Here is a 128,249-nt window from a genome sequence, read left to right as displayed (position 1 = left end):
TGTTACATAGTAATGGATTAATGAATAGTTCATAGGGATATTTTCCCTGATTATTTCACCCCCTTGGTTCCAACCCCTGGAAACAGTATAATGGGAGTAATCATAGGGATATTTTCCCTGATTATTTCACCCCTTGGTTCCAACCCCTGAAACAGTATAATGGGAGTAAACAGTAAATTGTTACATAGTAATGGATTAATGAATAGTTCATAGGGATATTTTCCCTGATTATTTCACCCCTTGGTTCCAACCCCTGAAACAGTATAATGGGAGTAAACAGTAAATTGTTACATAGTAATGGATTAATGAATAGTTCATAGGGATATTTTCCCTGATATATTTCACCCCTTGGTTCCAACCCCTGAAACACTATAATGGGAGTAATCATAGGGATATTTTCCCTGATTATTTCACCCTTGGTTCCAACCCCTGAAACAGTATAATGGAGTAAACAGTAAATTGTTACATAGTAATGGATTAATGAATAGTTCATAGGATATTTTTCCCTGATTATTTCACCCTTGGTTCCAACCCCTGAAACAGTATAATGGGAGTAATCATAGGGATATTTTTCCCTGATTATTTCACCCCTTGGTTCCAACCCCTGAAACAGTATAATGGGAGTAATCATAGGGATATTTTCCCTGATTATTTCACCCCTTGGTTCCAAACCCCTGAAACAGTATCTAACTGGGAGTAAACAGTAAATTGTTACATAGTAATGGATTAATGAATAGTTCATAGGGATATTTTCCCTGATTATTTCACCACCTTGGTTCCAACCCCTGAAACAGTATAATGGGATAATCATAGGGATATTTTCCCTGATTATTTCACCCCTTGGTTCCAACCCCTGAAACAGTATAATGGGAGTAAACAGTAAATTGTTACATAGTAATGGATTAATGAATAGTTCATAGGGATATTTTCCCTGATTATTTCCCACCCTTGGTTCCAACCCCTGAAACAGTATAATGGGAGTAAACAGTAAATTGTTACATAGTAATGATTAATGAATAGTTCATAGGGATATTTTCCCTGATTATTTCACCCCTTGGTTCCAACCCCTGAAACACTATAATGGGAGTAATCATAGGGATATTTTCCCTGATTATTTCACCCCTTGGTTCCAACCCCTGAAACAGTATAATGGAGTAAACAGTAAATTGTTACATAGTAATGGATTAATGAATAGTTCATAGGGATATTTTCCCTGATTATTTCACCCCTTGGTTCCAACCCCTGAAACAGTATAATGGGAGTAATCATAGGGATATTTTCCCTGATTATTTCACCCCTTGGTTCCAACCCCTGAAACAGTATAATGGGAGTAATCATAGGGATATTTTCCCTGATTATTTCACCCCTTGGTTCCAACCCCTGAAACAGTATAATGGGAGTAAACAGTAAATTGTTACATAGTAATGGATTAATGAATAGTTCATAGGATATTTTCCCTGATTATTTCACCCCTTGGTTCCAACCCTGAAACAGTATAATGGGAGTAATCATGGGATATTTTCCCTGATTATTTCACCCCTTGGTTCCAACCCCTGAAACAGTATAATGGGAGTAAACAGTAAATTGTTACATAGTAATGGATTAATGAATAGTTCATAGGGATATTTTCCCTGATTATTTCACCCCTTGGTTCCAACACCCTGAAACAGTATAATGGGAGTAAACAGTAAATTGTTACATAGTAATGGATTAATGAATAGTTCATAGGGATATTTTCCCTGATTATTTCACCCCTTGGTTCCCAACCCCTGAAACACTATAATGGGAGTAATCATAGGGATATTTTCCCTGATTATTTCACCCCTTGGTTCCAACCCTGAAACAGTATAATGGGAGTAAACAGTAAATTGTTACATTGTAATGGATTAATGAATAGTTCATAGGGATATTTTCCCTGATTATTTCACCCCTTGGTTCCAACCCCTGAAACAGTATAATGGGAGTAATCATAGGGATATTTTCCCTGATTATTTCACCCCTTGGTTCCAACCCCTGAAACAGTATAATGGGAGTAATCATAGGGATATTTTCCCTGATTATTTCACCCCTTGGTTCCAACCCCTGAAACAGTATAATGGGAGTAAACAGTAAATTGTTACATAGTAATGGATTAATGAATAGTTCATAGGGATATTTTCCCTGATTATTTCACCCCTTGGTTCCAACCCCTGAAACAGTATAATGGAGTAATCATAGGGATATTTTCCCTGATTATTTCACCCCTTGTTCCAACCCCTGAAACAGTATAATGGGAGTAATCATAGGGATATTTTCCCTGATTATTTCACCCCTTGGTTCCAACCCCTGAAACAGTATAATGGGAGTAATCATAGGGATATTTTCCCTGATTATTTCACCCCTTGGTTCCAACCCCTGAAACAGTATAATGGGAGTAAACAGTAAATTGTTACATAGTAATGGATTAATGAATAGTTCATAGGGATATTTTCCCTGATTATTTCACCCCTTGGTTCCAACCCCTGAAACAGTATAATGGGAGTAATCATAGGGATATTTTCCCTGATTATTTCACCCCTTGGTTCCAACCCCTGAAACAGTATAATGGGAGTAAACAGTAAATTGTTACATAGTAATGGATTAATGAATAGTTCATAGGGATATTTTCCCTGATTATTTCACCCCTTGGTTCCAACCCCTGAAACAGTATAATGGGAGTAAACAGTAAATTGTTACATAGTAATGGATTAATGAATAGTTCATAGGATATTTTCCCTGATTATTTCACCCCTTGGTTCCAACCCCTGAAACACTATAATGGGAGTAATCATAGGGATATTTTCCCTGATTATTTCACCCCTTGGTTCCAACCCCTGAAACAGTATATGGGAGTAAACAGTAAATTGTTACATAGTAATGGATTAATGAATAGTTCATAGGGATATTTTCCCTGATTATTTCACCCCTTGGTTCCAACCCCTGAAACAGTATAATGGGAGTAATCATAGGGATATTTTCCCTGATTATTTCACCCCTTGGTTCCAACCCTGAAACAGTATAATGGGAGTAATCATAGGGATATTTTCCCTGATTATTTCACCCCTTGGTTCCAACCCCTGAAACAGTATAATGGGAGTAAACAGTAAATTGTTACATAGTAATGGATTAATGAATAGTTCATAGGGATATTTTCCCTGATTATTTCACCCCTTGGTTCCAACCCCTGAAACAGTATAATGGGAGTAATCATAGGGATATTTTCCCTGATTATTTCACCCCTTGGTTCCAACCCCTGAAACAGTATAATGGGAGTAAACAGTAAATTGTTACATAGTAATGGATTAATGAATAGTTCATAGGGATATTTTCCCTGATTATTTCACCCCTTGGTTCCAACCCCTGAAACAGTATAATGGGAGTAAACAGTAAATTGTTACATAGTAATGGATTAATGAATAGTTCATAGGGATATTTTCCCTGATTATTTCACCCCTTGGTTCCAACCCCTGAAACACTATAATGGGAGTAATCATAGGGATATTTTCCCTGATTATTTCACCCCTTGGTTCCAACCCTGAAACAGTATAATGGGAGTAAACAGTAAATTGTTACATAGTAATGGATTAATGAATAGTTCATAGGGATATTTTCCCTGATTATTTCACCCCTTGGTTCCAACCCCTGAAACAGTATAATGGGAGTAATCATAGGGATATTTTCCCTGATTATTTCACCCCTTGGTTCCAACCCCTGAAACAGTATAATGGGAGTAATCATAGGGATATTTTCCCTGATTATTTCACCCCTTGGTTCCAACCCCTGAAACAGTATAATGGGAGTAAACAGTAAATTGTTACATAGTAATGGATTAATGAATAGTTCATAGGGATATTTTCCCTGATTATTTCACCCCTTGGTTCCAACCCCTGAAACAGTATAATGGGAGTAATCATAGGGATATTTTCCCTGATTATTTCACCCCTTGGTTCCAACCCCTGAACAGTATAATCAGTATAATGGGAGTAAACAGTAAATTGTTACATAGTAATGGATTAATGAATAGTTCATAGGGATATTTTCCCTGATTATTTCACCCCTTGGTTCCAACCCCTGAAACAGTATAATGGGAGTAAACAGTAAATTGTTACATAGTAATGGATTAATGAATAGTTCATAGGGATATTTTCCCTGATTATTTCACCCCTTGGTTCCAACCCCTGAAACACTATAATGGGAGTAATCATAGGGATATTTTCCCTGATTATTTCACCCCTTGTTCCAACCCCTGAAACAGTATAATGGGAGTAAACAGTAAATTGTTACATAGTAATGGATTAATGAATAGTTCATAGGATATTTTCCCTGATTATTTCACCCCTTGGTTCCAACCCCTGAAACAGTATAATGGGAGTAATCATAGGGATATTTTCCCTGATTATTTCACCCCTTGGTTCCAACCCTGAAACAGTATAATGGGAGTAATCATAGGGATATTTTCCCTGATTATTTCACCCCTTGGTTCCAACCCCTGAAACAGTATAATGGGAGTAAAAGTAAATTGTACATAGTAATGGATTAATGAATAGTTCATAGGGATATTTTCCCTGATTATTTCACCCCTTGGTTCCAACCCCTGAAACAGTATAATGGAGTAATCATAGGGATATTTTCCCTGATTATTTCACCCCTTGGTTCCAACCCCTGAAACAGTATAATGGGAGTAATCATAGGGATATTTTCCCTGATTATTTCACCCCTTGGTTCCAACCCCTGAAACAGTATAATGGGAGTAATCATAGGGATATTTTCCCTGATTATTTCACCCTTGGTTCCAACCCCTGAAACAGTATAATGGGAGTAAACAGTAAATTGTTACATAGTAATGGATTAATGAATAGTTCATAGGGATATTTTCCCTGATTATTTCACCCCTTGGTTCCAACCCCTGAAACAGTATAATGGGAGTAACAGTAAATTGTTACATAGTAATGGATTAATGAATCGTTCATAGGGATATTTTCCCTGATTATTTCACCCCTTGGTTCCAACCCCTGAAACAGTATAATGGGAGTAATCATAGGGATATTTTCCCTGATTATTTCACCCCTTGGTTCCAACCCCTGAAACAGTATAATGGGAGTAAACAGTAAATTGTTACATAGTAATGATTAATGAATAGTTCATAGGGATATTTTCCCTGATTATTTCACCCCTTGGTTCCAACCCCTGAAACAGTATAATGGGAGTAATCATAGGGATATTTTCCCTGATTATTTCACCCCTTGGTTCCAACCCCTGAAACAGTATAATGGGAGTAATCATAGGGATATTTTCCCTGATTATTTCACCCCTTGGTTCCAACCCCTGAAACAGTATAATGGGAGTAAACAGTAATTGTTACATAGTAATGGATTAATGAATAGTTCATAGGGATATTTTCCCTGATTATTTCACCCCTTGGTTCCAACCCCTGAAACAGTATAATGGGAGTAATCATAGGGATATTTTCCCTGATTATTTCACCCCTTGGTTCCAACCCCTGAAACAGTATAATGGAGTAAACAGTAAATTGTTACATAGTAATGGATTAATGAATAGTTCATAGGGATATTTTCCCTGATTATTTCACCCCTTGGTTCCAACCCCTGAAACAGTATAATGGGAGTAATCATAGGGATATTTTCCCTGATTATTTCACCCCTTGGTTCCAACCCCTGAAACAGTATAATGGAGTAAACAGTAAATTGTTACATAGTAATGGATTAATGAATAGTTCATAGGGATATTTTTCCCTGATTATTTCACCCCTTGGTTCCAACCCCTGAAACAGTATAATTGGAGTTAACAGTAAATTGTTACATAGTAATGGATTAATGAATCGTTCATAGGGATATTTTCCCTGATTATTTCACCCCTTGGTTCCAACCCCTGAAACAGTATAATGGGAGTAAACAGTAAATTGTTACATAGTAATGGATTAATGAATAGTTCATAGGGATATTTTCCCTGATTATTTCACCCCTGGTTCCAACCCCTGAAACAGTATAATGGGAGTAATCATAGGGATATTTTCCCTGATTATTTCACCCCTTGGTTCCAACCCCTGAAACAGTATAATGGGAGTAAACAGTAAATTGTTACATAGTAATGGATTAATGAATAGTTCATAGGGATATTTTCCCTGATTATTTCACCCCTTGGTTCCAACCCCTGAAACAGTATAATTGGAGTTAACAGTAAATTGTTACATAGTAATGGATTAATGAATCGTTTCATAGGGATATTTTCCCTGATTATTTCACCCTTGGTTCCAACCCTGAAACAGTATAATGGGAGTAATCATAGGGATATTTTCCCTGATTATTTCACCCCTTGGTTCCAACCCCTGAAACAGTATAATGGGAGTAAACAGTAAATTGTTACATAGTAATGGATTAATGAATAGTTCATAGGGATATTTTCCCTGATTATTTCACCCCTTGGTTCCAACCCCTGAAACAGTATAATGGGAGTAATCATAGGGATATTTTCCCTGATTATTTCACTCCTTGGTTCCAACCCCTGAAACAGTATAATGGGAGTAAACAGTAAATTGTTACATAGTAATGGATTAATGAATAGTTCATAGGGATATTTTCCCTGATTATTTCACCCCTTGGTTCCAACCCCTGAAACAGTATAATGGGAGTAATCATAGGGATATTTTCCCTGATTATTTCACCCCTTGGTTCCAACCCCTGAAACAGTATAATGGGAGTAAACAGTAAATTGTTACATAGTAATGGATTAATGAATAGTTCATAGGGATATTTTCCCTGATTATTTCACCCCTTGGTTCCAACCCCTGAAACAGTATAATTGGAGTTAACAGTAAATTGTTACATAGTAATGGATTAATGAATCGTTCATAGGGATATTTTCCCTGATTATTTCACCCCTTGGTTCCAACCCCTGAAACAGTATAATGGGAGTAAACAGTAAATTGTTACATAGTAATGGATTAATGAATAGTTCATAGGGATATTTTCCCTGATTATTTCACCCCTTGGTTCCAACCCCTGAAACAGTATAATGGGAGTAATCATAGAGATATTTTCCCTGATTATTTCACCCCTTGGTTCCAACCCCTGAAACAGTATAATGGGAGTAAACAGTAAATTGTTACATAGTAATGGATTAATGAATAGTTCATAGGATATTTTCCCTGATTATTTCAACCCTTGGTTCCAACCCCTGAATAATGGGAGTAATCATAGGGATATTTTCCCTGATTATTTCACCCCTTGGTTCCAACCCCTGAAACAGTATAATGGGAGTAAACAGTAAATTGTTATATAGTAATGGATTAATGAATAGTTCATAGGGATATTTTCCCTGATTATTTCACCCCTTGGTTCCAACCCCTGAAACAGTATAATGGGAGTAATCATAGGGATATTTTCCCTGATTATTTCACCCCTTGGTTCCAACCCCTGTAACAGTATAATGGGAGTAAACAGTAAATTGTTACATAGTAATGGATTAATGAATAGTTCATAGGGATATTTTCCCCTGATTATTTCACCCCTTGGTTCCAACCCCTGAAACAGTATAATTGGAGTTAACAGTAAATTGTTACATAGTAATGGATTAATGAATCGTTCATAGGGATATTTTCCCTGATTATTTCACCCCTTGGTTCCAACCCCTGAAACAGTATAATGGGAGTAAACAGTAAATTGTTACATAGCAATGGATTAAAGAATAGTTCATAGGGATATTTTCCCTGATTATTTCACCCCTTGGTTCCAACCCCTGGAACAGTATAATGGGAGTAATCATAGGGATATTTTCCCTGATTATTTCACCCCCTTGGTTCCAACCCCTGAAACAGTATAATGGGAGTAAACAGTAAATTGTTACATAGTAATGGATTAATGAATAGTTCATAGGGATATTTTCCCTGATTATTTCACCCCTTGGTTCCAACCCCTGAAACAGTATAATTGGAGTTAACAGTAAATTGTTACATAGTAATGGATTAATGAATCGTTCATAGGGATATTTTCCCTGATTATTTCACCCCTTGGTTCCAACCCCTGAAACAGTATAATGGGAGTAATCATAGGGATATTTTCCCTGATTATTTCACCCCTTGGTTCCAACCCTGAAACAGTATAATGGGAGTAAACAGTAAATTGTTACATAGTAATGGATTAATGAATAGTTCATAGGGATATTTTCCCTGATTATTTCACCCCTTGGTTCCAACCCCTGAAACAGTATAATGGGAGTAATCATAGGGATATTTTCCCTGATTATTTCACCACTTGGTTCCAACCCCTGAAACAGTATAATGGGAGTAAACAGTAAATTGTTACATAGTAATGGATTAATGAATAGTTCATAGGGATATTTTCCCTGATTATTTCACCCCTTGGTTCCAACCCCTGAAACAGTATAATGGGAGTAATCATAGGGATATTTTCCCTGATTATTTCACCCGTTGGTTCCAACCCCTGAAACAGTATAATGGGAGTAAACAGTAAATTGTTACATAGTAATGGATTAATGAATAGTTCATAGGGATATTTTCCCTGATTATTTCACCCCTTGCTTCCAACCCCTGAAACAGTATAATGGGAGTAATCATAGGGATATTTTCCCTGATTATTTCACCCCTTGGTTCCAACCCCTGAAACAGTATAATGGGAGTAAACAGTAAATTGTTACATAGTAATGGATTAATGAATAGTTCATAGGGATATTTTCCCTGATTATTTCACCCCTTGGTTCCAACCCCTGAAACAGTATAATGGGAGTAATCATAGGGATATTTTCCCTGATTATTTCACCCCTTGGTTCCAACCCCTGAAACAGTATAATGGGAGTAAACAGTAAATTGTTACATAGTAATGGATTAATGAATAGTTCATAGGGATATTTTCCCTGATTATTTCACCCCTTGGTTCCAACCCCTGAAACAGTATAATGGGAGTAAACAGTAAATTGTTACATAGTAATGGATTAATGAATAGTTCATAGGGATATTTTCCCTGATTATTTCACCCCTTGGTTCCAACCCCTGAAACAGTATAATGGGAGTAATCATAGGGATATTTTCCCTGATTATTTCACCCCTTGGTTCCAACCCCTGAAACAGTATAATGGGAGTAATCTTTGGGATATTTTCCCTGATTATTTCACCCCTTGGTTCCAACCCCTGAAACAGTATAATGGGAGTAATCATAGGGATATTTTCCCTGATTATTTCACCCCTTGGTTCCAACCCCTGAAACAGTATAATGGGAGTAAACAGTAAATTGTTACATAGTAATGGATTAATGAATAGTTCATAGGGATATTTTCCCTGATTATTTCACCCCTTGGTTCCAACCCCTGAAACAGTATAATGGGAGTAAACAGTAAATTGTTACATAGTAATGGATTAATGAATAGTTCATAGGGATATTTTCCCTGATTATTTCACCCCTTGGTTCCAACCCCTGAAACAGTATAATGGGAGTAATCATAGGGATATTTTCCCTGATTATTTCACCCCTTGGTTCCAACCCCTGAAACAGTATAATGGGAGTAAACAGTAAATTGTTACATAGTAATGGATTAATGAATAGTTCATAGGGATATTTTCCCTGATTATTTCACCCCTTGGTTCCAACCCCTGAAACAGTATAATGGGAGTAATCATAGGGATATTTTCCCTGATTATTTCACCCCTTGGTTCCAACCCCTGAAACAGTATAATGGGAGTAAACAGTAAATTGTTACATAGTAATGGATTAATGAATAGTTCATAGGGATATTTTCCCTGATTATTTCACCCCTTGGTTCCAACCCTGAAACAGTATAATGGGAGTAATCATAGGGATATTTTCCCTGATTATTTCACCCCTTGGTTCCAACCCCTGAAACAGTATAATGGGAGTAAACAGTAAATTGTTACATAGTAATGGATTAATGAATAGTTCATAGGGATATTTTCCCTGATTATTTCACCCCTTGGTTCCAACCCCTGAAACAGTATAATTGGAGTTAACAGTAAATTGTTACATAGTAATGGATTAATGAATCGTTCATAGGGATATATTCCCTGATTATTTCACCCCTTGGTTCCAACCCCTGAAACAGTATAATGGGAGTAAACAGTAAATTGTTACATAGTAATGGATTAATGAATAGTTCATAGGGATATTTTCCCTGATTATTTCACCCCTTGGTTCCAACCCCTGAAACAGTATAATGGGAGTAATCATAGGGATATTTTCCCTGATTATTTCACCCCTTGGTTCCAACCCCTGAAACAGTATAATGGGAGTAAACAGTAAATTGTTACATAGTAATGGATTAATGAATAGTTCATAGGGATATTTTCCCTGATTATTTCACCCCTTGGTTCCAACCCCTGAAACAGTATAATTGGAGTTAACAGTAAATTGTTACATAGTAATGGATTAATGAATCGTTCATAGGGATATTTTCCCTGATTATTTCACCCCTTGGTTCCAACCCCTGAAACAGTATAATGGGAGTAATCATAGGGATATTTTCCCTGATTATTTCACCCCTTGGTTCCAACCCCTGAAACAGTATAATGGGAGTAAACAGTAAATTGTTACATAGTAATGGATTAATGAATAGTTCATAGGGATATTTTCCCTGATTATTTCACCCCTTGGTTCCAACCCCTGAAACAGTATAATGGGAGTAATCATAGGGATATTTTCCCTGATTATTTCACTCCTTGGTTCCAACCCCTGAAACAGTATAATGGGAGTAAACAGTAAATTGTTACATAGTAATGGATTAATGAATAGTTCATAGGGATATTTTCCCTGATTATTTCACCCCTTGGTTCCAACCCCTGAAACAGTATAATGGGAGTAATCATAGGGATATTTTCCCTGATTATTTCACCCCTTGGTTCCAACCCCTGAAACAGTATAATGGGAGTAAACAGTAAATTGTTACATAGTAATGGATTAATGAATAGTTCATAGGGATATTTTCCCTGATTATTTCACCCCTTGGTTCCAACCCCTGAAACAGTATAATTGGAGTTAACAGTAAATTGTTACATAGTAATGGATTAATGAATCGTTCATAGGGATATTTTCCCTGATTATTTCACCCCTTGGTTCCAACCCCTGAAACAGTATAATGGGAGTAAACAGTAAATTGTTACATAGTAATGGATTAATGAATAGTTCATAGGGATATTTTCCCTGATTATTTCACCCCTTGGTTCCAACCCCTGAAACAGTATAATGGGAGTAATCATAGGGATATTTTCCCTGATTATTTCACCCCTTGGTTCCAACCCCTGAAACAGTATAATGGGAGTAAACAGTAAATTGTTACATAGTAATGGATTAATGAATAGTTCATAGGGATATTTTCCCTGATTATTTCAACCCTTGGTTCCAACCCCTGAAACAGTATAATGGGAGTAATCATAGGGATATTTTCCCTGATTATTTCACCCCTTGGTTCCAACCCCTGAAACAGTATAATGGGAGTAAACAGTAAATTGTTATATAGTAATGGATTAATGAATAGTTCATAGGGATATTTTCCCTGATTATTTCACCCCTTGGTTCCAACCCCTGAAACAGTATAATGGGAGTAATCATAGGGATATTTTCCCTGATTATTTCACCCCTTGGTTCCAACCCCTGTAACAGTATAATGGGAGTAAACAGTAAATTGTTACATAGTAATGGATTAATGAATAGTTCATAGGGATATTTTCCCTGATTATTTCACCCCTTGGTTCCAACCCCTGAAACAGTATAATTGGAGTTAACAGTAAATTGTTACATAGTAATGGATTAATGAATCGTTCATAGGGATATTTTCCCTGATTATTTCACCCCTTGGTTCCAACCCCTGAAACAGTATAATGGGAGTAAACAGTAAATTGTTACATAGCAATGGATTAAAGAATAGTTCATAGGGATATTTTCCCTGATTATTTCACCCCTTGGTTCCAACCCCTGGAACAGTATAATGGGAGTAATCATAGGGATATTTTCCCTGATTATTTCACCCCTTGGTTCCAACCCCTGAAACAGTATAATGGGAGTAAACAGTAAATTGTTACATAGTAATGGATTAATGAATAGTTCATAGGGATATTTTCCCTGATTATTTCACCCCTTGGTTCCAACCCCTGAAACAGTATAATTGGAGTTAACAGTAAATTGTTACATAGTAATGGATTAATGAATCGTTCATAGGGATATTTTCCCTGATTATTTCACCCCTTGGTTCCAACCCCTGAAACAGTATAATGGGAGTAATCATAGGGATATTTTCCCTGATTATTTCACCCCTTGGTTCCAACCCCTGAAACAGTATAATGGGAGTAAACAGTAAATTGTTACATAGTAATGGATTAATGAATAGTTCATAGGGATATTTTCCCTGATTATTTCACCCCTTGGTTCCAACCCCTGAAACAGTATAATGGGAGTAATCATAGGGATATTTTCCCTGATTATTTCACCACTTGGTTCCAACCCCTGAAACAGTATAATGGGAGTAAACAGTAAATTGTTACATAGTAATGGATTAATGAATAGTTCATAGGGATATTTTCCCTGATTATTTCACCCCTTGGTTCCAACCCCTGAAACAGTATAATGGGAGTAATCATAGGGATATTTTCCCTGATTATTTCACCCGTTGGTTCCAACCCCTGAAACAGTATAATGGGAGTAAACAGTAAATTGTTACATAGTAATGGATTAATGAATAGTTCATAGGGATATTTTCCCTGATTATTTCACCCCTTGGTTCCAACCCCTGAAACAGTATAATGGGAGTAATCATAGGGATATTTTCCCTGATTATTTCACCCCTTGGTTCCAACCCCTGAAACAGTATAATGGGAGTAAACAGTAAATTGTTACATAGTAATGGATTAATGAATAGTTCATAGGGATATTTTCCCTGATTATTTCACCCCTTGGTTCCAACCCCTGAAACAGTATAATGGGAGTAATCATAGGGATATTTTCCCTGATTATTTCACCCCTTGGTTCCAACCCCTGAAACAGTATAATGGGAGTAAACAGTAAATTGTTACATAGTAATGGATTAATGAATAGTTCATAGGGATATTTTCCCTGATTATTTCACCCCTTGGTTCCAACCCCTGAAACAGTATAATGGGAGTAAACAGTAAATTGTTACATAGTAATGGATTAATGAATAGTTCATAGGGATATTTTCCCTGATTATTTCACCCCTTGGTTCCAACCCCTGAAACAGTATAATGGGAGTAATCATAGGGATATTTTCCCTGATTATTTCACCCCTTGGTTCCAACCCCTGAAACAGTATAATGGGAGTAATCTTTGGGATATTTTCCCTGATTATTTCACCCCTTGGTTCCAACCCCTGAAACAGTATAATGGGAGTAATCATAGGGATATTTTCCCTGATTATTTCACCCCTTGGTTCCAACCCCTGAAACAGTATAATGGGAGTAAACAGTAAATTGTTACATAGTAATGGATTAATGAATAGTTCATAGGGATATTTTCCCTGATTATTTCACCCCTTGGTTCCAACCCCTGAAACAGTATAATGGGAGTAAACAGTAAATTGTTACATAGTAATGGATTAATGAATAGTTCATAGGGATATTTTCCCTGATTATTTCACCCCTTGGTTCCAACCCCTGAAACAGTATAATGGGAGTAATCATAGGGATATTTTCCCTGATTATTTCACCCCTTGGTTCCAACCCCTGAAACAGTATAATGGGAGTAATCATAGGGATATTTTCCCTGATTATTTCACTCCTTGGTTCCAACCCCTGAAACAGTATAATGGGAGTAAACAGTAAATTGTTACATAGTAATGGATTAATGAATAGTTCATAGGGATATTTTCCCTGATTATTTCACCCCTTGGTTCCAATCTGGGCAAACCCCCTAATCTTGCTGGACATACTCAGCCCCTTCCCTGGATGCCGTGAGGTGTCGCCGGCCTCCCGTGGTGAATCCTCTCTGCACCCTGTCCAAGTGTTGGCTCGTTGCATCGCGGAGCATTTGAAGGAAAGGAACGCAGCGGCAGGATCGGCGCCGATGGCTGGGCAACGCGCCTTGGACGCGGTGCCGGCGCTGCCTGGGCTGGTGCAGGAGAAGCTCGTTGCACAGGAAGGAAAAGTCTGGAGAGGCTCTTTCCTGTTCTGAAGGTTGAAAGTGCGTTTCCTGTTCGCAGCCCGAAGATGTGCAACTCATGGCGACTCTCCCTTGACAGGACGCCCCAATGGACGGCGCCGGGGTCGCAGAAATGAGAGGACTTTGATGGCAAGTGCAGTAAGTCAAGTTGCAAGTTGCCAAACAGTGGTCGGGGCTTCCTCCTGTTCCTTGGCCCAGACCAAGAGCAACCTGCTCAGAGCGGATCGCGGCAACGTCGACCAAGAGACCCGCTCAGCCCTTCTTTCCAACCATCCCCCCCACCCCCCCTCACCACCCCCACCCCCACCCCCTTCACCCCCCCCCACCACCCCCCCACCCCCCACCCCCCACCACCTCCCCCTCCCCCCCACCCCCCCTCCCCCCCCTCCCACCCCCCTCCCCCCCCACCCCCCCTCCCCCCCACCTCCCTCCCCCCCTCCCCCCTCCCCCCCTTCCCCCCCCCACCCCCCTCCCCCCCCACCCCCCTCCCCCCCCACCCCCCTCCCCCCCCCTCCCCCCCACCACCTCCCCCCCACCACCCCCCCTCACCACCCCCACCCCCACCCCCTTCACCCCCCCACCACCCCCCCTCACCCCCACCCCCCTCCCCCCACCCCCCCTCCCCCCACCCACCCACCACCCCCCACCCCCCCACCACTCCCCCCACCCCCCTTCCCCATCCCCCTCCCCCACCCACCACCTCCCCTCCACCACCCCCCCTCACCACCTCCCCCCCACCCCCTTCACCCCCCCCACCACCCCCCACCCCCCCACCACTCCCCCCACCCCCCCACCACTCCCCCCACCCCCCCTCCCCCCACCCACCACCTCCCCTCCACCACCCCCCCTCACCACCCCCACCCCCACCCCCTTCACCTCACCCCCACCCCCTTCACCTCACCCCCACCCCCCCCACCTCCCCCCACCCCCCCACCCCCCTCCCTCACCCCCACCCCCCCCCCCCACCTCCTTTGCGCATAAACTCTCGTGTTCACAGGAATTTAATGAATTCCGGTTGCCCGTTGGGTGAATTCCAGATAGAAAAAAGGATATTCTGCATTCAGTTTCCCTCCTGTGGTTTAGGAATTTGGTCTCTTTTCAAAATCACCTTTGAAGTGCATATTTGCAGGGAAGGAAGCTGGAAATTAAACGGATCATTCATGCTAATGCCACTCAAGTGGATGAATGTTAACATGAACGGGGTGCTGTTGAGTTATGTGAGGGGTGGGTGGGGGGGGAGTGAATGGGTGGAATGCAGCTCTCGTCCAAGCTCTCAGGGTCAGTGGTGTTGGTGTGATCAGAATCAATAAAAGTCCACCTTAAAGTGATTAAAGCTTTCCAGATGAAAGCTTGCAGAATTGCCATCGATGAGGCAGAGAGGTGCCTGTGCTTTTGTGGAGTCCCTCAAGCAAACCAGAAGGTTAAATGTAATTGTTGATATCGTATCCAAATAGCCTCCATTGTCGTACTGTACTGTTCTCTTTGAGCTGGATGAAATGAGGTGTCTATTTCACATGCTTACATTCCATTTGAGGTTTTAGTTGCAATATGGTACAACAGAGGAACAGGCCCCTGAGCCCATGTTTCCGTGCTGAACTCTGTCTAAAACTCTCACACCTCCATGTCTATCCGGAAATATCTTCCATAGGGTGGCACGGTGGGTGTCGCGGTTAGCACCACACCTTTACAGCACCGGTGGTCAGGACTGGGGTTCGAATCCTGCACTGTCTGTGAGGAGTTTGCCTAGCGTTATCCCCCTGTCTGCATGGGTTTTCCCCAGGAGTTTCGGCGTCCCCTCCCACTGTTTGAAACTTCCTGGGGATGGAGATCAATTAGTGGTACGGACAAGTGGGCCAAAATGGCCTGTGACCATGCTGTTAATTTACCATGTCTAAATTAAGTAAATAAATACTTCTCTTGTATCTGCTTCCACCACAACCCTGTTAACCTTGGTCAAGATTTATATCATTCTCTGTGTCAATATTTGTCCCTTAAACTTCCTCCCCCCACCTTTAACACAGACCCTATAGTGTCTGACTCTTTTAACCATATAACGGAAACAGGCCATGTCGGCCCTTCAAGTCCATACCGGTTCACTTGAACAACTCCACTAGCTCCTCCGCAAACTCCTGAGGAAGTAGAGGCTTTCTTCGTGATGCCATTGGTGTGTTGGTTCCAGGAAAGATCTTTCGAGATGAAAAAGGGTTTATGACAAAATCAACTTTCCTCTTTCTACTTATCCCATTGAACAGCAACATTTGAGAAGTAAAAGTCAGTTCTATATTCATGGTGATAAATCTGATGAGCTTTTGGCTAGTTTTTGCCCAAGCGGAAAAGATTCTGACTGCCTACAATATCGTGATTTTATACACCTCAATTAGTCTCCTATACTCGAGGAAAAACCACCCAAGTTTTAAGATGAAAGCTTGTAGAATTGCCATCGATGAGGCAGAGAAGTGCCTGTACTTTGTGGAATACCTCAAGCAATTACTTTTAAGATCCCCACCATTAACTGAATACATTCCCCTGTGTCAGACTGCAACACCTCACGCTTGTCTGGACTCAACTCCATCTACTATTTCTTTGCTTCCATCTGTATCTGATCCCTATCACGTTATATTCTTTGATAGCTGTCTACAGTGACCACACACACACACACACACACACACACACACACACACACACACACACACACACACACGTTGCTTCAGACTTACTCTTACAATGCTTAATACACGTGCATTAAGAATAAAGACCGCAGAGAGCCCACCTCACTGACAAAAGACAAAGGAGGAAAATCCCAACACCCAACCCCAACCCACCAATTTTCCCCTGCAACCATGCATGCCTGCCTGTCCCGCATCAGACTTGTCAGTCACCAACGAGCCTGCAGCTGACGTGGACATACCCCTCCATAAATCTTCGTCCGCGAAGCCAAGCCAAAGAAAGAAAAGAAGAAAGAAGAATAAAGTTTAAAAAGATAAAAATACTATAATGAACTTCCACTGAACAAACTTCACTTGAATGACTAGATAAACTTTAAAGCATTTTACTTCATTTTCAGTCACATTCTTTGAAAACATTTAACTGTCACTACATCTACCGGTACCTCACACTCCACGGAACTGCCAAAAAGATATACAATAACTTCCAGGTTTACAGATAAAGCCTCTGAGTGGGGCAATATTTATTAAGCATAGATAAGGAGACACTTTAAGAGAGTCATCCCAACAGCGAGTGGCATCAATCAGCTCTTCATCCTGGGCAATGCCATTTTTTTCAAACAGCTGTTATGAGCAAAGCACGACCAAGGCACTCTGATGGCTGAATATTTGCTTCAAAGATTTATGTGTTACTTTGTCCAATGTTTACATGTTATTTTATTCTTATTTATTTTAATCTTTTTAAATTTAGTATCTTCATTTTTTTTGTTTGCTTGAGGCTGTCGGCTACTTGAATTTCGTACGCTGGGGGTTTTACTATATGGACCAGCCAATTTTGTATCCAACCTATCAACTTCTTTATCAGCCGACCATGAGTAACCTTGTCAAATGCTTTATTATATCCATATAACCATTTACAGTACAGAAACAGGCTAGTTCGGCTCTACTAGTCCATGCTGAACATCTCCCACCTAGTCCCGCTGACCCGCATTCAACCCATAACCCTCCACACCCCTCCCATCCATATACCTATCCAACTTTTCCTTGAATATTAACATTGATCTCGCTTCTGTAATGGATAAATATTGGGAGAATTTGGTAAGATTTAGAGTAGGTTACATACATACACACATTTTAAAACAGATCTTATTTGAAAGACTGAAGAATTCATATTCAGTAACATTGCAGGATCTTTTGAGAGTTTTATGCACGTATTCTCAAGTAGGTGCTAATTGAAATGAATAGCCATTGTTTTGCAAGTGACAAACTGGCTGCAAGTACCTACAGTGTGCTCACAGAAAGGTCACTCCTGGGTTTTGTTGATCTAAGACAACAGCCTGATCAAGAGACGAGAACTCCTGAAGAAGGTGGGGGTTTTTGTAAGTGAGAGAGTCACTTGGCTTCCTGGCTGTCTCAGTTGGAGAGGGAGAGAGAGGTGAGACCAATCTCAATATGCTCTCTGAGCTTGTGTGCAAGCCAGGAAGAGCTTGTTGGAAACAGAAAGTTCCAAACAATGGATGGCTGGAAGTGCTATCTGTCTGATATTTCTCTTGGAATAAGTGGAACAGAAAGGAACTCTGTGGTAGCCTGAAAGAAAGAGGTTATCATCTGGAGAACCCTGATGGGGCAAGTTTCATCAGTGAGACCTTGAGGTGACTAATGGTGGTACCTCAGTTGTGGAAATCCTGGAACAACAAATCTCTCTCTGCAAACTCTACAATAACCTTCCCGAGCGGTAAATATCCACCTTTCAAGCATCAAAGCCTGGTGAACTTCATACGTGTTAAATTCTGTGCACAGTATAAGAATTGCCAGCATCCAGAGAATTTGGAAGAAGGAGAAGTAAAAGTGAACTATGAACCAAAGAACTTTTCTTAAATTTACACACACATCATGCACGTGCGCTTAGAATTAGAAGGGCGTTAATTTGGGTTAGTTAAGTATAGAGATAAGTTAAAGTTTGATTCTATTTTCATGTTTAAAGTTGATTAAAAATAACTTTTGTTTTAAAAACTACTTGTCTTGGTGAATATCTATTGCTGCTGGGTTTTGGGGTCCTTTGGGCTCGTAACATTTCTACCACCTCAGCCGGAAGTTCATTCCACACCCCCACCACCTTCTGCGTGAACAAATTCCCCCTCTTGTTTCCCCTAAACTTTTGGCCTTTTGCTCTTAATCCATGCCCTCTTGTTTGTATCTCCCCCACTCTCAATGGAAAAAGCCTATCCACATTGACTCTCTTTCCGCCTTATCATTTTGAATACCTCTATCAAAACGCCCCTCAATTTTCTACGCTCCAGGGAATAAAGTCTCAGCCTGCTCAATCTTTCCCTGTAACTCAAACCCTGAAACCTTGGCAACATTCTTGTAAATCTCTGCACTCTCTCTATTCTGTTTTTATCCTTCCTGTAATTAGGTGACCAAAACTGCACACAGTATTCCAAATTTGGCCTCACCAATGCCTCATACAGTTTCAATATAACATCCCAACTCCTGTGTTCTATTCTCTGATTTATGAAAGTCAACATAATAAATGTCTTCTTCTCCACCCTATCCACATGTGATTCAACTTTCAGGTAATTATGTACTGTTGCGGGCCCAGAGGACCCCAAAACCCAACAGCAATAGAAATTCACCAAGACATTTCTCTCTCGCCTTTAAGCTCCTTTTAAAATTATTTTTTTTCACAAGCCAACAAGTCAAAAAAATAACAACTTGCTTCAATGACAAACAGGTTTGTCTTTTAAAATGATGAACATATAGTCTCCCTCCCACCTGTCTTGAAAGGTCCTGTTTTCTGACTTTGGTTTGGCCATTTTTCGTAAGGGGTTTATTACATGTGAGTTAGGTGACAGGTCGCAGATACTAATGAAAGTAAAGAGGAGGTGGGGGCGATTAGCGGGCTGATGGGCCGGCGCCAATACATTTGCAAAGCATTCTGGGATTTGTAGTATTAGCTGTTCATGCGCTATACTGGCGCGGCGGCCAGTGGGCCAGCTCTAATACATATTTGATATGATCTTGCGAGCCAAATATAATTATATCACGGGCCAAATTTGGCCCGCGGGCCTGAGTTTGACATGTGTGCCATTGGCATTCTTTGAAGTTTTTGCAAAATCACTGGTGCCTCAATGTCTCACTTTCAGCAAAGCTTTTGCATTTTAAATGAGATCTGTTTTGTGAAGTGTTTGTGTTTTAAGTGACCTGCACTAAACCCCCACAAGCTATCTTCTTTAAAAACATATTTATATATAATATAAAATATAATATACCCATCACAGTACCATGACTCCTAAATACCTTTGTTCCACTGCACTCCTCAATTGTCTACCATTTAACGTGCATGACCTATTTTGATTAGTCCTTCCAAAATGTAGCACCTCACATTTACAGGTACACGATCCTTTATCCAGACATCTAAAATCTGGAAAGCTCCAAAATCCGGCAAGTAGGGAACGGCGGTCGGGGGAGGTGGCCGAGGGACGGCGGTCGGGGGAGGCAGCTGAGGGACCGTGGTCGGGGGAGGCGGCCGGGCAGCCGAGGGACTGCGGTTGGGAGAGACAGCCGAGGGACCGAGGTCAGGGGAAATGTCTGGGCGGCCGAGGGACCGGCGGTTGGGGGAGACTGCAGGGTGACTGGAAAGGGGTGGGGGTGGATATGGCAGCGCAATTCGGGTCGGCTTTCCGAAATCCAGAAAAATCCGAAATTCGGAACACACTGTCCCCCCCAAGGGTTCTGGATAAAGGATTGTGAACCTGTATCAATATTAAACTTCATCTGCCATCTTTCAGCCCACTATTCTAACTGTTCTACATCACCCTGTAAGATTTGATAATCTTCCTTGCTGTCCACTACACCGCCAACCTTTGTATGATCTGCAAACTTACTAATCCAGTTTGCCACCCTATCATCTAGATCATTAATATATATGACAAACAGCAGTGGACCCAGTACCGATCCTTAAAGCAGTCCACTCGTTACCGGCCTCCAATTCGACAAACAAATTTCCACCACTACTCTCTGGCATCTCCCATCCAACCATTGTTGAATCCATTTCACTACTTCATCATTTATACCTAATGCTTCCAACTTCTTTACTAACCTCTTATGGGGAACCTTGTCAAAAGCCTTACTAAAGTCCAAAAAGACAACATCCACTGCCTTCCTCATCAACCCTTTTAGTAACCTCCTTGAAAAACTCCAAAAGATTTGTTAAACATGATCTACCACGTACAAAACCATGCTGATTACTCCGAATCAATCCCTGTCTTTCCAAATAATTGTACCAACATCAGACTTAAAGGCCTATAATTACTTGGTTTACTTTTGGATCCTTTTTTGAACAGCGGAACAACATGAACCATCCTCCAGTCCTCCGACACTTCCCCCGTGGCCAGTGACATTTTATATATTTCTGTCAACCTCCCCACTATCAGGGTCCTAGGGAATATTTTGTCAGGAACTGGAGATTTATCTACCTTGATCTTTTTTAATATAGCCAGCACTGCCTCTTCATTAATCCTTGTATTATCCATGACCTCCCTACCATATTCCTTCACTTTATCTGGCTCAATGTTCTTTTCCTTCGTGAATACTGAAGAAAAAAAATTGTTTAAAATTTCTCCCATCTCCTCTGACTTCTCACAGAGTCTACTCCCCTCATCTTCAAGGGGTCCAATTTTATCTCTCACTATTCTTTTACTTTTAATGTAGCTGTAGAAACCCTTGGGATTTATTTTTACTCTGCCTGCCAAAGCAGTTTCATATTTCCTTTTAGCCTTTCTAATTTCTTAAGATTTTTTTTACACTCCTTGTATTCTTCAAGCAATTCACCTATTCCCTGTTGTTTATACCTGTTGTACACATCCCTCTTCCTCCAAACCAAATTCTCAATATCTTTTGAAATCCAAGGTTTCCTACAGTTTCTAACCTCACAGGGACATACCAACTCTGTGCTCTCAGAATTTATCCTTTGAATATCCTCCATTTATCTGTTACATTCTACCCTGAAAATATCCCAATCTACACCCTCCAAATCTCTTCTCATCCCCTCAAAATTTGCTTTGACCTATCTCTATTCTTTTCCATTATGGGCCTAAAACTAATAGTATTGCGATCACTAGACCCAAAGTGTTCCCCAACACAAACCTCTGTCATCTCACCTTCCTCATTCCCTAATAGGAGATCCAATATTGCCTCCTCTCAAGTCAGTTCTACGTATTGATTAAGAAAACTTACCTGAGCACACTTAACAAACTCAACCCCATCCAGCCTTTTTGCTCTATGGGCGTCCCAGTTAATGTTCGGAAAGTTGAAATCTCCCATAACTACCACCTTATGTTTATTACACATTTGTGCAATCTTACAAATTTGCTCCTCTAATGACCTCAGCACATTTGGTGTTCTGTAATACACTCCCATTAATATTTTCATGTCTCTGCTATTCCTCAATTTACCCAAATAGCCTCGCTGGGTGATCCCACCAAACCATCCTGTCACAGCACTGCTGTAATGTTCTCTCTAAGCAATGCAACTCCTCCACATTTTATCCCCCCAGTTCTATCACGCCTAAAACAACGGAATCCTGGAACATTCAACTACCAAACATGCCCTTCCTGCAACCAATTTTCACCGATGGCTACAATATCGTATTTCCATGTGTCTATCCATGCCTTAAGCTCATCCTCCTTATTTACAGTGCTCCTTGCATTAAAATCTATGCACTTGAGAGAATGTCCTCCACATATAACTCCTTTTATTACCATCTACCTTTACCTCCTTCCCTCCTTCATTTATTTTTATGTTCTGTTCCCTCCATTCCTTCCAATCTAGATGATCTTCCTCCCTACTCTCTGTACTCTCATTCTGATTTTCACCCTCCTACCAAACTAGTTTAAACCCTCCCCAACAGCTCTAGCAAACCTGCCTGCCAGGATACTGGTCCCACTCCAGTTCAAGGGCAGCCCATCTCTTTTGCACAGGTCAGACTTTCCCCAGAAGAGAAATCTAAACCCCTGCACCAGCTCCTGAGCCATGCATTCATCCTCCGCACCTTCCCATTTCTACCCTCACTAGCACGTGGCACAGGCAGCGATCCTGAGATTGCCATCCTTGACATCCTGCTTTTTAACTTCTTCCCTAACTCTATGTAATCCTTCTTCACGACCTCATCCCCACTCCTAACTATATCATTGGTCTCCAACTGGATCATGACTTCTGGCTTCTTGCCCTCCCCTCCAGAATACAGTGGACTCGATCAGAGACATCCATAACCCTGGCACCTGGGAGGCATCATAGCAACCGGTAGTCCCGATCTTGTCAGCATACCTCCTCTCTGCTTCCATAACCAGCGAGTCCCCAACTACAAGAGCCCTTCTCTTTTCCTCACTTCCCTTCTGAGCTAAGGGTCCAGCCCCTGTGCCAGAGACCCGAACTCCATGACTAATGTCCATTTATACAACATCTATTGCCCTACTGTCTTCAGTGACTTAGTCACCTCAAAAAAACTCAGTCAAGTTGGTAAGACATGACCTAACCCTGATAAAGCCATGTTGACTATCTCTAATCTGACCGTGACTTTTCAAATACATAATCCCTATCCCTAATTATCCTTTTAAATAGTTACCCTGTTCCTAATGTGAGGTTTACTGTCCTCTAATTTCCTAGATTATCCTTTTATCCATTCTTTAACAAAGGTACAACATTAACCACTTTCCAGGGCTCTGGAATTAATTCACCTATCTTGTATGATGCAAGAAGACCCCTTCCAGTTTCTTTAACCACCTGTTTAGAGTCAAAATGATCTCAAACGGTTTTGAAGTAATCAAAGGGTTTATCTTTATTCTCTTTATGTATGGTCTCTAAATGTTGTTTCAACTCGCTTGGCCTTGTACTTTCATTTTAAAATGTATTCAAGCAAATTAAACACATGGACAGAGAAGGGTTTGTGGAGATGTAATGAAACGATACGATAAGTATTCCACCAAATACTGTTGATACATTTTTGTTGAGGAAGTCATAGGTAAAATTATTTCTGAAAGTAACAAAATTATATATTACAAAGCAAAATCTTTTCTTACAAGGGTTATCTCAAAAGTTGGCTTAATTTTGTGGAAAATAATGAACAATACATACCTTCTTCAATAAAACCTAGCATTGGAGGCGTACATTCAGTATCTGTCACGAAAACTCAAAGCATGTGGGTGCAAGAAATATGGAGCAAAGCATTTTGGACTGCACACTTATTTCCTGGAATTGAAGGTTACAGAACAAAAGAAGAAAACTATATGGAAGGTAATTCATAGCCAAAGCTAGTTCCATGTCAGTCACACTGTCACGTCGTAGCAAAGAAAGCTCCAAAAACATTGTTAATTTTCCACATTTAACTAGGTCATTCTTGGTTGTCACCAAATGCCTCCAACCTTGAAAAAAATCTTGCAATGCTTGGCAATTATACAGCAAAGCCTAGCATCAAAGTCTTTAAATTCCCTCAAAAATTTCCTGTCCAGCTTTCATGCCTTCCTATACACCTTGGCCCCCACACCCCACTCATTAAGTATTTCAGTCTGTAGCCCCCTCCCCTACCTTAAGTATGCTGTGGCCTCCAGGGGCATAGTATACCCCTATTGAGAATGGCTATTGTATGGTGCATAGGTGCAGATGGTGGATGGTATGTGTATCTCTGAGAATTGGATGAGAATGTAGGTGGTATGATTAAATTTTTAATTAGAAAATAGGTGGCTTATAGATAGCAAATTTCAAAGTATTCAGTGGGACATGAATTATCAGGAAAATTGGCTTTGGAATTTAATCTAGGCAAGTGTATGATAATGTACTTTGTCAGGCCAAATTCTGGTAGGTCAAATGGAGTAAATGGTAGGGACCTTGGGAGCATCAAAGTTCTTTCCTTCCCCCAAAAAATGTTTAACCAGTTCAGCTTTCATGCCCTCCTATAAACCTTGGCCCCCACACCCCCTTATTAAGTATTTCAGTCTGTGCCTCCCTCCTCCACCTTAAATATGCTCTGGCCTCCATGGCCACGTTGAGAATGGTTAATGGTACATAGGTGCAGATGGTGGATGATATGTATATCTCTGAGAATTGGATGTGTGTCTAGAGCTTTCTGAAAGAGGTGAAAAACACAGAAATTCTAGAGGAACTCAGCCAGTCTTGCAGCATCCATTGGAGGTAAAATCATATTACCAACATTTTGGGTCTGAGCCCTTACTCAAGGTAGGTTTCTCATTCCTTGAGGAAGGACTCAGGCCTGAAACGTCAGTAATGCACGGGTGCAGTGCTAATTTTTTAGGTGCCGGAGCTCACCAAAAATGGCGGTGGGGGGGTGGCGGAGTGGTGGTCTGGTAGCACTGCACCTCTGGTAATATATCTTTACCTCTTATGGACAGTGCAATACTGGCTGAGTTCCTCTCGTATTTCTGTGTTTTGACTGCAATCACAGTGTCTGCAGACATTAGTGTTTCACCATGATAATGGTGACACAGGTGAATGAGATAGTAACAAAAGCACTTGGTATGCTTGCCTTTGTTGGCCCAAAACATTATAAGGTTTCAACATCATGTTGCAGTCGTAAAAAACATTGATAAGAGTATTGTGTGGAATTCTGGCTGTCACACTATATGAAGGATTTTGTAACAATGGTAAGACTAGAAAAGAGATTCATCACGATGTCGGCTCGAATGAAGAGCAGTCGTTATAATAAAAACACAGAAATGCTGAAGGAACTCAGCCAGTCTTGCAGCATCCAGAGGAGATAAAGCTATATTGCCAATGTTTCGGGCCTGAGCCCTACTTCAAGGTATAATCAAAAAACAGGAATCTCAGAATAGAGGCAGTGTTTGCCGGGGGAGGAGACCAGGCCAACAAAAGATGTTAACTGGATATAACAAAGGGATTTCAAATTTCAGATTTATTGTTACATGTCATCACATACAACCCTGAGATTCTTTTTCCTGTGGGTGAGGCAGAATTACCACTTATTGGTTGAGCAAAAAAAAATACACAATGTACACATGTAAACAAATAAAGAACTGTAAACAGATAATTAATGTAAACAGACTTTGAAAAACAGAGGGAATAAAATAAAACCAATAAAGAGCACAATTAAGAGCCCTTAAATTTGTTGAGTTTGATGGTGGAGGGGTAGCAGCTGTTCCTGAACCTGGTGGTGCAAGTCTTGTGGCACTTGTACCTCTTTCCTGATAGCAGCAGTGAGAACAGAGCATGTGCTGGGTGGTGTGGATCCTTGATGATTACTGCTGCTCTCCAACGGCAGCGTCACCTGTAGATGTTCTTGATGGTAGAGAGGGTTTTGGCTGTGATGTCCTGAGTTGTGTCTACTATCTTTTACAGGGTTTTACGCTCAAGGCATTGATGTCCCCATACTGGACTGTGATGCAACCGGTCAGCACACTTGCCACCACACATCTGTAGTAGTTTGCCAGGGTTTCTGGTATCATACCAAACCTCCACAAACTTCCAACGACGTAGAGACACTGACGTGTTTTCTTCATTATGCCATTAGTGTGTTGCGCCCAGAAAAGATCCTCCAAGATAGTGACTCCAAAGAACTTAAATTTGCTCACTCTGTCCACTTCTGATCCCCTAACGATCACTGGATTGTATACCTCTGGTTTTCCCTTACTGAAGTCAACAATCAGTTCCTTTGTTTTGGTGACATTGAGTGCAAGTTTGTTGGTGCACTGTTCAGTCAAGTTTTCAATCTTCTTCTTGTATGCTAATTCATCACCTTTCTTTATACAGCCCACTTCCGTGGTATCATCGACAAGTTTGTAGATGATGTTAAACCAAGTCACGCAGTCATAGGTGTAAAGGGAGTAGAGCAGGAGACAAGGGAGTGACTGAGTTCACACAGGAACAACCAAAACTCCAAATATCCGTTTCGCATTGAGTTTGGACACAATACCTGAAATGCGGTAGTTAAGGAGGCTGGACATCGTAATCATTAGCCGAATTGTTTATGGATTGCCTGCAGTTTAGTTTAGACTGCAGGCAATCCATGAAAATAACCAGGGGTTGAGGAGGGTAAAATATCAGAACGGGAATGTCCTTATTCCCATTCCAATCTTTTTAAACAGACTGCGTTCCGGAAAATTGGGAATGATTTTCTGCAACCCTGTTCTGGGTGCAGATGTTACGGAAATGGAGAAATTGAGAGAATGGAATAGAATTCTTACAGCTGTTAAGAGCCCAGAGGACTTAAAAACCCAGCAGCAAAAGAAATTCACCAAGACAATAGTTGCTTAAACAAAGGTTGCTTTTAATTTTCTTTAAAGTATAATAACAAGATCAAACTTTAACTTATTACTATTAACTTAACCTGACTTATAACATATAACATATAACAATTACAGCACGGAAACAGGCCATTAGGCCCTTCTAGTCCGCACCGAACCAAACACCCCTTTCTAGTCCCACCTCCCTGCACAATGCCCATAACCCTCCATCTTCTTCTCATCCATATACCTGTCCAACCTTTTCTTAAATAATACAATTGACTCCGCCGCCACTATTTCTCCCGGAAGCTCATTCCACACGGCTACCACTCTCTGAGTAAAGAAGTTCCCCCTCATGTTACCTCTAAACCTCTGCCCCTTAATTCTTAACTCATGTCCTCTTGTTTTAATCTTTCCTCCTCTTAACGGAAATAGTCTATCCACAACCACTCTGTCTATCCCTTTCATAATCTTAAATACTTCTATCAAATCCCCTCTCAACCTTCTACGCTCCAAAGAATAAAGACCCAATCTGTCCAATCTCTCCCCATACTCCAGATGCTTAAACCCAGGCAACATTCTGGTAAACCTTCTCTGCACTCTCTCCACTCTGTTTATCTTTTCTTTGGCTTGGCTTCGCGGACGAAAATTAGGCGACCAGAACTGCACACAGAACTCCAAATTAGGCCGCACCAACGTCTTATACAATCTCAACATCACTTCCCAACTCCTATATTCCATGCAATGATTGATAAAGGCCAGCATACTAAAAGCCTTCTTCACCACCCTATTCACGTGAGTTTCTACCTTTAGGGATCGATGTACCGTTACTCCTAAATCTTTCTGCTCTTCTGTATTCCTCAATGCTCTCCCATTTACCACGTATGTCCTATTCTGATTCTTCTTACCAAAATGAAGCACCTCACACTTATCAGCATTAAATTCCATCTGCCATTTTTCAGCCCACTTTTCTAAGCAGTCCAAATCCCTCTGCAATCCTTGAAAACCTTCTTCATTATCCACTATTCCACCTATCTTAGTATCGTCTGCATATTTACTAATCCAATTCACCACCCCATCATCTAGATCATTAATATATATATAACGAACAACAATGGGCCCAATACAGATCCTTGAGGCACACCACTGGTCACCGGCCTCCAACTTGACAGACAATTATCCATTACCACCCTTTGGCCTCTCCCTTTCAGCCAATGTTCAATCCATTTGACTATCTTAAAATTTATACCTAAAGACTGCACCTTCCTAACTAACCTTCCATGTGGTACCTTATCGAAGGCCTTACTGAAGTCCATATAGACAACATCCACTGTGCTACCCTCATCCACATTCCTAGTCACCTCTTCAAAAAATTCAATCAGATTGGTCAAACATGACCTTCCTCCCACAAATCCATGTTGAGTGCTCCCGATCAGACCCTGTCTATCCAGATGTTTATAAGTACTATCTCTAAGAATTTTCTCCATTAATTTACCTACCACAGACGTCAAACTTACAGGCCGATAGTTGCCAGGCTTCCTCCTTGAACCCTTTTTAAATAACGGAACCACATGCGCAATGCGCCAATCCTCCGGCACTATCCCCATATCTAATTCCCCCCCTTCTAATTCTAAGTGCACGTGTATGTAATATGTATATGTTCAGGAAAGTTCTTTGTTTCACCATCCAGTCATTCACTTCTCACTCCTCCAAGTTCACCGATCAGGCAAAATTCTTATACTCTGCTCAGAATTTAACATTTATGAAACTTCACCAAAATTTAAATGGCTACCGCTCAGGAAGGTTCTTGTTGGTTTCAGAGAGAAATTTGTTGCTCGTTGGACACAAACCAACTGATTTCCTCCAATCAGTCACTTCATTGTCTTGCCGAAGAAACTTGCCACAAATGATAACCTCTTCTTCCAGGACACCCCAGAGTTCCTCTTGTTTCCCTTATTTCAGGAGAAACACTCTAGCCAGCCAGTTCCTCTTGTAAGGAGCACAAGGGTTTTGAACAGGTTGAACTCAGAACTCACAACCCATCCTCAAAATGGGGCTTTCAACAAGCCTGCCAGCTTGCTATTTTGCAGCCTCAACAACTACTGTAGAACTCTCTCTCTCTCTCGATAAGAGAAGAATCCTGTTTGTTCTTTCCTCTCTCTACTTGTAAAAACCAAAACCTCTCCAAGGCTCCAAACCCAATCTTTGAAAGATCTTTCAAAGCTTAGCTTGAGCCTTGACTTTTCCATTTGCAAAGCCAACTTGAGCCTGAACGTCTAGCTTCAGCAAAGTTCTTGTATTTTAAATGAGATGTCTTTTGTGAAGTGTTACTCTGTTTGTGAAGTGACCTACACATAAACTCCCCCCTCCAACAATCCATCTCTTTTAAAGATATATTTATCCATAACCATGCTAATACCACTCGTAACACAACCAAAATCAGTTCTCACCTCTCCTCTCATCATATCCAATTCACACCTTTTGTTGGTCTGAACTCTTCCTGCAGCGAGCACAGAGAGTTCCTGATTTTTGATTATTCCTTAAAGAAGGGCTCAGGCCCGAAATGTCAGCAATATATTTTTATCAGCAAGACCGGCTGAGTTCATCCAGCATTTCATTACAATTACAGCATCTGCAAACTTTCCTGTTTCACTCAGCTGTGTTATAAATAGAGATTGGATAGACTGTGTTTATTCTTACTGGAATGTAAGAGGCTGAGTTGTGTTGTTGCAGAGATTCATAAGATCATAGAGCACATAAAATCGTTCTTCTAAATATGATAAATATATAACTGAAGAAGATACACTGTACCATATGTTTTGGTTTTGTTCTTCTCTTTCCGAATTTTAGGAAGGGGTATTTTGTACCTTGTCTTTAGTTTTTAATATTAATTTGTCTCCAAATCCTTTTATTGCTCTTTTTGGAATAAGTAGGCCATCTGGTTTAATTCTGACTGCTCCACAATCCCATGTAGTTGCCCTCACCTCCCATATCGCAAGAAAGGCCATTTAAATGAGATGGAAAGATGCTGTGCCTCCCACTCATAATCAATGGTTGTCCCCGATGATGGCATGTCTGACTTTAAAAAAAAAAATGATATTCCACTTCTGAAATGAATCTTAACTTTGTTTCTTCATGGGGCTCTTAATTATTTTGCAAATTTGTTAGATTAACTAGTTTTTGGTTTTTTAACTAGTTTTTAGATATTTAGTATGTGTTTTTTTTAATCTTTCTTTTTGGTGTAACCTAGGTTTCAGTACTATTTAAGATTTGTTAATACTTTGTTTTATTGTTATGTAACTACAGAACATTTATTTGATAAACCAATAAAAATATTGAAAAAGAAGAATGTAGCAGCTGAGATTTCTAAGCCGGATATCATTTGCTATTTTCTTGTTTGTTAGAATGTTTCTCATTTCTATAAATGCTGTTCTTGCTCTTGCTATTTTCTATTTTGCATTTGCAGTCAGTTATTACCCATAATTCAAGGTACACAAAGTTGTGAACTTCAGGATTTCATTTCCCAATACAATCCTATAATTTGGAATATCATGTTTCTTTGATATTACCATTATTTCAGTTTTCTTTTTGTTTAAAGTTAGGCCAAGTCATTTGCTCTCTGTGTTGAAGGTGATACTAATTTCTGTAAATTTACTTCATTGTTTGCTATCAGTACTGTATCATCTGCATATTGGAAGTTATTGGTATTGTATCCTCCTACATTCCAGGCTCTCATAATACATTCTTCCTATATTGATATATGGCTGCGAGTCATTGACCATCGCAAAAGCAAAAAAGAATCAATGCATCAGAAATGTGATTTCTCAGAAGAATGCTATACATATCATATATGGACAGGACAACAAATGAAGAGGTTCTACAAAGAATGAAAATGAAACACATAACTTAAAAGAATCAGAAAACAACAATCAAAATTCTTTGGACATATCATGCAGATATAAATTAGAACCTTTAGTTACAACTGGAAAGCTGGAAGGAAAAAGAAGCAGAGCAGACAGAGAATGAAAATGATAGATGGATTAACATTATGGTTAGAGACAGGAGCCAAAAACAACAATTTGGATGTCCAGAGACCATAATGGATGGAGAGACATGATTGCCCACGTCGAACAGCAAGGCATCTGAATAATGAGAGCACATAGGTTAGGACATCAGGATCTTTTTCCTTGGATAGGGGAATCTCGAAGGCACAGGTTTAAGGTGAAAAGGCAGACATTTAAAGGAGATCTGAATTTTTCAGGTGATGGTGAAGATCTGGAATGAGGAGGTGATGGACATTTGGACAGGTTCTTGGATAAGAAAATTGTGAAGGGATACAGCTTAATATGGTCAAATGGAATTTGCATTGATAAGCCTCACTGTTAACGTGGACAAGTTGGTCTAAAGGGTCTATTTCAAGATCCAGGATTTCTTTTATTGTCATGTAAGAGAAAGAGAAGCAAAGGAGAGTCCCTTCAAAGTCACTAAGTTTCCATGGATTTCCCTCCAGCACTCCCGCAGCCTCTGCAAACTCTCCTTTGCTTCACTTTCTCTTGCTGTAAGGGACGCCAGGCAATACTAATGGCGACTTTGTCTACCTTGCAGCAAACTAAAGGAACATTTTCTGTTCTATCCTTTGGCTTCCCGAGCTTCAGATGCAAACCTCTGTTATGATCAGGAAGCCTTCAGCACCCAAGGACCTTTGTGAGCCCTTCTTGCCCTCAACGCCCTCTCAAATCTTGCTTCTGATACCTGGATCTGATGATCCACTCTCCTGCAGCCTTTGTGAGTCCTTCAGCTGCTTCACCCCTCACTGGTCTATTGCCAAGGTTACTATCCTATGGGGTCATCTCCTATGCTCCTCCTTCTCATCAGGGGGTGCTTCTCCCAGTCTCAGATGCCCTGCTCTAGTCCACTGCTCCACGAAAGTCTGGACCCCCCCCTCCACCACCAGAAGCTGCTGGCAGCACAGTTGTCACCATCTTGGGTAAAGACCCCGCGGTTGCAGGATTTTAAATAAAAACACCATTGGAGCCTTTAACAGGCGTTTAAAGCCTGTACAGAGTCATCAGAATTAGGACTGGGCAGTTGAACCCTCCAGAGAAGCTGTTTGTCTCTGCACCCTGGGCTCCCGGCTCCGCACCAGTGGCGACACTGCCATTTTAAGTTCAACCATCAGATTAGTCTCTCCTAACGGCATCTCCACTCTCGTAGCATGACAGTGAATGCTTGAAATAGTATCGACTTTTTTGTCAATGGATTGCAGATAAGGGTGCATGATACACTTTTCAGTCTTAGTATTTGAGCACCTCTAAATCATTTGGACAGAGAAATGCTTTTAAAAAGGTATTACGCATTTTCCAAGAATGGTGTTTCCTCAAATTGAAGTCAGCAAAATGGAAAGATGTGCACTAGGGATGTTGGGTGAGACTGCAGGAAGAACTAACACACAGGTTCAGTTTGCATTGGATTTTTTAATTAAAGTTAGGTTGCATTGTATTGGATTAATTGTGTTAAATGAATTGTCTTAGAATATCTCAAATTAAGATGAATGATCTTTTGTGATTGAAGAGCGCTGTAGAGAAACCAGAATCTTTGATTAAAATTATTTTTAATAAAATGACTCAAACATCTGTGGATGATATAAAATATACTAATCTGACTGAAATTTCCCTGTTCAGAGTTTATAAATTAGCAGAGAAATTTTATTTCTATTGGCTGACACAGCTGGCTTTCATTTTCTAATAACTTATGCAGTTTGCAAAAGTTTTCAACTTTCAAAACTAATTCTGGCCCTTTGAGTATTTGGAAAATTGTGGTAATAGGTGCTTCATGTCATTTTCAAGTAAGTGCATTCAAATGTATAAATTACATTTGACAAGATTGCTTGCATTGAAGAAGAATTGTTGATTTATAACAAGAACTGGAGAATAAATGAGCATACTTTAATAATTGGTGTTGATTATCCAATAGGTCAATTATAAGGGTGTAACATGGAGCAGCAACTATTCTCAACTTCTCTTTTGAATGGCATCAACAATCCTACACCTCCTGTGGATTCAGCAATATTGTACAGTCATTGGTCTGTATTTTCCGATGATGGAATTCCTCCAGCTGTTTTGAATGAGGGTTCAAAACACAGGTAAGCCAGCGTCTTTAAAAAAAATCATGAAATTAATGTCTTCAGGGATTGCTGTGCAATGGAAGGAATTAATAAAGCTGAAAAGCAAAATGTATTAGAGTATTATAGTTTTATGAATTTTAGTTGGAATTGCTGGTGAGAGGCATGGTAGAGTTTGTGCAGTATGCTGTTTGCACAGCAGGAAAACAGTTTCTGCTCACTATAAAAGACAAAGTCTGAGGAGAAATGATCTTTAATAATATTTGTTAGTGTAGCGGTTAGTACAACGCTATTACAATGTCAGTGACCCGGGTTCAAATCCGGTGCTATCTGTAAGTTATTTCTACATTTTCCCCATGTATGCATGCATTTCCTCCGGGTGTTCCAGTTTCATCTCATCTTCAAGACATAGCCGGGTTGTAGGTTTATTGGGAAATTTGGGTGGTACAGGCTTGTGGGCTATCTGTCTAAATGAAGAAAACAAAAATGAAAGTAGTCCCAGGGTCAGCTCGAGATTAGTTAAGGAATGCTGCTATAGGTGTAGTTTCTGTCAGAACTGCCAGAATGGTATGGTGCGCAGGCACTGAATTTGGCAAAACAAGGGCAGCTGGATAAAGTGGGCATTCCTTCAGGCTTAGTGGCATAAAGTCTCCCACCAGGCTGCAGGTGGTCTGACATTTAATGGCTTATGGGAATTGTCAGAGATGAAATGGAAAGCAGGCCTCCCACCATGCCACACACACGGACAGTTTTGGTTGAGGGCCACTGTCGAGGAAGTGTAAATGGAGATCAGGCCTACTGATTATGGGTGAGACAGAGGCAGGTATATTGGTGTTGGTGGTACTTCCTCTTTGTCTCTTGTGACGTTCTCCCATTTTTCAGTTCATTTTATTTGTGTGGGACTGTCCCTTTAAGAGAACAGATTTAACAAACTGCTTGCAAGAGTGTGAAATGAATAGCAGGCTTTGAACATCATATACCTTTTACTGGATACATTTGCAGAATTCATACAGAAACCTCGGAGAAGCCAGGAGCAGAGACCATGTGACCAGCTTATTGAAAAGACAGTTCATAGTTTGCTCAGGAAACCATTTTAAGGAAGCAGTACAAGAGTTTACAAGCTCTTCGACCTCTTTTGTGGGATTGAGAAACCTACTTGGCCTTATTGCGTAGTTATAGACAAATTGTCAGAGTTCCTCCTGTTAGTATAGAGAGATGAGAGACCACTTCGACTGACCTATGAAAAGGGTATTTCTCTGGAGCACCGCAATAAGGGTTTCATGTCACCTCTGATCTCTTTCACCACTTCAGGAACTGCTAACTTCATCTTAAAGCCTGCGTGTCTCACCATTCTAAGGCCTGTGTGTCTCAACCATCTTAAAACCTGCATGTCACATCAATTTCAAATCCACGTGTCATCACTGAATTTCTGGAACTGAACTTTGAACTGCCTTCCGAGAATTGAGCCTTGAGCTGTAGTGGCTTGGGTATTCCACACACACCAACATATTCGCGCATAGTTAGATTTTAAGTTAGATCATTGTATATAAATTTGTTAAATTTAGATAAGTTAGAACCATAGAATGTTACAGCATAGAAAAACAGCCATTCGACTCTTCTGGGCTGTGCCGACTAATAAAACTAGCTAGTCCCACTAACCTGCTCTCATTCTATACCCTCCAGACCTCTCCTATCCAGTATTTATCCAATTTATTTTTAAAATTCAAGATTGAATCTGCATTTACTACATCAGATGGCAGCTCATTCCACACTCCTACCACGCTCTGAGTGAAAAACTTTCCCCTAATGTTCCCTTTATACCTCTCCTCTTTCAGCCTAAAGCTATGACCTCTCATATTTATTTCTCCAATCTAAATGGAAACATTGTACTCACATCTTTTTTTTCTTTTTCTTTGGCTTGGCTTCGCGGACGAAGATTTATGGAGGGGGTAAAAAGTCCACGTCAGCTGCAGGCTCGTTTGTGGCTGACAAGTCCGATGCGGGACAGGCAGACACGGTTGCAGCGGCTGCAGGGGAAAATTGGTTGGTTGGGGTTGGGTGTTGGGTTTTTCCTCCTTTGCCTTTTGTCAGTGAGGTGGGCTCTGCGGTCTTCTTCAAAGGAGGTTGCTGCCCGCCAAACTGTGAGGCGCCAAGATGCACGGTTTGAGGCGTTATCAGCCCACTGGCGGTGGTCAATGTGGCAGGCACCAAGAGATTTCTTTAGGCAGTCCTTGTACCTTTTCTTTGGTGCACCTCTGTCACGGTGGCCAGTGGAGAGCTCGCCATATAACACGATCTTGGGAAGGCGATGGTCCTCCATTCTGGAGACGTGACCCATCCAGCGTAGCTGGATCTTCAGCAGCGTGGACTCGATGCTGTCGACCTCTGCCATCTCGAGTACTTCGATGTTAGGGATGAAAGCGCTCCAATGGATGTTGAGGATGGAGCGGAGACAACGCTGGTGGAAGCGTTCTAGGAGCCGTAGGTGGTGCCGGTAGAGGACCCATGATTCGGAGCCGAACAGGAGTGTGGGTATGACAACGGCTCTGTATACGCTTATCTTTGTGAGGTTTTTCAGTTGGTTGTTTTTCCAGACTCTTTTGTGTAGTCTTCCAAAGGCGCTATTTGCCTTGGCGAGTCTGTTGTCTACCTCATTGTCGATCCTTGCATCTGATGAAATGGTGCAGCCGAGATAGGTAAACTGGTTGACCGTTTTGAGTTTTGTGTGCCCGATGGAGATGTGGGGGGGCTGGTAGTCATGGTGGGGAGCTGGCTGATGGAGGACCTCAGTTTTCTTCAGGCTGACTTCCAGGCCAAACATTTTGGCAGTTTCCGCAAAGCAGGACGTCAAGCGCTGAAGAGCTGGCTCTGAATGGGCAACTAAAGCGGCATCGTCTACTCTATAACCCTCAAAATCTTATAAACCTCTTATCAAGTCTCCCTTCATTCTTCTTTGTTCCAAGGAGTATATTCCTAACCAGTCTTTCCTGGTAACTCAACTCCTGAAGACCTGGCAACACCTTAGTAAATCTTCTGTGCACTCTTTCAATCTTTTTTTCCTGCTGCTGGGTGACCAGAACTGCACACGATATTCTAAGTGTGGTCTCACCAATGAATTGAATAACTTCAACAAAACATTCCAACTTCTATACTCAATACTTTGATTTATAAAGGTTAAGGTGCCAAAAGCTTAACCTTCAACAAGATATGCAATGCCACCTTCAGGGAACAATATATATGTATTCCCAGATCTCTTTGCTCCTTCACATTCCTCAGTGTCCTACCATTTACTGTGTGTGTCTTATCCTGATTTGCTCTTCCAGAGTGCAACATCTCACACTTATTCCATCAACCATTTACTAGCCCAATTTCCTAGCTTGTCCAGATCCCTTTGCAAGCTTTGAAAATCTTCCTCACAGTTCAAGACGCCTCCTATTTTTGTGTCATCAGCAAGATCCAATGCATCACATTATCATCTAGGTCATTATTATAGATAACAAACAATAATGGTCCCAACACGGATCCATGAGGCACACCACTCGACGCAGACCTCCAGTCGGAAAAGCAACCATCCATTACCACTCTCTGCTTTCTTCCACCAAGCCAATTTCAAATCTAGTTTGCAACCTCTCTATATAGAACTTGTGTCCTAACCTTCTGAACCAACCTCTATTGTGGAACCTTGTCAAAGCCCTTACTAAAGTTCATATAGACAACATTCAGAGACTTTCCCAAATCAACCTTCCTGGTAGCTTCCTCAAAAGATTCAACAAGATTTGTTAAACATCTCCTACTACGCCTGAATCCATGCTGACTGTCCTTAATCAGCTGACGATAGTCCTCTAATAACTATATATTCTATCTCAGAAATCCTTCAAATAATTTACTCTTGGAACCCTTCTTAAAAGTGGGCACTTTCAGCTGGCCAATTGACCTGCTTGTAAAGCCGCATATTTTGGCAAAATGCGGCTGTGGGGAGGCCACGTTAATGTGCAGGAGATGCCTGCAAGGCGAGTTGGGTAACCCTCGAGAGGAATAATCCCCACGGCACATTGGTCTCATCAGCCAACTGAATGCAGCCGCCTAAAAGCGAATAAACTATAGTAATCAGATATAGTAAATATATTCAACCCAGTGATTCCAGCCCCAATGATTGTTCTAGGTCTTCAATAACAAGAAGACTTTGTGTAAGTTCTTCTTTCTTTCCATTCTTTCCATGCTTCCCATTCTTCCCATTCCCATTTGTCCTTCTTTTAGGGGACAACGATGAAGTCCAACCATTCCCTCGTAAATCTGGCAACGAATTAGCAAAAATTAATGCGTCATGATCATTTCCAAAAAATTGGCATTGAAAATTTCCATAAAAAAACTTTCAACACCGCAGGATAATGAAAAGCAAATTTATAATCCTTCCGCCACAATACTTCTTTAGCCAAATTAAATTCCCGACGTCATTTAATAATTTCTTGACTCAAGTCCGCATAAAAGAATACTCTATTATTTTGAATCATCATCGGAGTTTGACTTCGTTGCGGCTTCTGCACCGTCAGTCGTAATATCATTTCTCTATCTTGGTATTTCAATCAACAAATTAAAACCGCCCGTGGTAACTGTCCTGGAAATGGCTTCTTCATTAGTGCTGTATGCACTCAATCCAACTCCAGACCTTCCAGAAAAAAACTCCTTTCCCAACACCTCAGGGATCCATTTCTTAAAAAAATTTTATCGGGCCAGAACCTCCTGGAAGACCCACTATTTTTAAGTTATTCCTCCGACTTTGATTTTCCAATGAATCGATCTTCAATAATTCCTTTTTCTGAATCCCCCAGTCCACAAAAGACTCTTCCACTTTTTCCATTTTTTTCCCCATTACATTCCACTTGATTTTTACATTCAAAAATAGCTGCTTCAATTTTTTTGAAATTATCTTGTACAGTGTTTACTGATTTTATACATCTATTAGCATCACTTTTAACTACAGTCATATCTTGCTTCATATTTATAATTTCTTCACACATAGTACTCATTTTAGTTTTCACATCCAAAACTCCTTAAGTCATCTGCTTCGACATATTCTCCATTTGATAAGCGATCCCTTCCAAAACAGTAAACACAGAGTCCAGTCCAGATTCCATCACCTCCCTTTGAGGCATACCTTCTCCAGTCTCAGCCCCTATTTCTTCCTGTGTACATTCCAGTAAAGTTGAATCCTCTTCTTCTTCAACCACAACTGGTCCTTTTCCGGTGCGGCTGCGGGTCTGGACACCCAATGACGGCGCACTGACCTCGTCAGGCTGCCGTCGCTCAGGTTCTCCCACAGCCCACACCTTTTCCAGTAATTCATGCGCCCTTGGAGCACCGCGTATGCCTGGCAGAACCATCGATCGCGTAGGTGTGTCCTCCGATGCTACACTGCGCGCCCCCAGACCACTAGTTAACATCGTGGGCTCGAGAGCTCCTCTCTCGGCCGGGCGCATGAGTCGGCGCCAGCCGAGCTTGTTGTTGAGCCGGTGCCATCTTGCGGATGCAGGATCGGTGCCGGTGTAATACTTAGCTGTGCAGGAGTCCTCTGAGGCCTGGGGACTCCCATTGACAACTCCGTGGTTTCAACTTGATAGGTAGGCCTCAATTCTTCAACACTTTTATAAGCTAATTTCTTCTGTAATTGAGCTTCAGATTTTTCAAATTAGTAGCCATTGCAATCCTCCACTGTCCCAAAAACTGTAAATACTACTTTTAACCACTTTTATAAATGTTAAAATTGGGTATTTAAAAATCTAGCTGGGGGAAGGTGGAATTGCACGTCTGTCTTCTACGCCATCGTGCCACGCCCTCCCTTTATATAATTGTTGATTAATAATTAAAAATATTATTAAAAAAACAGCACCGTCTGGGCTAATTTTTGATCGCTGCTGTCTGGTACGTAACACTCTGAAGGGACTTTTTCTTTTGAAGGGACTCTTTATTTTTCTTTGTTTGCAACTTGGCATCAAAGTGTGTCGACTCTGGTTGCCTTTGAAAGGTGCACAAAAGAAAGCTATCCATTGGTATCTCTATACAGGTACACAATCCTTTATCCTGAGCCAGCTGCCCCAGAATTGTGCTCTGTATCCACCCCCTTCCAGTTGTGCTGGCATCTCTCTACCCCCTCGCCCACCCAAGTTGCTCTGTCGTCTCTCCTTCCCTGGTCGCCTGAGTCCCGCTGCCGTCTCTCCCCCTGCCCACCCGAATCGCACTGCCATCTCCCCAGCACCAGGGAAAAAATGTCAGTTTTTGGAGCTTTCTGGATTTTAAATGTCTGGATAAAGGATTGTGTACCTGTACCACGTTTTAATTTAATTTATCAATAGAGCATGATTACAGGCCCTTCTTGCCAATGAATCATCCAGTTACACCCATGTGACTAATTACCCTCCTCATCCCGTACATCTTTGGAAGGTGGGAGGTAACCCACATGGCTGCAAACAAGGCTGCTAAGTAAGATCCGAGTGTTTGGTAATACAGGAAAGATCCTGTTATGGAGAAGAGATTGACTGACAAAAGGCAAAAAATGGGAATAAAGGGAGTATTTTCGGGCTGGCTGCTGTTATATTCCACAGAGTTTGGTGTTGGTCCAATACTTATCATGTTGTATGTAAATGATTTAGATGACAGAATTGATGGCTTTATGGCCAAGTTTGCAGATGATACGAAGGTAAGTGATTGGGTGAGTAGTGTGAAAGTAGGGAGTCTACAGAGAGACTTGGACAGGTTGGGAGAAAGAAGTGGCAGATGGAACAAATTCAGAAAGCTGAGGTCCAAAGAAATCTTTAAGGTTAACTTGCAGATTGAATCAGTAGGAAGGAAGCTAAATACATGTTTGCATTAATTTCAAGTGGACTAGAATATAAAAACATGATGTAATGATGAGGCTTTTTAAGGTGTTGGTTAGACATCATTTGAAGTATTGTGAATAGTATTAAGCCCTATATCTAAGGAAAGATGTATTGGTGTCAGATAGATTCCAGAAGAGGAATGATCCTGGGAATGAGAATGTTGATCTATGAGGAATGTATGATGATTCTCCAGAGTTGAGAAATATGAGGGAGGAATCTTATTGAAACATACCCAAATAGGGCTAGATAGAGTGGACATGGAGAGGATGTTTCTAGTCGTGGGAAAGTCTCGGGCCAAAAGGCACAGCCTCAGAACAAAAAGAGGTTCCTTTAGAAGAGAGGAGAATTTTTTTTCAGCCAGAGGGTGGTGAATCTGTGGAATTTATTGCTACAGACAGCTATGGAGGCCTAGCCATTGACCATAAGACACAGGAACCGAAATAGGCTATTCAGCCTGCCTCGTCAACGAGTCATTGGGTACATTTAAAATGGAGATTGATAAGTCCTTGATTAGTAAATGTGTTAAAGGATATGCAGAAAAGACAGGGAAGTGGGGTTGAAAAGGAGGATTCATCTACCATGATTTATCTCATGGTGTAAAAATCATCAATCTAATTATTAGTACTCCCATGTCCCTCTGCAGAACAGCATGTTGAAATCTTTCACCATTTAAATAAAAATTTGATCTAATATTTTTTCTTCTAAAAATGATAACTTCATTTACCAACATTGTTCTCCACCTACCAGACCGTTGCTCACTCACTTTACCTATCTATATCTCTCAGCATCCTATGCACAATTTGCATTTACAGTGTTTAGAGTCATCAGGAAACTTTTACACACTTGGTTCCTCTCTTCCAAAATGTAACTGTATGTCATGAACTGCTGGGGACCCAGCACCAACCACTGCAGCACCTTGCACATCAATGGAAAATACCTATTTATCCCAACTCTCTGCTTTCTACTGGTTAACCAATTCTTTATAGAACCATAGAACATTACAGCACAGAAACAGGTCTCTTCAGCCCTTCTAGTCTGTGCCGAACCATTTTTTTTGCCTATTCCCACTGACCTACAGCCAGTCCATTAGCCCTTCATACCTCTCCTATCCATGCACCTGTCCAAATTCTTCTTAAATGTTAAAATTGAGTCCACATTCACCACTTCAGCTAGAAGCCTTGTTCCACATCCCCATTGCAAATTACCCCTAACTCCATATATTCTTATTTTAACAAATAATTCTTTTATGTTACCCCTTGTCAAACGCCTTCTGGAAATCCAAGGATACAACAACTACAGTACTTGTTCCCTTCTAACCACTGTAGTGGCATTGGGAAGGCCAAAAAGAGCCATGAAACTTGGCGAGCAAGTTTAAAGATAGGTGTTTTACACAAACATTAAAAATAAGAGAAATACTTGGAAAAGAATAAAGCATATTAAGGACAAAGGAGGGAATTTATGCTTGGAGTAGGTAGAAATGGGTGAAGTACTAAATGAGTATTTTGCATAGTAATTCATCAAGGAGAAGGGCATGGACAATGGCAATGAGATTACTAGTGCACGAATGGCAAAAAGTTGGTTGTAGTGCAACAGATAATTAAGAATTGTTACGAGCCCAGAGGACCCCAAAACCCAACAGCAAGAGATATTCACCAAGACAAATGGTCACTTAAACAAAAGTTGCTTTTAATTATCTTTAAACATGAAAACAGAATCACACTTTAACTTATCTCTATTCACTTACTTAACCTAACTTAACCCCCTTCTAATTCTAAGTGCACGTGTATGTAAAGTGTGTTTAAGTTCAGAAAAGTTCTTTGATTCACAGACCAATCTCACTTCTCATTCCTTCAAGTTTGCTGGTTCCAGGCAATTCTTATACCTTGCACAGAATTTAACATTTATGAAGTTTACCAGGCTTTGGTTCTTCAAAGGTAAATGGTTACCGCTCAGGAAGGTTCTCATTGGTTTTCAGAGAGAGATTTGTTGTTCACCGGACACCCACAAATGATTCCTTCTAATCAGCCACTTTAGTGTCTTGCCGAAGAAAATTGCCCCATCAGGGTTTTCCAGATGATAATCTCTTTCTTTCAGGTCATCACAGATTTCCTTTATGTTTCCCTTATTTCAAGTGAAACATTAGGCAGCCAGCTTGTCCTGTTCTAGTCTCAGCTATTGCTGCTGACTGTAAAACTGCAGAACTGATCTCTCTCTCTCTCTCTCTCTCTCTCTCTCTCCCCCGTTTCTCTGTCAGAGAAAAGCCTGTTTAACTCCCTCTCTGCTTGCAAAAAACCACATGACCCTTTTAGAACAGCAAGCAGCACTTCTAGACAGCCTGCGGCTCCGAACCTACTCCTTCAAGTACTTTCATCTGTTGCTTTTCAAAATAACAATTTATTAGTGAAGTTTCTTGGGCTTTCTATGGAGCCGGTCTGTCTAGCTTGAGCAGAGCTCCAGTATTTTAAATGAGATTTGTTTTGAAGAGTTTGTATGAGACCTACACTAAAAAAACCTGCCCCAATTGATCTCACAAAAACATATTTATAATCTGTCACAGAAGGCAAATTGGATGTTGGCCTTTGTTGAAGGATTGTATTTGAGAGCACGGAGGTTCTGCTGCAACTGTATAAGGTAGTGGTGAAGATGCAGCAGGAGTTCTGGTCTCCTAGTGAGAAAATACATTCTTTTCTTCTTCTTCTTTGGCTTGGCTTCGCGGACGAAGATTTATGGAGGGGGTAAAAAGTCCACGTCAGCTGCAGGCTCGTTTGTGGCTGACAAGTCCGATGCGGGACAGGCAGACACGGTTGCAGTGGTTGCATGGGGAAAATTGGTTGGTTGGGGTTGGGTGTTGGGTTTTTCCTCCTTGGCCTTTTGTCAGTGAGGTGGGCTCTGCGGTCTTCTTCAAAGGAGGTTGCTGCCCGCCAAACTGTGAGGTGCCAAGATGCACGGTTGGAGGCGATATCAGCCCACTGGCGGTGGTCAATGTGGCAGGCACCAAGAGATTTCTTTAGGCAGTCCTTGTACCTTTTCTTTGGTGCACCTCTGTCACGGTGGCCAGTGGAGAGCTCGCCATATAACACGATCTTGGGAAGGCGATGGTCCTCCATTCTGGAGACGTGACCCACCCAGATATTAAGATAGGTGGAATAGTGGATAATGAAGAAGGTTTTCAAGGATTGCAGAGGGATTTGGGCTGCTTAGAAAAGTGGGCTGAAAAATGGCAGATGGAATTTAATGCTGATAAGTGTGAGGTGCTTCATTTTGGTAAGAAGAATCAGAATAGGACATACGTGGTAAATGGGAGAGCATTGAGGAATACAGAAGAGCAGAAAGATTTAGGAGTAACGGTACATCGTTCCCTGAAGGTAGAAACTCACGTGAATAGGGTGGTGAAGAAGGCTTTTAGTATGCTGGCCTTTATCAATCATTGCATGGAATATAGGAGTTGGGAGGTGATGTTGAGATTGTATAAGACGTTGGTGCGGCCTAATTTGGAGTTCTGTGTGCAGTTCTGGTCGCCTAATTATAGGAAGGATATAAACAGAGTGGAGAGAGTGCAGAGAAGGTTTACCAGAATGTGACCTGGGTTTAAGCATCTAGAGTATAGGGAGAGATTGGACAGATTAGGTCTTTATTCTTTGGAGCGTAGAAGGTTGAGAGGGGATTTGATAGAAGTATTTAAGATTATGAAAGGGATAGACAGAGTGGATGTGGATAGACTATTTCCGTTAAGAGGAGGAAAGATTAAAACAAGAGGACATGAGTTAAGAATTAAGGGGCAGAGGTTTAGAGGTAACATGAGGGGAACTTCTTTACTCAGAGAGTGGTAGCCGTGTGGAATGATCTTCCGGGAGAAATAGTGGCGGCGGAGTCAATTGTATTATTTAAGAAAAGGTTGGACAGGTATATGGATGAGAAGAAGATGGAGGGTTATGCGCATTGTCCAGGGAGGTGGGACTAGAAAGGGGTGTTTGGTTCGGTGCAGACTAGAAGGGCCTAATGGCCTGTTTCCGTGCTGTAATTGTTATATTATGTTATGTTATGATGCTGTCGACCTCTGCCATCTCGAGTACTTCGACGTTAGGGATGAAAGCGCTCCAATGGATGTTGAGGATGGAGCGGAGAAAACGCTGGTGGAAGCGTTCTAGGAGCCGTAGGTGATGCCGGTAGAGGACCCATGATTCGGAGCCGAACTGGAGTGTGGGTATGACAACGGAAATGTGCTAAAACGCGGTGTATAATTTTAATATGCCTTGTATTTCGACACATAAATTGAGCCGCAAAACCCAAAAAATTTCTTTAAAAATGGGGGTCAACTTATATACTGGATATAATTTTGAAACCTTAAATTCAGCTCAAAATTCAATTCGCACTGATTCGGTGGATAAGTCGACCCTTGAAAAACCGATTCGGTGTATGTCAACCCTTAAAAAAACCAAAAGAAAAACCTGACTGCGACAGATTTTTATTGAAAAAATCAATTAGCGCACTTCAAAATCGCTATCATTGTCTGAAAACAACACATTTCTCTTCTTTCTTTGGCTTGGCTTCGCAGACGAAGATTTATAGAGGGGTAAATGTCCAAGTCAGCTGCAGGCTCGTTTGTGGCTGACAAGTCCGATGCGGGACAGGCAGACACGGTTGCAGCGGTTGCAGGGGAAAATTGGTTGGTTGGGGTTGGGTGTTGGGTTTTTCCTCCTTTGCCTTTTGTCAGTGAGGTGGGCTCTGCGGTCTTCTTCAAAGGAGGTTGCTGCCCGCTGAACTGTGAGATGCCAAGATGCACGGTTTGAGGCGATATCAGCCCACTGGCGGTGGTCAATGTGGCAGGCACCAAGAGATTTCTTTAGGCAGTCCTTATACCTCTTCTTTGGTGCATCTCTGTTATGGCGACCAGTGGAGAGCTCGCCATATAACACCATCTTGGGAAGGCGATGGTCCTCCATTCTGGAGACGTGACCTACCCAGCGCAGTTGGATCTTCAGCAGCGTGGATTCGATGCTGTTGGCCTCTGCCATCTCGAGTACTTCGATGTTGGTGATGAAATCGCTCCAATGAATGTTGAGGATGGAGTGGAGACAACGCTGGTGGAAGCGTTCTAGGAGCCGTATGTGATGCCGGTAGAGGACCCATGATTCGGAGCCGAACAGGAGTGTGGGTATGACAACGGCTCTGTATATGCTAATCTTTGTGAGGTTTTTCAGTTGGTTGTTTTTCCAGACTCTTTTGTGTAGTCTTCCAAAGGCACTATTTGCCTTGGCGAGTCTGTTGTCTATCTCGTTGTCGATCCTTGCATCCGATGAAATGGTGCAGCCGAGATAGGTAAACTGGTTGACCGTTTTGAGTTCTGTGTGCCCGATGGAGATGTGGGGGGGGCTGGTCGTCATGGTGGGGAGCTGGCTGATGGAGGACCTCAGTTTTCTTCAGGCTGACTTCCAGGCCAAACATTTTGGCAGTTTCCGCAAAACAGGACGTCAAGCGCTGAAGAGCTGGCTCTGAATGGGCAACTAAAGTGGCATCGTCTGCAAAGAGTAGTTCACGGACAAGTTTCTCTTGTGTCTTGGTGTGAGCTTGCAGGCGCCTCAGATTGAAGAGACTGCCATCCGTGCGGTACCGGATGTAAACAGCGTCTTCATTGTTGGGGTCTTTCATGGCTTGGTTCAGCATCGTGCTGAAGAAGATTGAAAAGAGGGTTGGTGCGAGAACGCAGCCTTGCTTCACGCCATTGTTAATGGAGAAGGGTTCAGAGAGCTCATTGCTGTATCTGACCCGACCTTGTTGATTTTCGTGCAGTTGGATAACCATGTTGAGGAACCCTTCAAAATCACTCATCGTCTGAAGCAAAGATGGCAGGAAGCACATCCATACTCTCACTGTTTAAACCGTGATCGTATGAGTCCCAGTCTTGTATCTAATGAGTGTCCCACAATAAATGATCTTCTGTGCCATCAATTGCACAAGAGGTACTGCACTTTTTAAATGATTTCTTCACAGTCTCTACTTTAACTTTTGTCCCATGCTTTCAGTAGAAAGTTACACAGCATAGTAAAAAATGCAGCATGCATTACTCTGCCTTTTGTAAACGACTTTTCTGCAGTTGATATCCATGTATTCCATTCCTTGCACACATGGTCTTTGAATGACTTGTTCAAGCAGACATCGAGAGGTTGCATTATAGATGTCAAACCACCTGGGATAACTGCCATGTAAGTATTATGTTGTGCTAATCTACTTTTAAGTGGCTACTAAATATATCCCAGACCAGCAAAGTCTGTCCTTTGTGTAAATCGCCTGGCTGCCTGTTTCACATGTTGTCTATCCATAGTTTTACACCATTTTCATCCATCTATCCTTTTTCATCAAAATGTACAAAATACCTGCGGGTAATTTCATTTTCGGTTTAATTCTGCATTTCAAGATTATCATGGGTCTTTGTCCCGTCGGCCCTGCACGGTAACACCCCGGTAAACCTAGATCGTTCGTGGTCTGTACTTCTGGTTTGCACAGTTTTAACACCTTTCCATTCCACTGTTCTATTGCCTATCATGTTGAAATCTGCCCATGTTTCTGATCTTTGCCAATGTAAACTGGTGTTTCTGCTGGTTCCGTATAATAAACTGGTAAAAATGCAACTTTATGATCAAGATCATTTGGTAATTTCTGTGCAATTTTTGTTTTTTTGGCGTAATACCAGACTTTTTCTGTTCATGAAATAATTGCACCAGCCTATTATAGCCTCAAAATCATTACTGAGGTCTGGGTGTAACTTGGCTCACTGCAGTGCAAGTATTTTTATTTTATTTTGGGTGACTATGTAGCAATCTTGCCTCTGTTCACATACCCACCATTCTGCAAAGTGATTTTCCAACTCTGGCTAACAAGTGATTCCTTTTCTCAAAGATCATTTCCTTTGTGGTTTGCTTTTTAAAGTCTCTCTTTCTTCCTCCAAACTCTTACCAACTTCTCATGCACATCAAATTTTCTTCCAGCAGTGCAATTGTTGGTTTTCTTGGCCATTTCTATCACTTTCAACTTAAAGCTCGCTTCATGTTTTCATCGCGTGCTGCTTTGTGTTGATGGATTTTCCATAATAGCAATTACCCCCAGCCAACGTCCAGCAGATCAGTCCACGTGTCTGAAAAAAGTGGGGGGGGGGGGGGGTCGACTTGCATTCTGAAATATACAGCAGTAACAACCAACAATTGTTACATTTTATGAGTATTGTGTTACCCACAGTGACGCAATAATTTAATGTGTCAGCAACTTTGCTCGGCTGTGTCATTCAACATCATTATTGCTTAACTTGTAGATTCTGAGCAGGAAGGCATTGACTGCGTAATATTTTAATTGTGTTGTGTAAAAGTGCACCCTTACAAACAATGAGCAGAAAAAGGATATGCGGTGAAGGTGATGCACGTAATAAATGTAAATGGCTAACATTGGAAAAGAAACTCGAAATTATTAAGTAACATGAAGGTGGCACATCACTTGCTGCTAAATGAAGGTGATAATGAAATGCCAACGGAATAATTCACCTTCGAGGAATTATAAACGTTTATTGGAAAAATCAATGATGCCTGCGTTTACCTTATGTATGTAGAATCAAATATCGAGAGAAGCATCAGAGTTCGGCAAGAATTGCAAAATGCTATTTGATGTTATAAAGATAAGCATGATGAAAAAAAGACTAAATTGCAAACTAGATTAGACAAATATTTTCTTAAATAAACAATGTTCACTTATTGCCAATAAAGATCTTTTTCATTTTTAAGTTTTATCTATTGCTTTTAAATGTTTTATGCATGTTTGCATAAGAGTTCTAGGTGAAAGAATTAAAAAAATTATAGGAACATTATACATTAATGTATATTATAATTACTGTGCGGTTTTCCATACGACTTAAGTTTTATGGAACATATTAAAGTAACTTTAATATTAGTAACTTATACAAGGTACTTGCTTTGGAAGTGGTGCAGGGGAGGTGCAGCAAGTTGATCCTGTCGTAGTTTTTCGTGGTCCAAAAATGAGTCGGACAACTTCCAAGAAGTTTTAACCTTTATTTGCAAGTAAAGCCTGAGGCAATCGGAGAACAAGTTGCTGATTACCTGTCAGACACAGCATGCATCCTCTTTCTATTTTCAAATCTTGAACTTGTCTATCTTGTCCCTTATCTTAGCTGCATACAAATCCTTAACCTGCCACCATTATTTCTTATTCATTTATCTAATCCCTGTGCCATAGGTGCTCTGTGATTAGTAAGGGATAAGGGATTACTTAAAGTGGGATGTGAGTGGAAAGAAAAAGTTTGAAAACTATTGTTTTAATCATCCCTAATTGACTTGTTATGTGCACAGTTTCATAACTCCAAAGAAAATGGGCAAATGACAATTTTTCTCAAGCAAAATATTTCAGTAACAATTGGGTCTAGAGCAGTGGTTCTCAACTTTTTCTTTCCTACTGTTAGGTCTGCTTTGTTCATGAATGAGTGAGACAAACACCAGGCTGAGTCGAAATCAGGGTTCTTTGTTCTTTATTACCGGATTGTAACACTTGCGACTAACGATGTTAGCCGGAGAATGCATTCTGCCGTTATCAGCAAAATGGTGATTTTTTATACCCTTGGATATGTGCTTAGAACATCATCATATCATTACTTGTCCAATGACTAAAACTGTTGCTATCCTTTCCCTGCTAGCTTCCTGCCTCTCAATCCATCAATGTCTCTCTTATCTTGTAAGTACAAGGATGCATTCTGTTACTCCTTAGTACTGGGTGACTCCTTCTCCGGTCCCATTTCATGATGTTTTACCTAACAGGAGTACAAGGACACCTCCCCTTCTTGTTACTGCCCTGTACAGGGTAACTCCCTACACATTCCCATCTCATGATGTTTTACCTTACAATCCCTCCTTTGTCCTCTTTAGAGGACAATCTCGCCCTGACTATGCTACCACCGCGTTACATTAGTTCGCCTATTATTGCCAAGCTCTATACGGGTTCTGTTCACAGGGTAGTTCGGCTGGTGGGCGAGGGCTCCCCCAACCCTCCTTTGCGTACACCCCCCATCCGTCACCCCGATCCCATTGCCCGTTTACAAGTTTCATCCCATTTGCCCCCAAGCAAAAAACTAGCTAACCCCCCGTACATTAGTAAATTCCCAAGTTAACATATGGTCTACAATCTAATTCATAATACTTGTTCTACAATCTGATTAATAATGTTTGTGTTACAATCAATGTTATAATATTTAGGTTACAAGCAAGGTTAAAATTATATGTGTAACAATCTAATTCTCAATCCCTCCTTCCCATCACATTCCCCTTCAGACTCCAGATCGATCTCAGCAACTTTCTCCGTCTCCTGTAATGTGAGATAGTCTTGCTCCACAGCCTGCACAGCTTGATATTTCGGAGGCAGTTCATCACGGTCAGCAAGGGCTCTCTCTATGGTCCTCGTGACCAGCGTTCGAATGCATGGAATACAACAACAGCCACAAGTGATAAAAATTGATACAGAAATGAACAAACCCAGCAAAAGTTGTCCTAACAATGTGCTCCATCTCCCAAACACTCCCTGTAACCAGGATAAAACAGGATTGGAGACTCCAGACTGGGCTTTTAATTCTTTCGCCAATGCCCTAAGTTTCGTTAACCCCTTAGTGAGTGATCCATCTGGCCCTGTGTTATTAGAGATAGAAGTGCAGCATAGATCTCCAAACATAGCACACACTCCACCTTTCTCTGCCAGGACCATATCAATCGCTATCCTATTCTGAAGTGTCATAAGGGAAGTTTCTGACAGTTGTTGATGTATTGCCTCAACAACGTCCCTGGTCAAATTTGCAAGGCGCTGGACATTATAGTGAATAAGGTTGATCCTATTAACATTCTTATTTACAGTGATGGGAAAAATTGCACTAAAAACAGGAAAACTTTCAAACCCAGCTGCAATCTCATCGGCTAATTTAAATTCGTCCGGAATATTCCGGGCTTGGCCAATGGCATCAATCCATACCCCATCAGCGTTCCTTCCTCCCGGCCCCAAGAGTCCAACACTCCTCCTTTTTCTCCACAGCCAACTCTCTGTGTGGCGCAATTCTAGGGAATCCTCGTCTCCCTCCTGCCTTTTGACAATCAGCACTGGCGCATTAAGGGTTACTAGAGCACACCGACCATCCCAGTTAGCGGGGAGCCAGTTGTACAGCACTCTTCCTCCACAAAACTCATCTGTGTAGTCATTCAATCTGCTACAAGTCTCCTTAGTTTCAGATTCATTTTTTTTGTTATGGGACCTCAAAATCATCCCCTGTATATGTTCATGATAACCAGTAACCTGTTTGGCTGCCCTGTCAGGCACCCATGTGGCGTTTTCCCTGCTAATAGTAGGTCGTCTACATACTGAATCAGTGTAACATCTTCCGGGAGCTTTAATTTCATTAGGATTTCGCTAAGGGCCTGATTGAACAGTCCTGGACTGTCCTTATAACCCTGAGGTAATCTAGTGTATGTGTACCGATGTGCTTGGTAAGTGAAAGTTAACCAGTCTTGCCATTCCTCAGCTAAATTCAAGCAGAAGAATGCGTTTGCCAGATCAATGACAGTATAGTATTCGTGCTCCGGACTCAGAGCCCTAAGTGCTACATATGGGTCTGGGACTGGTCTCCCGATGGTCTTGGTAGCCAAGTTAATTTCCCGGAGGTCATGTACCATCCTCCAGTCTTTTCTACCCTGTTTGGGAACAGGCATGATGGGCGTGTACCACATACTGTCAGGTGCCGCCCTTAAAACCCCTGACTCCATTAACCCTTCTATCGTTCCTTTAATACCCTCCTCCTGACTGGGCGACAAGCGGTATTGTTTTCTCCATATTGGTTTCTGCCCGGGGTTGGCCAATTCTAGAAATACCTCTCCTTTTATTACTCCCACATCATAGGGCCCCGTTGTCCATATATGTGGACTCAGATTAGAAAGATATTTGTCTGAGTCTCTGTGATCAATATTTTCTCCTTCTATGGCTCGGTCTCTTTCTACTTTCTCATTCACAACCTGGTCCCATGCTTCAATATTCAGTCTGACAAATTTTCCTCCCTCCGAGGTGGAATATCCCGGGATTTCTGTCTGCCTGTATTCACACCCTATCGCTTCCTTTACCATCGGACCCAGCTGTCGAGCGTGATGATCTTTGGCAATACCCAAGGTCACATGAGGCACACTTTCTACTCCTAAGCAGAACCACTCCATTTGTTCTTCTGTCATGACAACCATAGCAGCTATTCCCTCCTTACCTACAAAGATAAATGGACAATGTATCGTTTCTGTCTTCCCTTCTTTTAGAGAGTCCCACCTCTCCTCATATTCCTGGTCCGGGTGGATGGTGTAGTTTAATGTAACATGCATAGGATCTAGTGGATAATGGTAATCCCCATACCGAGGAATACTGGCCCTCCACTCAAAAAACTGTTTAATCAGCCCTGGGCCTGGTTCATCATACAGTAGCCGACTCCAGAAAATACTAACCTCCACAGAGTCTTCTGAAGCGTTAGATGGGGTCATTACTATAAACTGTCCTCCCCTTCTTATTGTATCCCCTGGGTATGTTAACCGAAGGCCCTTCTCAGAACATTGTATGGTTATTCCTAGTTTGGTAAGAATGTCCCTTGCTAATAAATTAATGGGGCAACTTGGCACAACCAGGACAGGCGTTTTAACCCTTTGTCGTCCAAATGTCATGTCGATGTTATCTGTATAGGGCTGTGTTTCCCTTATCCCGGAGAATCCTATTGTAGATAATGTTTTGCCCGAAAATGTGCTCCCTGGGGGTTTTTTAATCACTGTCGTAACTGCTGCCCCTGTGTCAACCATAAATTCAATTTTTTCTCCATTTACCGTCCCCCAAATTTTTGGTGGCTCCCAGGGAGGCGTGATTTTTGATTCTCCAGGGCACCTTCAATAATCAACTTCAGCACCTTCCTCAATATAGTCATTACACTGAGGTGCCTGGACTTGTTGATCACTCTGCCACCCCCCGATTCTCTGGGGCCCATCAATGTGTCCACCCCTACCCCTTGCTTGTCCTCTTAAGTTTCCTCCTCTTCCCCGATAGCCTCTCATAGAGGGTAATCTTTTTCCCCTTGCTCTCCCAGCCTCCGGACAGTTCCGCTGGTAGTGTCCAGGATTTTGGCAGTACCAGCATACTGCATGTTCCCCTCTATACATTGTACCTAGCTGTCTTTCCCAACCATTTCTTACTTGGGGTCCCGGATTTATCACTGGCCCCATGACCTGTGGGACTATCTGTTGGGCCGCTAATTTAACCCCTATATGTTCTATGGCTCTCACCAATTTATCGGTTGTTTTGTCCACCTCCTTCTGGGACGCACTTTCTGACTTAGCATGCTCTGATTGACGATGTCGTTTGATTGCATGTGTCAGGTGTCTTTTCCACAAATCCTCTGACATTGTCTCTAATCCCACAATGTCCCTTAATTTTGCTTGAACCGTAGCAGGTAGTCCGTTTATTATCCCATTACGAAAGTGAGCCCTTCCTAAGGGGCTGTGGTCGGGTCTTTCTCCAGTCCCTGTTTCCCATAAGTCCCATGCTCGAGTGAAATACTCGTGTGCAGTCTCTCCTTCCTTAGTTGAAGGGTTACCAAGGCATCCAAACTATAGGGTGTAGGAAATGTTTCTCTAAGTGCTTCCCAAAATTTATTCCAAAGTGGGTTAAATTCTATTTCATCCCCCAATTTACTGCTTCTTACAATTTTCTCTATTTGCTTCAGGGCCCCTTCTGCCTTTAATTTTATCATGATAGTTCTGACATCTGCGAGTGCTAATTGTTCTTGGCAGGTTTCTCGCTCAAAACAAGAAATCCATGGACTAGCCCCATTACTCAACGGAGGTAGTTTTTTCATTAAACTCTCTAAGTCCATTCGTGACCAGGGTACATATTTTTGAGTTCCCCGTCCCGTGATCAGTAATGGGCATTGATATCTCAATTTTGGGGATTTCTGCTCCTTCTTTACTCTTGGCATGCATTTATTTATCCCACCTTGTTCTGACTCTTTGTCACTGTCACTGTCCCTATCAGTTTCCAATGTCTCAGGGTCAAAGGTATATTGGTCACGTTCATCTCTAAGATAATCTTTTCGGCCATAGTTTAGTTGTTTCACATCTTTCTCTTTTGTCCTAACTATGTCCAGGTAGGCATGTCTATTTTTCTCCCTCCCGAGTCTTTTCCTTCTACTTTCCTCCCATGGTGGATCGTATCTCGTTTCCTCATCTGTACTACACTTTTCGTCCTTTACTCCTATTACCATTCCTTCAGCTTTAATTTCTCCTGACAGTGTTGTAGTTATCTTTTCCACTTCCTTCAATACACCTACCATTAATTCTTTTTGATCCTCACTGATCTGCCCCAGCACATTAATATCTCTGTTTAAGTTTTTAATGTTATCCTGAACCTTTTTCATGTTCCATTTCTGTATCTCTAACTCCTTTTCTATTTTCTTGGACTCCAGAGGGGTCTCTACATCTATTACTCCCCCTTCTATTTTTATTAAAGGGGCCTGTACCTCGTCTGATGTGTCCCTATTCCCGAGGTTCTTGTCACACCCCAGTGTCTCAATATCTGGATATAAGGGACGTGACTCCAGGATCCCATCTGGGGTGCCAGAGAGAGAGAGAGAGAGAGAGAGAGAGAGAGAGAGAGAGAGAAAGAGATAGAGAGAGAGAGAAAGAGATAGAGAGGCAGATACACAGAGCACAAGAGATAGAGAGAGAAAATGCCTTGCACTGGCCCCACTGGGAGAAAAGTCTTCAGATTAACACTTTCGTTTCAAAGGTTTTAAAAGGTTCTCATCCTGTGATCACTGGTCTGGATCAGATTGGGTCTCCCACCACTGGGAACTATCACTCCTTCCTTCCCTCCCACCTCGAGTGAGCTACACGTCAGCCCACAATGTCTGCCCTGATCCCGCAATGGTGGGGGTGCGGGAAAAAGGGAGGGAGAGAGGATAAAACAGGATCCCATTTGATGCGGAGCTGGAATTGTGGGCACAAAATTAAAACCAAATTGTATTTCTCTGCCCTGCCCAACCTGGGGATTTCAGGGCAGCACCGCCACAGATTGGGATTGGGAGGGGGAGTGGGTGAGAGAGGAGGGGGGGGGAGAAGAGAGAGAGGGGGAGAGAAGAGAGAGGGGGGAGGGTGAAAGGAGGGAGGGAGAGAGCAAACCCGGACACTTCGTGGCTGGAAACTGGAAACAGGCACTTTTCCTTTCCCTTCTGTGTTTTGTTTCTTCCAGCTTATCTAAGCCTCTACGTTTTAAAATTTTTGTTTCCCTCACCTGTCAGGAACATCTCAGTGCCCCCGGGTAACCAACCCCTCTTCCTCCAGCGGTCTACACATTTTCGGAGCATTTTTTGTTTTTCCAATGCCGCATTACTGGTATTTCGCTCCTCTAATTCCTGATTAATTTCCTTAATAACTTGGTCAAAAGTCTTAGCAGGCAACTGTACAGCCATAGCTGCGGGACCGCTTTCTAATGCCTGTTTTAATTTAGGTTTTTGTCCGTTTAGGGGATCTATGTCAACGAAAATTGCTTTTAAAAATGTCCCCTTGCAAGCTGGATGACTAATATCTTTTAAAAGAACAGTCTCGAAGTCTTGTCCTCCAATTGACTTCAGACTGTCCTGTATACTCTGATTGCTCGTTTTCCACTCTCTGTTTTCCCAAAGGGGTCTGAAAGTTAAATTACAACTAGAAAACCAAATATTTGGGCTATACTTTTGTCCTGTTTCCCTGTACCAATCTATGAATTTACGTAACTTTATCTCCTTGGTGATGTTGGGAATACCCTCATTTAACTTATCAAAAGTATTTCGAATAAACTGGGTGTCTCTTAGGAGTTTGTCAACTTTTTCATTAATATCTCCTACCTGATCCGGACACAGCTGTCGCAGCCTTCTGTCGTCGTTCTTGTTCACCAGGCAGGCGTCCCTGAGTACTTTTTTTGTTGTCTCAAGGTCTCTAGTGTCTGCTGTGGTATTCCACCACGGCGAATTGGGGAAATAAATTCTTAACTTCTCAAGTGTACAGACATTATCATACCTACCGGACATTTATAAGTCAGTCTCTCAGATACAATTGAGGCCAATAAGCCTGAACCTTTGTTTTCTTTCAAAGCCCAACCTTCACGTGGGAGATTTCTCCTCTTAATAACCAGTTTAGGGCAGAAAACTCAGGTCCTCAATTGTTTATAGACCACCTTCTCACTCTATTGGACTTTGCAACGACACAATAAAGACTTTTAAACTCTAGTAGTTTCTTGCGAAGCACTTAATAAATGTCATTCAAACACCTTAAGGACTTTTATCTTGTCTGTAATCACTTACGTGTTACAATCCTGGCATGCGACCTTCAATTGTGGTCGTCTAATTTGTCCGATCTCCAGTTCTTACTGACAATCATAAAGATTTTTAAAAAAAAAAAAGAGAATTTTGTTAAAACAGGCTTCTCTGGACCTTTTTATCAGCCGGCTGAGATGATTGTCAGAAAAAACAGAAACCGTCGTCCAGTGTTCACTCACCCATCACGTCGGGGTCACCAAATTGTTAGGTCTGCTTTGTTCATGAATGAGTGAGACAAACACCAGGCTGAGTCGAAATCAGGGTTCTTTGTTCTTTATTACCGGATTGTAACACTTGCGACTAACGATGTTAGCCGGAGAATGCATTCTGCCGTTATCAGCAAAATGGTGATTTTTTATACCCTTGGATATGTGCTTAGAACATCATCATATCATTACTTGTCCAATGACTAAAACTGTTGCTATCCTTTCCCTGCTAGCTTCCTGCCTCTCAATCCATCAATGTCTCTCTTATCTTGTAAGTACAAGGATGCATTCTGTTACTCCTTAGTACTGGGTGACTCCTTCTCCGGTCCCATTTCATGATGTTTTACCTAACAGGAGTACAAGGACACCTCCCCTTCTTGTTACTGCCCTGTACAGGGTAACTCCCTACACATTCCCATCTCATGATGTTTTACCTTACACTACTCACATACCATTTTAAGTAATCCCTAAGCCAAAGGTGCTCTGTGATTAGTAAGGGATTACTTAAAGTGGAATGTGAGTAGGAAAGAAAACGTTTGAAAACCACTGCTGACCTTCTTTGCAGCCAAGTCTCTGAAATAGCTACGACATTGTAATTCCAAATGATAATCCAGATTATAAAATCTGACATACCCTTAATGCTCCTTGAATTAAAATAAACACACCAGTTCATCAATAGACGATAGATGCTGGAGTAGGCCATTCAGTCCATTGAGCCAACGATTCATTTAGATCATGGTTGATCTTCCACTATCAATTCCCTGTCCCTGCCTTCTCCCCATAACCCTTAATTCCCCTGACCACAAGAACCTTAGCTAACTCCCTCTTGAACTTATCCAAAGAACCTGCCTCTACCACTCTGCGGCAAAGCATTCCATAGACAACTCTCTGGGTAAAAAAAATCTTTCTCATCTCTGTCCTAAAGGGCCTTCCCTGTATTCATAAATGATGGTCTCTAGTCATAATCTCCCCCAACATCGTGAACATGTAATCAGTTTCTATCATGTCCAATCCCTTAATAATCTTGTATACCTCAATCAAATCTCCCCTCATCCTTCTAAGTTCCAATGTATACAACCCCAGTTTATCCAATCTTTTGACATACGTCAACCCACCATCCCAGGAACTAACGTTGTGGATCTACACTGCACTCCCTCAATAGCGAGAATGTCCTTCTTCAAATTAGACCAGAACTGGACGCAATATTCCAGATGTGATCTGACCAGGGCAACTGGAGAAGTACATCTTTACTCCTATACTCTTCCCCTTTTTATGAAGGCCAACATGCCATTTGCCTTTTTCACAGCTTGTTGAACCTTCATTCTAGCTTTTAGTAACTGATGTACAAGAACACCTAGATCACGTTGGACTTGCCACTCCCTAACTTGATTCCATTTAAATAATAATCTGCCTTCCTGCTCCTGTCATCAAAGTGGATAACCTCACATTTATTCACATTAAACTGCATCTTCCATGCATCCGCCCACTCACCTAACCTGTCCAAGTCCCCCTGCATTTTCCTAACATCCTCACACTTCACCCAGTTTGCTAATGTTATTTATAATCCCCTTATCTAAATCATTAATACATATGACAAACAACTGAGGACCCAGCACTGAGGCCTGCGGGACCCCACTTGTCACATCCTGCCATCCTGAAAATGACCCAAAATCCCAACTCTTTGTTTCCTGTCTGTCAACCAACTTTCTCCATATCAGCACCCTATCCCAAATACCATGCTCTCTAATTTTATCTACTAATCTCCTATGTCTTTCTTTGGCTTGGCTTCGCGGACGAAGATTTATGGAGGGGTAAATGTCCACGTCAGCTGCAGGCTCGTTTGTGGCTGACAAGTCCGATGCGGGACAGGCAGACACGATTGCAGCGGTTGCAAGGGAAAATTGGTGGGTTGGGGTTGGGTGTTGGGTTTTTCCTCCTTTGCCTTTTGTCAGTGAGGTCTTCTTTGGCTTGGCTTCGCAGACGAAGATTTATGGAGGGGGTAAAAAGTCCACGTCAGCTGCAGGCTCGTTTGTGGCTGACCAGTCCGATGCGGGACAGGCAGACACGATTGCAGCGGTTGCAAGGGGAAATTGGTTGGTTGGGGTTGGGTGTTGGGTTTTTCCTCCTTTGCCTTTTGTCAGTGAGGTGGGCTCTGCGGTCTTCTTCAAAGGAGGTTGCTGCCCGCCAAACTGTGAGGCGCCAAGATGCACGGTTTGAGGCGTTATGGAGCCTTATCAAAAGCCTGAAAGTCCAAGTCTACCACATCCACTGGCTCTCACATGTCCATCCTTCTCGCCACATCCTCAAAAAAATTCAGAAGATTAGTCGAGCATGATTTTCCCTTAAGAAATCCATGCTGACTTGTAATTATACTATTATTTCTAAGTGTTCTGTTATTTCTTCTTTTATAATAAATTCTAATATCTTCCCAACCACTAACATCAGGCTACCTGGTCTGTAATTGCCCGTTCTCTCCCTCCCTCCCTCCTTTAAAAGCAGCACAACATTAGCCACCCTCCAAACCACAGGCTCCTCTCCTGAACCTATAGAATGATGGAAAATGTCGACCAATGCGTCCACAATTTCAAGAGCAACTTCCCTAAGCACCTTGGGATGCAGTCCATCAGCCCTGGGGACTTATCAGCCTTCAGTCCATTCAATTTACTCAAGACCAAATGCTTCCGAATCTGGATTTCCATCAATTCTTCCATTACTGTTGGAATTTCTATCAATTCCTTCGATACCGCAGGACCTCTTCCCTCTATCTGACCTTTACTGGTATCTTCCCTGGTGAAGACAGATCCAAACTATCTGTTAAAGTCATCAGCCATTTCCTTGCTTTCTGTAATAATTTCACCCGTTTATGTTTTTAAAGGCCCAATTTTGGTCCTAACTAATTTTTTCCTCTTTACATACCTAAGAAAGCTTTTACTATCCCCTTTTATATTATTGGCTAGTTTACTCTCGTACTTCATTTTTTCCTTCCATATAGCTTTCTTAGTTATCTTTGGTTTCCCAATCCTCTAGCTTCCCACTCCGCTGCTATATCAAACCGTCTTCTTTGCCTTGATACTATTCTTGACTTCCTTTGTCAGCCACATTTGCCCTTTGCTCACCTTAGAACATTTCTTCCTCTTTGGAATGAACTAGTCTTGTATCTTCTGAAAAATGCCCAGAAATACTTGCCATTTTTGTTCCAATGTTCTCCCAGCCAGGGTGTTCCTCCATTGTATTTTGGTGAGCTCCTTTCTCATGGCTGCATAATTCCCTTTATTCAATTGTAATACTGATACTTTCAACTTTCTTTCCTTCTCCCTTTCAAATTGCAAATTAAAACTTACCATATTATGGTCACAATTACCTAATGGCTCCCCTATGCCATGATCCCTTAACTGCATCGTTACACAACACCAAATCCAGAATTGTCTTCCCCCTGGTTGGATCCATCACGAGCTGCTCTAAGAATGTATCCCAGAGACATTCTATAAACTCACTTTCTTGCAATCCCGCACCTTCTAGATTTTCCCAGTCTACCTGCATGTTGAAATCCCCCAAAACAACTGTATCATTACTATTCTGACATGCCATTCTTAACTCCTAATTTATTTTGCCTCCTATATCCGAGCTACTGTTTGGGGGCCTGTGTATGATTCCTATTATGGTCCTCTTGCCCTTGCAATTCCTCAACTCTATCCTAACAGACTCCACCTGCTTTTATGTCGCTCCTTTCAAGGGACTGAAAATCATTCCTCACCATCAGAGCCACCCCACCCCCTCTACTCACCTGTATACGCTGGAATATTTATTTCCCAATCATAGCCCTCCTGCAGCCATGTCTCCGTTATTCCAATAGCATCATACCCTCCAATATGCAGTTGAGCCTCAAGCTCATCCATTTTATTTCTTATAGTCTGTGTGTTCATGTATAATACCTTTAATCTGTTACTCCCCACACCCCTCACCTTGTTACCTGATGCACTTGGCCATACTCTCCGATCCTTTTCTGCTCATTCTGCCCTTTTACTTTCACTGCCTATCCAAAGTTTTCCTATTTTCTCTTTCCTATCCATTGCCCTATTACTCAGGTTCCCATCCCCCTGCCAAATTAGTTTAAACCACTCCCAACAGCCCTATTAAACCTGCCCGCCAGGATATTGGCCCTTTTTGGGTTTAGGTGTAACCCATCCTTCTTATAGAGGTCATTCCTCCCACAGAAAAGATCCAAATGGTCTAAGAATCTGAAATTCTGCCTTCTTCACCAGCCCCTCGGCCACACATTCATCCGTCTGATCCTTCCATTTTTGCCCCCACTTGCACTCGGCACAGGTAGCAATCCAGAGTTCACTACCCTGGAGTTCCTGTCTCTTAGCTTCCATCCTAACTCACTGTAATCCCTCTTCAGGACCTTCTCCCTTTTGTTTAATCTATGTCATTGGTACCCATCCTGTTCATTTGCCTGTCCCTTCCTACAGACTTGCTTGCTATAATATCAGAGGATGATGATGGAAGGTTATTTTATGGATTGGAGGCCTGGGACTAATGATGTGCATATGGTTCATTGTTGGGTCCATTGTTATTTGTCATTGATATAAACGAAAACGTACATGGTATGATTAAGGTAGCAAGTTTGTGAATGACACTAAAGTGTCTGGTATTGTAGGTAGTAAAGACGGTTGCCAAAGATTGCAGCAGGATCTTGATCGGTTGAGCAGGTGGGCAGAGGAACGTTTTATGTAATTTAATACAGAGAAATGCGTCGTGTTGCATTTTGGGAAGTCTAGGACCTACACAGTGAATGGTTGGGATCTGAGGAGTGTTAGAGAGCAGATGGATCTAGGAATACAGGTACATGTAGATTAGGGTGGTCAAAAATGCATTCAGCACATTGGCCTTCTTCAATCAGTATTGAATATAGAAGATGCAAGGTCATGTTGTAGTTTTACAAGATATTGGTGAATCAACATTCAGTGATATAAGAGATTGAGTTTTTAGTTCTCTTGAGAACTGAGGTGATGAACTGCAATGGTCTTTTCTGATCCTTTATGTTTCTCCGGTGCTTAAAAAAGGTCCTTTTTTTTTTTGAAAATTGTTCAGTTGTTATGTTCTACTCTTTTGTTTACAATTATAAAACCTATAAATTTCTAAGTCATGGGCTGGAAATGTCCGATGTATGGTAAAATAAGTGTTTTTATTTCAGAGCACAGCTTCACTTAACAGATTCTGGAAATACTCCTGATCTATTTGGACTGGTCTCCAGCATACTGGATGAGCCTGATAAACCAGAATTAGTTTCTGATTGGTAAGATAGATTTACTGATTTATAGATAAGATTACTTTTGTATTTAAAGTTTGATTTCTTATGTTTGCTCCCTTTTGTTCACATTTAGGATTTGTAGCCTGGTGTATTTAGTGTTCTAAACTATAGAATATGTAATGGAATTCTAGAGGGGGCATATGGATACACAATGGATTTTTAAGTTGCATAACCACTTGTATTGATGTGCATCAGTTTTTAATCATATTTATGTATTGTAGTACATCTGTGTCCTTAATGATGAATTCTTTAAAAGTGTTCAGCATTTCTGTACTCTTTCATGCTGCTTAGATTTTAATATTGCGATTATAGTAAGAATGTCAGAATTTGCCATTTTAATTCTGAAAATCTCACGGAAACTACTGGCATTGGCACATGTGAAATTAACCACTGAATTGGTGCCAGTGTTGCCTTTGAGCTTTGGAGTCTTTGCTCATGTGCTCACAACTACCGGTCGATTACAATTTACATAGTTCTGAATTGGTTCCATTATATAAAGTTGAATATTGCAAGGTAAGTGATGCTTACAGCCCTATCGGAAAGAATATTAGCTGATGTTTCATTAATGCTTGCTGGAAATACGCAAAGTCGGCACAGAACCATAGAAAGTAACAGCACAGAAAACAGGCCATTTGGCCCCTCTAGCCTGTACCGACCATCTCCCTAGTTCCACTGACTAGGTCCCACACTATAACTCTCCAGTCCTCTTGCATCCTCTCAGTTTACTCTTAAAACACATGATCAAGCCTGCTTTCACAACATCAAATGGCAGCTCATTGCACACTCCCACCACCCTCTGAGTGAAAAACTTTCCCCTAATGTTCCCCCTAAAGGTCTCCCCTTTCATCTTAAAACTTGTATCTCTCGTATTTATCTCCCTATTTGCACCCACTCTATCTATCCCTCTCATAATCTTGTAATCCTCGATCAAATCTCCCCTCATTCTTCTTTGCTCCAAGGAATAAAGTCCTAACCTGTCCAATCTTTCCCTTTAACTCAACCCCTGAAGACCTGGCAACATTCTAGTAATCTTCTCTGTACTCTTTCAATCTTATTGATATCCTTCCTGTCGTTGGGTGCCCAGAACTGCACACAATATTCCAAATTTGGCCATACCAATGTCTTCAGCAACTTCAACATAACATCCCAACCCCTATATTCAATATTTTGATTTATAAAGGCTAAGATACCAAAAACTTTCTTTACAACCTTGTCCATATGCGATACCACCTATAGGGAACAATGTATCTGCACATCTAGATCTTTCTGCTCCGCTGCACTCCTCAGTGCCTTATCAGTTACTGTATATCTCCTACTTTGGTTTGCCCTTCCAAAGTGCATCACCTCACACTTGTCTGAATTAAACTCCATCTTCAACTTTCTTCCCCATTCTCCTAGCTGGTCCAGATAACCTTCCTCGCTGATCCAATTCTCAACATAATCATCCAAATCATTAATGTATATAACAAACAACAGTAGTCCCAACACAGATCCTTGAGGCACACCACTCGACACAGACAAGCTGGCAAGCTTTGGAGGACGGCCTGGTCAAAGGAGAGGACTAGCTTCACCTTGGTACATGACCAGGTTGCATGCACGAAAGTCCTGGTCACAATGCCACATCTGTATCATTGGTCTGAGAGTTCTGGTTTTGATCTGTTTGTTTTCTGCAGCGTTATGTAAAACTGGTGCAAAAAGTACCTTGCATCGATGACCGTGGTCATGCTTTCCCGGCATAAGTCAGACCAGCATCTCTCATCAATTGCAATGCCCAAGTCCGACTCCCATCTTTCTCTCAACCTATGAAGCCCGGTTTAGGTCCCTCTTACTGGAACAGGTAATACATTGGTGAAATAAATTCCTTACCGCTCCCCCTTCGAATCAAGGCCTCTATGTTACTGCATCGAGGTAGGTCCATACTTGAACCCAATACGTCCCATAGAAAAGATCTTATTTGAAGATAGCAGCGGAATATCTGATTTGGCAAAGCATATTTATTTTTTCGCTGCTCAAACGATATTAATTGCCCCCTTTCGTAACAGTCCTCTATGCACCTTATGCCATTACAGCACCAGATGTCTTGGGTTTATTAGGAGTCAGGGGTGTTTTTGGTGACATCTCCACTTTAGCATTCGGATACTGGTTAATTTTGATCCAGATATTAATCACATTTTAGTTTGGGGTTGCCCTTCTTCCCTGACTGCAATTTGGCATCCCATTTGTAAATAAAATCATCTGCCATCTTCTTGTCCAACAAGTGCAGATCAATTTGTGCCCAGGATGGTACACCTCCACCCTGAAAGAGAGAGACAATGTATCTCGACTGAGCTGCCCAATAATATTTTTTGAAATCTGGCATTCTCAATCCACCTAGACTATAGTCCCATGTTAATTTTGGAGACATGATTGTTGAGATAATTTAGAATCCTCATTGCCAATTAGATAATTTCGAATGGATGATAATAAGACCGGTCAGAAAAGATATGATTATAATGTTAACAAGGATAACAACACTTAAAATAAGAAAAAAAATGGAGAAACAACAGAGAAACATAGGAAGATCAAAAACACATTATGAAAATAAAAGGAGTAAAGCGATTTTACTTGGAAGTTACCACAATTGTGTTATACTGAGTGTGGCCAAGTCATACCCTTTACACCACCATAATCAGTTTATTTTTTCAAACCAACTCTTTAATTATTTCCCAAAGTATTTCTACACCCCACTAAAATATTCTTAAGCCCAGTGCCCACCAAGTTATTCCTACCCCCCACCAAAATATTCCCAAGCCCCACCGGTGGGGTGTACCTCCCACCTTGAGAACCTATGCTCTAGAGGACCAATTTTGTCCCTGACGATCCTTTCACTCATTATATTTATAGAACCCCTTTGAGTTTACCTTCATATTATCTGCTAGAGCAACCTCATGTCTTTTTTTTGCCTTTCTAATTTCTTTCTTGAGTATTTTCTTGCTCATTTTGTATTCTTCAAGTACTTCATAAGCTCCTTGTTGCCTATACTTGCTATACATCTACCTCTTTTTCTTAACCAGATCACTAATATCCCTTGAAAACCAGAGTTCCCTATGTGTAGTAACTTTGCCTTTAATCCTAACAGGAACATGCATACTCTGCACTCCCAAAATTTCCCCCTTGAAGGCCGCCACTTTCCTAACACACCCTTGCTATAAAACAACATATCCCTGCTGCTCAAACGATATTAATTGACCCCTTTCGTAACAGTCCTCTATGCACTTTATGCCATTACAACGCCAAATGTCTAGGATCTTGTTACCTACCATTAATAGTATTAATTTATTAGGAGTCAGGGGTGTTTTTCTGACAGCTCCACTTTAGCATTCACACAATACCCCAAATGAGGTCTCACCAGGGCCACATAGAGCCTCATCAACACCTCTTTACTCTTATACACTATTCTTCTTGAAATGAAGGCCAACATAGCATTCGCTTCCTTCACTACTGATTTCACCTGGTCATTAACTTCTAGGTTTCCCTGCACGAGGACACCCAGGTCCCTTTGCACATCTAACGTCTGAATTTTCACCCGATCAAAATAGTATTCTACCTGTTTATTTCCACTGCCAAAATGTACAACTGTACACTTCTCTATTTTTGCCCAGTCTCCTAATCTGTCCATATCCTTCTGCAACTTTACGGTTTCTAATACCCTTCCCACTCCGCCACCTATCTTGGTGTCATCCGCAAATTTGGCTACAAAACCATTCATACCACAATCCAAATCATTAATATAAATTGTAAACAGCAGCGGCCCCAAAACAGATTTTCTCATCCAATTCTCTCTGAGTATACCATAATCCTAACATGTTCCTTAAATCCACCCTTATGACCCCTGTCGATGTCCTCCTGGCTGTCCTGACTTTGCACAACTGAGATAGTTTCCCTGACGAGCATTCCCCCTTTCATCCCTCCCACTCTATCATGTGTGAAACAGTGGAACCCCGGTATAGTAAGATGCCAGTCTTGTCCATCCTGCAACCAAGTCTCATTAATAGCAACAATATCATAATCCCACATGTCAATCTATACCCTAAGCTCATCAATCTTTCAAACAATACTCCTTGCATACTTATTTTTCAGGGGGATGCTCACCGGGTGGTCCTGCACTATCTACCTGTTCCCTTGCCTATCTGTAACCCAACTACCCTCTACCTGTCTCCGAGGTGGTAATAGTCTCCCTGTAATTCCTATCTTTCACACCCTCTGCTTTCCGAATCCTCCTGAGTTTATCCACTGCCTGCTCCAAAGCCTCAACACGGCTGTCCAGGAGCATCAGCTGGATTGACTTCTCGCATTTGTAATCATAAAGGAAACTTGGTTTCCTCAACAATCCACATCATACAAGAGGAGCATTTTTTAGACTGCATGCAGTCTGGCAATGTGAAAAGGTAGATAAGTTTTGGAAGGATATAAGTATTTTATTGGGACAAGTTTTAAAGATGCAAATTTTGAAGGATCGCAAAGTATTTTTATTGGGAGATATTTCCAAATTGAAGTTAGATATTTATCAAAAGAAGTTTTCAAGTGTAGCAATAACAAAGAAATCTATAGCTGTAACATGGAAATCTGGTGATATTATTGGGGCATGCAGCATGGGTTTGTGAAGGGAAAGTCATGTTTGACGAATCTTGTTGAGTTTTTTGAAGAAGTGACAAGAAAAGTGGATGAAGGTAAGGCGGTTGATGTGATCTATTTGGATTTTAGTAAGGCTTTTGATGGTTCCACATGTAAGATTAGTAAGGAAGATTCAGTCACTAGGGATTAATAGAGAGATAAGATAGTGAGATGGGTTCAGAGGTGGCTGGAAGATAGACAGCAGAGAGTCATGGTGGACAACTGTCTGTCAGGATGGAAGCCTGTTTCGAGCGGTGTGCCTCAGGGATCGGTGCTGGGTCCCCTATTGTTTATCATTTATATTAATGATCTGGATGAGGGGGTGGTTAACTGGGTAAGCAAATATGCACACAATACAAAAATAGGGGAAGTGGTGAGTAGTGTGGAAGGTTTTCTTGAATTACAAAGGATTTGGTTTGTTTGGAAAAGTGGGGTGAAAGATGGCAGATTGAATTTAATGTACAAGTGCAAGGTGCTGCATTTCAGAAAAAATAACCAAAATAGGGCATATGCAGTTAAGGGGAGGGCATTGAAGTATGCAGAAGAACAGAGGGATCTTGGAGTTATAGTACAGAGTTCCTTGAAGGTAGATTCCCATGTAGACAGGGTGGTTAAGAAGGTATATGGTATGCTGGCCTTCATAAATCATAGTACAGGTACACTACCCTTTATCTGGACATCAAAAATCTGGAAAGCTCCAAAATACGGCAAGTGGGGACCGGCGGTCGGAGGAGGCGGCTGGGGGAGACTGCTGGGCGGCTGAGGGACCGGCAGTTGGGAGAGATGGCTGAGGGACTGCGGTTGGGGAGGTGACGGACCGCGGTTGGGGAAGACTGCTGAGGGACCGCGGTTGGGGGAGGCGGCCGGGTGGTGAGGGACCGTGGTTGGGGGAGACAGCCAGGTGGCCGAGGGACTGGTGGTTGGAGGAGACGGCTGAGGGACTGTGGTCGGGGGAGGCGGCCGAAGGACCGCGGTTGGGGGAGGCAGCCGGGCGGCGGTTGGGGGAGGCGGCCGAGGGACTGCAGTTGGGGGAGACAGCCGAAGAACTGCGGTTGGGGGAGGCGGCCGGGCGACTGGAAGGGGGTGGGGGTGGATACGACAGCACAATTCAGATGGGCTTTCCGAAATCCGGAAAAATCTGAAATTCGGAACACACTGTTCCCCAAGGGTTCCAGATAAAAGATCATGAACTTGTATAGAGCAGGGGCAGCCAAACTTAATTAACATTAAAGCTGCATACCATAAACTTAAGATGTTTGAGAGCCATAGCAATCACGCGATCGCAAGCCACACCCACTAACACTATAGTTAGCCCCTTTCAGGTGGCTATAATACCCAAATATCTTTGGCTTGGCTTCGCGGACGAAGATTTATGGAGGGGGTAAAAAGTCCACGTCAGCTGCAGGCTCGTTTGTGGCTGACAAGTCCGATGCGGGACAGGCAGACACGATTGCAGCGGTTGCAGGGGAAAATTGGTGGGTTGGGGTTGGGTGTTGGGTTTTTCCTCCTTTGCCTTTTGTCAGTGAGGTGGGCTCTGCGGTCTTCTTCAAAGGAGGTTGCTGCCCGCCAAACTGTGAGGCGCCAAGATGCACGGTTTGAGGCGTTATCAGCCCACTGGCGGTGGTCAATGTGGCAGGCACCAAGAGATTTCTTTAGGCAGTCCTTGTACCTTTTCTTTGGTGCACCTCTGTCACGGTGGCCAGTGGAGAGCTCGCCATATAACACGATCTTGGGAAGGCGATGGTCCTCCATTCTGGAGACGTGACCCATCCAGCGCAGCTGGATCTTCAGCAGCGTGGACTCGAATACCCAAATATAAAGCCGCCTAAAATACCCAAATGTGGCTGTCGGGAGGCCACCTGAAAGCGGATAACCTGTTCCCGAAGTGTACTTACTCAACCCACCTTGGGGAGGTATATTCTCTGCTTCTGAGGACTCCCCCTAGGCACCTGAAAGCTGCAGCCTGAAAGCAGCTAGCCGCTTTCAGGCGCCTAGCAGGGGGCGGGCTGATGACAATCAGCCAGTGACCCAACTCCCCGCGCCTGACAGCCCCCCTTCCTGCTGCCCGACAACCCAACTCCCTGCTGTCTGACAGCCCCCCGGTGCGGGACATCAGGGCTTGGGAGGCCGGCGCAGGACTACAGGGCTGGGGCGGCCGGTGCCGGAGATTGCCCACCCCGGTACAGTCTTGTTGGGGAAAGTATTTTCCAATACTTGTTTTGCAAATCATCCATTTGCTAAACACTGATGCACTGCAGATAGTGAAGAAGCCCTGTTTCAAAGGGAGCAATTTTGCAAAAGATTTTTTTCAAATCAAGTCTACACACCAAATGTTCTCCCTAGGCACCTGAAAGTAGCAAGGCAAAGCAGCTAGCAGCTTTCAGGTGCCTAGCAGCGGGCAGGCTGTTGACAGTCAGCTGGTGACCCGCTGACATCCACCCTCCCTGCTGGCAACACCTACCCTCCACGCTGCTGAAACCTACCCTCCCCGCAAGCCGCACACTACATGTCAAAGAGCTGCATATGGCTTGTGAGCCACAGTTTGGGCACCCCTGGTATAGAGTATAGGAGCTGGGAAGTAATGCTGTGACTGTTTTAAGGCATTGGTGAGGCCAGGTTTGGAGTATTGTGTTCATATCTGATCTCCAAATTATAGGAAGGTGGAGAGGGTGCAGAGAAGATTTACAAAGATGTTGCTTGGCTTACAACATCTAGAGTACAGAGAAAGATTAAGGAGACTGGGACTTTATTCATTGGAACATAGACAGTTGAGAGGGGATCTGATAGAGGATTATGGGAATAGATAGACTCTTTCCCCTGAGGGCAGGGGAGGTTGGAAGAAGAGGGCATAAGTTAAGGGTAAGGGGGCAAAATTTTAGTAGAAATGCTAGAGGATGCTCCTTCACTCAGAGAGTGGTGGCAGAATGGAATGATCTTCCAGAGGAGATAGTTGCGGTAGGGTCCTTTTTGTCATTTAAGAGAAGGTTGGATGTGTACACGGATATGAGGGGGTTGAAGGGTTGTGAGAGGGGGGATTTAGTGGAGTTGTTCAAGTGAACCAGCGTGGACTTGAAATGCCGATATGGCCTGTTTCCGAGCTGTAAACTGTTACATGGTTAATCTTCCTCCACTCATGTTAAAAAGATATTGTTGACATCTTGCTGTTGTTGCCCTGTGTGAAAGCCTGTCCGTGCCTCTCAATCTTGTGTACCTTTGATGTCTGAATAATCTAAAAATATTACTCTCTAAGGTACTATTGAAGTAGGTGTATATTAATTACCATTTATACATTTAGCAGCTTCTGTCATGAGAAACAACAGATTATTCTTCGTGGTTCTTAAGTGTTAAAGTTCCATTATATTATTTCTGACTTGCAGAAATGTAAGAAAATGCATGCTTTTATCAAAATCTATTAGCATTAAATTTTTCAAAGAAATTGTATCGGAATTCAAGCAAGTGGCAGAAAAAATTGTGGAAAATAAATAGGTAAAAAATACTTAAGTTTAAAATTGGCATGCTTTGCTGTTAGTTCGCCAATCACGCAACCAGGAAATGAATTGATCCGGCATCTACCAATCCCCATAGATGTTAGATTTCAGTGGTTTTACTCGATCAGTGTTATATGCTTTATAATGCCTTTCATTTGCAATTACTGGTATTTTACTTCTTGCAGGGGTTCGTCATCTAGGTTATTTCAGTCAATTTGGTCCACTGGAAATGGAGATGACACTGGATCAGCTTTGAAAAATAAAATGGAAGATGGTAGAATTTCAAATAGTGTGGGAATTTCAGAATTCTATGAAGAAAACTCTTGGATATTGGCAGAGAAAGGAAAAGCTGATGGATTTTATCAAGGATTTCAAAATTGTAATCTTTCTGAACCATGGATTTCCATAGTAAATAAGAATGACCAGTGTGATTCTCAAGATGTGACACCTATTATGAGAAATGATACCGTGCTTCAAAAAGAAAGGTTTTCCTTGCAGTCTGAGGAGATTGATTGTTACTTACAAAATTATAAGGAAGCAGAGAGGGGGGTTTCCAATTTTAATGTGCATAGCTTCCGTAATAATTGTTGTAGCAATAATGCAAGCATGCATAAAGAACACTACAAAACTGACCGATTTAGAGAGAATGAAGTTGGAACATCTGGGATCAAAGATTGCAACCAGAATTTAGAAAATAGATACAACTCGCAAGTTGGTGAAATATGGGGGAAAATGTTTCAGGAAAACGAACTCATTAAAAAAGGACATGAGGATTTCAGAGCCAGTTCTCTTCAAACAAAAATTTCTGTTTCACAAATGGATTATCATAGCCTGCAGTTTTCCAAGGAGAACGGGTTTGTTACTGACGTAAACAAAAAATCTCTCTCTGATTTTCCAAACCACAGAAACTGTGCTATACAAGCCAGTTTTGAAAATCACTGTGAAAAGTTGCCATCGAATTGTTTGGATGGTCTTCCTAGGTCATCTGAATATATCAATTTGATAAAGGTTATGCCACACATAAATGAATATAACCCCCATTCCTCTGAAAGCAACCTATTGTGGTCTGATAGCAATGTGATGAGCCCCATCAGTGAGCCTTGTCCTATATTTAGAAAAAATGGCCACATCAATTCAACAACTTCACAAATATCAACTCTATCTGCTGGAAGTAGCAGGTGCCCAACACAGTTGCCAATTTCTGATGTTCTCCAACCTAATTATTATCATCCAGTAACTCCAATGGAATCCTTGAGACAAAATGAGTGTCTCAGATTTCCTAGTGATGACCTTGGTGACTGGAGTTCATCCAATGCTGTTGGAAAAATGCAAGAACAAAATAGGACTGGCACAAAACTTAATTTTGATTCTTCACCAGCCAGAGATGATCAATATCAAAAACATTCTGTGGGACTTGGTACTAGTTGGACATCACATCACAGTGATAATGATGAGCCAGCCAAATATTTCAGATATTCTAATAAACATGGACACGGTAACCATAGGGATGACAAGAGAGGATGGAAAAATGGATATCCACATAGATCTTTTGGACAAAACCATCAACAATATCATGGTTACCGTAGACAAGAAGAGCAAGATGGTAGCAGTATATATGATTTCATTAATCATTCTCTTGTACCCACGTTCCCTTTTATGATGCCTGAATTTAAGCAAAATCAGAATTTCTCCCATTTTGGCCCCCATGGACTTTCTTCAGCCAATTTTCCTTTTCCTCCTTCAACATTTCCATTCCCTGAGCTTATTGACATTTTTCATTACGATGACTTTAATCAGTTGCACCCTTTTATGAATGAACTTTTTGGTGGAGATATGACAACACCCTACTTTGGATTTCCACCTCCATTTTCCAAGTACAGACCAATGAAGAATCGTAGTGGCCCAGCAAATGAACTTCACATTCGACTGGAAGAATGCTATGAACAGTGGCGCGTTTTGGAAAAAGAGAGAAAAAAGGTAAAGGGGTTAATTTTCAGTTTTGTATGCTATTAAGTTTATCTTCTTGTACCTGCTAGAACAGGGACTAAATAATTTTCAGGAAAAGTATAGTTAATGGGTTGTAGAAATTTAGTTTGTAAAAATTTAAGATACTTTCAAAAAATGCAAGAAATATTTATTTGTAGGTAAACAAGAAATTTGCAGATGCTGAAAATAAGTCAAGACTCCTGAATAAGGAGGGGTGTGGGGTGGGGGGAGCACAGGCTAGCAAGTTCTCACAGAATTCCCTTCGAAGAAGAGAAAAACTTAAGGATGGAGCATTCGTATCCATATACTGTCTGAAGTCTTTTAAATGTTACAGTTGTGCTGCCTTGACTACCTTTTCTAGATCATTCCATAAACTACAAATATTCTACAAAATAATATTTATTTGTATTGATGAAATACTTATCCTGTATTATGTCTGGATGTGTGTCTGCAGTGTTGTTTCATCGGGTTGTACTTGTGCGATCACATAACAATAAACTGTACTTGATTTGACTGTGTGAAAAGAAGTTCCCTTGAAGTCCTATTTAAATCTTGTCCCTCTCAATTTAAGTCCAATTTAAGATTTCCTCATCCTGGGAGTAAAAGACTTCGATTGTTTATTTCATGAGGAAAACAAAGCAATGGTTTCATTTTACTCTCTTGAATTTTACTCTTTTTAACAGACTGAAGCTGAGCTTGCAAGAAATTTTCCTGGAAAGCGAGTGTCCAGTTCAAACAATACTCCTATACCTCGCCTGCCATCCAATCCCTCAAGAGTAGATCGGTTAATTGTTGATCAGTTACGTGAACAGGCGAGGGTAAGGTTGTGTGTTTGTTTTTTGCAGTCTTTATCCAAAATTTATGTTTTTACTCAGTCTCTTCAACCTTAATTCATCATGTAGTAAAATGTTTACATGTAAATTCACATTTTTGTCTTGTTCTTAACCACAAAGACTTGTTTTAAACTACTCAGTTAAAATGAGCAGATGTGCTTATCTAAATTAAAATGTTATTTATTAGTTTAAAACCACATAATAAAGCACACTATTAAAGATAATTCAAAACAATGCAAATACATGTGGTATATAAAAGAAAAATAAAATAAGAACTCTCCCTCCCCCATATACCACTCCCCTCCCCTCCTCTATCCTCCTACAAAAGAAGAAAAAAGTGTTAAGAGTAAGAACTGGACAAGAGACCCTCAACAGGGGTGCCTATTACTTTAAAGTCTCTTATACTGAGACCTTAAGGAGAAGGGAATGTCAGAGGTTCATTTAAATATTAACACTGTAGTGTCTGTCCTATGTGAGAGCGGTCGAACAGACTGGAGATGCAGGCTGTTAGCTCGAGTGTCACAGCAGAGTGTTTATTCAAATTTTGCGCGCTCGCTTATCAGGCTGGTAGTCGGACCGTGTGTCACGCCGACTTCCATTCTGGAGCGGAAGAGATGGGAACGTGTTGCCATCTTTATTGTGACTTCCCTGCTGACCGCGCATAACAAGTGGGGCTGGTTTGTCACGACAGAGTTGCGCAGCGCTACATAACCCCCACCCCCAGAAATGGCACTGGTTGCATGCAGGCTTCTGTACTTGGACTGGCTGGATATCATCCAAGTGAGTCAGCTTGAGGGATTCCTCTCTGCCTAACATGGAAGTGGAGGTCGTTCTGTGGGGCACTCTGTCAGGTCCCTTGTACGGAGGCTTTTGTGTCCACCCATGTACGAAAACGTAAGCACAAGACATTAAATCGCGGGGAACTTGAGTGGGGGGCTGACCATGCTGTGAGGATGGTGGGGGGCCAGGGAGCCAGTTTCTTCTGGACGCGCACGAGTGTGGCTTCTCTGTTTTGGGCCAGATTGGTGGGAGGGAGCAGGAACTGTCCTGGGATGGTGAGGGCCTGCCGATAGAGCAATCTCAGCAGTGGAAGCTTGCAAGTCATCCTTGGGGCAGTGCGGATCCCCAGGTGCACCCAGGTGCTTGTCTGACCAGATCGAACCCTGAGGCCATTGGACTGCGATTGATAAGCAGTTGTGTGATGGTGCTGTGTTCCTAGGAGTTTGGATAATTCGGTTCACAATGAGGATTGCGCACCCTGATCAGTGGTGATGCGGGAGGGGACGCCGAAATGGGAGACCCAGGTGGATGGGAAAGCTCTCAAGCAAGTGACTACGGCAATGTTGCCTCTGGCCAGCGGGTGTATCGTTCTGCCATTGTGAGGGGGTAGCGGTAGCCCCACAAGACAGGCAAATGGACATGCTGAAAACGGCGTGAGGCCGGCTCAACTGTTGGGCGGGTGCTCGGGCGTGGGTTTGCACCTTTGCTTTCTGGCAGTCCGGGCAGGCCCACTCCCATTCTGTGACCTTTTTATGAAGATTGGCTGGAAATCATCTACACGTGGAGCGGATGGAGGGGTGCGACAAGCTGTGTATGAGGTTGAAAACCGCCTTTTGCCATTTTGCTGGTACCACGGGCGGGGGCTGCCTGTGGAGACGTCACAGAGGATGGTGGTGGTGCAGTTGTCCAAGGACAGGTCCTGCAAGTGGAGGCCCATGACGGCCATGGGGAAACAGTTCATCTCCAGGTATGACTGTTGAACCTGGGCCAACTCATGGAAGTTGACACCTTGCGAGAGTGAGCATACGGCCGGTCTTCAAAGGGAGTCTGTGACGATGTTGCGTTTGCCAGAGAGATAATAAATGGTGGTAGTGAATTCAGAGATGTCCGACAGGTACCTCAGTTGCCAGGTGGACCACGGGTCAGAGACCTTGGTGAAAGCGAAGGTAAACGGTTTGTCGTCAGTGTAAATGAAAAGGACTGAAATAACCAAAAAGCAAGGTATAGGGCAAGCAGTTCCCTGTTGAAAGCTCTGTATTTGCATTCTAGTGGGTGTAGACGTTGGCTAAAAAACGATAAAGGCTTCCAGGTGTCGTCAATCCATTGCTCAAGGACCACACCCACCACTGTGCTGGACACCTCAACCTTGAGTGCCATGGGTTCATCCATCTGCAGCTGCAAGTGCAGGTGCACGAGCGTGTTGGAATCAGCCAGGGCTTCCTTGGTAGTGGCGAAGGCTGTGGCAGAGTCTTCAGTCCAGTGGAAATTCTTGATGGAGGTGGTCATCAGGTTGCTAAGAGGGCACATGATGGCTACCGTGTTGGGGATGAACCTGTTGTAAAAGTTGATATGTAGGCCTTTGAGTATGTCTGGCCTGGGGAACTGGCAGATGGTGTCCACCTTGTTGGGAAGTGGTACTGCCCCATCTGCGGTGATGCGGTGTCCCAGGAAATCGATCTTTTAGCAGCCGAACTGGCACTTCGTGGGGTTAATCGTGAGGGCAAATTGGGCCAGGTGGGCAAAAAGGCGTCAGATGTGGATAAGGTGTTCCTCCGGTGTGCTTCTTGCGACCAAGTTGTCGTCCAGGTAAATGAATAGAAATGGCAGATTGCGCCCTAACGCGTCCATTGGCCGCTGGAATGTCTGCACAGCATTCTTCAGGCCGAATGGCATTCTGAGGAACTCAAAGAGGGCAAATGGGGTGATAATGGCCGTCTTCTGCATGTCTTCCGGCATAATAGTATTTGATGATATCCCTAGATGAGGTGGACCTGGGGAGAAGAGCTGGGTGCCGTTGAGGTTCCCAGTGAAATCCTGGATGTGGGGCACTGGATATTAGTCCAAGACTATAGCTTCATTTAAGTAGTCGTAGTTGCCTCACGGTCACCATGTGGAGAGGTGAAGACCACAGGCTCTCAAATCTGCAGACGATGCCCAACTCCTCCTTGCACATGAATTCCTCTTTGGCCAATTTGTGCTTGTCTGGCGTCTGCCTGTGGTCTCGCAAGTGAATGGGTGGGGTCATTGGTCTCGATGTGGTGCTTGATGTGGTGCCACCGTGTGGTGACTGTGTAGAAGAGAACTGTGTGGATTATGGTGGGGAAATTGGCGAGCAGGCAGGTGTAACAGATCTCCGTGGTCTCCACTGCGGCCAGGTGGGTGGTTCATTCCACATGCCTGGGGCAGTTTAGAACATCTCTGCGTGGACCAGGCGCTTACCTTGTAGGTCTATCAACAATGAGTGTGCCAGAAGGAAGTCTGTGCCCAGCAGTGCTTGTCTACTGCCACCAAGGTGAACTGCCAGTTAAATTCCATTTCCCCGAAATGTAGGGGCATGTGTTTGTGGCTGAACGTTGCGATGGTGGAATTGTTGGCTACCCATAGCGTGGGGCCGTGTGATCTCATACGCATCTCCAGGGAAGTGGGTGGAATGACACTTATCTCAGCTCCTGTGTCGACAAGGAACCTGCGACCCGAGATGCCATCCCTGATGTGGAGCAAGCTGTTCTTTTGTCCAGCCACAGTGGATACTAATGGCAGCTTGCCTGCTCATTTCAGGTTGACAATATTTGCATGCCCCAACTCCCCAACGCTGGTGGTAGAATCATAGGTGTTGGTCTTTGGGGACCTGGCTCTGTCGGTTGCTACAGCTCTGCCGTGGGGCTGGGCTTGCGGGCAGGCTGGTGTTGCGGTCTGATCACCTGGTGGACCATTTCTGGGTTCTCATGTTTAGTTCAGTAGAGGCCATTGGCTTTTGCTGCGACCTTGCGCAGGTCACTGAAGTCAGAGTTGGCGAGCAGGTACCTAATAACTTCCGGTATCTGCTCCAAGAAGGCCTGCTCAAACTAGCGAGCGTCTTGTTCATTAATGTGGACAGTATTCTGACCCCAAGACTGTCAAAGGGTATGAGTCTTGCCACCTTGTCATGTCGGTTTAGGCTGTAGGTGCTGATAAGGAGGGTTTTTAAGGTTGCATATTTACCCTCATCAGGTGGAGCTTGAATTAGGTCGTCCGTGCAGGCAGCGGCCTCCTGGTTGAGTGAACTAATGATGAAGAAGTACCTCGTGGAGTCAGAAGTGATCTTCTTGATTTGGAATTAGGCTTCCGCTTAGCCGAAACAAGAGTCATTCCAGAAGGTCGGTCTAACTGCTGCAAGGTCCATTTGGTTGAGTCTTCAGGTTGTGGAGACTCATTGGGGTCACCACTATTGTGTGCTGTGCGATAGTGGTGGAACAGACTGGAGATGCAGGCTGTTAGCTCGAGCGTCACAGCAGAGTGTTTATTCCGGCGTGCGCTCATTTATCAGGCCGGCAGTCAGACCGTGCGTCTGCCCCACTGCTTGCATCACACCAACCTCCATTCTGGAGCGGAAGATAAGAGTACGTGTTGTCACCTTTGTCGCCATGCCCTGCTGACCACACGTAACAAGTGGGGCCAGTTCACCTCGACAGAGTTGCACGGCGCTACAACACCATATTTTGTAAATAAGGGCTCCATACCTTCCAAAATATATTTATCTCTTAAACTATGTAATTTTCTCAAGTGGTATACAACTCCAGACTTCATCAAGCCATTTTTCTATACCAGACTTATCAGACTTCCAAGTTATGGCAATACATTTTCTTGCTATTGCGAAAGTAATTTGAACAAACTTCTTTTGATACATATTAAATTTCAACTTAGGTTTAATATTCTTAATATCACTCAGTACAAAAGTAACATTGGATCCTGTGGGAATTTAATCCTCATTATTCATTCCAATAATTTACCCATTTCTAACCAAAAAGGTTTAACTTTAGGACACTGCCAAATAATCTACATCATTTGAAACCCTTGAATGGTACCCATTCTCACACTTATAGTTAGTGGAAATGTAATGAAAAAGACAAACCATAAGTTTTTTCTTCATCAGTCTAATTTTTTCTGGAGCACAGTTGTGTGCTATAGGCTCTAATCCAGCCATTTTTAATGGCCCCCTTAAGACTGCACAAAGTTTATGGTCCTCCTTCCCTGTGAAGCAGTCAAGTTTTGTAGGTTTCTTCTGAACTTCTTTCCAACCAACTACATTAAAGAAATTATATAACGTGGGGTGAAAAGAAAACAAGGTTTTTACTCTTGAGCATAACAGCTGGCAAACAAACAGGAAATCATTCTTATTGAATACATAAGAAAGAAGAAAACATGAAGATACATATTACAATTTTAAAAAAATTCTTAGAATAACAATGATTTGTATACAATGAGTTATTAGGGAATCAGATCAGTGTGCATTTGCTTTAGGTCTTTCACATAAACAGTAATGTCATCGTCCTTCAGTGCTTCTGCATTCATGTTCAGATTTGGAAATTTGATATTGCTCTAATAGAGTTTTTGCTTTTTAAGAAAAGAAGCAATAGCTTCCTTACTATAAATGAAGTTATTGTGTTACCCTGTAAGGTTTTCTTCAATAAATTGAGTTTGTCACGGTTGGCATAGTGGCTAGCACAACGCCTTTACAACACCAGCGATCGGGACCAATGCTTGAATCCCGTGCTGTATGTAAGGAGTTTGTACATTCTCCCAGGGTCTGCATGGATTTTCCTCGGGGGCTCCAGTTTCATCCCACTGTTCGAAACGTACTGGGGGTGTCGGTAAATTGGGCGGTGTGGACTTGTAGGCCAGAATGGCCTGTTACTGTGTTGTATATCTGAATTTAAATGTTAAAATCTGTTAGCCCTTGCATCAATGGGTTTTTCTCCATGTTTGTTATGAAAAAGACAGGAAACAATCATGTCTCAGAGCGTAAACAAAACAATGAATACGATTTCCTGTGGACAGCCACTTCACCTTGGTGTACGGTAGCAGTGTCACTTTCTTCACACATATGGCGATACAGATGGTCTCAAAGGGAATGTGATTTTCTCAAGTTTACAGCCTTTATGACAATTGAAAGCGAAGCATTTAAATATCTCCCTAAGTTTTTAGGTACTAAATGCTAACCTGTGAATGGTGCAGTGAACAGTTAAGACTGAAGACTGATCAACCGTCTGTATTGTCCAACCTTTGAAGTGGCACCATCCATTGCATAGGCAATTATGTTCTCTCATGGAATACTGTTCTTGTTTATATAATTCTTCTAAAAATCTGTCCCTTACTATCTGCTTTAATTCTACTCTCAAAAAACATCTTTTCCATCAGCTTGTTTCCATTTCACAATCTGGCATAAGCCATGACAAGAGAGTTCTTCTCTTGCAGAGTGGATTTGTCCAATTGTAAAGAGAATTTCTTGGATTATATTGAAATGACTAATTGTTTTTCAGTGTCCCTAGAAACAGAGGAATTACTCAAAGGAATTGCCCATGTTATGGGCCCAGAGGACTCCAAAACCCAGAGGCAAAAGAAATTCACCAAGACAAATAGTTACTTAAATAAAAGTTGCTTTTAATTATCTTTAAACATGAAAACAGGATCGAACTTTAACTTATTACTATTAATTTAACTTAACCCCTTTCTATTTCTAAGTGCACGTATATGTAATGTGTGTGTAAGTTCAGAAAAGTTCTTTGATTCATAGTCCAATCTCACTTCTCACTCCTCCAAGTTCAGGTAATTCTTATACTGTGCACAGAATTTAACATTGATGAATTTCACCAGGCTTTGGTGCTTGAAAGGTAAATGGTTTTCAGAGAGAGATTTGTTGCTCGTTGATTTGCAAAAGCCAAGCTCTGGTATTTTAAATGAGATCTGTTTTGAAGAATTTGTGTGTGACATAACTAAAAACTCCACAATTTATCTTCCAAAAGCATATCTGTATACAAATATAAAATATAACATAATCTGTCACACGTGTATAATGGATTTGTGCTGATATTAATCTTACATAATGAGAGAATTTTTGGCTAGATTCAGGGTCACGCAGAGACACAGTTGTACTCAGAAGAGAGGTCTTTTTCGGAGTTGACGCATCCGGAAAAACAAAATGTTTGTTCTGAAATGGTTTTGAAATTGAAACTCAAGAACAATGGGTGTTGACTTAAAAGCATTTGTGTGTACACACAGCATTCTTCTGGCAGTTATTCAAATAAGCAGGACTTTTAATTCAATGATGAACAGACGGTTCGGAGTCATACCCATTTATAAGTGAACAGAGATGCTTTTAGCATATAGATGTGAATGAACTTTGGAAGTAACTGCCAAAGGCCAACTGACATGATTCATTATTTTGGAGAAATTAAACAGAAATGATGTAATGTGATGAGAATTTTAGGAGAAAGACATTACTGGAACAAGAGATTTTTGAAACCAGAAGGATTTTGACCATCCTGTGGAAGATGGATTGAAGATACAATAACCAGAAAAGGTGTTGTTGCGTGTTACTCCTGGTCAAAGGACAACACAAAATAAATGGCTTTTGAAGGAGGAAGACCACTTCTGACTGCCTCTTTAAGATAAAGAGGGCAGTTTTACCTTGTCCTTTCTTGTTGGGCACTTCTTTTAACCCTTGTCTGGATTTGTGAAATCGTCGTGAAAGAAAATAGCCACTTTGCTATCTCTTTGGAAAGAAGACAGATCCTAAAATCAAGATTCAATTTATTGTCAGTAATAAAACAGTGTCCTTTTACCTGAAATTTCCTTTTACCTGCAAGGCAGACAGATTCCACTGGCAGAAATTGCCTAGGTGTCTCTTACATTTTTTACAGTCAGAAAAAGAGAAGCAAAGAGAGTCCCCCAGAGTAACCGAGTGTCTGTGGATTTCCCTCCAGCTGTTTTCCAGCCTCCGCAGCCACCCACAGTTCACTTCAAACCGTTGGCAACCAAGCTCCAGATCAGAACCTCCAACACAGTCAGGGAGCCTTTGGCACCTTCGGCACCTCCTTCCTTCCCAGTTCCGATACTTAGTATCCCTCCGGCCAGTTCGAGCCAGTCTCCAGCAGTCCGCAGCGCGGCACGAGTCTCCTCACAGCAATCTCTAGCAGCCTGCATCTTCCATGGGTTCCTCGCCTCAAGTCACCAGCACCTCGTCGAAGAGCTCCCTCATTGGTCCAACCCCAGTGTCATGGTCCTCTTATGCTTCTCCATCTCAGATGGGGGTTGATCTTCCCATCCTCTGGTGCCTTGTTCCAATCTTCCACTTTCACGGAATCTACAGCCTCTCTCCATTTAAGAGAGAGAAAATCATTCGTATGAAGAAACATTGCTCTGAAAACTTCTACAAGAAATTTGCGAGTTTTAGAGGTCTGATGACTTGATGTTTCAAAATACTTCATTATTGCTTTTGACCAATAATTTAAAGAAATCTGATACCTCCATAATTGCTTTAGAACAACAGTAATGACTTTGAGTTTCTGAGACTGAACTTTAACATCATCTCTTCAGAATCAAGCTTAAACTGCACGCACGCACACACACACACACACACACACACACACACAATTTACATTTGCGGAGAGTGGGGTTACATTTAGAGTCAAGTTTAAAGTTAAGTAAGAAGTTTTATGTTATTAATAATTAATAATAAAAATTATTGTTTTGAAAAAACATTGTCTTGGTGATTCCCATTGCTGCTTGATTTAGTTCATAACACCTGAATAGTTTATTTGGCAGTTAAGTTCATTACATTGTAGCAGGTTGAACCACGTTATGCAACGAACCGGCTCACAGAGGCTGGACTCAGCAAGATTGGGAAGCCCTGATTTCTTGCTTGCTGCCAGTTTTCAGGCATGACGTAATTTCCGGATCGAGCGTCGCGAAGGCTGTCAGGAAAGCGGGTGTTTTAAAAACACGCATCAGTGTTGAGTAAGGCAGTTGGTCTTAACTACAATGACTAGTGAGTTTAGTTCACCACTAAACAACTACAGTGGTGACTCCGATGGGCCCAATTGGCAATTTGGACCCAAGATGACTGAAGAAAGCATTCAGAATGCCGTAGCACTTAAACTGCCTAACTTTTGGATCTCACAGCCTATGGTCTGGTTTCACCAGGCCAAAGGCCCGCTTCCACATTTAGACACAATCAAGTACTATTACGTGATCAGTTCCCTGGACCAGGACATGGCAGGAAAAATTGTCGATTTCCTGAATCAACCTCCTGAGGATAATAGGTATGATGGCATTAAGGCACTACTGATTCGTACATTTAGGCTGTCCCACCGTGAACAAGCAGCAAGGCTGCTGTGGCCTGGACGACTGAGCACCAACTGCTCTTATGAATGAAATGCCTTTGTTAAGATTTCGGACCCATAGTTGGCTGGCAATATACCACATCCATTTGGTATATTGCGGGAAAAAACAATCATGTAGCAGATGTGCTATCCCACACATCAGTTCATTCAGTTCACGCATGGTCTCTAGGTATAGACTATGCATCTCTCGTGGTAGCACAGCAGGAGGACGATGACATAGCGGCCTACCACACTGCAATATCTGGTCTTAATCTGGAGGATTTGAGATTCGGAACTTCAGCAGCTACTCGCTGTGATGTGTCTACAGGGCAACCCTGACCAATTATTCCTGTGCTTGGAGACACCAAGTATTCAATACATTTCATGGCCTGGTGCACCCTTTCATTCAAGCCATCACACAGCTAGTAACAAGAAAATTTGTATGGCACAGCCTGTGGGAACAGGAAACTGGGCCAGAACTTGTGTACAATGTCAGACCTCAAAAACACAGTGGCATGTAAAAGCACCACTCTAATCTTTTCCCAGTACACAAGCGTTTTGACCACGTACATATAGATATCATGGGACCACTGCCACCATTGCAAGGTGCTATGGTCAATGGTCCTTAGTTTTATGAGGTTGACAGAAGTAGCCCCACTCTCAGACTCCTCCACACGTTGTGTGCCAGAGCATCTTCTGCTGAGCTGGTGTATGGTGCGCCACTCATTGTCTCAGGTGAATTTGTGCCAGCACCAAGAGGACAAACGGATTCACCCATGGTCCCCTAACATGGCTGCATGAGAAAGTTGGCATGTTGGCACCTGTTCCTACTTCAAGGCATGGTTCAACCACTTTGTATATCCAAAAGGACCTCAAGGACATGTATAACGAGGGATGCATCATACCTGTCTTCAGCGCCTATATGAGGATCTGTTTAGAGTGATTCGGCACAACGGCGTAATGTGTGTTGGAGATTGGCACGCAAAAGACAATCACAGTTGACCACCTCAAGCCAGCACACGCAGACTTGCAGCAACTGGTAACGGTTGCATCCCCACCATGGAGAGGTTGCCCACATAAACAGGTGGACAGGGTATATACAATGGGATCATCACCTTCTAACACCAGTTCTGTAGTGGGGTCCTGTAGCATGCTGAACCGGCTCACGGAGGTTGGAGTTGGCCAGAACAGGAAGCACTGAGGTACCGGGCTTGCTGTCAATTATCAGGGAAAACGACATTTCTGGGTCGAGCGTCACGAAGGCCATCGAGAGCGTGGGTGTTGAGTAAGGCAGTTAGTTTTAACTACAATGACTGGTGAGTTTAGTTTGCCACTAAATGACAGGGGAATCACGCTGCTCTCCATTGCAGGCAAAATCTTCGCTAGGATTCTCCTTAATAGACTAATACCTAGTGTTGCCGAGAATATTCTCCCAGAATCACAGTGCGGCTTTCGCGCAAACAGAGGAACCACTGACATGGTCTTTGCCCTCAGACAGCTCCAAGAAAAGTGCAGAGAACAAAACAAAGGACTCTACATCACCTTTGTTGACCTCACCAAAGCCTTCGACACCGTGAGCAGGAAAGGGCTTTGGCAAATACTAGAGCGCCTCGGATGCCCCCCCAAGTTCCTCAACATGGTTATCCAACTGCACGAAAACCAACAAGGTCGGATCAGATACAGCAATGAGCTCTCCGAACCCTTCTCCATTGACAACGGCGTAAAGCAAGGCTGTGTTCTCGCACCAACCCTCTTTTCAATCTTCTTCAGCATGATGCTGAAACAAGCCATGAAAGACCTCAACAATGAAGATGGTATTTACATCTGGTACCGCACGGATGGCAGTCTCTTCAATCTGAGGCGCCTGCAAACTCACACCAGGACACAAGAGCAACTTGTCCGTGAACTACTCTTTGCAGACGATGCTGCTTTAGTTGCCCATTCAGAGCCAGCTCTCTAGCACATGACGTCCTGTTTTGCGGAAACTGCCAAAATGTTTGGCCTGGAAGTCAGCCTGAAGAAAACTGACGTCCTTCATCAGCCAGCTCCCCACCATGACCACCAGCCACCCCACATCTCCATCGGGCACACAGAACTCAAAACGGTCAACCAGTTTACCTACCTCGGCTGCACCATTTCATCTGATGCAAGGATCGACAAAGAGATAGACAACAGTCTCGCCAAGGCAAATAGTGCCTTTGGAAGACTACACAAAAGAGTCTGGAAAAACAACCACCTGAAGAAACACACAAAGATCAGCGTGTACAGAGCCTTTGTCATACCCACACTCCTGTTCGGCTCTGAATCATGGGTCCTCTACCGGCATCACCTAAGGCTCCTAGAACGCTTTCATCATCGCTGTCTCCGCTCCATCCTCAACATTCATTGGAATGACTTCATCACCAACATCGAAATACTTGAGCTGGCAGAGTCTGCAATAATCGAATCCATGCTGCTGAAGACCCAACTGTGCTGGGGGGGTCACGTCTCCAGAATGGAGGACCATCGCCTTCCCAAGATCGTGTTCTATGGTGAGCTCTCCACTGGCCACCGAGACAGAGGTGCACCAAAGAAGAGGTACAAGGACTGCTTAAAGAAATCTCTTGGTGCCTGCCCCATTGACCACTGCCAGTGGGCTGATATCGCCTCCAACCGTGCATCTTGGCGCCTCACAGTTCGGCGGGCAGCAACCTCCTTTGAAGAAGACCGCAGAGCCCACCTCACTGACAAAAGACAAAGGAGGAAAAACCCACCACCCAACCCCAACCAACCAATTTTCCATTGCAACCGCTGCAACCGTGTCTGCCTGTCCCGCATCGGACTTGTCAGTCACCAACGAGCCTGCAGCAGACGTGGACATACCCCTCCATAAATCTTCGTCTGTGAAGCCAAGCTAAAGAGAGAATAAATGACTATAACATCAGATATTATTATGGACAAGGAAGGCAAAAATAAGTGACTCAGCAACGTAATGAGCATTTCTACATTTTATCTTGTTGATGTGAGAACTCCCTTTTCTAATTTCTGTGATGTTTCAGGAATCATCTGTTTGAGTGTTTGGCTTCTCTTGAAATTATCTCAGTTTTGAAGTAATCCAAGGGTTTATTTTCTCGTTATGTACAGTCTCTAAATGTTGATTCAGCTTGCTTGTATTCAAACAAATCAAACACATGGGCAAAGTAGGATTTTGCAGAAATGGTAGTGAAATCATATGATGGGCATTCCACCGAATACAGCTGACACTTATTTTTGCGTAGCAACTCATGGGTAAAATTAATAGAAAGTAACAAAAATTAACTTAGAAAACTTAGGTGGATGCCATCGTCATCTGGGCTGGGGGCACATGCCATTTAGGGGTTCCATACCAGTTGGAAAACCAGCAGCATTAGATATGCACCACAACACAGGGTTACTTAAACAAAAGTAGTTTTTAATTATATTTGAACAAGAAAACAGAATTGAACTTTAACTTATTACTTAACCAACTTAATCCCCCCCCTCTAATACTAAGCGCAGGTGTGTGTGTAATGTCTATTTAAGATCAGGAAAGTTCTTTGGATCACAGTCCAATCTCACGGGTTGCAGGCAATTCTTGTATTGTGCACAGAAGTTAGCATGAACAAAGTTCACCAGTCTTTGGTGCTTAACAAGCAAATGGTTACCACTCAGGAGGGTTCTCGCAGGTTTTCAGAGAGAGCTTCCTCTTCCAGGATGTCCGCAACTGATTCCTTCTCGATCAGTCTTGCTGATGAAACTTGCCCCCTTCAGGGTTCTCCAGATGATCCTCTTTCTTTCAGGTCTCCTTTCAGATCACCAGTCTTCTCCTTTGACCAGACAACCTTCCAAAGTTTGCCAGCTTTGTCCTTCTGGAAATGATTTCTGTGTCTCTCCTCTCTGTTTCACTCACTCCCTCCCTCTCTGAGAGAAAAATTCTTCTCCTCTGCCTGCAAAGATCACATGCTCTCCCAGGCAAGCTGCTGTCCATACTTTGTTGCCACCTGCAAAAAGCATTCTGCAAAAGTCCTGCAAATACTCTGTGTTTTAAAATCTGTGTGTGCAAGCTTATCTAACAATTCCTCCCAAGCCACCTCCAAATACTCTGTCACAGTAGGAACAGGTTTGCTGGTTGCAACACCACGTTGAAGCTGCTGAAGGACGTCCAGGTCAGAAGTGGTTGTAAAATGAATGTCCCCTGGAACTATTAAGGACGGTACTGTCACATTTGTGGCCCGAAATGTGAAGTTAATAAAACATTAAACACAAGTTTTATCAGGTAAACTTCTCAGGGTCTTTATTCTCCCGTTTCCTTTGTTCTCCTGCTTGTGCTCTTATCTCTCTCTCATACCACATGACTTCCGGTACATCTCATACATATTCATTATCATGTACCATAAACCATGTCTGCAGATGATGCAGACAAATCTTCCTTTGGAGCTGTGTGCACTCCTAGTAGAACCCATGGCATCTCATTAACCCAAATGGGATCTGTGAGTCAGGCCTTAAGTATGGACTTCAGTTACCGGTGGAAACATTCCACAAGGCCATTAGACTGTGGGTGGTATGCTGTGGTGTGTGCCACAAAAGCACGCATGAGGTGAATTGTGCTCCGTGGTCTGAAGTTATGTGCTTCGGAACACCAAACCTAGCGATCCAATTGACATTGAATGATCTGGCGCATGTCTCAGTGACACTGTTGGCAACGGGATGACCTCTGGCCAGCGCGTGAAATGGTCTACGACTGTTAGAATGTATTTCATGTCTTGAGATACTGGCAATGGTCCGACCAGGTCCACATGCACGTGTTCAAACCACCTGCATACCGCCGGGAAAGGCTGAAGAGGTGTCTTAGTGTCCCGCTGAATTTTAGCAGTCTGGCAGGAGGTACTTGTGCGAGTCCATTGCACGACATCTTTATTTTTCAGTCCATGCCATACGTATTTATTTGACATGAACTTGACGGATGTTCTGATGGACGGATGAGACAAGCTGTGCATCTGGTCAAAAAGGCGTCACCTCCAAGATGCTGAAATCACTGTTCTAGGGTAGATCAAAGTCATGTCAGAAAGTAGGATTTGGCCGCCTAGTTGTGTTGCCACCTGTTGTATGTTCAGGTTAGTAATGGCTATACTGTATGCCTGAACATCAGGGTCCGAGGCCTGTGCACTGGCTAATTCAGGAATTTCAATGCCACCCTGAATATGATATTGGTCTGGACAGTATATCGGGTTGAGATTGTCTTTACCCGAAACATGGCGCGCGTCTGTCATGAATTCTAAAATATATGACGCTGCTGTTACTTTTCAGAAGGCAAAAACGAGTGGCTTGTGATCTGTAAACGCAGTGAAATGCTGACCCTCCAAAACATATTGGAAGTGCCTTGTGGCTAGATACAGTGCCAACATTTCCTGATCAAATGCACGATATTTTATTTCTGATGACCTTAGATGTCGTCTAAAGAAAGTGAGGGATTGGCAATGGCCATCAACGCACTGCTTAAGAACTGCACCCACGGCTGTACTCGAGGCGTCAGTGCTGTCAAGGAAGCATCAGGGTTGGGATGGGTGAGCATTGCTGCGTTGGCCAAAGCGCCTTTGGCAGTCGTAAACGCAACCTCTGCTTCTGTTGTCCAGGTAACGTCCCTGGGCCTTGTGGTGAGGATCTGAAACAGTGGTCAAAGAATGACAGCAGCTGCTTGAATGAACCGGTGATAGAAGTTTATCATGCCCAAGAATTTATGCAGTCCCTTAACCGTGGTAGGTTTTGGAAAAGCACAGACTGCGTCTACCTTTCTGGATAAGGGAAAGACACCATTGGTCGTGATCTTGTGTCCCAGGAAGTCGATGGTTGACTTGCCAAATTGACATTTGCTCAGGTTGATGATAAGACCTAATTCCTCCAGCCATTGGAATAGGCGGTGTAAATGCAGGTGGTGATCCTGTTCAGTCTAACTGGCTATGAGGATGTCATCCAAGTCAATGTAAACAATCTCTAAATCCCTGCCCAAAGCATCCTTAGGCCGCTAGAAGGTTTGAGCAGCATTTTTCAACCCAAATGGCATCCTAAGAAATTCAAAAAGCCCGAAAGGGGTAATAATCATCATTTTAGGAATGTCATCCTTATGGACCAGGATCTGATGGTATCCCTTGATAAAATCAACTTTGGAGAAAACAGGCAATTGTGCAGATGGGCAGTGAAGTCTTTTATATGAGGGATCGGGTATCTGTTTGGTGTAGTTATATCATTGACCCTACGGTAATTGCCGGAGGGTCTCCATCCACCTGTTTTCTTGGGTACCATGTGTAACGGTGATGCCCAAGGACTGTTGGAGCACCGAATGATACCTAATTCCTCCACTGCAGTAAACTCTGCCCTTGCCTGCTGCAGTTTATCAGGTGGAAGACGATGAGGCCTGGCGTAAATTGATGAGCCTGAAGTGTCTATGTAATGGACACTTACATGTGGGACCTCCTCTCTCTAAGGAGAGAGAATACTTGGAAATTCGTTGAACAGGGCAGCATAGCGAGTTAGGAAACTCTCCTTTTGCTGCATACCAGTGGGTATGTTTGAAAAGTGGTGGCATGAACTAATTTCCTCCGCTTCATGTCTACTAGCGAGTCAAGGGACCTTAAAAAATCTGCACCCAAAATGGGCTGTGCAACGGAAGCCAATACGGAATTCCAATGGAATGTCGCACCTCCTATCCCAATTGTGACACGTTGTGTGCCATAGCTGGGAATGGTAATCCCATTTTCTGCTTGAAGAGCTAGGTGTTGTTTGTGTTTTTTCAAAATAGTTTGGCGGGAGCAAACAGACCTCAGCACCTGTGTCTACAAGAAACTTGCGCTTACCAGCGTTGATTTGAAGACACAATAGGTTGGTACTTGTGCAGCTGCCGAGGCCACTAATGGCAGTCGACTTTTTCGTTTCCCGCCTTTTTTCTGTAATAGGTAGATTATGGGACACATTTCTTGGCATTTTTTCCCCAACAGCGATGGTAAAAACACCATTCTCACTGCCCGTCAGCGCATTCCTCCTTTGACTGAACTGCAGATACAGGAGGCTCGTAGGATACAAGAGATAGATCTGCTGCGAAAACAGTCTATGTGAGCAGACTCTTGTGTTGGAGTTCGATAGAGCCTGTCAGCCTCCTGCATTATGTCATGGGGACGGCAGAAATCCATATTAGCAATTAGTATGGTGACACGACCGGGAGTTTGGACAGAAATAGAGTCTCAAAAAGTAAACAATTAGAATGACCATCTGCTACTGCAAGAATCTCATTCATTAGAGCAGATGGATTCCTGTCATCCAGGCCCTCCATACTTTAAAGCCGCATGCCGCGCTCATGTCTAGTCAATTCCAGCGTGTCCAGGAGAAATTGGCGGAACCTGGTGTACTGGTTCTCCGCCGGGGGATTGGCAACAAATTCACTTACTCAAGATGCTGTAGCAGCGTCAAACGCACCTACTGCGTGCCAGAATTTTGTGTCCTCTGCCGTTATGCCACGAAGACGAAACTGGGTTTCAGCCTGATTAAGCCGTACCTGAGGTTGATGGGTCCAGAAAGGAGGCAAGTGAAGTCCCACTGCATTAACTGTTATTGTGGTGGCAGCTGCTGTTGTAGTTGCGTCCATGATAACTGTAGATACAAGCTTCAGCTGAATCTTGCAGTCGGGTCACCATTTGTAGCGGTTACTTCAGTAGAGCTACTAAAGCAATACACATACACACACACACACACACACACACCAGGTTAATCAACACAAGACTGCTTTATTCGGACTTTACAGGCTTCTTTTATCTACCACATGTTCCGGGCTCCATGGGACAAGGTGGGACGTCACTATGAGTTTGCTGCTATTCCACGGGACCGGCAGGTTTAAATTAAGCCTCTGAGTGTCCTGCGCCTTCCAGCAGGAGACTCAGCAGATCAACGTGCCGTTCCTTGGCATGCAGCACTGCTCATGTGCGGTCCATTAGGTGAATATTCAGCTGTCTGTATTATGGTTCCACGTGCCTGCTGAAGAACTGTGCCAGCGATGGTTCGCAATACTGCGCTGTGCCCCTGCTTGGCCCACTACACGTCCGCTAGCTACATGAGCACACTAATAGGCTTGTATTATAGACTGCCCAATAGTCATGAGAATTGGAGGCACAAATCTGTCAGGATTGTAAGAAACAGAAAGTTGTGGTAGTTGGAGATTTTAACTTTCCATATATTGAATGGGACTCCTATACTGTAAAAGGACTGGATGGCTTGGAGTTTGTCAGATGTGCACAGGAAGGTTTTCTAAATCAATATATAGAGGTACCAATGAGAGAGAATGGAATACTTGATCTCCTATTTGGGATCCAGGCAGGTCGGTGGCAGAAGTCTGTGTCGGTGAGCATTTTGTGTCCAGTGACTTATGGAAAAGGATAGTTCTGGCTCTTGAGTTGAGGTTCTAAATTAGAGAAAGGCCAATTTTGTGGAAATGAGAAAGGATCTCGGAAGAGTCAATTGGAATAAACTGTTTTCTGGCAAGGATGTGCCCGGCAAGTGGAAGGCATTCAAAGTCGAGATTTTGAAGGTGCAGAGAGAACCTTGGTTTTCAAGGGATCTTGGTGATATGATTAAGAAGAAGAGAGAGGTGTATAATCGGTCTAGGCAACAAGGAGCAAATGAGGTACTTGCAGAGAACAGAAAATGTAAGAGAATACTTAAGAAGTAAATCAGGAAGCCAAAAAGAAGGCATGAGGGTGCTTTGGCAAATAATGTAAAGGTAAGTCCAAGGGTTTCTACAAGTATATTAACAGTAAGAGGATAACAAGGGACAAAATTGGTGCCCAAGAGGATCAGAGTGGTCAACTATGTGTGGAGCCTCACGAGATGGGGGAGATCTTAAACAGTGTATACGAATGGAAGGGAAACAAATAGAAGTACCATAAAATGTATGAAGATTAAGGAGGAGGAGATGATTGGTGCCTTACAGCAAATAAAGGGGCGCAAATCCCCTCATACCTTGAGGGAGACAAATGCTGAAATTGCAGGGTCCCTGACGATGTAGTCAAAATGCCCTTAGTCACGGGAGAGGTGCCAGAGGATTGGAGAGTAGCTCATGTCGTGCCGCTGTTTCAGAAAGGCTCCAAAAGTAAAGCAGGTACCTATAGGCCAGTGAATCCGACGTCAGTAGTAGGTAAATTATTGGAAGGAGTTCTGAAAGACAGGATGTATGGGTATTTGGGCAGCCATGGGGTGATTAAGGACAGTTAGCATGGTTTTGTGTTTGGTAGGTTGTGTTTAACAAATCTTGTAGAGTTTTTCGAGGGAGTTACCATGGACTTTAGTAAGGTCTTTAACAAGGTCCCACATGGGAGGTTAGTTCAGAAGTTTAAGACACTAGGTATACATAGAGGGTTTGTAAACTGTGTGGGAGAAAACAGAGTGGTAGGGGATTGTCGCTTCTTAGACTGGAGCCCTGTGACGAGTAGTGGGCCTCAAGGATCTCTGTTGAGTCCATTGTTGTTTGTTGTCTATAATCAATGATCTGGAAGATAATGTGATAAATTGGATCATCAAGTTTGCTGATGACATTAGGATAGGAGGCGTCGTGGACAGTGAGGAAGATTTTCAAAGCTTGGAGAGGGATCTGGACCAACAGTAAATGGATGAGAGAGTTTAATGAAGATAAGTGTGGGTATTGCATTTTGGAAGAGCAAATCAAGGAAGGATGTACACTGTAAATGGTACAGCACTGAGGAGTACAGAGGAGTAAAAAGACCTGGAGATACAGGTAACATTCCCTGAAGGTGGCGACGCAGGTGGACAGGGTTGTAAAGAAAGCTTTTGACATCTGTATAAATCAAAGTATTGAGTAAAAGAGTTGGGATGTTATGTTTAAGTTATATAAGACATGAGTGAGGCCAAATTTGGAATATTGTGTGCAGTTCTGGTTGCCTAACTACAGGAAGGATATCAATAAGGTTGAAAGAGTGCAGAGAAAATTTACTAGGATGTTTCCGGGTCTTCAGGAGTTGAGTTACAGGAAAAGATTAAACAGGTTAGGACTTTATTCCTTGGAACAAAGAAAAATAAGGGAAGATTTGATAGAGGTGTACAAAATTATGAGGGTTATAGGCAGAGTAGATGTGAGTAGGCTCCACTGAAATTAGGAGAGATAAATATAAAAGAACATGGCTTTAGGGCAAAAGGGGAGCATTTAGGGGGTCAGCACAGACTCGAAGGGCCGAACGCTTCTTTACTGTAGCATTTTATGGTTCGAAATGAGGGCGTTTGCAGATACAAGAAATATGGAGCAAAACCTTTTTGCCTGCATGGTTATTTCTTGGAATTGAAGCCAATTAATAGTCACGATCATGTCGAAACAAGGAATCCTCTGAAAACATTGTTAATTTTTTGCATTTATTTAGGTTATTCTAGGCTGTCTCCAAATGCCTCCAACCTTGAAAATTTTTTTGCGTTGCTTGGCAACAAATTCTTTCCTTCCCTAACTAATGTTTTATCTGTTCGGTTTCCATGCCCCCCTATATATCTTTCCCCCTACCCCCAATTAAGGATGTCAGTCCACGCTCCCCTGCACTTGAATGTGCTGAGGGCCCCCTGGTGTTGTATCTTGGTTATTTTTGAAGAATTACACTGAAAGGAGTCAAGCAATGAAAGAGAAAAGATGATTCATCATTGAAAAGATGTATTTAAAAGTTTTTATTGTTTTTTTTCCATTGGATTGGATTGGTACGAATATTGTTTGACCTGCTAAATTTCTCCAGCAGAGCTTCTGATTCCAGTATCTACAGTGTCCTGTGGGTGTGTCTCATGAGTGGACTGTAGCGATATTAAAGCCCTTGTTCCAATAGTAATGAATTGAAACACTGAAAAAATATCCAAGGCAAATTCCAAAATTTTTAAAATAGGATGATGGTACCGTGGAGGAGATAATTTGGCCTACTGAAATCCCATTCTTTTCATACCTTTTATTTTTCCCTTCAAGAATCTGTACAATTTTATTTTGAAGTTACTATTGATTCAGATATTACCGGGCCTTGCCCTGCATTTTCAGGACTTGCATTGCAGATTTTAAAAATAATATTTTAAAACCTCATCCCTCTTCCAGTCGCTTTGAATTTATGTTCTTTGTTTCCTGTAGTAGTTGAATAACCAGTCTCTGCATGTTTATTTTTTTCAAAACTATTCATAATTTGAGTAACTAGTAAATTGTTTGAATCTTCTCCAGTTTGAGAACAACTCCATTTTGCACAGTATCTTTTCCATTGGACTATTTTGATTATTGTATTGTTATTGTTCCATATCTTTGTATTGCTGTACAATAATAGTTGCATTCTCCACCAAAATAGTAGATTCGCTCAGAATTATCTGAGTCTTTTTGTTGATGTTTAAATTGCATGGCAGGTTTTGACCTTGTTTGGCAAAATGGAGCGTCTCCAAAGTTCTCCAGTTCATGCTAATATATCTACAACTCTCAATTTGCATTTGGAAGCCATTCGAGTCATGCAAGCACGTCGTAAAGATGAAATAATTAACGCTGCAAATCGTCAGAGACAGGGAGCACCTCGCTACAATGATGACAAGGGTAAGTAATTTGAAGTATATTCTAGGTGCATGTAAGGATGACAACAATCTAAATGGATTTGAGTATTCCATTGTTAACATACACTTGTTTTCTTCTTCATTTTCCAATAATAAAAGGGCATCACGACAGCCTGCTATGTCTAGACAACTTGACAGAAAAGATTGGTCAGATGTACCTCATGACATTTGAGGACATCAACTTAAACTCCCCTTCTCTCCAAGACAACTTCTGAATATGAACCAAACTATTTGTAACCTTCCTGAAATAGTTGAACCTGAGATGATGTATGCTTGAAGTCCCCGTGCTATTGCTGACACAGTCTTGCTCAACACAGCCCCTTCTTAGCTCATTTGCTGTCTAAACCTTAGAAACAGTCAAACTAGAAAATAATAGAAGATTAGTCTGGTTGCCCATAAACCCTGCTCTGCCACTGAATAAGTTCTCAATAAGATGTGTAATTTCCCCTCAGAGCAACATCTACTTGAAGTGCATTGAGATGTAGCTCTTTATGGACCATGTTCAGGAACTGAAGCTGCAGCTGGATGACTTTGAATTTGTACAGGAGAATGATTTCATAGATAGGAGCAACAGGGAGGCAGTCAGACTGATGTTGCAGGATTATAGGTAGGTGGGGTACTGTCCAGAGAGGGAAAGCAAAAGTGAGTGGGTAGGTAATGCAGAGCTCCCCTGTGGCCATTCCCTTCAGCAATCGGTATGTCACTTTGGATACTGTTTGGAGGGTTGTGGGGAACAACCAACCTGGAGAAAGCAATAGCAACTGTGTCTCTGGCAGTGAGCCTGCCCCTGTGGCTCAGAAGGGAAAGAGGAAGAAAAGAAGAATGATAGTGATAGGAAATTCGATAGTTAAGAGGAGCAAATAGGAGATTTTACGGACATGGAAGAGACACCTGGATATTTGTTGCCTCCCTGGTGCCATGGTCAGGGATGTCTTGGATCAGGTCCATGGCTTTATGAAATGGGAGGGTGAGTAGCCAGTAATTGTGGTACATTGGTACCAATGGCATTGGTAGGAAAAGGGATGGTGTCTTAAATAGGGGATATAAGGAGCTAGGTAGGAAGCAGAAGGCAGGACTTCAGTAGTAGTAATTGCAGGGTTCCTGCCTGTGCCAGTGAGGATAAGAATAGGATGTGACATGGTGCACAGCTGGAAAGCTGGTGCAGGGGGCAGGATTTCAGATTTATGGATCATTAGGATCTCTTCTGGGGACAGTATGACATGTACAAAAAGGATGGGTTACACCTGAACTTGAGGGGAACCAATATTCTGGTGGGAAAGTTTGCTGGAGCTGTTGGGGAAGGTTTAAACTACAGAGGGATAGGACAATAGTGATAGGTCAGATGAGATATATAAAGTAGATGCAGCGTGCAGTGAGATTGAGAGAAAGGATAGGCAACCAATAGGGCACAATTGCAGGCATAAGGATAAGATTTTAACTTGTGGGACTATGGAGACAAAATTGAAAAGGGCGATGAAGGACTTGTATTTAAATGCACGCTGTGTAAGGAATAAAGTAGATGATCTAGTAGCGCAACTGGAAATTGGCAGGTTTGACCTTCTGGGTATCATTGAGTTGAGTGAAAGGACACAGATAGGCCCAGAGGTTGGTGGGGGGGGGGGGGGGGGGGGTTGGCTCTTCATACAAAATATGAAATCAAATCTTTTGAAAGAGGAGACAAAGGATTGGTAGGTGTAGAATTCCTGTGAGTGAGTTAAGACACTGCAAGAGTAAAACGACTCTGATGGGTGGTGGAGAGTTATCTACAGGTCTCCAAAGAGCAGCCTGGAGGTGGTGTACAATTACAGAGGGAGCTCGAAAAGGCATGCAAAAAAAGGACAATGTTACGACAACAGTTATGGGGGATTTAAATACGTGGGTTGATGGGAAACCCGAGTTGATGCTAGATCCCAAGACAAGGAATTATTAGAATGCCTGCATGATGGATTCTTGTGGACAAAATAATTCTGGATTGGGTGTTGTGTAAAGAACTAAATTTGATAAGGGAGGTTAAAGTAAAAATAACTCTTAGGTGACAGTGATCATATGACAGAATTCAACCCTGCAGATTGTCAGGGAGAAACTAAAATCAGATGCACCAATGGGCCAAAGTAGGTTAGGCTCAGAAACTCGTGTCACTGCTGTGCCACCATCATCTCCGCTGGTGTCCGCTTCCAAACAACTTTGGCCAGCTCCTCTTTCATGCCTCTGTTTCCCCCTTTATTCTACTGGCCCATCAGGAGAAGGCAATAGTAGCTAGGATTATGGCACTGAGTGGCTCTGCTGTGCAAGAGAGAGAGGGAAAAAGAATGGTAGAGCAATAGTTATAGGGGATTCTATAGTAAGGGGAACAGACAGGAGCTTCTGTGGTGCAAACGGGACACCCGGATGGTGTGTTGAGTCCACGCTGCTGAAGATCCAGCTGCGCTGGGTGGGTCACGTCTCCAGAATGGAGGACCATCGCCTTCCCAAGATCGTGTTATATGGCGAGCTCTCCACTGGCCACCGTGACAGAGGTGCACCAAAGAAAAGGTACAAGGACTGCCTAAAGAAATCTCTTGGTGCCTGCCACATTGACCACCGCCAGTGGGCTGATATCGCCTCAAACCGTGCATCTTGGCGCCTCACAGTTCGACGGGCAGCAACCTCCTTTGAAGAAGACCGCAGAGCACACCTCACTGACAAAAGGCAAAGGAGGAAAAACCCAACACCCAACCCCAACCAACCAATTTTCCCCTGCAACCGCTGCAACCGTGTCTGCCTGTCCCGCATCAGACTTGTCAGCCACAAACGAGCCTGCAGCTGACGTGGACATTTACCCCCTCCATAAATCTTCGTCCGCGAAGTCAAGCCAAAGAAGAAAGAAGAAACAAGAGTCAGGGATATCTTGAAGCAGCTGCAGGACATTCTGAAAGGAGATGGTGAACAGTCAGCTGTCATGGCCCATACTGGTACCATCAACATAGGAAGAAAATGGGATGAGGTCCTACAAGCTGAATTTAGGGAGCTAGGAGATAAATTTAGGACTTTAAAAGTAATAATCTCAGGATTAGCCATGAGCTAGCCAGAATAGAAATAGCAGGATAGTTAGAATGAATATGTGGCTTGAACGGTGGTGCAGGAGGGAGGGTTTCAGTTTCTTGGGGCATTGGAACTGGTTCTGGGGCAGATGGGACCAGTGCAAACCAGACAGTCTACATCTGGGCAGGGCCAGGATCAATGTCCTGAGGAGCTTGTTTGCTAGTGATGTTGGGGATGGTTTAAACTAATGGGGCAAGGGGATGGGAACCTACAAAGAAAGAATGTGGAAGGTGGTACAGAGATCAAAGCTAAATTTAGGAAAGAGAAAAAAAATAGGGCAGAAAAGTCTAAAGCAAAAGATTCAGAGATCACTAGATTTTAAAAGAACAGTGAGCATAAGTGCACTTTATCTGGATGCCCGTAATATTAGAAACAAGGTTTATGAACTGGAGGGGCAAATCATTCCCCAGGCATATGATTTAGTTGCCATCACAGATACATGGTTGCAAGGTGGGCATAATGGGAATTAAATATTCAAGGGTATCAGGTAAACGAAAAGATAGACAGGTAGGTAAAGGTGGTGGGGTGGTGCTCTTAATTAAGGATGAGATACGGGCAATAGTGAGAGATGATACAAGATCTAAGGAGCAGAATGTTAAGTCCATCTGGGTAGAGATTAAGAATAGTAAGGGAAAACAAAATCACTGATGGGAGTTGTCTATCGCCCACTAAATAATAATAGCACAGTGGTACAGGCACAGAGAGATAGCAGAGGCATGTAAGAAAGGAATGACAGTTGTCATGGGGGACTTAAACTTCCATAGATTGGGAAAATCAAGTTGGTCGAGGTAGTCTGGAGGATAACTTAATCGAATCCATCCGTGATAGCTTTCTTGAGCAGCCTGTTAAGGAACCAACGAGGGAGAATACTATTTTAGATCTAGTATTGGGCAGTAGTTAGGGACACTTCTGTTAAAAACGATCATAGTATGAATGAATTTCTCTTACAGATGGAGGGTGCAATAGTTAGATCTCAAACTAGTGTCTTATGCTTGTACAGGGAAGACTACAACAGGATAAGGGAGGAATTGGTCAGCATGGACTGGGAGCATAGGCTAGTTGATAGAACAGTTGAGGAACAGTGGAAGACTTTCAAAGAGATTATTCACAGTGCTCAACAAAACTAAGAGTCAGTCTTGGCTAACTAAGGAAATAAAGGAAAGTTTAAAATTAAAAGCTCATGTGTACAAGTAGCCAAGAGCAGTGGGAAACTGAAGGATTGGGAAAACTTTAAATGACAACAAAGGAGAACTAAATGAGAAATAAGGAAAGGGGAGAAGGATTATGAAGGTAAATTAGCACAAAATATAAAAACAGCAAAAAAATTTATAAATATATAAAATGGAAGAGGGTGGCTAGAGTCAACATAGGTCCCTTGGAAGATGAGAAAGGGACATTGATATTGAGTAATGAGGAAATGGCCGAGGCATTGAACAGATATTTTGTGTCAGTCTTCACGGTAGAAGCCAGATCCAGCATGCCATAGATAGGGATGCGAAGGGAGGCGAGGGCCTCGATAAAATAATTGTTACAAAAGAGCTAGTGATGAGCAAACTAATAGGACTGAAAGTGGACAAAACCCCTGGTCCTGATGGATGCATCCCAGGGTACAGTGGGAAATGGCGGGAGTTATACTTGATGTGTTGGTAATCATTTACCAAAATTCTCTGAACTCTGGGCAGGTCCTGACAGATTGGAAGGCAGCAAATGTCACGTCACATTTTAAAAAGGGATGTAGGCAGAAGACGGGTAACTATCGGCCAGTTAGATTATTATCTGTAGTTGGGAAAATACAACTTGAAGCTATCATTAAGGATGAAGTAATGAGACATTTAGAACGAAGGGGTTCCATCAGGCAGATGCAGCATGAATTCAGAAAGAGCAGGTCTTGTGTGACAAACTTGCTGGAGTTCTTTGAGGATATAGTGGGTACAGTAGATAGAGGGGAACAGATTGTTATTGTATATTTGGATTCCGAGAAAGCAATTGATAAGGTGCCACACAAGAGAGTTATCAATAAGATATAGGTGAATGGAGTCGGGGGAAGTATATTGGCATGGATTGAGGATTGGTTAGCTGACAGAAGGCAGAGAGTTGGGACAAATGAGTGGTTTTCTGATTGGCAGACAGTGGTAAGTGGAATGCCACAGGGGTCGGTGCTGGGCCCGCAGCTGTTCACCATTTAAATTGATGATTTGGAAGAGGGGACAGAGTGTAGTGTCGCTAAGTTTGCAGATGATACAAAATTGAGTGGAAAAGCTAATTGTACAGAGGATGTAGAGAGGCTGCAGAAGGATATAGTTAAAGTTAGGTGAGTGGGCAAGGGTCTGGCAGATGGAGTACGTTAGTCAATGCGAGGCCATGCACTTTGGTAGGAAAAATAGAAAAAGCAGGTAATTATTTGAATGGTGAAAAACTGCAGCATGCTGTAGTGCAGATGGACTTGGGAGTGCTTGTGCATGAATCGTAAAAGTTGGGTTGCTGGTACAACAGGTTATGTTGGCCTTCATTGCTAGAAGAATTGAATTCAAGAGCAGGGAGGTACTGGTGAGGCTGCACCTGGAGTACTGTGTGCATTTCTGGTCACCATACTTGAGGAAGGATATATTAGCCTTGGAGACAGTCCAGAGAAGGTTCACCAGGTTGATCCTGGAAATGAGGGGGTTGGCCTACGAGGAGAGACTAAGTCATGCTACAACCGTACAAGGTACTGGTGAGGCCGCATCTGAAATACTGTGTGCATTTCTGGTCACCATACTTGAGGAAGGATATACTAGCCTTGGAGACAGACCAGAGGAGGTTCACCAGGTTGATCCTGGAAATGAGGGGGTTGGCCTATGAGGAGAGACTAAATCGCTTGGGATTATACTCACTTGAATTCAGAAGAATGAGAGGAGATCTTATAGAAACATATAACATTGTGAAAGGAATAGATAGGATAGAGGTAGGAAAATTGTTTTCACTGGTAAGTGAGACCAAAACTAGAGGAAACAACCTCAAGATTCAGGGGAGTAGATTTAAGGCAGAGATGAGGAAAAACTTTTTCCAGAGAGGAGTGAATCTTTGAAATTCTCTACCCAGGGAAGCGGTTGAGGCTACTTCATTAAACATATTTAAGATTCAGTTAGATTTTTACATAAAAAAGGAATGAAAGGATATGGGAAAAAGGCAGGTAGGTGGAATTGAGTCAATGATCAGATCAGCCATGATCTTATTGAATGGCAAAGCAGGCTCAATGGGACGAATGGCCACCTCCTGCTCTTATTTCTTATGTCCTTATACTTAGAAATCTGATTTTAAAATAAAAACTAATGAGACTGCATCGTGAGCAGCTTTGGGCTCCTTATCTCAGGAAAGATGTGTTAGCATTGGGGAAGGTCCAGAGGAGGTTCACGATAATAATCCCTGGAATGAAAGGGTTATAAGGTAAAGAATGTTAGATGGCTCTGGCTGTACTTGAAAACTGAAAGGACTGAGTAGAGTGGACAGGGTATTTCCTATCGTGGGGGAGTCTGGAACCAGAGGGCACAGTCTCAAAATTCCTTTAGAATTGAGATGAAGAGGAACTTCTTTATCCAAAGGGTGGTGAATCTGTGGGTGGCTATGGGGGCTGTCATTGGTTATATTTAAGATAGAATTAGAGAGTTCAGAATCAGAATTTATTGTCATGAACAAGTCATGAAGTTTGATATTTTGCAGTAGCGTCAAAGTGTAAACATTCGTATTATGAACCATCTTGCAACAATAATATATTAAAAATAAAAATAGTGGTGCACAAAAAGTAAGGTAGTGTCTTTGGTTCATTGATCATTCTGGAATCTGATGGGAGTGGGGAAAGAAGCTGATCCTATGCCACTGAGTGCATGTCTTTAGGGTTCTGTACCTCCTTCTCAATGGTAACAGAGTGCGGAGTGCATGGCCTGGGTTGTGGGGGTCTTTGGGGACTGAAGCTGCTTTTTTAAGACACCGCTTCATATGGATGTCCTCGATGGAGTTAAGTCTGGTGCCTGTGATGTTACAGGCCAAGTTAACAACCCTCTGGAGTTTTTTCTTGTCCTGAGATTTGGGGCCTCCATAGCAGACAGTGATGAAACCAGCCAGAATACTCTCCACGGTACACCTGTAGAAGTTTTCGAGAGTCTTCAGTGATATAGCGAATCCCCTCAAGCACCTCACAAGGTATAGCTGCTGGCAGGCCTTCTTTGCGATTACATAAACATGGAGGCTCCAGGCAGATCCTTGGAGATGTTGACACCCAGGAATTTGAATTTCTTGACTCCACTACTGAGTCTTCGATGAAGACTGGGTTGTGTTCCCCAGCTTCCTCCTGAAGTCTGCAATTATCTCCTTGAGTGCAAGGTTGTTGATTATGAAGGGAATCAAGGGTTATGGGAAGGCAAGAGAATGGAGATAAAAAGGATAATAAATCAGCCGTGATGGAATGGCAGGGCGAATGATGGGCTAGATAGCCTAATTATGCTCATGTGTCTTATAGAGTACAGGCCCAGAGCCAAACACTTCTTGTCTAGTTCTGGAGGAGATCTACACTGGACTATACCAGAAGTGGACTAGTTCCGACCCACAAAGGACGGTGCTGGGCCCGCAACCGTTCACGATATACATAAACGATCTGGAAGAGGAGATAGAGTGTAGTCTATCTAAGCTTGCTTGGATAAGATGACACTAAATTGAGTGGAAAAGCAAATTGTGCAGAGGATATAGAGAGTCTACAGAGAGGTAGATAGGTTAAGTGATTGGGCAAGGGTCTGGCAGATGGAGTACAATGTTGGCAAATGTGAGGAATGAAAATGAAATATCAGAAAATTATTTAAATGGCAAGCAATTGCAGCACGCTGCCGTGCAGAAAGACTTGGGAGTGCTTGTGCATGAATGACAAATGGTTGGTTTGCAGGTGGCCTTCATTGCTAGAGGGATGGAATTTAAGAGAAGGGGAATTATGCTGCAACTGTAAAAGGTACTGGTTAGACTGCATCTGAAGTACTGTATGTAGTTCTAGTTTTCTTATTTCAGGAATGATGTACTGGCTTTGGAAGCAGTGCAGAGGGGGTTCCAGGGATGAAGGGGTTGGCTTATGAGGAGAGAATGAATAATCTGGGACTGTATTCACTGGAATTTAGAAGAATGAATGGGGATCATTTTGAAACATATAAAATTCTGAAAGGCATAGATAAGATAGAGGTAGGTAAATTGTTTACATTGGTATTGGAGGCCAGAACTAGAGAGCATAGCCTCAAGAATCAGGGTAGAAGATTTAGGTCAGAAATGAGGAGGAACTGCTTTTCCCAGAAGGTGGTGAATCTGGAATTCGCTGCCCATTTAAGCAGTGGAGGCGACCTCAGTAAATATATTTAAGACAATGTTGGATAGATTTCTATATAGTAAGGGAATTAAGGAATATGGGGAAATGGCAGATAGGTAGAGATGAGCCAATCATCAGATCATGTTGAATGGTGGAGCAGGCTAGATGGGCCGGATGGCCTACTTCTACTCCTATTTCTTATGTTCTTATGGACGACCCACTCATCATATGTAAAACACAAAAGACACTGAGATTGAAGTATAAAAACAATGCTGGAGAAACTCACAGGTCAAACTGTACTTTATATAGCAAAGATAAAGATATATAACCAATGTTTCGAGTTTCAGCCCTTCATCAAGGTCTGGACAAAATGTCGGGTTGAGGAGCAGGGAGAGGAGCAGTCCCACAGCCTGGAGGTAATTGGTGGGAAAGGAAGTGAGGGGGCAAACAGGGGGCTCTGTGAATGGAGAGGGAAAGGGGTGGAGAGCTGGAGGAAAGAAAACAGAGGGATGGGGAAGGGATGGAGAACTGAGAAGGGGAGAACCCCATTTTCCCTTCCTTCCCCATGATATTATTTACATTTGCTCATACACAGGATTCCTATGGAAAGCTGTAAATTCTAGGCTACGTTTTCTTTGTCCACTCACTGTATGTGCTATTTGAATATATTGGCTCCTATGACAATTTTGCTTCATTATTTCATCATGTCATGTTCTATCTATAAATAACATTTGAGCCTCTCACTGTCTATTAAGATGTATTTATTGTCCATTTTGGTTTTCAGATGTTTTGGCCCTGGCAGCTGCCATTAAGGACCTAACCATTTCAACACGTAAGGCTCGCACTGCCCTCTGGTGTGCATTGCAAATGACTTTGCCAAAAATTTGCCTGGGGGCTTCTGTCAAACATCTTGAAATTGAAAAGGCACTAAAAGAGTTGTGTCAAGGGGATATCAAAAATAATGATGAAATATTCTTTGAAGAGAAAAAGGTGAAGTGTGAATCGGATCATGTAGGATGTGCAGTAGTAAAAAGAGAAACATGCTTAAGAACAAAAGTGACAGCTTAAAATGCAGCTTCTCTTGTGATTTGCTATGAAATATTATAAACAATGGGTGGAGTCTTCAAAATAGTATTGTTTGCATTGTGTGAAATTCTAGAACTAACAGTAAATCACTTGTTAAATAATTTGCTAGTCTGAGTGGTATGGGAAAGTTGCAGTCTGAGAAGAGATTGGAAGAGTATTATGGAAATTAATAACTTGGTTCTCATTGTCTGAGAAAATTGTACTATTTTAGATAATTTCAGTGGAAAAAAAAGCTTTATTTTGCAGCTTTCTGCTGCAATGGGATTTTGGCAGCCACTCTTTTTGAAGCTTGTATCCATTATACATCATCAGATGATAACCATACAGTTCAAAAGATTGCATCAAGTTTTGTGTGGCAGAGAAAAGGAATGAAATAATGCTATTTTCTTTCCTTATTACTGAAATAACAATTTTAAATTTAATAAATGGGAAATGAAATACTAAGTTTCTGTAGCAATGCAAAAAAAATGGTACTGTTCGAAATTTTATGAAACACCCATTTTTAAGCTTGGTTTTGTCACAGTTAAGATCTGAAAAGACCGTTTGTCATTTTTCTAAAGGGCAGTACAGTATAATTTTTTTGCAATTGGGTCTTTGAATCAATTGCCAAATGTTCTTTCAAATTTTACAACTATTTAGCTTTAGCTTATGAAAAAGTTATTAGAAATTGCAAAATCTGATCAGGTTTGATAGATACCAATTAAATGAGACGTAAAAAAATTTGTACATAGAAATAATGTACTAAAACCTGCTGGAAATGAACTCAGTTGATGTATTCAGCAGGCAATTTTTCCAATCTAAACACCATTCTGTACATTATTTCAACAATGTTCTTCATTTTTATTCAATATGTACCTTATTCAATTCTTAACTTGGGTTTGGATCAAAAACTTTGGATCATTACTGTCCTTTTTGCTAGAGATTTGAGGACATTTTGATTTTTTGAATGAGTTAAATAAATGAAAGTACTCGATCATTTTCAACTATCTTTAACTCTGCCTTCTAAATTGTGAATAGATCAAATTATAATAACAAATATAATCCTCAGAACCAAAAACAGGGCTACTTGGTTTAAAAAAAAAATCTTTCTATCCAATTAACTAACAGTAATTTTTATAACTCACTATTTAAGGTGTTGCGGAACATTAAGATCCAAGAACATTTTACTTTAGTCAAATACTTAAAAGTAACCATCAGTTTTTAAAATTGTTGTTATTCAGTTACATAGCTCTTTTCAGAGATAAACTTACATGTGGCTTTAACACAGACATTTAAAGGTGCTTCAGTAATTTTTGTTAGCCTCAGGACTCATTCCACAAATATATTTTATTTAGGGATGTTATTAATGATAGTTAACAGCCTATGAAACTTAATGGAGCATTTTGTTTTTTAATGTTCTGCCAGATGCTTCATCACCTCAAAACTAATCTATATTTTTCATTTTAAAAATTGCTCTTGATGTACTGGGTTACCCTCTTTTCAATTTTTCATAAATCTTGGATGTGATCCAATAACTAAGAGCTATTTGGCCTTTTAGTGAACTGTGAGACCATAACAGTTAAGTCTGACCTTGTGCTTAACCAAACGCACATCCAGCAGGAGGCCCTGGTCTGCAGTCAGTTTCTCGCTATATTGAGAGGAACTGGGATTGGTTTTTTTATCTTATTGAATTTATCTGTTAAGGTAATCTGTTAAAGAAAATACTCTTATTTTTATCTTCAATTAAATCAATACCAGTTTTACACCTGGATGAGAGGTTGATGCCCAACTCAAGTTCAAACCTGAATATTTTTGAGCCTGTAATATCTATTTGAAAACTGGCAAAACTTTTAAATTATACTGTCAAAAATATGGTTGGACTAATACTTGCAAATGGGTAGGGGAAGAAATGATGGCTGGAGAATCTCACTTTTATTTTACTTCTGCAAACATCGTTGTCATCTCCAACTTTATATATCTGAGTGTTTTCCATCATATTTTGATTTGTCCATTTCGAGCAAAGATGGTAAGGTGAATTTGTAATTTTCTGATCTCACAATACCAATTGCTAAATGGATTCAGGAAATCAAATGAATTTTCACTGGGAAAAGTAAAGGCATATGAAGGTACAGTAATGATACATCCTTAACTGATGTCAAATCACCTCCAATTTTCTTTATGAACTTCACATTTGGGAGCAGGTCTGCTTTAGCTGGCAGATTGTTTGGCGTAAATTTTCTAAATTGTATAAACAGACTAAAGCACTGTGTTACTGACAAGAAGACTGAATATTTAATATCAAAAAAATTTGGTGTTGGAAAAGAAACATGAATTTCATTAACTCTGCCTCCAATCTTTTAATGCATTGTGTTTCACACACCCAATGCCTACATTGAGCATTGAAGGCTCAGTAACAGCGCCCAATTTCCTTGCAGTATATTTTGGAAAGATTTTACCATTTCTTTAAAAATTGTTGAAAAATTAAACCTGCTGTAATTAAAGTGTATAAAAAATTACAAAGCTTAAAGCTCTATGAAAGACAAAAGTTATGGAAAACACTATTCTTAGTGTTATTTTTGAAAGTGTTTGTGCTGAGAGGATTTTTTTTTTACTTGCTACTTGCATTTTTAGAAAAATTGCAAGGCCAATTGCTGTTATAAATGACAGAGAAACCTTTCACCATTCAATCTTTTTGCAAAGAAATTCTGGTGATTTTGTTTGCAAGTTGATAGGGTAGAATAAAGTTAAAACAGTCCACAGCAAAATGTGGAGGACACTTGAATTTAACTTTTAAACAGATTTTACCATCATCCAAATTAGGCCTGTGTTCAAATAAATCTTTTCTATAGAATGCAATATATAAAAGTGCTGGAGAAACTCAGAAGGTCACGCAACATCTCTGTTTTCTCTGGGATGTTGGTGAAATGACTTATAATATGTTTTAATTATTCTGAATTAATGGTCTTAACATATTTAAGATGCCCCAGTTTAGATTTAATACATCTTTTTTTTAATCTACTAGATGTATAATGTTTTATAAATTATGCTTGGTGCTGAAGAAGTTGAAAGTTTAAAAAAAACTGGGTGAGAGCTTTCATTATCTACGTTTTAAAATCTTGAAGTGGGAAATGGAATCTCAGAGCAAAGGCTGTTTTGAATAAAAGTCTACTAGAAACCTTTTTGTTACTGTTGACGGATAATTAGAATTTGGTCTGAGCCAGATGAAGTATTTGTGATATTTATACTCTGCACTACTGTGGAGAAGTCCATTCAATCTGTAATTTCCCATAGTGCAATATTTGTAATGTAGGCACGCACTTCAGAACCAAAAGTTTGAATGAGCATCAGTGCTTAATAACACTTGATTTCAATTCACCTCTGTAATTTGTGTAAAATAATAACAATTAAGGAAAAGAAAGAAATGTTACTCAGGATTAGTTCTTAGATTTACTAACCCTCTATGGTGGGAAATTTAAGTAGGACCTATATTTGATCTAGCATGCACTTAACGAAGAGATAAAATTGCTTTTTGTAATTGTCATTTAAAGGATTATAATTTTTAAAGCATTCCATATTTATTTTAATATTGATTCAATCTTAATTTAAATTTTGATTTAGTATCTAATGTACTGTATTAATGGGATTATTCTTGCCAAACTTTCACAATAATCAGATTAACTGTTACTCAGGAAATATATATTTAATATTTAGTTTTTTGGGTTGTATGTGCAAAGTATTTTCCACAAATCTAACTATGTACAAGTACTAGTTACCAAAGCTATTTTTGTTTAACTGATTTATTTCTAAAATCCTGGAAACCATAGAGTGACTGTAGAGTTAGTGATGTGCTGGTCTTCATACATGGGCTTAGACAATCAAAAGTCTTGCAATCTTAAAGCTTTGAGAAGGATTAAGATATTTATACAGCTATTAACATAGGTCAAAAATTATAATTTTTGTGATCCATATGACACTACACTGTTGTCAATTTAATGCTTTTAACAACATTTGCCACGTGATCTTGTTTTTTTTAAATGTTATTGTGGAATCAGGTAGTATTCATAGTTGCATTTGGGAAGATTAGCTCAGGGAGGAATCTCTGGGGTTATGGCAACTGTTGGAAATTGTATTTGAAGGCAAAGTAGTAGCATCTATGAAATTTATTCATTTTGCATAAGCATAAAATTACTTAAGAAGGCAGCATTGATAGTCTTTGGGTTTAATTCTTTGGAGATCTGGTCATAGAAACCAGATCTTCATTACTATGTTCAAGAAGCAAATCTGAATTTCTAAATGCAAAAAATATATTGTTATTTAACGTTCTGATGTCTGATTTTAAATATAGAACATAGAACAATACAACACAGTACAGGACCTTCAGCTGAAGATGTGCCAATCTGAATTAATCTGCACATCCACACCAATCCTACCCTTACAGCAACCCAATTTATTTTCTGACATCTATGTGCCTTTCTAAGAATATTGTAAATGTCCTTTTAGTACCAGCCTCCATCTCAAACCCAGGCAATACATTCCAGGCACTTGCCACACTGTGCCAAAAAAACTACCTCTGATGTCCTCTGGTATTGGCCATTGCTGCCCTGGGATAAAGGTTCTGGCAGTCTACTCTATTTATGCCTCCCATAATCTTATACACTTCTATATGTCTCTCATCGCTCCAAAGAGAAAAGCTCAGAAGACGTATTCTCCAATTCAGACAGAATCCTGGTAAATCTCCCTTGCATTTTCTCTAAAGCTTCTACATCCTTTCCATAAATTAGGTGACCAGAACTGAACACATATAATCTAACCAGAACTTATAGAGCTGCAACATTACGGCTTTGAACACAATATGCTGACTAATGAAACCTGGCAGTCATACGCCTTCTTAGCTATCATATCAACTTGTACGGCAACCTTGAGGGATCAGTGGATGGACCATAACATCTCTCTGTTCATGTACATTGCTAAGAATCCTGCCATTAACCATGTGCTCCACTTTCAAGGTTGAACCTCCAAAGTGTATCCACTTCACACTTTTCCGGATTGAACTTTGCTACTTCTCTGCTAATTCTGCATCTTGAATATATATCCCATTGTTACCTACAACAACCTTCTACATATCCAGAGAACCTCCAGCCTCTACATCATTAAATTTATTTAATTATTTAAAATTGTTTTAAGTTTAACTTTAGGCATAGAGCACTGTAACAGGCCCTTTCAACCCAAGAGTACATGCCGCCCAATTAACCTACACCCCACACTGGGAGAAAACCAGAGCCCCTGGGGGAAACTCACGCAGATGCGGGGAGAACACACAAACTCCTTACAGACAGCGCGGGATTCGAATCCCAGTCCTGGTCGCTGGCGCTAACCATGCGGCCACAGAGCCACTTAGTGTCAAAGATTTTAAAAATGTACATTTCTAATTATTTAAAGCATTTCCATTCAAATGTTTATATCCATGTAGATTATGGTTTTTGCTAGGATTTCTTCCACCAACCATTCAGCATAGTGCTCATAGATGTATCCTTTCAATTAAATTAGGGTTTCTTCCTTTAACATTATTTCAGGAAGTGAATATCAGATCCCTACAATTCACTTTGCGAAGAAGTCAATGTCTCTTATAATTATTTCCTTTTCTGTGAAGAAAATAGGTCCATTTGGTTTTCTTGCTTAGGCTCATAATTTTGAATATGTGAATTAAATCTCCCTTGGAAACAACTTCAACTTGAGCTCCAGACAGATGAATACATTTCTAGTCCTGGCAGCAGCTTCTGCACTTTCTGTTATTTACATACTTCTGAAAGTGTGATGACAAGAATTATATGCTGTATTCTATCTAAGGCCTAGTGTTTGTGAAGTTCCAAAATGATCTTATTCATCTCAAAGTGCCTTCTTAACCACTTTATTTACCTATTTTTTTGCTGGCAGTGACCTGTGAACGTGCACCACAATATTCCTGTGTCTTAATAGCTGCCAATTATATCTACCTTATATGTTTGCTCTCTCCAAATTTCATGTTTCTCTGGATTAAATGTCATTTACTACCTTACCAGTTTAACAGTATCTTCCATTGCCTTGAACATTCTTGCTGCTCACAGCACTCTTGGTTTTAATCAAAGTCCCTACATTAAAATCCAAGTCCTTTAGCTTTTTCCTTTGAATTCCATGAGTTTTTACTTTTCTGATCAATCCATAATATGTTGAACTTTATTATTTAAATCCTTAAGTGGCACCCTCATTAATCTTCCTTACAATCTTCCAATAAATGTACTTAATTAATACAAATGCATTTTTATGTTCCGAGATATGTAAGTCTCCACAGTAAGAATTTGAGTATTGGCATTGATTTTATTTTTGAGAAGGAAAGTTAATTTATTTTGAATCCTATTTTAATTAATAAATTCAGTTAATTGGAAAATAAAAGGAAGTGTACATTATGAAGTTTTCCTTCTAAAAATGTCATCTAATTTGTCCATCTGTAGAAAATAATCATTATAATAATTTGTGTTTCTGATATTCAAAAAAATCCATGGATTTTATTTACATCAGCCTTGCAGGATATTTTTTCTGTGTTTTGTTACATTCATAATCTCCAGGTATTGGAGTTTCTAGTCTAAAAATTGTTCCCTGTTAGCCTGTTGATATTTGTGCAGAAGTAAAATTTTCTCAAATACTCACTGAAAGTTTTTAATTGCACTAATACTGTCAACTAATGACTATATAGATATTTTCCAATTTACTCCCAAAGAAGTATCAATCCCTGTTGCTTGATTTATGTTCTTTTAATGCAACATTTTTTGACTCTCTTTTAGGATTATGTCAAAAAATAGTTTCTATTTTCAAAACTTAGAAATAAAAAATTCAATATTTTCAAATGAATGAATACATCACCATTCTAGATTATCTGATCCTCAAATGAAACTTCACAGCCATTTTGGAAAGAATTTCAAAATCCACAGAAATCAGTGCTGCTTTTCAAAATCTAGAATATAACATGCCTTGTTCTACAGTTCTAATTTCTGTGGGGATAGTTTGCTATAGATTTTAATGAAGCATAATAGCCGCACGTAAGTATTTTAATGTGTGACAAGATGACCTAGACACGAAGGGAATAAATGATTTGCTTGAACATTTTTGAAAATCTTAGATTTTGTTTACACAAATTTATTTTTGTAGCCATATTGGAATGTGCTCTATTAATGAATGTATTGGGCATTGTAGGTCTTTTTTTGGGTTGTATATCGTTAATTTGTATTCATAGAGCGTGTAACTCTTTTAAATCATTTTGTTGTGCATTTTAAATATGGTAATGTGCCTTTTACTGATTATATTTATTGTCACACTGTTAAAATCCTTTATGTATCTCAGATTCAGCAGCTTTATAAATACTCATTACTGATCAATATTGTTAGATTCTGCCAGCTATACACAAAAAATCAGTTATGTAATGTATGATGAATAGCTGGCAGTGTAGCATGTTCATTTTCTTAAATGTATTTGTATTGGTCTGTTATGTAAAAGGCGTAAAGCCCTGTTGCTTAATGGTAATCGACAAACATTCATTGATTAGTATATAATGGCATGGAATGTAACTTATGCAATAATCCACAAACGCTATTCTTACAGTGAAGAGTTCATTGTTCATATTATTATGTTCTAACTTGGATCATTGCGACATTTGGTAACAACTTAATAGTTTTTAGGTGCTAGAAAGTCAAAAGGCACTTAAATATATACCCTTTGCATTTCCAAGTCATAACTGAATTTAATTTAACAGTGAGGGATTAGCCCTCGACACATTTCTACCCAAAGTTGAAAACTTTAAGCATTTTTGGTACTTTGCTAGATTTTTTTTTAATGTACTGTCCTGAATCATGTATTTTGCCTTGATCACTAACATTAGATTTAAATGTCCAGGAAATTTGTTTTGTCTGGGATGAATATTGGATGTTTGCCTCACCAATAACACGTTATACATATATAGGGGAACAATTATCATAATTTTTTTTAGTTTTGCATAAACAAAGGGGAACAATTTTCATAAACAAAATAATTTAAGCTTTGGATAGTCTTTTTCACTGCACTTTCCTTGGGTGAATATTGTCTTTAGCCAATGGAACAAATCATTTTTTTAAAGAACGTTTTTATTTAAATGTGTGCTTAGCTCAGATACAACTGGAAATGAGCATGTTTCTAAATCACTGGATTTCTGGAATATCTTTATGGTTTTTATATGAAAGAAATTCCTTTTTTTCTCAAGTTAGGAGGTTTATAGATAATTTTACATCCTTTGTGCAATTGCGGACTTCTCATTTGAGAGAGAAATGTTAATAAAATGGTTCATTATATTATCTACTTCGACAATATTCTTTAGAATGGTGCACTGTTTACTCCATATAAATGAGTAAAATGTAATCATAGTTGTATAATTAGTACGGGAAACTATTTGGACTTGGTTTAGAATCTTGTGGTGATGCTCCACAAATGTTCACGGTGTGCTCTGCACTGTCCTGACTTATTTCAAAAGAAAGGAGAAATAATTGATGAGAAGCTTTCAGAGCAGGAGTTAGAGCAGAAAACATTGTTTAGACCAGTAATAAAGTTCTGTTTATAAAACTGTTCAATTATAATTGTTCTGTCATTGTGAATCACTTAAAATATTTTCTTTTGTTACAACTGTTTCCAAATTCAATCTTGCTAACAATTGAATTATTGTTAATTGCAGTTAGCCATGGCTTTTGAGTGCTGAATTATTTTAAAGTAACAGTTTATACAGTATTTAACAAACGTGTGTAGCAGCTTTGGAGCTGTTAATAAACAAAAAGTTGAAAATTAGCACATTATTGGAAAGAAATAAAAATTTGAGATAGTTTGATGTTAACCTTTTCGATTTGCGTGTTTATTTCTTGCCATTAAACGGGTGTTTCCTGCAAATGCAAAGTATAGGTGATTGTTCTTTGAAAGGGATGGGAATGTGGTGTAGCTAGTCGAGTGCCTTCCTATTAGTGCCAAGATCTGGTTCATCTTGGATAGTGTCTGTGGAATTTGCATGTTCTCCCTGTGAACTGTGTGAATATTACCCTGAGTGATCTAACTTCCACCTACATATCAAAAACGAGTTGGTCATTAATATTTTGTAGTTTTACCTGCTGGAAGTGTGAATCTTCAGTATCTTATAGCATCTCTGAAACCTAGTTAAGCATGCTGTATCTTCACATTCATTAAGCTCATTATTTAATTTCTGACTGCATACCCTTGGATAAAATGTCAAGTTTGGCATCAGAAGTTTGGAATCGAGTGGCTAGTTGTTGTACCATACTTTGCAAAGTGAATAAAGTTGATCAGTCGTAGTCTGAATGGTTGATAAACATTTCTAATATATCTGAGGGGCACGATCTGCATTTGGCTCTTGGAGTTCTTTGGCATTTATGGTTTTTAGACTGCAGTGATGGGAGAATCATGGAAAAAATGAACATAATTACTCACCTTGTGGTCATTTGCACCGCATGCCTTTTTAGACTGCAAGTTCCTGTGCGTTAGTCCCGGTGCTTGTACGTGGAGCAATGTGGTTTGCGTCTGAAACTAACTACTGATGCGTGACATCCAATCTGGGCACATCCTTAGATAACGATTAATTTAATCCTCAGCACAGATGCTGAGGAGGTCATTGATCACAGTGCTTTGTTCCAGACATTGTGGCTGATTGGACCTGCTGATACTGGTATTCGGAATATTTGCGTGCTTAGCCCGTCAAATTCATGAGGGGAGTTTTGCGGTGCAATTTAGACTGCAAGCTTCTCTCGAAAAGTAGTAGAGGTCCTGCAGGATAAATCGAGGTGCAGGAATTGACTCCAAATTCCTTTCCTCTTTAGACTGTCCCTGCAGTGGCAAAATTTGATGATTGTGCTGTTACATGCCTGCAGTCTAAAAAACATAATTAATGGGTGGATGATGCCTCGTGTTGTTGTTACCTTGCAGAAAAAATATGGCTGTGGTTTTGGAGATCAGTAGTTTCAGTCCCGGGTCATCACTGTTGAAGTTCTAAGTGGTACTGCTCTGGGCTTCCCAAAATTCCAAGTTAAAATTTATTGTTAGCGTACATACGTGACCTCGCATACAACCTTCAGATTCTTTTTCCTGCAGGCCAGGCAGAATTTCAACTTATTGGTAACTGTAAACTGTACACAAGAAGCAGATATATTTACAAAAGAAAGAAATGTTTCCTCTTGCCTCATTCCTTTTGGTACCTGTCAATGAACTGTCTCCAAGTCCTCTTTCACCCCTCTGAAGTTCACCAATTTTCACTCTTACCTGTCCAACTCATCCTACCTTGTCCACATTATACTATCTATGTCTTTTCTACACTCAATCCCGATGAAAGATTTTGGCCTGAAATGTCAAATTTTCTCCCACTGATGCTGCCTGAACCATTGAGTTGTTCCATCAGATTGTTTAATCTTGGTAAATCACTTCAGCACTCTTTCTAATGACACTACATCCTTTTTTACAAAGTGGCAACCAAGGGCAATTGGTGACAGGCAATGAAGATTGGTCTTGCCAGGAACAGCCAAACATGAGAAATTGAATTAAAGTAAACACAGGTAAAAGACAATCTGAAGTCGTCAAGTTCTGCAGCACAGAAATAGGTCCTTTATCCAATTTATCCATCCCAACCAAACTAGTCCCTATTGCCAGTGTTGTTGTCACTTCTACTTCTTCATCTGGTAGCTTGTTCTGAATTCCCATCATCTTCTGGGTGAAGAAGGTGCCCCTCAGGACCGGGTTATATCTTTCTCACTTTAAATCTATGCCAGGTGGTTTTAGACTCCCCAACTCTGGGGAAAAATGCAATGACCATTTGCTGTATCTATGCCCTTTGTGATTTTAAACACCTCTATATCGTCAACCCTCAACCTTATCTGGTCAAGGGAAAACAGCCCCTGGCAATCTCTCCTTGAAATTTGAGAATATGAGTCCAGGCAATATTTCTGTGAATCTTGTAACTAAACTGTGTACAGTACAAAAATGGTTTCACCAATGTCTTGTGCAGTTATAAGATGATGTTCCTGCTCCTGTACTCGATGCCCTGACTGATGAAGGTAAGCATGCCAACACCTTCACCATTGTCTACCTTTAGGTCTTTTTACGCAGAAAACCCACTTAATTGGCATATGAATCACCCGTCTTTAAAGGCAGCTCAGGTCATTCACACTGAACCAAGAAATGCCGGGTCAGTGCAAAACGCATCAGCTCTGAAACGATCTACCTTAGTAGTATCACACATGGGATGAAAATAATCCCCCATCCCACCTTAGTTGCATTTAGAATTTTTGAAGAAACAGTTTTCTGGTCGGTAGTTGTATTTCCCACAACGGAAGCATTTTTGGCGGGAAGACCTCCGACTTGTATGCAATTTGTAATGTAATGTTTTCATCCATTGTGAAGAATTTTTCTCTTGCTTGGCGATTCGCTTGATTGAGAAACTGCTTGAAATGACAGTGCTCTGCCAGTTTGCGCTGTGGTACCAGGTATTTATTTACTGTTTCTCTTGGTCCTTGACTCTTTTCAAACAATCATTGCCTTTCTGCCATAACTGGTGGTTTGGGGCTTAAATAGTTCCTTAAGGCTGTGCAGAATTTGTTGAATGCCTTCATCCCTGGATCCTCTGGGGCCTGCAAAGTCTAAAGGAAGTCGAATGATTTGCTGCTCATTATACTGAGGAAGATGGCATGTTTGTGGTTTTCTGGACCATGCACAATATTGTGGGCTACGCAATAGTGGTTAAATTGTTCTATGTATTTATCCTAACTTTCATCTACTTCGTAAAATTCCCCAAACTTTCCTTCCACCATCTTGGCGCCCTTTCGCCTTGATCTTTTGTCAGGAATGTTGGGGCTGTTAGGCAATTGTTTTCTACCTTTCTTCTGTTGTTTTCCTTCTCACAGTTGATACATGAAGTACGTGTGGGGTTCGTTTAGTTCCTCGTCGCCACTGCTGTGTATGCATTCACACAATTAAGACTAGAAGACATGATGCTTTCTCATCCTTTACTTCTTTTAGACTATGTTAACATGGCTACTGATACACAGGGTTATATATATAGAAGGGTGACATCATGACGTGGGCATCACGATGTCCAGCAGAGGGCAGGCTTATACCCAACATAATCGCTATACATTTTCTTGCTACAGCTAAAGCTAATCTAAAAAAACTCAATTTGATACCTAGTTAATCTCAATTTCAAACCCAACATTTTAACATTACCCTACAAAAATAATGTTGGATCCATCGACAATTCAATCCTAAAAACTTCTTAAACCTGTTTAAAAAGATTTAAAAGTATCATATAACTAAGTAGAATGTAAAAAAAGCTACTTCTTTATGACACCTGCTGCTAGCCCAGAGGACCCCAAAACCCAGCAACAATAGATATTCGCCAAGACAAATGGTTACTTTAAACAAAAGGTGCTTTTAATTATCTTTAAACATGAAAACAGAATCACACTTTAACTTATCACTATTGACTTAACTAACCTAACTTACCCTCCTAATTCTAAGCATACGTCTATGTAATGTACGTGTAAGTTCAGATAAGTTCTTTGGTTCACAGTCCAATCTCACTTCTCATTCCTCCAAGTTCACTAGTTGCAGGCAATTTTTATACTATGCACAGAATTTAAGATTTATAAAGTTCACCAGGCTTTGGTGCTTGAAAGATAAATCGTTACCACTCAAGAAGGTTCTTGTCAGTTTTCAGAGAGAGATTTGTTGTACAGTGGACACCCACAATTGATTCATTTTTAATCAGTGTCTTGCCGAAGAAACTTCCCCCCTCAGGGTTTTCCAGATGATAACCTTTCTTTCTGGTCACCACTGAGTTCCTTTTTGTTTCCCTTACTTCAAGTGAAACATTAGACAGCCAGTCATCTCCTCTTGCATGAACCACAAGAACTTTGACCAGGCTGAACTAAGCACCCACAACCTGTTTTCCAAATGGGGTTTTCCACAAGCTTACCAGCTTGTCCTGTTCCAGTCCCAGCTGCTACTGCTGACTGTCAGACTGTAGAACTGAAATCCCCCCCCCTTCTCTCTCTCCGAGAGAAAAAGCCTGTTTGACTCTCTGCTTGCAAACCTCATGACCCTCCTCGAACAGCAAGTTCCACTCCAGACAATCTGCGGCTCTGACAAGTTCTTTCATCTGTTGCCTTTTTGTAAACAACAGTCCATTAGTGAAGACTCTTGGGCATTCTCCAAAGCTTTTGCAAATACTCTGGGGCAGACAATTCTAGCATGAGCAGAGCTCCAGTATTTTAAATAAGATCTGTTTTAAACTGTTTGTATGTGATCTACTCTAAAAAACCCTGCCCCAATTTATCTCCCAAAAACATATCTATATACAATACACACACACAACATAATCTGTCACACACCTAAAACATAAATCAAAAGGAATTAAATTATATCTCTTTAATTTTTCAGGTGTTAAATATAACTGACGTACAAAATTATAATTAACTAATCTATATCTCACATTAACAATCTTTACATAAATTTCTCCAAACTTCCTGATCAATTGCTATTCCCAAATCTTTTTCCCACTTTATCGAGGTAGGGGAAGGTAGCCTGAACGCACACTTTTTCATCATTCTGTCCATCTGCCTCTGGAAGATAGAAACTCCATTAGGGATACTGAAGGGGACCCTCCAAAATTGATCGAGACGACTGTTACCCTCAAGTGCCGTATATGGACGGTCCTCAGAATGGATTGGCAGCTGGTGATAAGTAACTTTCAGATCGATGGTTGAATAGACCCGATAATGCATAATATTCACCATTTCCAAAATTCGAAAGAGTGGGTATGTGTCCAGGAGTGTGTACTGATTAATAGTTTGGCTAGACAATGACTAGCCTGGACTTGTTTTCCCATTTTACCACTTCCACTTGCCCTCTCCACAGGCTGGTGCTAGGTTCGATGATACCTTCATCGAGCAGACATTGTGTCTCAGACTTTATGAAATCTCGGTCTGCTGTGCTGTTCCTCCTGCTATTGATAACAATAGTTTTGCAGTCCGAGGACAGATTCAGGAAAAGAGGTGGGGCGGGTGTCAATATTCAATGTGAGAGGCTACATGTGGATTCTAATTTTAGAGGCCCATTGTTCTGAACTGCTACGGGGAGGGGGGGGGGGGTGGGGGGTGGGGGGTGGGGGAAGGGGACCAGAATAAGTTGACACAGGATGTCCAGACCTAACAATCCCGAAGCACACGATTCATTAAGCACGTACAGGTATATTTTACAAAGTCCCCCCCCCACCACTTCAAACTACAAATGCACTATGCAATGTTGTTGAATATGCGTATAATATGAATGAGACGCAAGGAATATGCGATCATAGGAAGGATACATCTTTAGGTTGTATTCTTGCACAGTCCGTAAGTCTAATGAAGCTTTTAAATAGAGCCTGTGCTGATTAGGCATTTAGTGGAATGTCCATTTACCTTAACAATCACTATGGAGTTGCAGAGCTGGTGAGGTCTGTCCTGATCAAGGACCATCAAGGCTAGGACCCTGGAGATTTCATACTCCTCACTCGAGTGGCCCCCCTGGGTTGCCCTGCGTTAAGTAAGATGGCATCGACCTCATGCTGCAGCAAGATGGCCACCCTCCCTGACAATTATTGCACTGAGTTTGAATTTGGGTCGTGGCAAGATGGCTGCCGAGACTTTTCATGCAATTTCCTCACTGCCACTGCTGGGTTTGGATGAATTTGGGGATGGCTTGGGGTTGGAAATGAATCCAGGAGCAGTACAGGCTGTGGACTTCCCCGGGCTTCCCGTCATGCAGCAAAGGGGACCCTTCCAATGCCCTTTTTTTGCCACAGCTGGTAAACACTGAGTCTTTAACCAGGCAATGAGATCAGGGATGCTGGTGGCTCTTGCCACAGAAAAAGCACTCACTGGCACAGGAAGCGGCAGCCATTAGGGCTGGGATAGTGGGAGCATCTGGTCCTTGGAAGGGGTCACCTGGGTGAGCGAGCTCGCTGGCTTCGAGGTTATTGTTTTCGAGCTTGGCCTGTTTCAATGATTTGGCCCGTTCATTGTGACTAGCCAGGTCCTTCTTACCCGACTTGAGCAGTCACTGCCTCATGTACCTTGAGCGGACCCATGCGACTAGAGTGTCCCAGCTCTGTTCTTCACAAACTTTATACCTGCACTTCTTGGAAAGCATCCACAGATCCGTCAATTGTCTCTTCTGGCTGTTGGTGATGAGCGAGTCAGTACCTTGCTAGGACATCGTTTTGCAACTTCAGGTACCAAGCTTTCAAAGCCTTGATGGTAGTGTCATATAGAGTGCAATCCCTGATGACTGCATACTCTTTCATTCCTTCCCTTGAAATGAGTGTGGACCTCCTGAGTTCTTCGGTGTGGAAGATGTCTCTGGTCATGTACAGGTAGGCCTGGAAGTAGTCTAGCCAGTATGTGAACTCCTCAGCCACGTCAGGGGACAGAGGGTCTATCAGCAGCGTGCCTGGCTTGAGCAGCGCTTCCATCATTTAGGGAATAAGCTAATAAAATTGTAGTGTGTATAAAAGCTTTCATGACTGGAGTGAGAACAAATACTCATTATCTAATAATAAGCTCTCCAGCGCATGACGTCCTGTTTTGCGGAAACTGCCAAAATGTTTGGCCTGGAAGTCGGCCTGAAGAAAACTGAGGTCCTCCATCAGCCAGCTCCCCACCATGACTACCAGCCCCCCCACATCTCCATTGGGCACACAGAACTCAAAACGGTCAATCAGTTTACCTACCTCAGCTGCACCATTTCATCTGATGCAAGGATCGACAAAGAGATAGACAACAGACTCGCCAAGGCAAATAGCGCTTTTGGAAGACTACACAAAAGAGTCTGGAAAAACAACCACCTGAAGAAACACACAAAGATCAACGAGTACAGAGCCATTGTCATACCCACGCTCCTGTTCGGCTCCGAATCATGGGTCCTCTACCGGCATCACCTACGGCTCCTAGAACGCTTCCATCAGCGCTGTCTCCGCTCCATCCTCAACATTCATTGGAATGACTTCATCACCAACATTGAAGTACTCGAGCTGGCAGAGTCCGCAATAATCGAATCCATGCTGCTGAAGACCCAACTGCGCTGGGTGGGTCACGTCTCCAGAAGGGAGGACCATCGCCTTCCCAAGATGGTGTTATATGGCGAGCTCTCCACTGGCCACCGAGACAGAGGTGCACCAAAGAGGAGGTACAAGGACTGCTTAAAGAAATCTCTTGGTGCCTGCCCCATTGACCACTGCCAGAGGACTGATATTGCCTCCAACCGTGCATCTTGGCGCCTCACAGTTCGGCGGGCAGCAACCTCCTTTGAAGAGGACCGCAGAGCCCACCTCACTGACAAAAGACAAAAGAGGAAAAACCCAACACCCAACCCCAACCCACCAATTTCCCCTTGCAACCGCTGCAACCGTGTCTGCCTGTCCCGCATCGGACTTATCAGTCACCAACGAGCCTGCAGCAGACATGGACATACCCCTCCATAAATCTTCGCGAAGCCAAGCCAAGGATAGGTAGGATCTGACAGTAGTCTTAGGACGTGTTCTTATATATTTAGGGATTAAGATTACTAAAAAACAAAGATTTGTTTAGGACTAATTTTTTCCCTCTATTGGACCTGATCGGTAGTTTACTTACCAATTGGTCACCATTATCCCTATCCATGATAGGCCGAATTAATGCTATTAAGATGATGATCTTACCTAAATTTTTATATATATTCCAAGCTATACCTATTTTTGTTCCTAAATCTTTTTTTGATAAGGTCGATTCTAAATTGTCTTCATATATCTGGCAAAACAAGAATCCTAGATTGGGAAAAAAATATTTACAGAAATCTAAACTGGAGGGAGGATTGGCATTACCCAACTTTAGAATTTATTATTGGGCAATTAATATTAGTTACTTAAGGTATTGGTTGAATTATTCAGAATTATCTCTAAATCCCCATTGGGTAAATTTAGAAATTAAACTGGTACAAAATTTCTCAATTAGTTCTATTTTGGGAGCTGCTCTCCCTTTTACTCTTACTAAACTATATAAACTAAATGATAATCCAATGGCTAAACATACACTACGTATATGGTTTCAATTCCGGAGATTTTTTGGCCTAAGTCATTTTATCTTGGAAACCCCTATTGTACTACATTTCTTTTTTCATCCCTCTCTAATTGATCAAGCTTATTTACTCTGGAAAGTTAAAGGTATAACATGCTTTTCGGATTTATTCTTGGATAACTCTTTCATGTCATTTGAACAATTATCCATGAAATATGATTTACCTAGATCTCATTTCTTTCGATATTTGCAGATTAGGAGTTTCTTAGTTTCGACTTTACCCTCTTTTCCCAATCGGGAGACTACGACTGTTTTAGAGGATATACTATATTCAAAATTCCCTCCAAAAGGTGTGATATCTAAATTATATAATATAATTACAAAAATAAATTCTGGGACTTTTGGAAAGTTTAAAAATGATTGGGAAAGAGAACTCAACCTTTATATTTCCAATGAAAATTGGAATAAAATTCTGCGACTGGTAAACTCCTCTTCTCTATGTGCAAAACATTCACTGATACAGTTTAAAGTTGTTCATGGAGCTCATATGTCTAAAGATAAACTCCATCGCTTTTATTTTCATATCGATCCTATATGTGATAAATGTCAATTGGAAATAGCTTCCCTTACACATATGTTTTGGTCCTGTCCCTCTTTACAGAATTATTGGAAGGAAATTTTTTCCATTATATCTACCGTTTTGAATATTGGTTTACAACCACATCCCATTACTGCAATTTTTGGATTACCTATGATAGATTTGACTTATTTATCTCTTCCTGCGGATCGTATGATTGCTTTTCTTACAATAATGGCTAGAAGATCTATATTATTGAATTGGAAAGAGGTTAATCCTCCCATTGTTTTCCAATGGTTTACCCAAACTATACTATGTTTAAATTTAGAGAAAATTAGAAACTCTGTCTATGAATCCCCTTCTAAGTTTGAGTTAACCTGGCGACCATTTATTCGATATTTTCGTTTGTGGTGAGTTGATCTGGCTCTGTTTTCTTTTTATGATTATGTATGATAATTGGGCTGTTAGATGAGATCGGAGTGATCGGCGTGGTTTAGCTATATCGGTAGGTTTTTTTTAAAAGTTTTTAATTCAGATTTGTTTTTTCTTCCTTTTTGGGGTTTTTTTCTCTCTCTTTTTTTATACATTTTTATTAATTATATCATTTTTTTTTAGAGATAGTTCATACTCTAAACTGATCTAAAATTTTTTTTTTGGATATATTTTTATTCTGCAATATTATTGTTTAATATCTCTGTATTAATTCATTATTTACTATGTATTTTTCATATCTCTTTGAACTGTATGTGTTTATAAATTATAATAATAATAAAAAGATTGGAAAAGAAAGAAAAAAAGAAAAGGACGTGTTCTGGGTTTAGGCGGAAAACCGGGGTTCATACGTCCTTGTTAGAATTTAGTAATATCCTTCCATAAAGGTTTCAGGTTCACACAATACCATGTAGGATGTACAAATATTATTATTTCTATTCCACATCTCCAATATTTTCAATTTTGATTTGTGTAATTTCTGTGCGGATGTATAATTATTGCACTAATCCATATCTTGCATTTATAATTGACGACATTATCCAAACACCAATCAGATCAGCATCGTTGAGTAGGCCAGGGCTTCTCAGTAGACATATGGATGATGCTGAGTTACTATGCCTTGTGGCTGTTGTGTCTAACTGTCACAAGACAGGAGCTGTTAGCGCTGGATCTGCCTACTCCCTCCAAGCATACTGCTACATATTTTTTATTAATTAAAATCATTACACCTCTTGCTTTTGATCCAAATGAAGACTGTTACTTGCCCCACCCATCGTCTTTTTAATTTTGTGTGGTCCAATTTGGTAAGACTATCTTCCTTTAATTTTTTATAGGTATGCCAAGACCTGTTTTCTCTTCACTTCCTTGTGAATGCATTAACATTAAAACCAATAAATTTTAAAGTTCTATCCATATTCTTCTTTAAAACAATATTTTTTTAACCGTTAAATCCCTGACTCATTAAATAAAATGACCCTTTCCCCTTCAAGTAAAACACAATATCCCTACCCCCATGATGACCTATACGTAGAGCCCTGAGCCCACAAAAGAAGCCCACTGTATGTCTCAAAGAAGAACCCCCCCCTCCCTTTCCTGCCTTTTTTTTGCTACTCCCCTCCAGGTGTCATTCTCCCCTTTAGACTGGAGTATCTCCCCTGCTACCACTTCCCCAGATTTTCTTTCCTTTTACTGATCTCTCCATGAGCATTTCAATACACTTGGCTTTTAAACAACAAATACAAGATGGTTTAGTAAAAATAACTTACAATTTTTACTTGATTCCATTATAAATATTTTACAATCTTCTCCCTCGGAAACTTCAATTTTTCCTTTACAAACTTTACAGAAAGTCTTCCACCTCATTCTTGTTCTTAAAAAATCACCGGTTCCCTTCCGCAATTTCAATCCTCAAATTTGCGGAATATATCACTGAACATTTCAAGTTTTTAAACATGTAGTTGTCTTTTCACATCTTCAAATTATTTTCTTTGTTTAATCAAGGTTGGGCTAAAATCTTGAAAAAATAGTACTGTTACGAGCCCAGAGGACCCCAAAGCCCAGCAGCAATAGAAATTCACCAAGACAAAAGGTTACTTAAAGAAAAGTTGCTTTTAATTATCTTTAAACATGTAAACAGGATCAAACTTTAACTTATTACTATTAACCTAACCTCACCCCCTTCTAATTCTAACTGCACAAGTACATAATGTGTGTGTAAGTTCAGAAAAGTTCTTTGATTCACAGTCCAATCTCACTTCTCACACCCCCAAGTTCACTGGTTGCAGGCAATTCTTATACTCTGCACAGAATTTAACATTGATGAATTTCACCAGCCTTTGGTGCTTGAAAGGTAAATGGTTAATGCTCAGGAAGGTTCCTGTTGGTTTTTAGAGGGAGATTTGTTGCTCATTGGAGACACACAAATGGATTCCTTCTGATCAACCACTTCACCATCTATGAAGAATATGAATTTAGTAATATTGTAAATTACTGAATGTTTTTATTTTTAATGCTTCCCTTTAGGTATCTGTTTGCTTTACTGTTTTATTATTAGACTACTTATTCTGTAAAAGTCTGTTTGTTTTTATTGAAAAATAAAGATTAAAAAAAAACACTTCAGTGTCTTGCTGAAGAAACTTGCCCCATCAAGGTTTTCCAGATGATAACATCTTTCTTTCAAGTCAACAGAGTTTCTTTTTGTTTATCTTATTTCATGAAACATTATGCAGCCAGTCATCTCCTCTTGTATGGACCACAAGGGCTTTGAACAGGCTGAACAAAGAACTCATAACCAGTCTTCAAAATGGGGTTTTTCCACAGCCTTTCCAGTTTGTCCAGTTCCAGCTACTGCTGTAGAACTGAATTTTCTCTCTCTCTCTCTCTCTCGCTTTCTCTGAGAAAACCACATGACCCTCTTAGAACAGCAAACTGCACTCAGACAGACTGCAGCTCTGGACCTAATCTTCTGAGTTTGTTCATCTGTTGCTTTCCAAAACAATAATCCATTAGACCACAGCAGGTCCAATTAACACCTACTTGTGAAGTCCTTATAGGCATTCTTCAAAGTTTTTGCAAAGGTACCCGGAGCCTGGACTGTCAGGCTTGAGCAGAGCTCTGGCATTTTAAATGAGATCTGTTTTGAAGTGTTTGTATGTGACCTACACCAAAAAAACCTGCCACAATTTATCTCCTTTAAGATGTATACAATATTCAAAAATAACAAACTGTCACAGTACCTTCTCATAATCAACCTTGGGCAGACCATTATTCTGCTTGGAGTAATCATATGCTGCTCCCAGAATTATCTCCTGTTCTCCATAGCTTAAAAATCTTACCAGAACTGCTTTATTCTCTGATCACCGGCTCTTCTGGGTCCGAGTTTTCTGTATTCTCTCTCGATGTGCAGTTTTTTTTCTCCAAATTTTCTTCTCCCAATACTTGTATTCATTTTTGAAAAAAAAGTTCACTGTGTCTCTTCTCTCGATTCCTTCCTTTAGTCCAATAATTCGATCATTATTTCGTTGAATAAAGTTCTCCATATGGTCAATTTTATTAAGCAGTTCTTGTTTATCCCACTCCAATTCTTTGGCTTTTTTGGTGGGTGGGGGGGGGGGGGGCGTGGCGATGGTGTAGGTTGGAGACCTACTCTCAGCAGAATTAATCAAAACCTGAATTTAATTTTTTTTAAATTAAGAACTTTGAGATCAATCTGAACTGGTGTATCATGGCTACAAAGAAGACAAAAACTCAAATACTAATAAAATGAGTACGAAAGATGTGAGTATAACTGAAGTAATTGCACCTAGAATGACGATTCAGCCTCTGCATCGATTAAGCTCCCTTTGAGTATGAATCGAATGATGACGACAAAGATTCATGTGACACCAATGCCACTTCTGTGGGGAGCTGGGGAAGATGGTGCTGGAGTCTGGAAGTCTATTGAACTACAGACAGCGCAGGAACAACTGATCAACCGGTATCTAACATGGGCACCTATACAGCTAATTGAATAGGTTCAGAGTGAGTTATTTAAAGGTTTGAAAACTTTAATTGTGAGTCATAGGGAATGGATCTTCTAAAAATATTCTAAAAATATTCTAAAATGCATGAATTCGTTACTAAAAATTATCTATTTTTCCGGGATGATGCTCAATTCTTGACCAGTTTTAGCTGGTTCTGTCCCAACTTTTGCACTGCTCCCTTTCAGACTTTCACCCCATGTTCCCATTTGAGTCGGATCTTCTTCAGTCTTTGTTTCTGGCTGCCTTGGCTTCTTTGTGCTAGTTTTATCCATTTTTGATTTTCAAGTTTTGACCATCTATTTAGTACTCTTAATGGAGAACTCAACCAAAACACATGTCTAAGTCTACACCTCTATTGTAATGCATCTGTAACCAATTGGGGATATCATGCCTGTCATTAGCGATGGGTGGTGGGTACGGTTTTGTTGTTAAATTGTATTATTTATGGGAATTTCAGGTGGTAGCAAGTATTGATTATTTAGCTCCATTATGGACTGTGATCTTGTTTGTATCTTTAGGCCCTTTTATAATGAAAAATAGCAATTTATGAAGACAGGCCTTTAAGATTCTCCACTTACCTGCATAAAAGGTCCAAGGGTGGATGGGTGGGTAAAACACAATTCAGGTTCCCTCCGCTAAAGGTGGTAGTGTCAGAGGTTGAGTGAAGTTGCCCCACCTCCTGCGTAAAAGGCTTGCCAATGAAAGCGGCTCCAAACAGGAAGGTAAGATGATTAATGTCGTGCTGACAGCTCCATGGCCCCGTCACAATGTCACAGAGTTGTTAGGCTGTGCTCGCTCACTCTGTCCCATCCCCTCACATGCTGCCTGCTCCCTCACACTGCCTGCTCCCTCAAGCAGCTTCACCCACCCCACTCCCTCATGCTGCTCATTCATGACAGGGCTGCCGGGCAGGAGCAGGGTGATAGGGCTGTCAGGGTGGAGGGATTGGTGTGCAGCTGATAGGGGGAGATGGGACAAGGAGAAGGGAGAATTGGAGAGGGAGGGGAATGGGTTGGTGCAGCAGTCAGACGGTGGGGTGACAGGGCTGTCAGGCAACGGGGCAGGGGCTGTCAGGCAGTGGATGGCAGGACTGTTGCAGAGCAGTTGCTGTTGCGCTACACATCCTGCCCTCTTTTGCCCTGAAAAGCTGGCATGCTGCACTGGGCTGCATAAAAGGACTGCACGATCTGCCTTTTCAGTCCTCAGCATAAAAAATAAATTTGCCCTTTTTTTTGAAACGTGAGCAGGTGTTAATGTAACTTCTGTGTTTTTTTTTAAACCCTAAGAATGCTATCTTTGTTGTGACTCCCTACCCCCACCCCCACAAACTGTGTTCAGACTTGTCACTTCTTAGACCCCTGAACTTATTTTCCACGTCAAAGAAAATGTTATGTGCCCAGAGGACCTATAAACCCAGCAGCAATAGATATTCACCAAGACAAATGGTTACTTTAAACAAAAGTTGCTTTTAATTATCTTTAAACATGAAAACAGAATCACACTTTAACTTATCACTATTGACTTACTTAACCCCCTTCTAATTCCAAACACATGTGTGTGAAATGTGTATGTAAGTTCAGAAAAGTTCTTTGGTTCACTTCAATCTCACTTCTCCTTCCTCTAAGTTCACTGGGATCAGGCAATTCTTATACTGCGCACAGAATTTAACATTTATGAAGTTCACTAGGGTTTGGTGCTTGAAAGGTAAATGGTTACCACCCAGGATGGTTCTTGTCAGTTTTCAGAGAGATTTGTTGCTCCAGGACATCCACAACTGATGTACTTCCATCAGCCACTCAACTGTCTTGCTGATGCAACTTTTCCCTTCAGGGTTCTCCAGATGATAACCTCTTTCTTTCAGGTCACCACAGAGTTCCTTTTTGTTTCTCTTATTCCAAGTGAAACATTAGACAGCCAGTCCTCTCCTCCTGCATTAACCAAATTGGGCTTTCCACAAGCTTACCAGCTTGTCCTGTTCCTGACCCAGTTTCTGTTACTAGCTGTAACACTATAGAAGTGAACTCTGTCTCTCTCTCTCTCTGAAAGCTTGTTTGACACTCTCTGCTTGCAAAACCACATGACCCTCTTAAATCAAGTTCTCTTCCAGACAATTTGTGGCTCCATCTATTGCCTTTTGTAAACAACAATCCATTAGTGAAGTCTCTTGAGCACTCTTCAAAGCTCTTGCAAAAGCAATGGAGCCAATATGTCTAGCATGGGGCAGAGCTCCAGTATTTTAATAAGATTTGTTTTAAAGTGTTTGGATGTAACCCACTCTAACAAACCTTTCCCAATTTATTTCCCCAAAACATACTCTGTCACAAGATGTATAGGAATTGGACGTCCATGGTGAAATGAGGTGGTCAAAATCAGGGAACTGGAAGTCGTTGAAGTAATGGACAGCATGTAAGGTATTGTGGATGAAGGTAGGGAGGGACTGGACTGGAGATGATACCAGTTGAATGGTAACATGATGCTCGATGGGAACAATTAGGTTTGTGGATCTTGAGTAGGAGGTAGAACTGGGCAGTGCGGGTTTGTGAAACAAAGATACAGGCGGTGGAGGGAGATGGTGGCTTGAAGTTTTTTTTTCAAATGGTGTCCTGTTAAAGGGGTTTGAGAGCTGTCATCTTGTCTAGGCAAGGTAGAGATCAGTATTCCAGACAATAACGTTACCATCCTTGTTCATGGGTTTGATGGGAAGATTGGGATCTGTACGGAGAGAGTGGAGGACCACACGATTGGTGTAGCGGTTACTGCGCCATCCCCCATGCTGTTTGTAAGTGTTTGTGTCTGCGTGGGTTTCTTCCCACTGTTTGAAACATACCAGGGGTGTAGGTTAATTGGATACCATGCTGTTTGTCTAAATTTAAATTTTAAAAATTTAAAGGACACAGCATTCCAAGGGGGTGAGATTAGAATAAGCCAGGAGAATGTTGACGTTGAGGTGGTCCGTGCCTGAGCAATAATTGGAAATATGAAGATCCAGAACAGGAAGAAAGCCAAAATGAGAATAAATCATAAATCTTAAATTACCACCAATAATATTGGCGGGGGGGGGGGGGGGTTTGAAATACCTCCTTTACTTTGATAATGAAAATGCACGATCAAGAAACACTCTTGATATCCTACATTAATGATGGAAAGCCAAAGTGGTATAACATTTCAGACGGGTTATTACAAAGCTGCAAAAGTTTGTCGTTGTCAATCTTGTCGAACGTCCTGATGAGATGACATTGTCGAGCAAACCATTCTGGAATCGGGGGAGTGAACAAACTATGGCATCGTGGCGTTGCCCAAAGGGGCCCGTTTTGAGGACATGGATGGACTTTTGAAATTGTAAAACGGCATTTGTGCAGGGCCCGTTATTTCTTTGAAGAGGAAAGTTGGGCAAATCCAGTCCAAAACTCTTTCCCCCAAAGTCGGTGCGTCCTCGAGGTCCTGTCCGTTCCATCGAGATCGGTCACGTTCTCCCCTTTGCGCAAATGTCACCGATCTATTTTCGAGTTTGGGCAAAGTACGTCAGCGGTTCAGCATTCGGGACGGGCCGGGAGACGGGGCGAAATCGACATCAGCAGCGGGGCACTGACTGGCGGGGGGAAAGGAGAGTCCCGGCCACTGACTCTCAACCTTGCAGGCTATTTCTCTTCAAGATTTGTTTTGGGGGGTGAAGTGCAATCCCATGCACCTCCCTGCGTGGTTCCAGTGCTTGCTTTATTTCAAGGACGAGCCTTCCAGAGTTCTGAAGCAAGGCAAAGTTACCCTGTGAGTTGTGTCAGCGTTAGTTCAGTATCTTTATCGGTGTCACAGAAAGTGCTTTTGACTCGCTGAGTTTCTCCAGCATCGTGTTGGCGGACTTTAATGTTTTACTTGTAACGTTGGTCTTTTATTCGAATCATCCATGAGAACGGGAAGGTTCAGCGTGCAACAAGAGAGGAGGAGGGGGAGGAGGAAGAGGAGGAGGAAGAAGAGGAGGGAGAGAGGAGGAAGGGGAGAGGAGGAAGAGGGGAGAGGAGGAAGAGGGGGAAGGGGAGGAGGAGGGGGGGAGGAGGAAGAAAGGGGGGATGGAGGAGGGGAAGAGGGAGACGGGAAGGAGGAGGAGGAGGGGAAGGAAGGAGACGGGAAGGAGGAGGAGGAGGAGGGGATGTAAAATTACAGATGCCAAAAGCTGCTGGCTGCCCCTCGGGGTGCATGTTGCTGTTAATAGCCGGACGCATTGCAATGTCACGGCGCGGTTCTCCAAATGGACATGTAGGCGAGATAACAGGGGACAGCTGCTTCTATTCTTGGAGATTGTTGGGAGGCTGGTGATGGCTTCGACCTCAAATGGAATCGCACTCTGAACAATATA

At 41.5% G+C, this 128,249-nt stretch overlaps 1 protein-coding gene across 2 annotated transcripts; it reads left to right on the top strand.

Moving 5' to 3' along the window:
* Positions 1-14,047: 14,047 nt before the first annotated feature.
* On the top strand, positions 14,048-111,060 carry LOC138750646 (meiosis-specific coiled-coil domain-containing protein MEIOC-like). Of its 2 annotated transcripts, none has more exons than XM_069912748.1 (7): positions 14,048-14,297; positions 33,058-33,226; positions 60,887-60,988; positions 69,330-71,121; positions 71,814-71,948; positions 92,510-92,690; positions 101,893-111,060. In XM_069912748.1, the coding sequence occupies exons 2-7, from the start codon at positions 33,078-33,080 to the stop codon at positions 102,174-102,176; spliced, it is 2,643 nt and encodes an 880-aa protein (XP_069768849.1). In that variant the 5' UTR covers positions 14,048-14,297; positions 33,058-33,077; the 3' UTR covers positions 102,177-111,060. The 2 variants fall into 2 exon arrangements, with proteins under 2 accessions (XP_069768849.1, XP_069768848.1); XM_069912747.1 differs by having other exon boundaries at positions 14,048-14,306.
* Positions 111,061-128,249: the final 17,189 nt, after the last annotated feature.

Source organism: Narcine bancroftii, unplaced genomic scaffold (genome assembly GCF_036971445.1).
Source record: "Narcine bancroftii isolate sNarBan1 unplaced genomic scaffold, sNarBan1.hap1 Scaffold_215, whole genome shotgun sequence".
Lineage (NCBI taxonomy): Eukaryota > Metazoa > Chordata > Chondrichthyes > Torpediniformes > Narcinidae > Narcine > Narcine bancroftii.
The sequence above is the reverse complement of the archived record's forward strand: the minus strand, read 5'-3'. Positions and strand labels throughout refer to the sequence as shown.

What these genes read in the sequence shown, in the direction of transcription:
- LOC138750646 (XM_069912748.1), top strand. Translation starts at nt 33,078, where the DNA reads ATGGAGCAGCAACTATTCTCAACTTCTCTTTTGAATGGCATCAACAAT. An exon ending in CCAGAATTAGTTTCTGATTG is followed by an intron (nt 60,989 to 69,329) that starts GTAAGATAGATT and finishes TACTTCTTGCAG; the next exon opens with GGGTTCGTCATCTAGGTTAT. An exon ending in TCGCTACAATGATGACAAGG is followed by an intron (nt 92,691 to 101,892) that starts GTAAGTAATTTG and finishes TTTGGTTTTCAG; the next exon opens with ATGTTTTGGCCCTGGCAGCT.